This window comes from Gallinula chloropus (assembly GCF_964237585.1).
Source record: "Gallinula chloropus genome assembly, chromosome: 5".
Classification (NCBI taxonomy): Eukaryota; Metazoa; Chordata; class Aves; order Gruiformes; family Rallidae; genus Gallinula; species Gallinula chloropus.
Genome location: NC_140090.1, coordinates 25,741,157 through 25,885,335, shown reverse-complemented (window position 1 = coordinate 25,885,335; position 144,179 = coordinate 25,741,157). Strand labels below are relative to the sequence as shown.

The following is a 144,179-nucleotide window of genomic DNA, read 5'->3' as shown; positions in this document are numbered from 1 at the left end:
ATTTCTGTCCACTATAGCGAAAAGCTTTGTATGCCCTTCCAGTAAAGGAGGCAAGGCTGGCTAGTAGTCAGTGTGACAGAAGGAAAGCAGTGCAGCAGAAAATTGGATAACAGGATAAAAAACACAAGGCCCACAGGAAGCCCATCAAAACTGCCTCCTCTTGTCAAAAACCAGACAAGTGACAAGTACAAATAGAAAGTATTATCCACAATTCAGTATTTCTAATGATATCACAATTACAGTCCTGCTTCCTATAGGCAACCACTTAACTTTTTAGGCTTGACCTTACAATAGCAAACCAAATGTGGTGTGACAAAACAAATCTGTAGAATTGTTTGCAGTTGGAGATCTGACTATACAGTCCCAAACTTTTTTTCTTTCTTTTCCCAGGGGGTGTGTGTGTTGAGGGGGGGGGGAAGGGGGGGGGTAAGGGGGGGGGAGGAGGGGGGAAGTGTTTAAAGAGTATTCCTCAGTCACTGGTCTGAAAAACATGTTGACTTCAGACTGTGTACATATTTAGTGATTCCAGATCGTGCATCAGAAAGAGGCAGGCAATTTAAATTGTCTGCCAACAGTTCAAGACTGTGGCTAATTCATTACTCACACATCTCTAGTTGGAGTACTAATTTAAACTCATGTGTGTCATATTAATTGTAATCTTGTTTCAAAGTGACAAGATAAATATCTCAAGGTACATAATATATTATGGACATAGGTCAAAACAAATGAGTGTCTAAAACAGATTAACACTAAATACATGCAATATGTCATGTTTGTAAATTAAGAAAGGATAAATTACATTAACATTTAACAGATTGTTCATTATACTTCATCTATGCTTAGGCTTAAATAATTTAACAGATACTTTTCCTATATATAAGGTCTCCTTAAACACTCACACAGCATATTTAGAATTGCATACAGAAGCAACGATTCCTGGGTGCTATAAAGAACAGTGCACCGTGGTACAGGATAAACAAACCTGGCACCCTGTTGTAGTTTGCTTGATTTATTCTTAGTAGAAGTGTAAAAGAACAAGTCAGGCATGTTCCTTGCATTTCTCCTTCCTTCTTGTTGCAAGATTAGTGAAACATGTTGGAGACCAGCAGCTTAATTTAAAAGCAGTCTTGGAGCTTTACCTAACAAGGAAAGCTTTGAAACACTTCATCAGTTCAATTACCTGAGTGATAGATATACTGTCCTTCCTGCACTGAGAGAGCTCTATGTCCTGCTTCAGCAGCAGCCCATGTTGTGCAGGGGCAACCAGAGCCCAGGACGTGCACTGCTACAAGCTCCCTCTAAATGCAAACACTTTGCTGGGTTCAACATCTCACAGGAATGGCTTAGAGATCTCCTAAATAAAAACTAATCACAGTGTATGGGAAACAAGGCTACCTGCTCCTGTGACTGTAGAATTTGACCAGTTGAAGAGTGTTTATTCATATTTCTACTGTCATGAGTCTGTGTCAAAAAGAAAGGAAGTATCTCTCTAGTCAATAACATTCAGAAATGAGACCTTTTCTAAAAATCTCTACGTACGATACATGTGTATCTGACACATGGCTTCATCCTTTTTGTCACCTGCATAAGAAACATATTTTACAATCACAACTTCAGGTACTCTCTAGTTTTGTGATTTGATACCTTAATCACTTAAGTACTCTTTAAAATACATTTCCTTTGTCTAGGGACTATTGTCCCAAATGAGTTATTCAGTTACAAAGTTAATTCCAAGCATCCTGGATTAGAAACCCAGCTTCCACAGAACCCACCAAACAAAAGGAGAAAGAACACTTTATTATATCACACTAAACAAGTATTTTACAACATTGTAACTAAATCTGCACTAAAATTTCTAGCTGTCTTCATTGTATTTTTCACCAAAATCTATGTTGATAGGCCAGCTCTCATACTCTTTCACGAGCAAGTATAATCCATTAATTCAATGAACCTGTTCATACAGCTAAAAATATCTAAGAAGGAAGCCTTAACACAACTCATGTTTTAACCAATTTACTGAAAACAATAATCATTTCAGGTTGAAATCACTGATTACACTGAGTTTATCAGAAAAACTGTTTTTTTTCCCCTTGTCATGTAAGGATTCCATTGATAGAATAAATAGTAATAAAAGGATTGACTTAATTCCAGATGACATTTTGATTCACTCAATTTTAGTCACTGTGATGATAAAGCCGTAACATTTCTTTCAGATAACAAAAATCTGATGAGAATTATGTACTGAATGGAGACTTAGCCATCACTAATTCATGCTATCATATATCCATCTCTTTGTACAGAAGACTAACGTAGCCTCATACTCTTTAATTGCTGCCATTTAAAGATAATAATTTAATCTCCATTGCTTTTGCCATATAAATGTCATTCCTTATATATTATATATATAAGGTCAACCATTTAGATGCATTTGTTTTGATCTGTACATCATTTATATTTCATTTCACTGTATTTCATCTCTCAAGGCATAGTGTTGTGTCTCACCCTGCTCTACTATCCACCATGACATTTGTCAGTAGGATAACAGCATTGTTACCATAATTCATCTATCAGTCACCAGTTGTTGTCATCTCTTGCTATTTCCAAACCCCCTTTAAAAAGAAATCTACTGATTTTCATGGAAATGTACAGATGCTAGTCAGAACCAGCAGCAACTCTAACTGTGGGATAAATCAGACTTCATTGCTTACAAACACAGATGTCAGTACGTGTGCATGAACTTACTTAGGTGTGCATTTCCTTACTTGCAGACCTCACAGTCTGTTCAGTGGCAAAACCAGAAGCAAAATAGAAGCCTTTGCTGCTGCTAAATGCTAAACTTTGGCCACTGATGTTCAATAAAATGGGAAGGTACCTCAGTGTTAACAAGGCAAATGGAATAGTGTCTCATTCCTTAGTCTGAAACTGGAGATTATTCTGATTAGAAATATTTACACTCAGAACACATAGCAAAGGTGGTCTTTTGCAGACATACTATTGTCCAGTTTGTGTGGAATCTCATCTGGCTCCCACAGGGAAAAGATCCTCCAGTTCTTTTGAGACTTTATGGTTAGATTGCCTCATGCCAGTGATACCTGTCTGACACTGGCTGATGTTTTTGGGAAAGCTGTGCCTAGACCACTCTTCCTCATTCAAGCACATAATAGAAGACTGACAGCACAGAACACAGAAATACAAGCTAGAAGATCACATTTGGAATCAGTAATGTGCAAGGCAGGGGCAGGCTCAGCACATATAGGAAGGCAATTATGGAATATAAGATGCAATGATTTTAAAGCTTTCTAAAACACAGCACAGAGCTATGCAATCAGGAAAACTGAAAGAAGACATCTCAAACTAGAATAATTTTGTTTCTCAGTGCATTCCTTTCCACTTCCTTTGACTAAACTGAAATATTGTGGAATTTGTTTTGTCATATCAAGAAAGAATATTTATTCAATGAACAAAAACTAACAAAAAAATTCAATCTGATAAAATAGGGTGAAACAAAAAAGAAGTGAATTTATAAATGTAGCACTCAGCTGAAGAGTTCACGTGTATCTCTCATATGCCATCAGGTTGTGATCACGGGGATAAAATTATTTTATGAACATAGTATGCAAGTTGATTAACGAGGCGGAGCTGTTGAATGACCTCCAAAGGTCCCTTCCAACAGGAAATATTTTATGAATATTGATATCAAATTACTTTTATGAAAAGTCCTAGATCATTTGAACTACAGAAGGAGCAGACCTGAGGGCAAAAATGTGATCCAAAGAGTACGCTCCAGGGAGACAGTTGAATCGACAGCAAAATATAATGTTTTCAGGTTTTTAGGCAGGGACAAAAGCATCTACTTAGCAGGTCTGGGGAAGATAGAACACAATAGAATGGGGAATTGCCAAGGAGCACTCAGAGAAATGGAAAGATGTCCTGCAGAAATCTTTCACAAACAACTCCTTCCCATGTTCCCCTGTTGGCTATTGAGATATGTGGAGTCAAGACTTGTGCAGGTTAATTACTTAAAAAAAACCCCAAAAAACCATTTCCATCAAATATTTCATATAGTAAGTGGTACTTCATTTTGAGGCCATGGTCTGTTCCCTCATTATTGCTGTAAGGGCTCCAAAGAAAGGGCAACAAAAAGTCAGTGCCTTCAGTCTAGAGTAGAGCAAATTTTTGCACTTTAAAAAAATAATTTATGTTTGGAAACATAAAAGTTTTTAGTCAGGTACCTTTCTGAAAGCTGCTGGAATAAATGGGGTTTGAAAATTGTATTTAAACAGACAGAGATCGCGGTCAGAGACACTTTTCTGCAGCAATCATGACAAAACATGCAACTTTTTTTTACCCAGAAAATTGTTAGATCCTGACATTTTGAAGGCAGTGAAGCCATTTTGCTTATTTGTTGTTTTTAGGAGGATTTTGAACTACACTGAGCAGATGCTAAAACAGATGGACACTGTCTTTTGAAAAAGTGGGAAAAATATCTGATTAGAAAATGTCATGCTATTGTTTCTTCTTTTTTCCAGCTAAACAATCTGTGGAAAGACTTTTCCTTACGTCATAATTTAAGTAAAATATAAATGCTGACAGTACCTTAGTCAACACTATATAAGCAGTAAGTTTCTGGCCCTGCTATACCCCTCATTTCCTAGAGGGTGATCTCATATTGGGTAGCCTCAGTCTCTCTTTTCCCCTGGGGAAGAGCATTTCAGGGAAGCAAGAACCACAGCAGACTGTAGCTGTGTCAGAGCGATCACAAATGGGCAAAAATATTCACACGTCTCTTGGTTGTAATAAGTTTTTTTGAGGTGATACATTAAAGTAAGTGTGAAAAATTTGGTTTTGGTCCTAATTGGTCCTTTGGCAACATGGAATCATGCTGTGAGTGGATTCTTCTGATGATCTTTTTTGAGGCAAACCTGAAACACTTCAGGAGTGTGCTGTCTGCAGCCTTTTAACTTGCATGAAGTCAAGCGCGTGAACTTGCATACATGTGTCATTTTAGTCTGACTGAAATTGCAGCAATTGCAATATAGGCTGGAATTTAAATTGCTCATAAAGTTGCTGCATGAATTGTTTAGCAACTTAATCAAAAAAAGGAGCACGTTTTTTGCTACAAAATCAGTTTGCTAAATTCTTTTAAAACAATGGTGAGCTGACAATAAACAGACCACACACAAGAATACTGATGCAATGAAGCTCTGTTCTTTCAATAATATGGTTACATTATGTCATAACAGTGTCAGCTGAAGACTGAGTAGTTCTGACCTCTTTAGAGCAATGACTTTTTATGCCAGTTTAGAAACAGAGCAAAGAAATTGTAATGTGAAACATACAACGCTTGGCAATGGGGTAGGGGTCTGTCTTAGAATTCATGCCTTTTTCTTCTGCACCTTTAATTCTGTATAGAAATATGAAATACCCTCTTTATCTTTTTCAGTGGGATGCATATCCACAAGTGTTTAATGTTTTCCTCTACAATGTCATATTCTCCATGGTCTTATTCTCACATAAAAGTTATGTGGAAAAAAATACTTTGTACCTCCTAACATTTTTATAATGCAATAACCAAGACCAGCTCTTTAAAAACTCTATTAAGCTGAAAATATTCCTAATGCCTTTAACCTCGGTGTTCTCACCTTTGCCTCAGTATGCTCTGACTCTGACTTTTTTTCTTTTCTTTGACAACATGCTCCAGCTAAATCCTTAACTTAATTTAAGGATCCTACTAGTGGCCCTCATTCCACTCTTTTCATACACTATATAAGTTAAGAAGTGTAATAGTCCATCAGTTGTTCTATATCAGAAATGACCCAACTTGGAAAACCAATAACTAACAAAGCTTCTCATTTTTACAGTATGTTTATACAATTATGAAAGAATACACCTACCTCCCTCCTTTCTTTCCACATGAAGAGTTTCTTTCATGTTAGAAGCAGAAAAAAGTACAGTTATGAACTGAGAAGAAACCAGGAACAAATTACTGTGACTGAAATAATCAAACTAGTTGCCGCCCAAAAACCAAAGGATGCTATTAAAAAGGCATTTAAGCTCCTTCAACACAACTGTCAGCAACCCCCACTCCTCTTCACACAGCTGTGGGCTGTTAGAAAAGATTTTGAACTGATCCAAAGAACCCTTCTTAGGGTTCTTATCACAGAAATGTTAACAAAGAGCTGACGTTGCTGGAGAAATACTTATTACAGAGGAATGGTATTTCACTGCTGCTTGGTGGGTGACATAAGCTTCCAGGAGTTCTGTCTTTTATCTGGCTCTTCTTTTATATCTCCACCTTTTTGTGATCCCTTGAGACAAAAAAAACCCAGGAATCTTTGCATGTAATTATTTGGTTTATGGAGTCTTTTAAAATACAATTAGAGTAAAGCAGGTAAACCAAAATTTATTCACCTTAAAAATTTTAAGACTTGCATGAATAATTAAAAATACAAATATTCATTATCTTAGAAAAAAAAACAGTAGCTTGAACAATTCTGTTAAATCACCAAATGCTGATAAATGAAATTAGTGAGTGCTAAATGTTTCAATTAATTCTAAGCATCCTTGAAAATATCCTTTCAACACAGGGCTAAAATTCTGGGTTCAGTAGGCACAAGGTCAGATTTTAAATTTTCACACAAGATCAGTGTGAGCCCTGTGAGCCTGAAGAAGTGAAAGTACATGACTTTAATTCTGTGTTCTTGTGAATGTTTAGTAGCAAAGCAGTTTCTCTTTGGTCAGTGCCTTAAGATGCATTAAGAAAGCCGTCTGGAATTGGACATTGGTAGTGAAATCTGTTCCAAGACAGCAACAAAGGAAATAAAAGTGGAGTGAAAAGAGAACTGCTTGCCACAGAAAATGTGCAGTGCCAATCATTTATAAAACCAGAAAACTTCCCAAGCCGATACCAAATATCATTGTTCTATTCTAGCATTAAAAAGCTATATGGAAAAAAAGCACATCCTTCTTTCCAGTTTACAAAGAGTTTCCAGTTTACAGTGCAGAGCAAAGAGATGTGTCACATTATGCTAGCTTGTGGTACTGAGTCATGAGAAAGTATATAAATATTTATGCATGTAAGTCATTACTAAACAATAGATACTTTCAGTGAGATATATGCCAGCTGGGACACTAACAGCGTCAGGTATTAATGTTCAAAATCTTGTGCTTTGCATTAAAACTCAGTGAAAGAGTAAAAATATATCAGGTCTTTACTAGAATATAATACACATTTGTTTTTTTCAAGTCCCAGCATCAACTTAGTCAACGGAGAGCCTATCTGGAGTCATACTTGCACAAGTACTAACATGGTACATAACGGGGTCACATTTTTTGTGGTTTTAATGAAGAGATTCAACTAGAAAAGAAAAAGCTGTTGGGAGATGGGGGGGAGAAAGAGGCAGCAAATATACATCCTCATTAGGAAAAAAAGAGTCTTAAGCCCTCATTTATTGTAGAACCTAATCAAAACAGCTGCTATTACTGGATCTTTATTTTAAAAAATAAACCAAAAGTCTCCGAGTGTTCTAAAAGCTGGGATTCTCCCCCTGAGGGATATCAGAGCATGGCAAGCATGGTCCAGACAGATTTCAGGGCTACATTATGTGGTGCAGAAATTAACACACAGTAGAGCTCTGCTCCTTCAGAAAGCCAGCACACTGTTTTATATGGCAGGCTCTGCTCTGTCAGAGGAGGCGTAAGAAGCTATTAAGCAACCTGACCCAAAAGTTCATGAACCGATGATTACTTATGTAAACTGGTATTTAAAGGAGAAAGAGATGAACTAGAGTGTATATAGAAGTGTCTTAGCACCATTTGCATTCTGCAAAGCCTGCATTTAAAATCAGTGGGATACTGTAAATACTGGACTGCCACAACTGAGTCTCAGAGGCTGAAATATGGTGGGAGAGTATAAAATTTCTTAAAGGCTAAAATGCATCTTTTGCAATCCTTTAAATACTCCCTTGTTACTATCATTGCAAATTATATCCTATCATCTTTTTTTGTAATATTATAATACTATATTATATTTAGACACTATCATTAGTATATATATTCAGTTGTCTCACGGTGTTCGCAATGTCACAATTTTCTTAGCTTCAAGAAATCAGAGAGCTGTGGGTTTTCAATGGTAGAAAAATAGCTTTTAAAAATCCTCTATTTCATTACACTGGACCTATTTTGCTAGAACAAACAGAGCATGTCAAATGTTGTAAGTGGAGGAAGGTTTTAAGCTTTGTCTGGGACAAATTTTGCCAAGCAGGAATTGCTGGCTTTAGTGTTTCATTTGTGCCAGTGTAGTTACTATCTGATCCAATTTGGATGGAAAGTGTCTGTTCCAAATGTTCAGCAGATGGAAGGGTGGTGAGTAGTCACAAGAAACAGGTTATTTCTATTACAATAAATTACTTGGAAAACCAGGTATTTCTCCACTGTCACTGACAGATATCATTATAGCACAGAGCGTCTGTAAATCAGGCAGATTACTGTCAACCTAAATGTAAGGTCTTTCACAGAGTAGTGCTTCTTTGTAAAATAAGAGCTGCTTTCACAATTCTCTGCTCATCCCTTGTGCTCTGGGTTACGGTTACCCTGTAAGGAGTTTGCCTGGCTCATTCTGCCATCCCTTCGGAGCAGGGTAAACCTCATGGATTTCAACTGGAGATTTTGCCACTCTAAGGACTATATGTTCAGTCTCTTTCTGTTTCACTGCTACCTTGGAAATCTGTATGAAGGAAGTATTTCATAGTGCTGTTGCTGCTGCTTTTACTATTAAAAAGGTATCAACAAGAAGGGAACAGAATCAGTACCTCTTTCTCTTTCACACAGACACTTGTAATTCTCTTGGCAAGCGAGCTGCCAGACACTTTGACTCATGCAGTCAGAGCTAATATACCAGTGGAAAAATAAGAGATACTGAGACAGCAGGAAGTGTTCCAGAAAAGCAGTCTGATCTTCACACAGCTTCTTTTCTCCTTTCTTCTACTTGGCATGCTGTATTTTGCAGCTCATTAGTTATCATATGTTCACTTTGCTCTCTGATTCTCATGATAAATACCTCTGGTAAAGAGCATAGCTTGGAGAATCTGCCTCCCCATTTTGGAAACACTGAAGAAACTACTTTTAACCCCATCACCCCCAGTCCCAGATAGCAGTTATGTCTTCAAAGTCCTCATCTCATATTCCATTTGTTGTCACTTACTTAAAAAAAGATAAATCATATAGAAATAGCAATAACATAATCAAGCTGGTAAGCACAACATTGTTTCCTGGGTCTAGGCTTTATCCCCATACGTTCTATACATGCAGTAACCAATGTAGCAAAGGCTATAAAGGTGGAATATTGACTTAATCCTGAACTTCTTTAATATTTGTAGAGTGCTCATTTTCATGGCTCTTCTGTTGGCCAATTGTATATAGAGGAAATTCTCAAAGTTCATTCAGAAAAATCAGATCCAGGTTTCTGTTATCTTCTGAACTGAACAGGAAAGGTCTTATATTTTTTGCATTTTCATTTTTATAATAATTCAATCCTTTCTTATATGGTATATGAATGGAGCTCTGTATTACCTTTGTATAATTCTAGCATGGTGCTGTCTGTGACAGTAGGAAGATTTGTGGCCTAGAATGTACCAGAAATTTAAAGCTTTCTGATACTGAAACTAGTTGTCACTCTGATTCTATCCAAGTAAAGCCAGAGAACATGTCAGCATAGCTCAGAGAGCAGCATCAAAGGTGCAGCACGGTCACTGCAAAGCTTTCTTCCTGCTTTAGTCTCCAGAAATGATCACTGAAATATGCTACAGGCATAGACTGTAACAAGAACATATTTTGAAGAGTGAGAAGTGCACAGTGGCCAGTTCTCTGTCCTCTGGCAGTCTTACAGACAGCTCCTGATCTCATTCGGTTTGCTTATTCTACAGCTCTAAGTAGAGAGTTTCTCAGTGTTTATATAAAGCTATGGTAGTGCCCATCATCACACTTCCATGGATTCAGTATGTGGGGAGCAGCTGCAGAAGAACAAATTTGAACCCTCCAAGTTTTATATGCTGATTTCAACAAGGCACTGAAGATTGGGTTTTCATCTCCTGTGGGGCACCTTCTTTTTCTATGAATGTGTGTTCATCTTAATATGTAGTCACAAACATATCTGTATTTAAGCCAGTTCTTTAAATACCATGGGAATTGGATTGAGACCAGTTCCCACAGACTCACTAGAAAATGGAAAATTAGGAACTGGGAAGAAATCCAATGTATATGAATTATGCTGCTTCACTTCTGCTGGTTCCTGTTTACAAAGAGCTGATGATGCCACTCTGAAGACTGAGGAGTCTAGCACCCCGGTGAAACTATTGCTTTTTCTGTCTGTATAATTATTATCTTTAGTTCTTGCCAAATTTTACAATAGCAATGCAATATTAATAATTAAATAAAATATTAATTTCAATATTAATAACACTTGCTTTAGGACTCTGTACAGGAAAACTTGTAGTCCTCATTTTCCCCACTGCCGTTGTTCAGCTGGCCTTTTGTACCCCGAAGTGCAAGCATGAGGATTTGTATTCCCCAAAATTCTTGAATATTTTGGTTCTTTACATTGCAATTTTAGGTATCCGTAGAAAGAGCTCATCCCAAACCTTGTCCATCTTGTAACTTTCATGCTATCAAATGTAAACAAGATCCCTATAATACAGTTTTAATCTGAACTGAGAATGAAAATAATCTTTCATGTATTTTCTTAGGGTCAGACTTGGTTCCTGTATAAATGCCAAATGTTTTAATGAATTTCCTTATTTTTGTGAGCCTTTTGACTTCTTATCGTGAAACTTTGTTGAGACAAACCTCAAGACAATGAATAAATCCCAGCTCAGATATCTTCACGTAAACCTAATGACTAGTGACGTAAACATGACTAATGTTAATGGTTTTGTAACTACGGATCCTGACAAGAATAATTTTTCCAGGATCTGATGTTGAAATAGATTCTGTACTCATCTGAAACATGCCCAATGTCAGATTTCCAAAGTGCTTTCCTATTTTTAGTTTGTCTATTTACATAAACTAAATTAGAAGATCTCATTAAAACCTCCAGGCATTTTATGTTTAAAAACAGATAACTATTACAAGGGATTTGCCATTGTAGTATGAAAATCTTCCTAGACTTTCTTCTAGAATTTCTCTAGAATCGCTCTTATATTCAGAAAAAAAATCCTAGGTAGAATATACAGAAGAATTAAAAACTGTCTTCAAGATTTTAGCCAAAATTTAGCTTTGTTAAAGCCACTGTGGTGCCAGCATCTTAGAAGATGGCAATTCCTACCATAAGTAGGATCATTAGAACTTATTTGTTGAATTTTAAACTTACCTAGAAACACTGTGAAATACTTTACAAATAAGGGAACATAGTCTTAATGTATTTCCTACCTATGTTGTTAGCAAGCAAACACAGCCGTTTATATGACTCAGTCTTTACAGGATAAGCAGAGTCCAGCAATTCACACTTGTCTTTAAAGAAGCCCTGTATAAGATCTTTAGCTGAGAAAATGATAGGTTGCTTCCAGCACAGATCAAAATAATTACCATGTAATGGGTTTGGGACAGCAGACAAAGGTTCAGCAAGACCCTGTGTAACACTGTAGAAGCATTGTCCTGCTCTCCCCTGTTGACTTGTGTGTTTGTGACCGGACTGAGTCATTAGCTAGTTCATAAGAGCTACCCAGCAAACCAAGGAAGCTCTGGAACAAAGATGGCATCAGAAAAGAGGGAGAGAAGTCCATATCTTCTTCAATCGCTGAAATCACTGGAGCTGGCTGGAAAACTAATTGTATTTCTAACAATTTGTCACAATCATGTGACAAAAAGGCCTTTTTCCCTGGAGCTCCTGTTTCTATGAATATCCTGTGGGAAGAAAATGAAGAGCCTATCTGGGGATCCTGGAAGTAGGATAAAATGCAATTAGAATAAAAGAATAATCCATTTCATTTGAGAAGACAAAACTACATGCAAGCAACAGCAACACAAAATGACTGCTGTAGAAAGTCTATCATAGCTTTTATGGTAACCTTTGGAAAGTGTCCATAACAACAGGCTCCAAGGTGGGCTTTTAAACTTTTCAATGGTTTTTTTTTTGGGTTTTTTTTTTTTTAAATCACTAGTTATAACAGTTTCCCAGTATTTAATTTGTGAAATTCTTCCTTATAGTTGTAGGAGAGGATTGGTCAGGATATGTTAAACCAAGATGTGCAAATGCACCATGCCAGCAGCAGATGCTTTAGCTCTCATACTGTGAAAGCAAACCTTTCTGCTCAGGCAAAAAGAGATGGTATTTCAAGCTCCAAAGAGTGGTCAAATAAGGAGTATAAACATGTTTTAGGCAAGTGTCTTTGTAGAACCTGAAACTTCTGCTCATGTCTCCGCCAATGCATCCTTTTCCAGGAATATGAAATTGAGATCTTCCAAATTTGGCTTTGCATGTTTTTAGCAGCTTTTTACAACTGGATCTGACATCCAAACTGATACCATAGCTCTGTTTTTCTTCACTGGGTTGCTGCAGATTGCTGACAGATTGAAAAACAGCTTTATATGGAAAGAGTTTCAAGAAGTCTCCCAAACTGTTAGCAATTTATTTATTTTTCTCCTTACTGTGGGCATGTTTTGGCTCTGTATTGCAAGGTAGCATCTTTAACTGGCATCACTCAGCCAGTTTCAAGCCATTTGGTTCTACAGGGAAGCTCCAGCAGCCCTTCCGGCATGCTCTAGAAAGGGGCTCCTTGAACACACAAATAGATCTTCCCAGAGGCCTCTTTATATTCTGAGCAGAATCAAGGTTTAGACAATTCAAATCACCTGACAGGAGTATTATTTTATTAAGCTCTTCACTTTATTTCAACGCTCTCATTTCGCATTTGCATGAAAATAGACAGTTTTAATACCAGATAGAATCAAGCAGGAGTCTCTTCCCGAAGTGGCAACTCCAGTGCAGCAGCCCTATTTCACGGCACCAGGGAGCAGCTCGCAATCCCCTGAGAATTAGCAGGACTCATCATACAATCATAGAATCATTTATGTTGGAAAAGACCTTTAAGATCAGCCTGTCCAACCATGACCACTGGCTACTTGGCATGACAGTGGCAGTAACAAGGATACTGCAGCTGAGCTTAACTTCTTTGGGATGAAAGTTGCTTCTGCCGCTGTCTGTCAAAGGAAACTAGCTTTGCCTGGTGTCAGGAAAAGCAACAGCAATTTAAAAGGTTAATAAAAACAAAGTACATAACTGGGTAAACCTCTTTAAAAGGTCAAAAGTCAGAGCTGTGCAGACAGAAGATGCACAAAAACTTCCTGAAGCCCTTTCAAACTGGAAATAACCTTAACTTTCCAGTAAGCCAGAGTCACTCCTTGCTATGCAGCAGACAGCAAAGCCACTGAATAAATGCCTTGCCAGATCTTCTCGGTTTGTCTGATGTGTCTCACTTCCCCTGCAAACTCACCCTTGCTGGTGGGTGGCCCATGGCATCTTCAGATCTGGGATGCATCACCACATACTGGATTTCCTGGATTTAACAACATAATTTATCCACCAACGTTCACAAAAGGGTCTGTGACCCATGAGCAGAACCTTAGAGAAATAAAAGTTTCTGAAGACAAGGAAATAACTGGTAGAGAAGTTTGATCCCACAGGGCATGTATGAGGATTAGTGTGTACTTTTTGACAAGGCAAATGTAATGAACAAAACAAGAAGGCACAGACTGATTTATTCTTGCACGGTTGCCCTTTCATAGCTCTGTAATGATGCATGACCATAATTATCAGAGGCAAATGGAAGAATGTAAAGCTAAGCATTCATCTGCACAAAGAGAATCATGGTTCAACTCATGGTTCCCTAAATGTGCTCATTCACTGCCACGCCTTGAACTTTTTTTAACCTGCACACTACCAAATAGGCGGGTAGAGCTGACATTAACTTCTGCTTCGGGCACAGGGTTTTGCTTCATCCACATGTGACCCGAAGTGCGCATCATGATGTCCCCTGGGACATATGAGGCAAGGAGCTGCTGGCTCAGAGAAGACAGGGTGTGGCATGGGCTACTTTCCAGCCTCAAAAACACTGATTACACATCAGATTTTCAAGTAAATGAGACCAGTGTATCTCTCATTCTTCAGATGAACTGCACTTACGTGCATGCACATACTGAAGCACCCGGCTGAATGAGAGAGACTCCAGCATGGCCTCTTCATAAGAGATATTTTCAGTTATTTCAAGTACAGAACCATTCCAGATAAATTTAATTTTTAAATCTTTTACCATCCAACATACAATTTTGGCTGTTTTTTTAATACATAATTCCTACTAAAATCCTGCATGCTTTTGAAGGTTTGTTTCCATGCAGTTTTTCACATAAAAGGGCTTAGAAGGTTTTGGACAAAACTGCCTCTTTTCAGCAAGTTCTCAGCTCCCTCTGTTTGCTCAGTAGTACTGAACACTTGACTTGGAAGATAGATGTGAGAAAGGGAAAAATACTTCCATGATGAAATACAGCTTTGATTGATGTAAAAACTTGGAAATTAAGCAGGGTGCCAGAAGGTAGGGATAGATTCTAAAGCTAAATGCTTTCCAGTACTTTCAAACATAAATATCTGTTAGATGAAAGCAGAAGACAAGAAAAAGTAAAGACCATATGGTTTCAATGCTGTCCATGTGAAAACAATGCCACTCTTAAAAATAGCTAGCTGATGCTCTCTCCGAATTAGATCAGACATCTTCCTGCCACTGAGGGGAAGAAGCCACGATAGTGCATGCTGCACAGTACATGTTACAGACAAACCAAAATTGGGTGAAGCTTGTATAAGTAAATAAGTTATTTTACTGGTTCTAACAGTTATTTTTATAAGCATTTCTATGTTTTATTGGTTGCTTGGGAGGAGGGAGAAATGAGATAAAAGAACTATAGAAATAGACATTCAATGTCTCAAAAAAAAGATTTCCCACAAGCTGTTTAAACTTCTTATACTTAAACCAAATGGATTTTAAAAGTTTCAAGGATTAGTTTTTCAACAGAACATTTACAAGAAGCTTTTTTCTGCTCTTGGCTCTCTTGGTATCTAACAAAGAGTTCACAAATCTCTGTTGCCTTCCTCTGAGTCTGACATGTTAAAAAAACATTGATTGATCTCAGATTCCTTGCCTATTGCAAACATTCCCAAATGGAAACGTCAACTTCATTACAAATAGAAAAGCACTGGACGAGGTTTGTGGGGCAGCCAGACGAGGTTGTCCTAGATCAGGTTTTTTCAAATTTTGGATTGTGATGGTGACCCACTTTTGGGTCACCATCGCAACCCAAACATGATGTCTCTGGATCAGCTGAACTCCTGTGGAAGGAGGGAAGAAAACCTGTGCCTGTTTTTTGGGTGTTTTCTCTCTGTCCCTTTCAACTTTCTGTAGGAACTGCTCAGCCTTCAAGCACTTTTGGCATTGGCTTGTCTGGGGGTACAGGAGACACCTGCAACCACTAGTTAGGGTCTGCTTTCACTCTTCTACCTTGGAAAAACTGGTCTGCTGCTAAACCACTCTGGTATAAAATACCACATGACCCTCCCCAAAGCCTTTTCTGATCATGTTGGGAATCAATCCATAATGCGAGAATCTCTGACCATGACAAGACTATTGATATGAGTGTTTTTGCACTATTTAATGGATTGTCAGAAGTTTGTAACATGACTCCCAAACCACAACCAACATACAGGTGGACCAGGTGAAGTATCTTGTAGATCTTTGATTCATAGCTGGGAGCAGTGCCAGGGCTCAGGCATATACTGCTTGCATGCCTATGCAGTTTGGTGGAGACCCTGCTGCTGCTGCCAGCCTTCTCAGCCCAGGATTCTCCAGTGTCATTCACATCATTTTTCCTGTAATGCTGAAGGGCAAATAAAGCTGCATCCACCAAACGTAAACACTGAGGTTTTGCTTTGCATAGTTCTCCACCAACTCTCTGGCAGCTTTCAGTCATTGTAAGAAAAAATACGGAATTCCCAGCATCTGGTGTTCAAAAAGATTCCACAGCACTTTTTGGTAGGGAGAGGGGGAAAGAAAAAAAGCCCCAAACAACCAAAGAAAAGCCCAGAGGCTTCACCATAGTGTCTGGGACAGATTTCTGGATCTACTTTTTCCTCAAGAAACTAGGTTTACATGTTATCTGTATTCACACTATTTATAGTATCGACTGGTAACACACATGCATTATTAGAGCCATGTGTGCAGCTATGTGCACTGTTGAGAGAAGTAAAGGGATTGCAAATGCAACATAATTCCTGGTTATTTCTTGTGTTGGGATTACATTGTAAGGCTGGAAAGTGGGCAGCAATGTAAAAATTGTTATCTTTATTTCCATATGCAACTCACTGTTTATTTTAGGCAGATATGGCTATTGTTATTTTACATTTCTTATGGATTAGTCAAAAATCTCCCAAAGGATGGTAAACCACAGCAAAATCAATTTGGTACTGCAAACTGCCCTCCTCATGAGGTGAACATTTACTTTGGTGTTTCCTTATAGAAGGCTTTGTTTGCTAACAGGAAGCTCTGTGTTAAAAAAGGAAAATGTAAACGGGAAAAATACAAGCTATTCTCTGTTTTGAGAAAGACCTTGGAGTCCTTGTAGAGTAGTGAAAGGATGTAGCTTCGTTTTCTTCCCAAATCTGAATGTGGGAATTATAAATAGTGAGTAAACTGTAGCAATTGAAAAAAAAAGATGTGAGAATAGCACATGAACAGGAAAATTAAAAGGATTTTATATCTTGACAGACTCAGCCCTATCTAGGCAAGCTACCTTGATCCTTGAGCAAAGATCAGACCCAAGACATAGAAATGAAAAAATTACATTGCTCTCATGATTACCATAACACATATTTCTTTTTCTCTGGGTTATTTTTATTTATTCCCTGAACATAAACTCAACGCTTTAAAATTTCTTTATGGATTACTAATAGAAGTTTTACATCAAGAGTCTGAGGTTTTCAACTCACAGAGTCTCTGTGGGTCTTTTATGCTGGAATTAACGGAAATATGTGCCCTGATCAAAACATAGCTACAGCAATAATGTCACAAGCCCAAACAATTAATGGGAGGTGAAAACCTAATCCATATTTGCAGCCTCTAATGTTTTCTTAATCATAGCAGCTAGGTGAGTTTGCTATGTTCTCAGCCTGAGTGAAGCTGTGATGTGAAAACTGAAATGTTGGGTACTTTCAGGAAGTGACCACTAACTTGTGCTCTGAAGTTTTTTTTTTCCCATGTCTTCTGTGTATGCAATATGAAAGTAATGCCCTTTGCCTCTCTGTGGCTTGCCTGTATTTTGCTCTGAAATTAGCTCCTTCTTTTACCCATATTTTGAAATGCTGTCCATTTCTTAATGTTGGATTCTTACAGTTCTGCTATTTTTGTTCCTCTTCTACCTATTTAGATTTAAAACCAAAACATTGTACTTCAGGAATCTAAACCCAAAGCCTTTACTGAAGTTCACGAAGATGTAAGTAATGCTAAGAACTTGCTTCTTTTTAACTTTCTCGTGTTGTCTGAAGTGCAAGCCTTTTCCACCATGTTGCTTACCTTTGAATTTCTGAAGGGGCCATCACAAAGGGAGCTCTAAGACAAAGGCGAGCAACCATCTCCTTTATACAGAACGCTAACTGAATGAAGAAGAAACTTTGAAAGATGATCATTGTAGAAGATTGACCTAACAGCTCTTCAGGATAGGGATTGATAACCATGGCCTAGTATAGAAAAGATGGTGCAAATGCTGCCATTAAAAATGTTAATCCTTCCCAGCAGCTGATTTTATATAGGGAAACAGCCCATGTGGTAGCAGGATCTCTTACAGAGCTTACTCTTAGATGAGGAATGCTGACAGGGAATTTCATTCTGCAGTGCAGTGACTCTGCAGTGGAAGAGCATGGTGTATTTTCTTGGTAACTTAAGGAGAAGCAAGACAAATTCCAGAGTGTGAAAAACCTCACTCATACAGAATCATAGTATTGTTTAGTCTGGAAAGACCTTTAAGGTCATCAAGTCCAACTGTTAACCTAACACAGCCAGTCCATCACTAAACCGTGTTCCTAAGTGTCACATTTACACCTAATGTCTTTTAAATACCTCCAGGGATGGTGATTTAGCCTGTTCCAACTCTTGACAACCTTTTTTATTGAAGAAATTGTTCCTCATATCCCATCTGAACCTCCCCTGGTGCAACATGAAATCATTTCCTCCTGTCCTATCACTTGTTACTTGGGAAAAGAGAGGGACCCACCTTCTGACCGACACTACAACCTCCTTTCAGAAAGTTGTAGAAAAATAAAGTATAGTGCAAAATCAGTTGTATTTGGGTACATGCATTTATCTGACTCCTTTGAAAACCCTGTCTTAAACTCATGGAGTGGTCAGCAATGTAAGACTATATTAAACTAATAGAGATGAATTGAACAAATTGAGAGTAAGAACCAGACTGTCCTTTGCAGGACAGTTCTGTGGTGACTAAAGTCACAGCCCATGTGGTTCATTCCTGTTTAACCAGAACTTCTTACTGTTAAGGACTTTATTACTTTTTAGGTATTTAAGGGCAACAAAGAGAACACCTGAATAGGGATTGCAATACATTAAGACACTGGATAAATGCTATAAGATATCAGTCAATTACCAACTTTATTTTCACTCTAATGGAGCAGAGGAAAATCTACACTATTCTAATAACAGCTATTTGCTCAGCGGGTTTACTTAATGGAATAAGAATTAAGAGAGAAAGTCCTGCTGCCTTAGCACAGCAAGAAATAATTCCCATGAGTTGAAAAAGGATCTGAAAGGATAAGACTGCTAAATACAGCAATTTACTCAAGTAAAAGTTCCTAGAAAATCCATATATTATCAGCTGAAAGCACTGAAGGCACAATTGCCAATTAAGAATACATATAGTCAGACAGTTATAAACTAACTTCAAGGAGAGCACTTGTAGCATGACACAGAAATAAAAACTAGGATGTCCTCTTTCTCCTGCTCATAATGGCTACTTATCAGTACATACAGCTCTTTTTTTCATGAAGCCAACAGCTAAAAATAGTTGTATATATAATTAGTAGTCAGTAGTTGTGAATATAATTACACAAGTATAAACTTATAAATATTGTAGTGCTTATATTTAAACTCATAAGGAATCCAGTGCTGTCTCTATTTCTGGTGCCTTCTTGTTGAAACAGATTAGATTTGGTATCATCCTTTAATTTTGCATCGACTCCGTACGGAAAACAACAGGAGTAACTCAATGAGATTGTTTGCTCATGTCCCCTGTTCCCTCAGTAACCCATATCCTCAATGAACAGTGTGATACCTTGTCCACACATTTTAAGTAAAATTTATGGTTCTGTACATACCTGTCAGTCCACAGGATAATTTTAGAGTGCATTGTTCACAGCCTTCTTTAACTCCCTGCTGAAATGAAACTTGTTTTCAGCAAATGACATTGTGCCTGTGATTTCTGTGCACTTTCACTGAAAACTCATCACACTAGATATAAGGCTGCATTCTGGTTTGTCACAGGAAGGACTATGGCCCAGAAAAAAAAAAATTGCAAAATATTCAACATTTTCCCCCTGTTGATGCAAATCACACAGACACCCTATAGTCTGTACGGCAAACAGTGTTAACTGTTGCAGCCACGTTCACTTGAACGAGGGAGACCTGAGAGCCAAGGAAAATGCCAGTGATGGAGGACCACAGTTCAAGCATACACCCACAAGCACAACTTATCTAAATCACAAACCAAATCCATGTGGGAGCTTAGCTGTTGACTCCCTTCCTGGCATTATAGGGATTATTTGGCCAGAAAGCCGTGTCAGCTCCTGTACAGACTGGCGCAAGGACCAGAACTGTCATCACTCAGTCAAAAGAACACTCCTCAGGAACTGCAGAAAAGGTGAATTTTTACATTAAAAAATGGATGTCAGTGTTCCACTATGTATATGAATCCCAGAATTTAATTTCACTGTTTGCCTGCAAAACCCAAGACTTCCTAATCCTTTCCTTGTAATCACTACAGTGAATGCAGATGTAACTAATATGTTAGTATAGGCAGAAAGCACTTTGCAGGGTACCAGGGAAGAATCCCATAAAAAACAGATTAGCAGCTGTTCTAGAAAACCAAACAAGCCTCTAAATTAAATGCAGCTTCACTTTGATGCTGGCGAATAAAGTGCTTTTGGTGCCCTTGAGATGCCTTTCACTAAACAGACGTTCCCATTGTGGCATTCCTGTGTAGAGCAGTAACAACATGGTTTTATTTTCTGTTTGATAAAGTGACATGCTTTAAGTCTGGCAACATTTGTGATACCTTGCTGCCTATCAGCACTTTGAAAAAGGTCTTTTTTCACCAGAAAACAGTGCTGATACATCATTCATTTAGGAATAAAATTGCAGGTTATCAAGTGGCATTTTAGAAAATGCTCTCAAACACTGAGTTCGATGATGCAAAACTGATATTTCATAACAGTTAATAATCTAGGTAAACATTAAACACCGTTTGCACAGTGCTACTATTGTGCAGTTGGTCACGACACAGTCTAAATAATATTCTATTATTTTTGCTAGGTGTATCTCATTATTAATCTTACTACTCCCCTCTAATTTGTGGACCAAGAACCCAGTAATTTTATATAATAAGCATTAGCTAACAACATAAGGTTTTATATGCAGAAGAGTGGAAGAATGACTGACAGGGACTGTAATAATGGAATAATCATCTGTTGAATAGTCCATTCAAAATACTTCTCAAATTATTAATAGACCTTAACTGAGCCTTCTTATGGCAAATGTTCAGGGGTGTCAAAGCCATTATCCTTAGCCAATAAAAGACATCGCATATAAAACACTGACTTCAGTAAGACTGTAAAAACAACAGGAAAGAAACTTGGTAAGATATTTAGGAATCTGGTTTTACATATCTGTTTTTTAAATCCTGGCTTTTTCATGACCTACATGAATGCAACTTTGCTGAACATAAGGATTTCTTAGATTTGGATTAACTAATTTGATGGATTAGCTAAATCACACTCTGGAAATGCCTCTCTCATCTGTTAACTCTAGAGACAACCTAGGGCAACTCAAACTGTAATTTAAGCACTTGCTATAAGAAACAGATCATAGCACCATGGAATCATGGAATCACAGAATGGTTTGGGTGGGAAGGCACTAGTCATAATCCCCCTGCCATGCGCAGGGACACCCTCCACTAGCCCAGGTTGCCCAAAGCCCTATCCAACCTGGCCTTGAACACTGCCAGAGAGCGGGCAGCCACAGCTTGTCTGGGCAATCTGTACCGGAGCCTCACCACCCTCACAGGGAAAAATTTCTTCTTAATATCTAATTTATATCCACCCTCTTTCAGTTTAAACCCATTACCCTGCATCCTGTCACTATCTGTCCTTGTAAACAGCCCTTCCCCAGCTTTTCTGTAGACCCCTTCAGATACTTGGAAGGCTGCTAGAAGAGCTCCCCAGAGCCTTCTCTTCTCCAGCCTGAACAACCACAACCCTCAGCCTGTTTTCACAGGAGAGGTGCTCACCCTCCAGTCATCATTGTGGCCCTCCTCTGGACTCACTCCAACAGGTCTATGTATTTCTTGTGCTGGGGACCCCAGAGCTGGATGGAATACTCCATGTAAGGTCTCATGAGAGTGGAGTGGATGGACAGAATCACCTCCTTTGACCCGCTGGACACACTTCTCAGATGCTGAGTAGGACTGATCCAGGCCTCCGTTCATGCTGAGATGGGCTTTCCAGGTGAAGCACAGCCAGAGGAAAGACTATTTTGATGTAGCTGTGCTGCTGCTTCTTGACAAAAGGCAGCCTTTGCCTCCTCTCTCAACTTCACAGCATTAATCCCGGCAACAAAGAAAGAGTGAGCTTGGCAAGATGCCCACTGATCCTAGTGGGACACGCAGGCAGGTTAGTGGCAGCACCCAACAAGACCCACTTTTCCTTTCAGTAGCAAACACAATTTTTGTAATACCTCAAAGCCCACAGCATCAGAAAGGAAATGCAGCCCCATGGAATTTACTGACAGTACTGACTGTTGGCTTTGCCAAGTCACCATTTCATCCATCTCTACAACCCAGTTTTCCTTCTCGTTGAGGAATCTCTGTACCACAGTGAATTGCTCAGTGTAGATATAACATCTTGCTTCGGACCTTCACCTTGAACCAATCCCAGCAATCATCCAGCTGCTGCCACAGTGCTGGGAAACAGCTGGGAGCCAAGGCTTTGATCCACACCAGTTGTGCCAAAGAAATGTTTCTGTTCCTTTGTTTGAATTTTTAATGTCCCATTGGAACATGTTTCCAGGTTCACACATTTCAGTACACCCACACCCCTGAACAGAAGCTATGGTGGTTAGTCAGCTTTGAGGGAAGTCCGCGTTGTCCTCTGATGTGTCAGCCAGTGGACTGAGTGGTAGCCGCTCAGTTCTCTACAATGTAGGTGTTACAGACTAGCAGATATTGGAGGTTTTGTTATGCACTTTTTTATAGAAAGTGCTGAAAACATAGAAATCAGGTCACTTGAAACTACAGCATGTATTGTCTTCTCTGAAAGCACGCACTTAATTAATTGTCTACCGGTGGTGGTTAAATGAAGCCTTCATTATGTTATCTATTTCCTCTACAGGCTGCTTCAAATAAACAACACCACATCCTTCTCCTGAAATTTGCTGTCTATATTCTTGTTCTTGGCAAAATTGGACGCTTCTTCTATTATCTATTAAGCAAAGTTCCAGATGTGTTTGCTGACACTTAAAAACTCATAAGTAGCAAATGTTTTGCTCAGAATAATGTTTACATGATTAGATACATTTTTAATTAAAAGTAGCAGAAGACATTAGATCATAGAAATGAAATAACCGCCTCATTGACTGATTTATTGGAAAGATTTAAGAAGAACATTTCACTCCAATAATGGTGATAGCACCAGTTTCCTGTTTAATATATGTTTTCAGAGATATTTAGCCTGCAAATATTTCAGGGCTATCTCAAGCATAATATCAAGTTGTTACGGAGGAGCTATATAGAAATAATCAGAAATCCCAGATTTGAATTACAAATACACCTTTGAATCTAGGTTGGGCAAGTTAAAAGGAGGGTTCACTTTATTACATGTTAAACAGAAACTGGCAAATGCCAAATCATTTTTAAGCAATGGTTTTATAAATAAACAGAATAAACAGAATAACAGCCTTAAGAGTATACATATGATTTAAAGTTATCTGCAGCTCCTGTGCCATCATATTTTTTAAGACAAACACATATTTGAAGTGATAAGTTGCCAAATTCCAGGAAGAAAGCTCTTTAGTAAGCATCAAAAATCCTCTACTACATTGTGACTGATTTTCATATCAGTTTTCTGCACATATTTTATTCAGGCAAATCATTTCAGTAGCAAAACAGATTACACAGAATCAAGTTTCTGTCATGATCAAAAAACTCATTAATCTATAAACAAATGTGTTACTTGAGTCAATGTATTCTATTTGTAAAAGCTTTGGCTTTGTGAAATAGTTCTTGCCAAATGAAGTAATAGCCATTTTAACCTCATGAACAGTGAATCCTTCAGCAACTACAAGCCACCAGTCCCCAGGTGCCATGCAACTTTGTTAGGTTTGTCTTGGTGTGCCTGGTTTAGCCTGCCCCACACAGCATCATCTGATTCTGACCATGGAAAAAGTGAAAACCAGTGAAATACTTCTTGCTGGTTTTGAATCACAAGCATCTCAAACTAGCACAAATTTCAAGGTGTTTTATCACCTTTCTCAACAGACCTTATACAGTACTGATGACCTTAATGCTAAGTTGTTCTGTAGCTGGCAGGAATCTTGTAAAGTCAGTGAATGAAATCACTGGGCACTATTCATGCCTGCATTGTCAGGGCTGTTATTTCTTTGCAAGCATTCATTACTGCAGTGATTCAAAAATAAAACCAAGTTCGCAGATTTCTTTTAATTTAAAAGAGATTAAATAACTATCCATATGAGGAACATATCCTAGCTCCATAGCTATTTGTGCATACAAAGCCAATTTAAAAGCAATAGAGCAAACTGGCAGTGGTACAATGTAATAGCTCCTCATTTTATAATACTACCCAGGAGTCTCACTCGAGCAGAATAAACATTCTTCAGTGATTGTCAAGTATTTGAGTTTACCTGGACTATGAGTAATTTTGATTCAATATCTGCAGTAGAGACTGCAGAGAAGATGGAATAGTTTGCTGTGCATGACAGCTCTATCCTGAGCCAATTCTTTTGACATTTCTACAGTTCCAGTGTGGACCTGACAAATTGACACCCGAGGCAGGTTGTAACTTTGAAGTTAAATGCACAATTATTCCAGTTGAATGTAAAATGTTTTCATAACATGAAGTGCCTGTGAGGCAGCAATTCATTTACAAGACTACAAGATAGAAGGTTTTACATCAGTAATGCAAATGGCATTTTAATTTTTTCCCATCCCGAAGAAAAATTCTTGCAGGTCCTCCTGGAAATCAGTAATATGACCATCCTCAAACGCTTTCCTTTTTTATAATTAGAAAATCTCATTCTCCTAAGTGATTAGGAATCCCCCAGTGATAATATCCCCAGTGCTCATGAAGAGAATATCTCTTTTAGAGGGCGTGTAGGATAAATAAAATGAATGTAATTGGTAGGAAGAGGACTACATGTGAGTGATGTGTGAAACCAATAGTGCTGGACTCTGGTGTCTAGAACCCTGACTATTCTACTCTGCGTCTAATGATAAATGCACAGTTACAGATGATGACAAGAGAGCCAGACAGACATCTCTCAACAAATATAGCAGGTCTCAAGAGAAAGCTTATGACTGAGGTTGGGATTTTGTAGCAGGAAATTTTGGTGTGAATATGATGCTGATCAACTGTTATTTTTGTAACTCAGTGTCTGTATGTTTGTATATACACTGCATATAATTGTATATCATTATATGAAACCACGAGCAGAGATAACCCATCCATCCATCCATCCATCCATCCATCCATCCATCCATCCATCCATCCATCCGAGTCACACATGCAGTAAGCAAACCTAACCCAAGAACTCTGTTATTCTTTTCAGGATTTTGTTTTTAAAGAACAGTTTGAAATCTTTTCCTCAAAGGAAAGAGGTGGAGAAAGATTCTGCTAGGAGAGGTCTTCTGCTTCATTGAGAACCAGGGCTACCTTATTTTCTACTACTGTTTTCATGACAGCTTATCTAAATGAATATTTCTGATAGGTTTGGATTTGCTGAATTTAGACATTCAGTAAAAATGGATTTGTTGAGCCATTTTGTATATACTGAGACTCTCTTGTGAAATAATCCTTTACATTTATGTTTCTTTGCACAGTAGGAAATAGAGTTCTGATCCAGTGCAAATGAGACGGAAATTCCCAAGACACACAGAATTAGTTACTAATAGTGCTTAAACCAGTGTGAAAGATATCTCAGGGAAGAACAGTACTCAGATGTAAGGAATAAATAAAACCAAAGTAACAGCTTCTCCATTTCCTACTGTCAACATCAGCGTAGCTTTGCAAGTAAATTTTGGGGTCATAGATTTGAACTCAAGTTCCCTGAGACCCTTGCTGATAAATCCTTACATGCATGTGCATGTGGCTTATGGATGACACCAGCACCTATTTTATTTATTAACTAGTTGTTGTATTTATTACCTCGCTGTTCTAATTTTGAAGTGACAAGGAACAGCAACCCATGAAATACAATTCTCAGTGCGCAAACTGCGTATGTATCACAACTTGGTGGCCACTGATTTGTTCTTCAGTTGAGCAATATTTAGTACTACCTGTAAACTCCCCACGAGACTCCTGGCTGCTGGCACCAGACCCCTTCCCCAGGCTGCCTGGCAAGAAACAAGGGGACAGAGAAGCCTCCACATCAGCAACCATGTTCAACAGCAATGCCATATGTGAAGCTCTCATTAACACTGGGTGAGATTCTGGCCCTGAGGAACTCAATGACCCCAAACAGATACATCCCCCTGAGATGTGTTTATAATGCAAGTATGCTGCTCACCACGTTAGCGTTAATGTGCATCTAGGGAACAGAAAGCCTATACTTATGAAGACAGTATAGACAAAGTAGAAACAGTACAGTATAGCAATGCAGTAAGCTGCATTTTAAAATATGTTTGAATCAATTAATAGCATGAATTAATAGAAGTCAGTTCATATTCTATCTCCAGTTATGTCAAGGCACTGTCCTGAAAATGGTTGGTTGGATATAGTAAATCAGAATGGCCCTTAAATTTCTACTTCAAATAAATATGTTGTGAATAATCCCATAGAATAATCTTAGGGCAATCTCTCCTTTCATATTAGGGGTTATTTTTGGAGGATTTTTTCTTTCTCTTTCATATTTATGAAGCAGAAGAAAGTAACATTGAAGCAGATGGCTGTGGCAGAACACTGATTTCAAATAGGAGAGTGGGAGTCAGCCTGTATCAAAATGCAGACAAGATAGATTAGGAAAAAACAGTGACCCTCTGATCAGGAATTCAAAACTCATGTGCAAGGGAAGCCTGTGAATGCTTGTGGACATTTTGGACAAAGTGGGAACAGGTAAGATTGCCATTGGGAGCCTGAGTGGGCAGAACTACCTGGAGGGGAGGAAACAGCCCATTTTTCTGGTGCTGGAGAGAGGCTGTAGCATTGCCCCTGTCCCACTTGTGCTATTCCTCACAAGGAAGTGTACACATAAATCATGCCATTTTGTAAGAACAAGTATTACAGTGTTTGAAACATTGAATGCAATAAATATCTTATTGAAATTCACATATCCATATTTTTCCCTTTTAAAGGTAATGTATACATGCAGATAAGGGCTGCAACTTGAGCAAGAGTCTAAAATGAATCAGCAAGAGTTCCTCGCACTGCTGAGGTGTTTTTGTATGTGTGGCAAGCCAGAAAAAAAGCAGAATGACTGCAAAGTCATATTTCCTGTATCATTTCATCTATAAAGATCTTGTAATGAAGTCTGGATCTTGAGACATGCAAGATTCTTTTTCTGTGCTTGCACAGTTGTTAAATTTTCAGGTTTCTGCATACTCCTGTATCACTTTCAAAGATACTTGGCCAGGTCAGTTCAGACACTCTAGGGAAAATAAAATGAAGCAGTAAAAAATTATTAGAAAAAAACCCCAGCAAAACACAAGCCTCTGTGATTAACTTTGTGCATGTATTCATGGAGCTTAAAGCAGAAAGGACCATCAGATACTGCTGTCTTATGACCTGCTAAGCACCTGTTCCCCTAAGCCTTGGAAATTACTGGTATGTCACTTGCATTTAAATAGACCCTCTCCTACTGAAGATCATCATTTCTTTATTTGAAGGCAAAGTATGACTATAAGCACATGCCCTCCAAAAGCTAGTTATTCTAGCCGTTCATCTAATAACATCTAATGTTCATCTAAAGTTCATCTAGCATGCCTCATTTAAATTTGTCTGACTTCAGCTTCCAGGCACTGGTTCTGTTACGGCTTTTTCCACTAGGTTGAAGAATCTGCATTACGTATTTCTTCTTTTTATGTGGTGGCTCTGTGTGCATGTTTGTCAAATCAACTCTTTCCAGGAACAGACTCAATTCTTTGCCTCCCTCATTCCAAAAGGTTTGTTGGTTTGTTTTTTTTTTTTTTTTTTAAATGAACTTGTGTGTCTATTTTGCACTTTCAATCCCCCTTTAAAATGTGGATACAGGAATGGAATTGATTGTTTCTGTATCACCCTTGTCAATGAGAGATTTGGAGTTAAAATGTTTTCTCTCTCATTTTCACACTACACATACATATTTAGTGACAGCATAAGGGTTTGTTCAGTCAGAGCATAAGGGTTTGTTTAGTTGTCCACTTTGACCCTAATTATTCTTGAAAGCCACTGTTTTCCAAGATATAGTCCCTTTAGCTGAGCGTGTGGCTTGCATTCACTGCCCTTAGACATATTTTGTATTTATCTGTATCTGAATGTTCTTTGTGTCAACTAGCCTAAGCTGTCCTTGCTGAGATTCACCCCTCTGCCCATCTTTGGGTCATCTGTAAACTTTATTCACCGTAGTTTTATGTATACTTTCCAGTTTGTGAAAATTCAGTACTAGCAGAAATGGTTGAAAAACCTTGTAAATCCTGTCTAAAACTTTCTGCTTAAGTGCCAGCTGAAAAATTAATGCTCCACTGTACCAATAAAACACATATTAGATGGTTTTATTAGACAAATCTAAACCAACAGCTGTCAGTAGGAACAGTGTACAAAATGCCTGCCTGAAACATATTATTACATTTATGTAGTTACTTTTACCAACCACATTTTAAAGGTTTTCAGGGACTGAAATCCAGGTTTTGAAGAAATGGGACAATACAGAAAGTTTCCAGAAGGTTGGAGAGGGCTTATTTTTGCCTTGAGCCTCTGCCTATGAGTATTCAATTTCTACTTTCTGCTCCTGACAATATGATTCCAACATTTCCCTCCTAAAACTGCTGTGTAATTAGCAGGTCACTGTAACTGAAAAGGTTCCCTGTGTAAATTATGAGTAAAAGCCATCTGCAAAGGTTAGATATCAGATCAGAGAAGGCAGGAGAGAGAAGGACTGAGCATCCTTTAGTAGGAGACAGCATGACTGACTCGTATGTTTGCTAACACTTACTGAGTTTAATCAGCATCCGTAAATGTCTGTTAGAGTGGATTTAAAGAATAAGCTTTGGTTAAATATAATGAGCAAAAGGAAAAAGAATGGGAAGCCAAATAAGGATCTGCAAACTGTTTCAGTCACTCAAATCCCCTGTCCCTAGCTATGGTGTCCGACACCTTCTCAGTGTTATCAAGGCTTGAAGGGCACAGGCTCTGACCAAGCGCAGACCTATAAGAACTGAGTCTTGGGAACCCATTATGTAGAGCTTTGTCTTGATTAGTTGCTCAGTTTATTCCTCTAGTGATGCTGGCTGAGCAGCTTTTGGAACTGTAAGCCATTTGAGACACATACAACCCAAATCTGTATTCTGTTCCTTCCAACAGTGTCTCTTGGGTAGCCCAGCTTGAGGTGCTTGTAAACAAGGATGAAGCTGTATGAGAAGGACACAAGGAGGGGGGGGTCACTGAATTCCCACTGGCCACTGCTGCTGAAAGACTGTAGGCTGTTTCCCCCTCCAAATCCTTTTCATGCACAATTCCATCTATTTACATGCATTGTATGGTTCCAGCTATGATACTCTTCTGAACAGCTCTGAGATGCAGCAGCTCACTAATTCATCACAAAACTGAACTTGCAAAAGGACAAAGCAGACAGTTTTCTGATGTATTGTTGGAAGTGGCCTGTAGAAGAATGCCAGGAGTGTCAAGGGCTGTGCAGAGTTGAGAGGCAGGAGCAGAGGTGGAGGAGGAGAGCAACAGGGTAGGAAGAGCAGGAATGGGACCTCCCTCAATGGCCACCAGGTATCAGAGGTCCCCTGTGCTCTCAGCATGCACTCAGGTCCTCCAGAGCCAGAATAAGCAATACAGCTCCTGCCCACCAGCTACTTCAGAGATGTGGACAGCTAAACACCTGCCTGGAAAAAAGTCTTTCCCAAAGGTTATTTAGATTACCTGGTTTCAAAATGTCCATGTCTAAGGCTTCCCTTATCCATAGAAGGGCTGTATCTATCTACCTGTGTCCTAATACAGGGCAGAACTATTTCCCAAGCTCTGTCTTTCCTGAATCATTGTTATTAGATTTTCCTGCCTGCTTTAAGTAATGCTGTGTGAGAGCTCCTAAGGTTATACTTGTTTCTCCTGCTTTTAACATTTCCAGCTTGATGGTTTTCCTTCTTACATCATTTTCACAATTTATTTTTTTTAATTCCCTCTTTTAAAAAATACGTTTAATTCTTTCAATAAAATAAATGTTTTCTTTTTCTTGGAATAAATATTTATCCTTTTCCTGCTTTTCCTCAGACATAAAACAATTAATACAGTTGTGCCTAAATCTCAATGTACCTTGGTTCAGGATGTGCAGGAAACACATGATCATTTGTCCACACATTCTTCTGAAAATTTCAGTTCTAGCCATTAAACATTAATGGCTAGACATTAAAATATCTTTTAAAATACATAGATAAACCTCATAAACATTCACATTTGAACCAAGATATAACAGCTTCCTAAGCTGTAAAATAATAGAACCTTTTAAAGACAGAATTTATTGAATAGAAAATTAGTAGTACTGCTTATCAAGTAATAGCTAAATCAGTCAGTGTAGGGTTTTCAGTCTGTACTTGAAACCATGTTTGCAGTGTACAAATAAGGTAAATCCAAATAGCAGTACTCCAAGTCAATCAGTATTTACTGTCTTTAATTAGGAATTTCCCAAGATTATCCTCCTCTATATTAAAGTTCCAACCTTTGGATTTTAAATTTAAGAAGGAAATGAAGGGGCATTCGTTATGAGATTAGACAGGGAATGATTTTGTAAGTGGACATAAAATCCGTGCCTCAAAATTTGAAAGGTTAAACTGTACAACGTACTCAGGTTTTCCTGTAGCTTTGTTTTGGTTTAGGCTTTTGTTGCTTTCATTTGCAGAATTACTTACTCTTACAGTTACTAGCATCATGTGGGTGGAAAGCAAGGCCCTGTTTCTCCAATTCCCATAGAAAAACAACAGGGATTAAAAGACATCCATGCAAGAAAACCAATGCCCTTTCTCCTGGGGTTCTTTTAAACTGACACCCACTTAAATTTTCTTTAGGCTGCCCAAGAGCAAATAAGCATGAAAACTTCTGGGTTTTTTTCCTTTTACTCTCTGCAAATAAAAGAGTGTCCATAGATACTTGGGTTGAAACACTGACTATTCATTCCATAATAGCTCTTTTACAGCCCACTGTGGATGATAATTATGTAATTACAGTACTTTTAAGGCTATATTGTCTACATGATAAACCAGCAATTACCTGATTAGAAAAATTTTGGAGACCAATATTAAGTACATAATAGACCACAAGTCTGGTCAGCCATGCAATTATGAACCAGAACTCATGCTGTTCCTAATCCAAAATTATCTAAAAGCAATGCTGTGTGCATGTGCAAAACATAAGTTTAAAACCTGGTTGTCTCAGTTTCCTTTAATAATATTAAACAGTAACAGATGTTAGTTTGGGTTGAAAATTGTTTTCTTATTTTGTCCATTTATTTTTAAGTTCATTCTACTTTTATACCAACATAAATCTGTCTTACTAGTTGATGCCATTGTGACATTCCACTTTTAACCCAACTCATTTTGAGCGATAGAAATGTATCCGGAGTTTATAGATGACTTAATGCCCAGTGAGGTCAGAGTAATCTTTCCAGAAGGTAGATTTTTTAATAGAGTATGCAAGAATCGTATTAACATGTGTATCTTTTTTCCATGTTATACTTGTTTCCATGTTATACAATCTAAAGCTATAAAAATATCTGTTTCACTGTACTAAGAAAATCCCCTGTTAGAGAGAGATTATTTGAATATTGATAACACTGAAACTGGTGAGGATGGCAAATGTGCTGAGGCACAAGTGAGCAGGAAGTTCATATGCTTGATGCCCTGCCTTTCCCATGAGAAGGAGTGATAGACAGGTGAAGGGAGACTCCATGATGATGGGGCTGGGGATACCTAATGCTGATGATGCTGGAAGTGATAGGGAAAGGTGGCTGGGCCTGGGCAGCTGGGGCAGGAGCACCACAGCTCCTGCCTCAGCAAGTCTCCGATACAGTTGCGGCGCAATCACACAAACTTTATTTCTGAAAAATTTCTGTGCAAACACACTTCTTAGAACAGAGATAATATCTTGGGGTTTTTGTTTGTTTGTTTGATTGGTGTTTATTTGAGTGGGAGGGTTGGTTACTTGGTTTGGTTTTTTACTTTCAAATTAGAAGATTAAGCAACATCTGTAGGAAGAGTAACCGTCCAATCCTTATGAATCATATATCATACAATGGTATCATATAACCTGATCTCAGGCTCTGTGCCACTATTAACACCTCATTTTCGTAAACTCTCAGGTTGCTGAGTATTAAACACAAGTGACCACAGTATCCAAAAAGCACTGTATGTTAAGATTTGGGAGGGAAATCACTTTAATTCCAACTTCCTTTCCTGCACCTGAACCATAATAATACTAACAACCATAATAACTGTACAATCCAACTGATTCTTTAAAAAAAATCTGTCACAGGCATTTTACTGATGGATGTATGGGAAACTGACATTTATGCATATATTTTGTAAACCAAAATCATATGAGTTTCAATATCAATGAAAAGATAGGATCCTGTATCTTGGGATTTGTCTGTGTCCTGGGAAGTGTCCCTACAAATGTTCTGCAGTAAACCAGTTTCTGACCTGGATCTCAAGCTGTATTTGATGGTTGTATTTCCCATTTGTGATAGAAAAAGTCCACTCTCATTCCATACACACTGGTGAGTTCATGAACTATCAGAGGAAGTTTTCATATTGTGAACATCTGTTTTTTCCCCATTCAGCTGCACAACCACAGCTGGGAAAGGCATGAACTGAGCTGTTACTCATTTCTGGAATAAAAATAGATATAGTCAATGACTTTAGGCTTTGGCTATGAGCCTGAGACCATCATTTAAGGCTTTGTAATACACTACATTGCATTAAATTAATTTACTTAATTACAGGATTCTTAGTCAAGAAAGCATTTGAAAAGAATGTAGGAAAAAGCAGAGTCTTTTCTGAAAAATTAAACCAATGGTCTATCTTCTGAAGGCATATAGCACTACTTCTCAATCATTGACTAGCCAACACATCACAGACATCATGCATGGATCCAAACAGCTGAAAAACTGGCACAGTAGTTAATATTTTTCCTGGAAGCACTGATTTCTGGAATTCATTTCATGAAATGATGTAGCAGTTCAGGTGTGGCCTATGGTCTCTCCTGTAGATTTAGCACTGTGCAGTACAATCATAGATAAGGAAAATTATCTAGGGATTACTTCTTATGAGTAATTCTGTTTGAGAGCTAATTTCAACATGGTGAATAGAAGAGGTTCTTGTATTCCTGGGAGGAAATAATGGTATGGGACAGGTTTATTCAGCAAAGATACACAAGGAAAGAGTGCTTTCTAACATATCCACCTCTGCTGCATTACTGTTTCCTTGTCTGGGAGATCTGGGCATCTCCCAATTGAAAAGGGTTTGAACAAGGGTTGGGATCAAGGAGAATGAAATTGTTTTCCCCATGAAACCAGAAGAAAATTCTGAGCAAGGTGAAATCAACCTATCATTTGTTACCTTTCCTGTAAAAACTTTCTAATAGCAGTGATTGCTGGAGTCTTGCTCTGGGCTGATCTGACTGTGGGAGCCTGACTCAGAATGACTGGAAGGGTCTTCTGCACAGCACGTCATAGAATGCTAGAAGAGGGTGCTGGCTAAATCTTTGCTGAGAATCCTGTGGTGTTTTTAAATTAAGCAAAGTGGAAACAAGAACTTATCCAGAACACTACAGCAAATTTTTTTGCAAACTAACCAAGGGAGACTAATGCCCCTCTTGCTTGAAAGACAGCAACTGTCAACTCTATGGATTACCTCAGTAGCATCTTGGAGTCAACCCACAACGGTGTTAAAACCTGAATTAATGAAAAATTGCTTTTCATTAATTCAATTTTCAAAGCCATTGACATAGATGATCCAAATACAGCTGAAGCAAAATAACATTTTCAGAAATGTAACTGCCTTTGCCTTAGTAGTATTCAAATTTCTAAAACACTTCACAGTTAATTAGAGAAGACACGGTGCAGTCCTCTTCTTCTTCTTTTAATGGTACACATGTATGAGTAAGTGGTAAAATCTATCATTGCAGAAGTCATTCATGTAAAATGTTCTGCTGTCTCTGGCTTGTAAGGGAATGTGTCCCACCCTGACACATCTGAGTTACATGTTTTCTCTGGCTGCATGGAAAATAGCAACACATCTGGCAATTCCTAAACCGGGACTTTAGGAATCATTGATAACGAGCAGAGGAGTGTGGACCTCTAACCACTCATCTCCCAGTGAGCCTGTCCCTCTCTCTCCACCTTCCCTTCCTCTCCATAAAACTCAGGAAGAGGTTTGAGGTTGACAGCAGAAAGCCCTGCCATAGGACAAAAGTTCACATATGCAGAAGAGAGTTCCTCTGGAGTAGTCCCAGATTAGAGGACAAATCCATGTCAAACACAACAGCCACTGAAGACATCCCCCTGTGCAGTTTTGTAGCCTGCCTCCTCTCATACAGATGCAGTAGGGCAGACCTGTTTTATTTAAGAAGAAAAAAGAAAACAAAGCCTCCCAAATACTCATTTTTTCCATTAGGGAGAGAATGAAAAAAATTGAACAGCATGTGGTAGATATTAGTCATGTTCCTTAGTACACTATTTAGTCTGAATTTTCTGTGTAGTGTGGTGGCAGGCATTGGTGGTAAAACTTGTATAATCTGTTTTGAAAATTCACCTTCAAAAAATGGGTATCAGGGACTTTTTCTTTAACGTTTTCCCATAAGTGAGTAAGTACTGTTTCTATTTTACAAAATGTGCAAATAAAACAGAGTGTATGAGAAGTCATCACAGGAGCGTGATGGGAACTTGGATCAAGATGAGAGTGTATCAATCGTTTCTACCCACTGGCAAGGATCAGCTGTCCTTTCTCCTCCTAATCTGCCTCCTGCTCTTCCCACCCCACTTCCTACTCTCCTACTGTTCTCTTGTTGTGAATTCTTCCATATGCTTCTTGTTTTTACAGTTCTTCCCTCTCCTGGAGATGGAAGTGAACTTATATCATCATCTTCAAATATCTTCTCTTAAAATACATTTTTTTGAGATCCTATCAAATGGGAACTCATGAGAACCTGTGTTGGCATGAAAGAGCAGAATATGTCTGATGACATATTTTAATGAGTTACCAGTTACTGTAGATAAGCAAAGAAGAATGAATTGAGTCTTACTCTAACAGGGAATTATATTTTCTTGATTGTTTAATTGTCCCTTGTCTCCTTACAGGCATATAATAATACATCTATTAACTTCCTATGTTAAAGAAATTGATAGTCCTACATTTCCAGACCAACACAAGCCACCAGTTGGAGGGTTTTGATATTGATACCTCTGTCCAGACCTGTGAAACAAATATGATTTATGTAATTCAGAGGAGATTTTCTAGTTCAACAAGAGCAAGTTACTTCTGTCCTGCTTGCTCTGGTGAATCACAGCAAGCACACCCAAGCTATTTCTTTAGCTGAGATACAAACCCAGTACAGAAGATAGTGGAACTGCTGGTGTCCTCTTCATGGGAAAGAAGATTCATTATCAAAATTCACTTTTGGGAAAGATGTGGATGTATGTCAGCACTGCTATTTTACTGGACAGTGTTGCCAGCTATTAGAAGGGAGAAGCTGGATGGTGTTGTCATACTACAGGAAACAGTGGTGAAAGAAAAGGATGGTGGACAGAAAATTAGGTGCTCCTGCAGCTGTGATTACTGAGAAGAAAATATGCAAAAAGATATATTGGTGTTTCCTCTGATATATCTGCCTCTGTGGCTCCCAAAATTGGAGCATCTGCACAAAGCTCTTCTGCTCTTACTACCAAGATTACAACAGCTGCTGAGAGAATTGCTTTCTTTTCCTGCAGTACAATTAATTAATCTTTATTCAGCCCCGTTATTTCTATCAAGTATTACACATAGCATTTCTCTGCATATTTATCAGGAGAGTGCACAACGGTATAATGAATGTGTTGAGCTTTTTGAACAGCCACACTAGTGTTGCAACTTGAAAGATGACAAAAACCTCAAACATTTCCCGAGGTTTTGAAAAAGTCCAGCTGTCTTTTATCAAATAGAACTGCTCCTTCCCTGCAGCCTTTACTACAGTCTTCTTGAAGCCTAGGACCATGGAATTGCAGAGGTACCACTGTCTACTATGCATAAGACACAAGTCTCCTAACTCTTCAGCACAGCACAGTTTGGACAGGGCATAAAAAACATCTAACCCAAAGGGAAACACATAGAACCTGAACATGAACATGGCTTAAATTTTCCTATTGACACCATCTCTTCCATGTGCTATATGTGACTTTACCTTCTTTGACCTCTGTGGGTCAGCTCCTAAAATCACAGTAAGAATACAATTGCAGCCTTTAGTTAATATGTTTTCATAAAATATATGTCTTGAAAGCAAATTGAACCATATCTCCTTTTCCAAGGTATTTCAGTTCCTCAGAGTCTGGGGTGCACTAACAGAAATTGTAACTGGGAGGCTAAAGGAGCAACCATCTGCAGCTAAATCACTCAACAAGCCAAAGGGCAGCTCCAGGGCCACCAACATAACAGCCTTGAGAACCTGTGGAGAAGACAGGTGCTTCTATATGCAGGAGAAGTCCATTTATGCCCCTAGGTCTTCTTTGTGCTTGGAGATGACTCTGCGCTGAGACCAATGCACACACACAGCATCCTTCCTTTGATAAACACATATTTTGAAAAGACATCTCAAGTTCAAGAGCTGAAAATAAATGAATGGATGAATGAATTAATGAAAAAATAAATTGCTGGTTTTGGAGTTACTGTTCTCATTTCCTCAATGACTAGATAAACAAAAAAGCAATGGAGATGAGACACTCCTCTCAAACTACAAAGAAGCATATGAAGCACGCAAAGATTTCAGGAAACATTTGGACATGCCCTGATTCCTTCTAAAAGAGCACAGATTGAAGAGAAGGTCGCTCCTTGGTTAGTGGAGAATTTTATCCTTCTGGTTTCAATCTATGAATTATATCCATTTAATTCTTAGGTTTTGTGCTGGTTCCTTTATGGCTGTTGTATGTCCTGTTGAATGAGGATGATTCTTACATTCTTGAAAAGAGCTCTGGTGAAAGTAAGAACTTGCTCTAGATTTCAGTGTTGAAAAACACCTGTGATGTATTGCTGTCTAATGTTAATTCTTATCTTTGAGTTTGCTTTAATTTTTGGTGTTCAAAATCAAAATTCATCTTTTTACACCATGTGCCAACTACTAGACTTCTACAGCTGCCTAATGGGAAACTATCATCCCAGTGATCGTTCATCTCTCTTTGTTTAAATGTCACCTTTTCCTCAGTATAATCTGCTAACTCATCCTCTCATACGACTACCAACAGGTCTCATGATGGCACATAGCCTAGGATTGTTTGACCTCAATCCCATCTTTCTGATTGCCATTGAACAAACTGTCAAACCTGGGTCTAGAAGTTTTTTATTTATTTTAATCTCAACAGCTGTGATGCTGTTCAACAAAATAGAAAGTAGTTTTCCTAAAATAGTCCCAGGAATAGCTGGCTTCTGTTACCAGATTAGCAAATCTGATCACATCCCAGAACCTTTTCTTTTTGAAAGAAATTTCTTTTTCATTTTATAAACTGCAACTGCACATCTTTTCATGTTTACATTTTTTCATGAGCATTTTTTTCAGGTTTGTTGAAAATAATTTACCAATTCGTCTTAGATCTATAGATCAAGCACAGTGAACTAGTTGTTTTGCTTAAAATCTGACAGGCATTGATTTGTTTTTAGATGTTGTGAAGACCATCTTCCTAATGACTGAAGACTGTAGCATTGCTGTTCATGTATCATCAATCAGACATATTTTTCTTCCAAAATGTTCTAAGATTATTTACGCCAATCAATTTCTTGCCAAAACCCCAGAGGTTGATATACTTCTGAAAGCACAAATTTCATAAATTTTCATTTACTATTTTTGAAATGTTTCCTTAAGTAATGTAGAAAATACTTTAATCCAGAAGGAAGTTGGTACACTAAATTAAATGGAAATGCATTGAAGCAAAGGAATATATTCAAATTGTTAGATAGAAGTTCTCTTGAAGCATTTCACAGGACAGAAATGTATAAACATCCCATCTAACATTTGGCTGTGTTGTATCTGATATCCTGGATTACTGCAGGATCAGAGGCTGAGGAAATATCTCAGGACATATGGAAATTAGACTGTCTTTGGATCCATATGGGAAATGACTCTGAGAGCAGAGCAGAAATTTACAGGCCAATGCTACTTCCTGTGTGAAAAAGAAAATCCTCCACAGGAATTGTTGTTATCCTTGGTGTTTCCATTTATTCCCAAAGTTGTATATTTAATTTGGCACGTTTTCCTGTACCCACTGGTTGTTCACCAGGCTTTTGGGCTGCTATAGCATTTCTACTGTCTAGTTTTCTTTCTTCAGTGGAATTAGTTGGGCTGGTTTGAATTTATTATGAAAATTATCTTCAAAGCATGCAATTTTCCCTTCCCTTCCCTGCAGTATCTTTGAAATGTTTAGTCATGTAGAATAAAAGTGCTTACCTCAAATCAACAGCAGACTAGAGGCAGGAGAATACAGAAACAGATGAAGATTCCCTGTGCCTCTCCTTAAAGGTTATCCTAACCACATTAGGGCTTACTTCGTGACCATATACATATGTGCATATGCAAACCTGCCAACACTGAGAAATTCACAACTGTCTCTCATAGCTTCACTCTGCCCATACAGATGAGTTTACGTGTACAGATAAGTTTGGTGGCACAAACCAGCAGGAGTGGCAGACTGCTATCCGAGCCCTCAAGAGAAGAGCATCTCATCTCTTCCCCACAACTCAAACACCCACAGCAGAGCTGATAAGATCCGAGGGAAGGCCTCTGAGTCCATTAACCTCAGGACAATGCCCTTTGTCCAGGAACAAGCAAACACACAGAGCACAGTGTTTTCTTACTCCAAGACATGTATGTATGCATGTGAACTCTTCTTTGCCCCTAAATGTGCAAAGGCCAACCAGATCAAGTGATTTGTGTTTCCAAGAAAAACATCAAAACCTGTCTGAGGGAAGTGGTCAGGGTAGCTAGTTATCTTCTGTTCTGATTCACTGTCTTTTAACATCTCCACAGTAGTTGATTAAAAATCCAAGTTAAAAGCAAGATTACCTGAAAATCAGCCACCCAAGCAGTTGCCAGGAAAATAGAGCCTTAAAAAAACCCATTGTAACAAATAATGAGGTTCACTATTTGGAAAAAAAACGGGACAAGGAAAGACTTCAAAAAAGTCTTTAGAAATCCTTACACTATTTGACATGAATTAATTTACAACCCTCAGTTCTCAACCTGGAATCACAACAGCTCAAAATCTCAATCCCAGGGAAAATCTTACCCTTCCTCTCCAGATAAAATGACTGATTTATTGCTGAAGGATAAACTGTAAAATGTGATGGGACATGGATCAGGGCTACAATGCTGAAGTATCACTCATCCTAATAAACACTCTCCCTCGCCCCTTACACTTGCACAGTTGAGCAAATGTCATTGTATAGCAATTAATATGGTTGCCTTTTTCTACCTTTAAAACAAAGCAAACAACAAAACCAAAACCTAAAAAACATGATTTCCATTTGACTGAGGTGTGGTATCAATCTCATGAATGGAACTGCCTTGGTGTCCACGCAGCAGTGCCTGCTTGTGCCATCATCAGGAAGCTGTAGGATGGCACTGCTCTTGCAGTATTGACAGGCAAATCTTCACTCTGAAAAAAGCAACAGGCTTTATTATTGCACCTCCACATATTCAAGTTGAAAGCGTGATGAAAGCGTGACAATGTCCGTTTGCATGGAAAGGGACTACTGAGATTACTGGAGAGGACTGGAGGAGGCACAGAGCTGTGGCAGGGACTGCTTTCCCACTGTGTTCTGCCACAGCTGTCTGACTAAGAACAAAACTTGTCATCTTCACTTGCTGATAAATTGAACTTTGTATCTTAGTACCCAGCTGGCGAAAGGAAAGTGGAGTAAGTCATTTGAGTGCCAGTCATGCTGTTAGCTGTGCTATCTGCCTCCAAAGTGAAAAAAAAGTTCCTCCCTTCCCCAAAGCGTTGGTTTGTCCAGTCAGAAACAAGTACAGCAAATTCACCCTTTAGAGTATGATTTCTTTTGTACTGCCAGCACTTGTAAAGTCAGTAACCAGTTTCAAATGCTGGCCAAATGTATTTTGCTTCAGCTTTGGCTCTCAACCTTACACAACTCCTGGTACCTGAAGGAAAAACACTTAGAGGTTTTTCAATCTTAACACACTCCTGTTACACACTTCTGTCAGGAAACAATGCATGCTGCTGAGCCTGCATCTTTGGTGCTTGGGGCAGCATAGACCCAAGAGCAATTAAATTGTGGCTGCTCCATGCCCTCACCCCAGCAAGCCTCAGGACACCTCCAACAAAGGCGCAGCCATGCCCAAAGGGATTGCTGCATCCAGCCAAGGCAGCGGCAGCTTCTCTGCCGGGTGTGGCTGTGGCTGTGCCTGCCTGGCCTTACTGCACTCACGGCTGTCTGCAGCTTCAAGTCACTGTGGAGGTGACATGTGTGACTTCTGTGTCAGGAACACAATGGAGGAACACGCAGCCGCAGTCTGGAGCAATGCACATAGCTGTGTGGTGCCCAGTCCAATATGAGTGGCAGCGCTTGCTGGGCTCTACAAATGTCATCACTGTAAAAACACAGCAGGCACACATAGGATGTCCTTCAGCCTGCTGTTGCTCATGGCTACCCTTTACAGGAACAGGGGCATATATGAGGAAAGCTTCAACCACCTGTAGATATTTACAAGTCCATCGAGAAGAAAAACTAAATGCCTCTGCTTTATTTCTTGTGATGTGTGCATTGTGTTACATCTGGATGTGTCAGGATGTATTATGTCACGTGATGCTCTGTAACCTGGTGGCACTGAAAGTGAGTGTCAGGCTGCAGAAGTACCTTACTCAAGACAGATTTAAAATGAACAAAAGAGAAAAATTAAATAGCTGCTTCCAAGCCAGGGGACCCAGCAGAATTTTTCTCTCTTGTCTATGAAAACGTGTCAGCTGGGACATCTCTGCCTACAGAAACATGTCCAGATGCCAGCTCTTTTGCCCCACTTGTATCCAATCTCTACAGAGTGATGAGGTGAAGTTTATTAAGCAAGGGAGGGAAAAGAAAAATGATCCAACAGAAATAATCTTTTATTAATTCAAAAGATTTGGGATATTTGAGGCTTTCTACTGCAAACTGTTCATTTGGCTGCATCTCACATACATGTATGAATGCCTGTTTCAGCAGAGCCAGTCACTCTTTTGTACTTCACTTCTGAGAGAGTAATGTTAAATCAATACAATCAAATATAGTGTTAAAATGATAATTTTTAGTTTACTTTACACTATTTGGATCTTAAAACTTGATTTTTAAACAGGGCTTGGTGCTTGTTTTTCCATTCAACATTTTGAAGAGAAAAAGGAACCCCACTGAAACTTGTATCTCACTGAAATAACCGGATATAGGAGTGCCCAGAATTAAAGGCTGAATTAAATAATGGAAGTAAATAGTAATATTCGTTACTGTAAATGGTAAAACGACGCCTTTCTTTTAAAAGAAAGCCTAATAAATCTTGTACATAATGTATATGCTAGAAATGGGAAGGAACTCTTAAAATAAATGGTGTGAGGTTTTTTTCTCCACTCAGCTTTATTTTCCTAAGCTTCAAGTGGCAGCTTTTGCTTGTGGAGGCTCTCCTGTGAGGTTACACTGGAAATTTAACAGGCTGCTGCATACAATTAGCTCAGCTTCAGCCCCGTGGGCTTCCCATTCTGCACAGGGAAAAAGGACACCCCGATGCCACAGAAAGCAATTAATAGCCCTGTAATAAAACTCCTGTAGTAGTAATGGTAATCAGCCATGATAGTCTGCTAATTCAGGAGGACCGAGGTTTCTTTGCAGGCAGAGACAGGATATTTTGTTGGACCAAACAAAAATAGCAAGTGAAAACACACATGTGCTCAAGCTCACAAGCATGAGGCTGAACCAAAAGAAGGATTCACATGCTTGAAATTTTATTGATTCAGTTTTTGCAAGTCTTTCATGTGTTCTAATAAGATATTAAACTTTCCAATTAAAATCAAACTAAAGTGCATACTCAAGTAATTTGAAGAAGATTAAAAAATGGTTTGTTAACTTCCCTTTTCAGCCAGGGCCCCTCCAGTTCTGCCGGCAGGCGCATTACAGAAAGGGTCTACTTTTTCAATGTGCAAGTGAAACAGCCTTTTCTCACTCTATAACAAAAGAAACTCCTGCTGTTCTTGCTACAGAAATGGAAGAGGTGTTCCTTTTAGTCAAAAACAAATGTACCCTTTTACTTGCAGCTGAACATCAAGAGCTTTCATAGAATCCTAGAATCGTGGAAAGGGTTGGGTTGGAAGGGACCTTAGAGACCGTCTAGTTCCAACCCCCCAAATTTCCATGTCTTTCTTGTGCTGGGGGTCCCACAGCTGGACACAGTACTCTAGGTGGGTTCTCATGAGAACGGAGTTGAGGGGGACAATCACCTCCCTTGACCTGCTGATCCCACTTCTTTGGATGCAGCCCAGAATATGGTTAGCTTTCTGGGCTGTGAGTGTGCATTGCTGGGTCATCTTGAACTTCTTGTCGCCGAACACCCCCAAATCCTTCTCCTCAGGGCTTCTCTCATTTCATTCCCAGCCTGTAGTGGTGTTGGGATTGCCCTGACCCATGCACAGGACCTTGTGCTTGGTCATGCTGAACTTCTTTAAGGTTCATAGGGGCCCACCTCTTAAGCCTGTCAAGGTGCATCTGGATGGCATCTTTTCCCTACAGCGTGTCGACTACACCACACAGCTTGGTGTTGTCTGCAGACTTGCTGAGCGTGCACTCAAGCCCACTGTCCGTGTCACCAACAAAGGTGTTAAACAATGCCAATCCCAATACAGACCCCTGAGGAACACCACTCATCACCGGTCCCCACTTGCACATTGAACACAACAGTTTTGAGTGTGACCACCCAACTTTATTCCTTATCCACTGAGTGTAGATACCCATCTGTGAAATCCATGGCTCTCCAGTTTAGAGACAAAGATATCACACAGGACAGTGTCAAAAGCTTTGCACAAGGCCCTGAAAGGTTGGGTTTTTTTTTTTCCTGTCTCCATGCAAGTGAAACTAGTGTGTATAGCATACAGCTGAAGGTGTTGTATTGGACTGTGTGCCTCTCAATTAGTGCAGATCAGAATATATGGGTTCTTACTGAATTCTAACCAACAATGAATTAGTTTTGCTAATGTAAAAAATATGGAAGTGAAGCCACACAAACTCATAAATCTCTTCTAGCAATTTTCATGAGTCTTTAAAAAGAAAATACAGAATAAAAAGTGGCTCTGCTTCTCTTTTTCTGCCTTTAGCACTGAGAAGTTGCAATACGGTAATGATAGTTTTATGTGTGCTTGTGACAAACAGCGAGTGATACATTGTGGTCAAGGAAGTGGTTTTTCTGTTCCATATAACAGCAGGTACCACTGCTGCTTGAATCAGGAACAGAATTACTATAAACTAAGAATGAGAAGTCAAAGTAAGTTCAGAGGCAAGGAAGGGGAGAGACCTTTTACACTGCGAGGCACTCCTACATGAGGGAGGCAAGAACACCAGCATTTTTTGCTTGCAGCAGTTGCCACCGAGAGCTGTTTAGCTCCCAGAACTGAACCATCCTGAGGTTGTTTGTGCCTTCCCTGTCCTCGGCATTACCAAGTTCCCAGCCTGTGCAAACACAGAACTTCACACTATCTGAAAAAAAATCACACACACATTTGCCACCAGTTGGCCCTAGCTCATCAATATATACATATTAGCTTTCAACAGGATTCAGCCTTGATATTTTCCTACTTCCAGCCTGTCCCACTTTGGCTATGTTGTGCTTATTTGCACCTCTAACAGGCCGCAGTAAAACCGTAATTTGCACCTTTCGAAGGAGGAAATTCAGAGGCAAAACTAGAAAGGTGTTACTGTTCAAAAGCTGTCAAAACAGAAATTTAATCAGGGAAATCCATACAAAAGGGAATGTGGGACAATATGTGATGACAGCCTCTTGTTACAGTGCCTGTGCTCAGCATGGGGCTTCTGGATCACACTTCTTCTGGTGCAGCTGAGACATACACTCTGCTTTCCAGGTGGCTGAGCTAGGTAAAGCAATCTCTCCTTCATCCCGCTTCCTCTCTAATGTGATCAAATCCATCATTCCTTTTGTTATCTCCTTTTGTGTTTGCTTTGCCCCACAGTAATTTGCTAACTGCATATCAGGCAAGTGCTTTAAAAACATACAAGCCTGCTGCAAGTTAAGTCATAGTTATCAGATGTAGTGGTAGTGAATCATGCTGACAGATTGGCTCTGTTTATCTCAAACAAACTGTCAGCAATGTTCAGTTCCCAAACCTAAAGCACGGAAAAGGCTTTCAAATACACACACAGATCAGATCAATGCATCATATTTTGCATATTTCATAAAGGTATCACATGTATGTCTGCATGTAACAATCTGAACGTGCTGTTTACAAAGATACTTGGTATCTCTACAAGAGAAAGCAATTAAGGCTCACGCAGCTAGTGGGGTGGGAGTGGATTTTCTCTTGCTTGTTCTGCCCAGCGAGTCTGGCTGGGGTCTGCAGAAGCTGCCGAGCTGCAAACGCTGATGTACTTCCTTTGGTGCTCTGACTCTGCTTCATGCAAGGCTCCCAGTGGTTTCATGCCGCTCTGTGCTGCACTGGTACTCCAGATGAACTGAGGGACCACGTGGCAGCTCCGTACAGGAGTACGGACAGCACAGAGTGCCTGAGTGGCCAGAGGACTCATTTGCCACAAACAATAGGCAGCATTAAAATGGGTTTGCTTTACACCACCTGGGAATTTCCTCCCTCACAAGGGGCTGTATATAACTTACTTCTCTTTCTCTGCTTCAGCCTTGAAATTTTGCTTACAAGATTAGTTTTCTTTAATGTCTTAGAAATTTTAAAAACATTTTAAACTGACTTTCTTGAAAAGATGCACCCTCTCAACATGATCATGTTTCCAAAGTTGTAAACACATAGGCATACATCTATGATTTTTGCAGCAACCTTTGCTTACCTGGCACAGAGACCCTTCTGTGCTTGGATGAAGATTGGGAACCTAAGGTGACATTCTTAAAAAACCCCTTAGTTCGGTGTGACTCTATTTCCTGTGTTTGTAAAAGAAACCTCTTCTATTTTTTAAAGAACTTTCAAAATAATTTACTTCCCTGCACAAGATTCAGAATTAAGAATAATATGATACCAGATCTGTTTGAAATTTATAACTGCAAAGTTCAAAGCTGTAAATCTCGGGAACTGAATAGTTCATATTAAACAACCTACCCACAGCCTTGCTCAATATTTAAATGGAAACCAAGTCAGACCATTTGAGGCTAGAGCAGAGGAAGCATAGGATCATAGAATGCATTAGGTTAGAAGGGACCTTTAAAGGTCGTTTAGTCCAACCTCCTGCAGCAAGCAGGGACATCTTTAGATCAAGTTGCTCAGAGCTTCAAGCCTGTCCTTGAATGCCTCCAAGGATGAGGCCTCTACCACCTCTCTGAGCAACCTGTTCCAGTGCCTCATCACCCTTATAGTGAAGAACTTCTTCCTAACATCCTACCCTGCCTAGTTTAAAACCATTACTCCTCATCCTATCACTACATGCCCTCTACAAACAGCCCTTCAGGTACTGGAAGGCCACTATAAGGTCTCCCCTGAGCCTTCTCTTCTCCAGGCAAAAAACCCAGCAGCAGTGGGTTGTTTTGTTTTTCACTTCTCCTTGTTTTGGGGGTTTTTCTGTTGGTTTTTTTTTTTCTACTTGTCAGAAATCCTTCCCCATATCTGTGAGGCATCATTTCTAATTTTCCTGAGCAGGGAACCTAAGATGTTCCAGATCTGCCCTCACCTGAAGAGGCTGGCAAGCATTTAAAATGTGAGCAAGGTTTCTCATTAGGAAGAACTAAAAATAGGAGTTCAGAACCAGGAATGTCCTGTTGAGAGAGAGAGAGTGCTGTTCACAGTTTATTCATGTGTACAGGAATTCAATTAGGATCAACCTGGACAGCCACCAACATTGTTGTGATAGGGTCATGTAGGAAAGGAAGGCTTTGCAGGGCTGTATGTTGCTATATAAACTGTCTCAGAGCTGCAGCGCCCGTCCCATCACTAGGTCTGTGTGCTCCCCAGGAAACAACAGCTTGTTTGCATCCATTACCACTGAACGTGGCAAATAAGGCGCTCCGAAGGGCGCTGTGGCTAGAGGCACAGCGGTTGGGTGTGATACTAACACCTATGTTGTGTTTATGATCCAGGACAGGATTACAAATTGGCATCTAGCCACACTAGACAATAATTAAGTCAAATTTAATTCCCTTGATCTATTTTACAGCTAGTGAAAAATGGATTTGTTTATGTAGGAAGACAAGGGGGAGACAGTAAATTCTTTACTTTGTAGGAAACCCGGTGATGTTTCTTTCCTGCTAGGTGAACAGGGCTCCTGCCTTCGGCTCCTGCCTTCTCACACGATGTGTCAGTCTACAGCCCTCATCACGTTTCTGAGAAGGACTGAAAAGACTGCTGTGCTATCACTCTTTGTGCTTGACATTTCACTGTGCCAGTTCTGCTTCGGTATGACTTTTTTCATCTCCAGCCATCATCACCTTTAGCCAGTGCCTGCAAACAGTGAGAGAGGAAATGGCAAGTTGCTCTCGCCCCAACGCTGCTGGTACCCTCCCAGCTGGCAACTTTGTTTCCCTACTTTTATGATTATCTGTTAATTAGGAGAGGGTAGACTTTGTAGGGGACAAGAAGAGGAGGGTCTAGAGAGATTTTTGTGGGTCTTTCAGATCCTTTTACAGCTGTTGTAAAAGAATCTAGGACTTGCAGAAATTCATCAGAAAGGCGGAAATTCTGCAGATAGGTAGTCAGAAATACTGGGAGACACAAAAGCTGCCTGAAAGATATCTTTACTTTTTCTCCTTGTTTTCAGGGCATTTAGCAACAGGTTTTTGTGCTTGGAAATGTGGCAGATAGAAAATTTTATACAACTTTCCACCTTCATAGATCTGGAAATGGTGTGCAGCTTGCCAAGACCGAATGAAAATGTAACCTTCTGTTTCCTCTTCTATAGCATTATCTGTACCTGTAGTACAGGCTACAGGAAGGGGGGGAAGCAAGCTAAATAAGACATTTTTCTCACTCTATGATGTTAAAGCAAATTTCAGATACATTAAAAATATTCCCTTCACAGTACTTTGCATGTTATATAAAGCCCTGGGAATGAATCACTTACAAATTGCTGATATTTTTTAAATGACAAACTAAAACGGAAAAAGTTTCCAATGGCATTCACATAGTTCTGTGAAGCCAAACCTGCTCGGGCTTCAGCTATGAGCTCAGCATTGAAGTGACTGAATCTGTCAGTCACCAAAGGGCCACCGGCTCTTTCTTGTCTCCTTGGGTTTGTGGAAAGCAGCTTTCTCAAGTCTGCAGCGCCCTGATGCACCACCTACACAGATAGATGTACACAAGGGATTTAAAGAATTAAGATAATTTGAACTTTGCTTTGGAAACAAACACAGCTTTTTCTTATTGGATGAGAACAAAACTGTCAAGGAATATTTTTAATGTCATTACAAATGTATTTAATTGTTCCTTCCTGGTTTTCCTTCTTCTAACTGAAACAATTTTTGTTCAGTTCCCTGGTGAAACTACTGAAAACCAAGACTTTGGGACACCAGAATATGTATTTTACATCATCACAGAAGACACAAGAAAAAGCTTCATAACTGAAGAGTCTAGTGTGAGATAGATATGATAAAATCTGCCCTCTTAGCTCTCCCTTTTTATAATATCGAATATCTAACGGTTTCAGTGGAATCTTTCAATTCTTGGCTGTGCTGAGGGATATCACGAGCCTTTTATAAAAATGAAAGATACTGTGAGTCATCAGTCTCTTTTTCCAATAATAGACCTGGGTAAGCTCAGGGTCTGTCTGGCCCTGCTTTATCAGGTTTTATGTCACATAAGACACAGGAGATGAATTTAATCTTATTTCTTTAGACACACTACCTAGTCCGAGCAGCCTGTGTTTCAGACACAGACTTCCTTGCACGTAGCTGAGGATGTCACATGACAAATTTCTGTTATTTTACTCATCCTAGAACTGTAATTTTTTGCATGTTCTGTAAACTCCTAATTCTCCCTCTCTCATTTCACCACCATCACCTTTATAAAGTAGCATTCTGCTTTCCTGTGTTGCTATGACAACATTTACACTTGCCTTTTGAAGGCATAATACGTGGCTTCTCTCCATATTTTCATCAGTGTGCTCTTGTGCTAGAGGGACACACAGGGGAATGAAGGCAATCGCAGATAAAGCTTTAAGCAGCAGGCTGCAACTTTACTTCTCAACATTAAGGGCATGTTAGTGAGTCTAGTATAGATTTACCTATGATACAATTCCTCAGTGTACCCCTAAGACAGATTAATTCAGTTTAGGCTTCTGAATCTTCTTCCTCAGTGCAAGAGAGGGAGAGCTTCAGACCTGCCTCACTCCTGCCTCCTCTCATGCATGCAGAAAGACCCCCAGCAAAACTCACAGTGACCTTTACTTCTAGGACTTGTCCACTAATCCCAGAGAGGGAGAGCAGCTAAAAGGAACTGAAGGTTCAAAAAGGATGCAGGTTATTTCTTAAACTAATCAGGAGGCAGAAACAAAGAGCAAAAGCCCTTTCCTTCACCATCCAGCTGCTCCTCGGAAGGTCTGTGTGAATGTAGCGTATGGCAAATATAGGAACTAATGCTTGCACCTGATAAGAGTGACGGTTGGTTGTATGGGCAGCGAGGAGTGCTGTGCTCCAGCTCCCAACAGAATCCTCCGTGCCACTACCTTGCCAATGACTTTCTGTATTACGAACTGACCAACTGAACTCTGCCTTTTCACAGGTCTAGAAGCTGGCTGGCAACTAAGCTACAGTAGTGGTAAGGAACAATTGGGTCTTAATTAGAAATTCCAGTAGCTAAAAACTGCCTCCCTTCACCAAGTGCCTGGTTCTCCTATTTAAACCGCAAGACCTGAGTCAGATATGTCTTACAGACTGTGGCACTCTCTGTTTGGAACACAAAAACAGATGGAGACATCACATTCCCTCAAAGCACCAGAGATAGGCTGGCTTAGCTCATGCTTGTTTAAGTTGTCTTTACAATCCTAGGGAAGTTATACAGCAGGTATATCTCTATTCCTGGCACTGTCAGCAAGCTGAGCTGCCTCTCCTCAGGCTGTGGGAGCATTGTCCTTTTTTTAACAGAGCGTACCTCTGCAACACACTAGCTAAAGGAAAAGTGTGTACTCTCTGAGCATGGGAAAATATTGAACTCTGAACACTGCTGACAAGATGCTAAACCATGTCAGCAGCCTACAGAACAAATACATTTCCAAACAAAATGTGTTGCATTTAAATAGATTGTTAGTATGTCCTTCAGTGTGTAATGGTGTCAGCTGAGTGGGCTTAGAAAACTCACTGCAGTCAGAACTAAGTCCCACAAGAAGCATGAAACTCCAACACTAATGTAGCTTGTATGAGCATGCCATGAACTCAGGGAAACCACGAGGGCCTCTCTTGCTCCAGCTCTGAACCCTGTCTTGCCCAGTAATCCTCTGCCACTCCCACTTTCAGAGATATCCCTCAACAAAATGCAATCCACACAGTCTTTGGAAGGCAGATAAACACACGGAAAATTATCAACATAGAACAAACATGATTTAGCATGCACAGAGGCCAAATCAAGTTTGCACAACACTAGCAACCGTTCCACTTTTGACAGAGAGGCTGGGTACTGGTGACATCTCTTCAGCACCCGTCTCCAACTGTGGACAAGCCACTTAAGCAAAACAAGAAACAGAAGGTGGCTACAGCTGTCTCAGAGGGAACCTGATGATCTCCATCCCCAAACCCTGCAGTATAAATCACAGCTTCACTTCTCAGCTCCATTTTGATCTCCCTGCACTATTCTATCAATAACAGCTACTACTTTCTGGATCTGATTTGTGATAATATCCACATTGTAACCACTGTCAGCTTCTTAATGTTTGTGTTGTTTTTTTAATCCAAAGATGCATGTTAGAACTCAGAATCAATAACTACCCCTCCACCATGAAGGACAACAAGCTGAAGAACTAAGCTTCAGTACAGATTTGCAGGGCTTAAACCAATTTTCCTGTTCATGCTGTTGAAACCTGGGAATTACAAAGACACTGCTAAAAGAGGCAAATTTGGGCATAAATCATTGGCATATTCTGCATAGATGCTGGGAAGAGTTGCTCCTGTGTAACAGGAGAACTGAAGGGAAAAGGCAAGGGGGAGTTAGGAGCCTCTCAGCTTCCAGACCTTCAGTCTTTCAGAAGGCCATTCCCTCACGCAGTCATTTTTGTCCTCACTGGAGGAGAGGGCAGCTCTGGGTGGGATGTGTTCAGGCCATTCCCACGTGTGCCAGTGGCAGGAGCACCCTGGTACCCACACAGCCGCAGAGACAACGTGCGATGCAATCCCACTGAGCCTCAGTCCTGCTCCCTCGTTTCCAACACGCTTTCATGTCTCCACACAGATTGACTGTGACACGTTTACATCCAGCAGCGTTCCTCTACAGCAGGGGATTTCTGTTGCAAATTTATGGCTGGATTACGTCCCTTCTTAAGCTACCTCATGGGACAAAGCAGCTGTAACACATGGGCCTCACAACACTCCCACCACACTGGAAGCGAGCAGGAGCAATGGGCAGTAGTCTTACCCAGCATCTGTTATGTTTTGCCACAACCTCTCTCTAATGTGGTCAGATAATTTTAGGCAACACCCTTCTCACTGAGGTAAACAGTTTCAAAGCTTGTATTTCAGGTGTAAGTAAAGTAGGAGACGAAATACGCGTGTCCTCGGAAGGCATATTTTCCTAATTTCAGCAGTGTGGCTTTGTGTTGCATCATTCCTGTTTAACACTCTGTTTAAAAAAAATCTACAAAATAAGTATAAAACAGTCAAAGTTTGTGGTTATGAGTTGGTTGTGGGATTTTTTTTTTCTGATTGCTCAGTGATATTACTACATGTATGCAAATAAGGGTATAGTTATTTGTCCATGGTACTCTCTCAGCTCATTTTTTTGTCCCAAGAGAGCAGTCTCAGAATTTTAAGTTTCCTAAGTCAAATAACAGTAAAAAAAATATTACAGCTGGGGACAGTGAGGACTACTAGCTCATGCTGATTTCCTGAATCAGAAGTGCTGTACTGCCCTGTAGTCACACAACACTATTTGCATATTCCTAAAATTATTGTACCTGTAGCTTCCATTAAGCACATGTAATAAGACACTGCTTTTCTTCTGATGGGTGAAAAACATCAGTCTGGAGACCCACACGTAGATGCTGAGGTTACGGTCAGGAATGCCTCACCCATTAGGGTGTGTTGGGTGCTGTTCTTTTTTTATTAACAATGTGGTTGCTTTGGGTTTGGTTCCAAGACCCAAACAATGAAACTTCACTCATCAGCCATGGAAGGTGGTTCATAGCCTGACATCTTCTGTGACAAGGGCTCTCTTAATTCTTCAGTCTTAATTTTATTTCCTTTAATTTCTAGATCATAACTGGAGTGGTATTTGGAATGTTAGCTAACTTCTCTCCATCATTAGGTTGTAGTCCTGCACATACTTATGCACATGATTAACTTTGTTATCACAAGGAATTAAAAATGAAGGTGGCAAAGCCAGAAGTGTATATACATGCATAGTGTGTTGGAGAGCTGAACCTCCTCAAATATCTGTTGACTCAGACAGCTATAATCTCTTAAATGCTGCATTGTCAAGCTACATATTCTGCCTAGGTTAGTCTCCTTTCCAAAAGCCATCCATCCAGATCATTAATCATGTAGGGAAAAGTTACTACAGTCTGTTCAGTTAATTAAATGTCCCAATATGAACATGATATTCCAGGTCTGGTTTCTTCACATCTGTCCATTATCATATACGACTCATTCACACGGTTTGTCACAACCATTGATGTACATCCATGCTCAGAATGATACAGTTCCCAACTGGAAATGCTCCTGGGGGTGAACAGCATATGTTCTGTTTTATGACACTGGAATGGATGCGCATTGCTCAAAGATTTTTCCGTACTTTTTTTTTTTATAATACAAAAAATCCATTCAATAAGACAGAACAAGTAATAAGATTTGGTACAGCAGAGTATTATCTACCATGAGGAATCAGACAAGTCTAAAGGAGGAGTGTTATTTTCAATGCTTTAAACTGGAATTCATAATTGAATATAATATTTATCTTGAATAATTGAATAGAATATTTATCTCAAATAAGAGCACTAGAAGTTCCAGAATTTTGTGGTGCTTTCCTTATGCATTAAAGCACAAGGAATAAATTGATTGATAAATAATTACAAAGTACAAGAATATTAAATAGCAAGGTAATCACTCTGAGCATAAGAAGAAAAAATTAAATAAGTACTTATGTAACCCCCATTCTCACAGAGTCCTAATGTCTTTCTCACACACAGATGATCTGACATTTATGTCCAACAACATCCAGGCTCTCTACCAAGTGCAGTGCCAAACTAACAGCCATCCTGAGGATTCAGCTAATATTTTCATCGGTCAAGAGCAAAACAGTAAGTTGCATGGGTTCTCATCACTATCATAGTCCCTGCAAGCAGTAGCAGGTGGAAAGTCTTAGCGCAAAAACACAGTACTGTCTGTATTAATCATGATTCTTCCACCCATTATAATACATTTAAGTGCTGTGCTTGCTCTTTAAGACAGCCTTATCTTGATAATCAATGTAGCCAGTCTAGTGAAGTGCCACTTTCCCGCTGAGAGAAAGCACAATTCTTCATACTGCCACAGCCCCCTGCTGACATGTTTTACAACATTTAAGCAGGAAACTGTTAAACCTTACTTCTCTTTTTCCCCCTCTGTGCAGACAGAAATCTTCTTTCCTGCTGGTTTCTCACTTGAAGTAAGAGCCGTTAAGATGTGCCCTGGCTTTTACCCTGAACATTGCCCTAATTTTAACCTTGTGCAACGGTTATCTCAATTTTACTCAGATTTTGAAAACTGACTCGTTAAGTAAGAAAAACTGAGAAAGTGTCTGGTAAAAGATTTCCAATAAGCACGGTAAAAAGGTCACCTACACTAACTTTTCTTCAGAGGTAGGCGGGAGGCAGCTTCAGTGTGTTCACCTACACACCACACAACACAGAGTCAGTTCAGGGCTCATTCTCGCTGTGTAAAGAATGCGTAAAGCAGAGAGGCTGGACTTAGACATCTGCTTCTGCAACGTCAGGCAGGCATTTTCATGCCATGAGCTCCGCTTCTCACCAGCAGCAGTTCTAAAGAAGGAAAGGAAAAAATAAGTTAAGGGACTGATAGCTCTCACAAGCTGAATAAGCACCATTAGTAGATGTTCAAGTTTATGACTGGGGACCTGATACAGGTGCAAGTTTTATGAGTTTTAAACTTTACTTTGACATAATGAGTAAAGGTAAAGCCGGAGGCTTTTATGCCATTATGAGAGACTCTGGCAGCGAGCACTGTAACCTAATTAGTTTTGATGCAGCAAATCAGCAGAGCCACTACTGGTTGTGACCTCTGCCAAGAGCACGAGAGCGCCAGACAAATGAAGCTTAAGATGTTATTAGTTGTTCTGTCACAAAGTTCCAGATAAAATATGACAGGATGTTGTTGCCTGACTTCAGCATCGGTTCTCCAGATGGCACTCAGCACTGGCTTGTAGCAAGGCTCGCAGGGAGGCTGCCACATTGTCTCTGTCAAAGCAAAAGTTTTCCAATTACAAAGAGATAATGCGAAGAGATGCAAACTTAATCTCCTGAATGAAAGGTTGCAAGCTGTGTAATAGCAGTTGAGGGGAGAGATTTCACATAGTTCACTTGCTTTAAATACTGCTGTTCAGGAAAGCTTTATTATCCTGCCCAGTAAAACAATGAAATCAAATGTTCTTGACTGTGTGTTAGGGCAGCTGTGGCTGGACACAACCTTCTGCAGCCACTCCTGGGGAATTAGTGGGTCTGATCCTCCTGTTCGGCTATTGGTGTAAATAAGGAACAGACACCCCTGAGATAAAACGGTGTAAGATGGATCAAAAAGGAAAGCTAAGGGCCTTTGAACTGATAACTTATTTAGTGGTGGACAAGGTAACTCCTGCCAGTCTGGTTGAGGGATAGAATGTATTTTCTTTCACAATTTTTACCAAGTCTTCAGTGGAAAAACAATCCCCAGAATGTCATGCAAGTCGCGAGTTTACAGGATTTGACACTGATGCTATGAAATATTACCTTCATATTTACAGAACTGTACCAGGCATGTTGAAGTTATTCAGTAGCAATGGTGACAGAATGACAGGGTAATGGGCTGATAACTTAGAGATCATTTTTGGAACGAGCTGTTGGGAAGCACTGGGAATGGTATAAAAGCTAGCAAATAGAGTAACTACTCTCCACTTGACCCGTGCACATAAAGAGCAGTTGAATGAATGTACCACATCCAATTTTAAAAGCTATCAGTACTACAGTTTTTATATATCACTCAGTACCACAACTGTGCTTTTGAGGGTGTGAGCATCCCCTTCCATCTGATATTCTTCTGACATTCGAAAGTAACACAGTTCAGAAACATTATTTGAAATACATCAACACGAGAAATTCCCTTCAAAGCATAACAGTAAGACCTTCATCCCATGAGGGTGGTCACACACTGGCACAGGTTGCCCAGAGAGGCTGTGGAGTTGCCATCCCTGGAGACACTGAAAGCCCAACCACCCCGGCAGTGAGCAGCTCGCCCTGGCTGACTCAGCTCTGGCCAGGAGTGGGACTGGGGAGCTCTGGAGGCCCCTTCAGCCCCAACTGTGCTGGGTTGCTGTGAGACCATTCAAATTATCATCTAATAAAAGCCATCATCTAATAAAAACCATCATCTGTTGCCGAAGCAGTTGAAGGAGAAAGCCGAAACGATGTAAAAACAAAGGCACGTCCTGTGACTGATGCACTCCTGCCAGAGAGGAAAATACATAAATACCGGCAGCGGCGGGATTATTTAGACATTTTCAATTCTCTGATTTCAAACTAACCCAAAACTCCACGGCCAGCCCCCCCCAGCGCGGGGTGGGGGATTTCGGCCGGCGCAGAGGCAAGCCCCGCAGCACCCACGCAGGACTTGGGCGGCGCGCCATCTCCCCGTGGGGACGCCGAGCGCTTCGCCTGTGCCCACAGAGGGGGCTCGGCCCCGCCGCCGCCGGCCCGGCCCAGGCTCGGGCCGCGGGCGCCCCGAGCCATCCCCCGGCGCCCCCGCCTCGGCCGAGCAGCCGCCGCCCGGCAGCGCCGCCTAGCGCGCAGCGCCCCGCCCGCCGCGCATCCGCCGCCGCCGCAGGGAACGACGCGGCCCAGAGCCTGCCCCGGGCGGAGGCGTCCCGCTCGGCCCGCGTGTGCTCGGCTTCGTTGCAGGCCCGCAGCCTTTATCTGGCGATGCCGTACTGTCTTGTCGCCCTGTCTGGTTGCTCCCTCGCAGCGGGACGTGGGGGCAGCTCTTCTCCCGGGAGCGGCCGCGGGCGAGAGGGGGCAGCGTGGCCGCTCTCCTGCCGGGCTCTCGCCGGGATGCTGCCGGGAGAGGGCATCAGGAGACGGGCCTTTTCCCTCTTTCTTTGCTTAAAAAGGCCGCGTGATGCTGAAGATGCGTGTGAGGTGAGGGTAGGAAGGAGAAAAAAATGCCATTGAAATAGCAGGATGTGAAAATCTCCGGTGCAGTTGAAGCAGGAGTGAAAAGAGGGCTCTACACATGGGATTAAAGAAGTGGCTAAATGTGAAATGTGAAGAGAGCAAGCACAGAAAAATGAAAATGCCTAAAGCAGAACAGCTTGGGGGAAGTGACTCTAGTTTCACATAGGTGTGGATGAGAACAAAACAGACGTGAAGGGAAACTCCCTACAAGGTGACATACACATTTACTGAGAAACAAGTAGTAGGGCTGTGGGGTTTATGAGTATTATTTTATATCGTTTGCAAGATCTGCAAAAACTCCTGCCTCTAACCATTCCTGAACAATCAAACAATCCCTGTCTCAACTTTCTTCAGAAAACTTAGTTCTTGTTACCTTATCAAGGAATTACAGGTTTGATATAAACAATTTGTAATGTATTTTTGATCAGGTGAAGCCGCTTTGTTCTAGTCGCTCTTGTGGATGCTGATAGGGGTTCCTGATAGAAGGCACATGTGCAAATGGTAACATCAAAATGAAGTGCTCTGACCTTATCTCTGCATCATGTCTGAATAAATTCCCTTTGGTATTCCCAAATGGTTTTGTTCCATTCCATGACTTTAAAAATTTCAACTCCTTAATCTGTCTTAGGATAAAAGGAAATTCTGAAATGTTAAGCCTGTTTGTTCACATCGCTGTGGCAGAGGGCAATCAAGGCTTAAAATTCTCTTCTGGTGGACTGTATGTCGGGACAGTTTTTTAATAATAATAAGATTCTGTGGCGTGGCTGAAAACATTCTTTCACAGCTGTTGATGTGCTAATCTGGCCTGGGGAAGAGAAACCTGAAAAGGCATTTCAGCCATAGGGTTTTATAAAATATATAAAATTAGTATATGGTTAAAGCCAATGGCATGTTTACATCTGGATCCTGTATGATAGCAGTTGATACATTTAATATGGCATGTGGTATAAAATAGGATTAGATAAGGTTTTCTGCTTAGCCATGCTTCTCTTGTGCAAAAGAATATTTATAACAATGTTCTCTGCATATCACGCCACAATGCTGAGTACTGTTTTGAAATGCTCTGTGCATCAGCAGTATTTTCCAAAGGTTATTGTTCCTGTGATCTGTGCTAATTAGCAATGAGCTGGCTCTGGGGTAGAAGACATACTCAGGAGGATTTTCAGGAGGTTGGTTTCAAGAACCCAAACCAAGCCAACCATTCCCCAAATTAACTGGTGTGAGTGGATCTGAAAAAATAGGCTGGAACAGGACTTCACATACGATGGATTGTTTGGAGCTAGATTATGCAGAACTGAGAAAAAATAGATGTTCATGTGAACTTTGGGAAAGCTTGTACTCAAAACCATAGGCAAAGGCCCAGATGGTACTTTATTATTGGACATAGGCAAAGGCCCAGATGGTACTTTATTATTGGACATTTCTTATCTGTGTGACTTAGTCTTCAAGTCCTCCCAGAATCTGAAACCGCACAGACGTTCATTCATGCAGTCCTTAACGGCTTCTGATTTCTGTATGCTCCCAGCTCCTCAGCTCCTACAGCTCCCTCCTTCCCAAATTGAACACACAGGACCCGAGTGTGATTTTTTTGTGAAAAGCCTAACTTAAATCATAATAATGTGTTTAGAGGAAACCTTCACCTTTGTCTCCAAGTTCTGAGCACCTCCATACGTCACTACCATGCCTGGCAGTGTGCGCTTGAGGCTGGAGTGCCTGGCACTGTGGTCCTCAGACAAATAGGAAAAAAAAGTAGTGTGTGAACCAGAGGTAGCTGTAGTGTGTACTACTCACCTCTGTCTGCTGGAAACGGCTCCTTATTACTTAGAAGGGATGAGGGGAGTGGGCACTGAAAATACTGTCCACACGCAAGTCAACAGGAGGGAGAAATCATGCCTGTACATGCACTGCAGGTACACAGCCAAATCTGCTTTTAAGTAATAGAGATGGAAATGAAGTTAAAATACATGAGTGACAGTGCTCCTAGTCATTGTCTAGGCTATAGGTATAAAACAGGGTGATGTTTGATGCTGTAAAAGAACATACAGTCCACAGCTTGAAGAAAAAATGTAGCTAAAGGAACCAGAGAAACTGAAAACCAGAATGAGAATTGCATGTGACCTCTGCAGTCAGCAGTAAGCGCTGCTGGCGTCACTCTGTGTCCGAACGAGAAGAAACACTGAACATTATGAATATGGAACTAATGAAATATAACAAGATTTGTATTTGGAGAGAAATTTCAGTATGAATCATGAGGGCATTTATGAGACATGTAGTCCAAATGATGAGAGCGTTCAAGCACCACAGACAGGTAATAAAGACTAGAAATGCCTGGTCTGGAGTGTGTTGCTCTATCATGAAACGGAAGCATTCAATAGAGAGGAAAATTGACCAGCCACTGACAGGAGATAATACTTATCTGGTAAGGGAGTGGAGATAATGTGATATTTCGTATGACATTTCTGATAACTAGTGTGGAAGATCTACCTGTGCCAGGTTTCCAAGGTTATTTGTAATTGAGTGCAACTGAATGTCACTAGAAAGCAACATAAAAGGGAAAGAAGTCTCCTGCAATTTATTGAGTGCAGAGCACCTTCAAGTCTGAATATTGAGTCTCCAGCCCAGAGAGCTGGCCCCGGTTTAGGACCAGTTTGGATTTAGGCAAGTAGCTGAGCACTTTGCAGCAAGAGGGCCTCCCATTTTGCTGCCACTGAGGAGGGCAGATGGCTTCCTGTCCTCCCTGTCACTGCATCTCTGCCTCTGCTCATGGCTATGCGGTCTCACCCACGCCTGGCACCTGTTTGACCTCAAACTGAGCTGATGAAGCGTAATGCAGCTGAACAAAACTAGACCTTTCCCCCCCTATATTCGATGTCTACTGGCTTAATGATCTGGGTTGGCCTGCAGCTCATTTCTCAGCTGTTACAGCTCCTGGTAGGTACAGTCTTTAAACCTTGGTGTGTAGTAGTGGCTGTCCAGAGTGGGTCTGGCAGGGCTTTTTATCAAAATTTGAAAAAGTTTTGAGGGATTCTTTTTTTCTTTAGTGTAGTGTCTGATTGCTCACATCTGCACCAGTGCAGTATCTGGGTTTCAGTGCAGCTGGTGTAGGGCCAACAGAAAAATTAGGCTGGCGACATTTGAATCATTTGTGAAACATGTCTTTTACATATATGTAAAATCAGACCCCTCTCTTTTTCTGTTATTGCCACTTTATTTTTTTTCTCTTCATAATTCCAGCAAAGATGGAGTTCCTCCAAAAAAAAAGAGCATTCATTTCTTAATGCTGAAGGCATTTACAAAAGATATATAGAGCAAGCAAATTGCCAACATTTAGGGATGCAGATTAAACAGTGGTTTAGTCACCATAAAAAAGAGCCTTATTTGGGCAGTGTGACTTGAGCAGAGCTCCTCCTGATGTTGACAGAAATTTTGCCCACACAAAGGATTTCAAATTTGGTTAAAATTCTTTCAAGAAGCAAAGTGCAAAATTAGTTCCTGACACATTTCCCGCCCATCACGCACCGTAATAGCTATATCTGTCATACAAACACTTGATACTGGCAGGGCAAAGTACTCCTGCCTGGAAGGATAAAGTGTAACTGCTGCCTATGAGTCTCTCTTTGCATCAGCTTCCCCCACTGAAAGATCTTTTTTACTTTTTCTTTTTTTTTTTTTTATTTCCATTTTCAGAGGCAAACAGCCCTGCCTGGGGCTGGGCTTCAGGAATCACAGTGTCACAGCTATCATGCTGGCTTGGTGTTCAGGAAGATGCTCTGTATTGAGGCCATTGTATTTATGTTTCTTGCCCATTCCACACACAGCTTCAGGAATGTGTATCTCTTCAGTTCCAAATGATATCACCATATTCATCAGGTTTTAGATTCACTATGAAACATTGTGTGTTCATTAAATGAAAGGATTCTTTCCTGGTTTGAAACCCCCCAGATTTGGTTACTTGTCTTCTTGTTTGTTCATTTGCAGTTGCTATTGCAACCCTATGATTTGAGCTACTACAAAGAGACCTGAGGCATGTTCCAGAACACAATAGGTTTCAAGAGACTTTTTTCTGTGCTGGCAGCTCTTTGCCCAGGAAACACTCTTCTCTCTGCTTTTTGTGCCGGTCATTGTCAGCTGTTGCACTCTGAATGGCAGCACAGGGAAGGATAGGTACTACTGGACATAAGTAATTCCTGGAAGCACCAGCAGCTCGAATTAAGACAAAGACTTACCTGGCAGCTTATGAGGGATGGGACACCTTGGTTTTGTTTGGTTTTGACATATGTGTAGCTTGAGTTACAGCACAGGATGGTCTCCAGCAAGGAAAGAAGGGGCAGAAAGAGTGTGTAGCTGAATTCAGGCAAAAAACAAGGGCTGGTTTTCACCGTGAGGCAGACAAGTATCCCACTGCTGTCCTTAATTTTGTAGGGAGCCAAGTGCTCTCTCTGTGGACAGTGAGAGTGTGGTGTTGAGGAACATGAAATTTTCACTTGATTTCTTTCCTAGTGTCTTTCCCACCTATGCAGCAGCATTCTCCGTGTCTGTTTTGTGACACTGATGAGAAATACTGAAGTGCGCAGGTCAGAACCTTGGAGCACTGGTTTCAGTACAGACTGAGGTATCCCAGGCCCTTGGAACAGGTTTGTAAGTGGCTTGAATGACTTTGTAGAAGATGAAGATAAGGGACTGATTGAAGTACACATTGAGGTTAGCATAACATAGCAATACTGATCCATCTACAGAATTCTTGGAAGAATCTGAAAGAGAATATTTAGGCCAAAATTTCCAAATTTATATTCCAAAAGTTTATGATGCCAACTTATTATCAGATTATTACTTGGTATTTTGTTCTTGTTGTTCTTCTACCTTTTGTAACCCAGTGCAGACTTCCAGCATTCCCAACAAGATCTTTGAGGAAAGGGGTTTCCTCAGCATTTTGAGGAATATTTGTTGTCTTTACTTTGTTTTGAAACTGGGTTGTCCTTTCTTCATCCTGGCATTGGAAGAGACAGTGAGCAACCAGTTCCAGGCACCACTCTTGGATGGCAAGCAGCAGCTCAGATCCCATCGTATACATAAAGTCAGACTCTTCCTCCTGCTTATCACCTTACATTTGACTATATTGAATTTTATTTGCTGTAGTAAATACCGGTCATTGTAAGATATTTTGATAGCTCTTCACAGATTACCTTCCTCTTACCCACTTTAAATAACTATAAATTAGCAGCAAACTTTCTCCCCTTAATATTCAGCCCTCTATTTGTTGATTGCCTTTCATAGCTTCCCTTACCCTGTAGGCAGCTTCTTTGTATTTTTAAAAAGCTTTCTTGCTAAAAGCTTTACTCTCAGACCCTGTATGCTTTCTCAACAGAAAGAGGTTTCTTTAGATAGTTTCTGGTCTGCTTACCATGATTTTACTCCGTTGAATGTGCTCCTAGTATGCTGTTAACAGGCTTCTACATTTTCATGTAGCCCTTTTTAAATTTTATTTTACCAAATATGTCTTTGTTTCTGGACCACTACTACGGATTCAGAGCAGAAATACATTTTGGGCTCTATTACAGGGTAGCTCTCCAAAAGCAGCATTTTGTCTGCAACAACTAGGGCATCTCTTTTCCTGTATGGGTACTTTCCACAGCTGCTGAATCTTGGGCCTCCTGTCTTCATATCACTTACTGTTTTATTTTTAAAGAGTACGTAGCCCTGCAGTTCCAGAACTAGTCTCATCCATAACTCTAGTCCTTGTCTGGGTTTGAGGCTGAGCCTGGGTCCCTCAGCCACAGCTCAGAGAATAAATTCATCTAGGGACCAGTGTTTGGGCAGTGTGGCCTCTCCCTTGGTGGCCTCCATCCAGCAGCACTCCAACCCCATTCCTAACCCCAACGGGATAAGAGCAGTGAAGGTCCAGTGGGATACAGCCGTCTCAGAAGGCAGCAAGCACAGCAGCCGGGATGGAGAAATAGGCACCTTCCTGTCCATATCTTTTGTCTCACAGTCAAATTATCATCCCTCTCCCTAGGAGAAGGATGAGTAGAGCTGTCCATCTGTTCATTTGCCACCAGTCAGGCCTAGCTCCAGCGTGTCAGTTTTATTTTCTTCACTCCCACTGTCTAGCTCCTCTTGTTTACCAGAGAAGTCCTTTAGACCGGTCCAAGCTTTTGGGTTTTATTCAGTCAGGCTTTATTTCTGCCCTTTGCATTGTGTTGGATTTTGCAGCCACAGTGGCAGGCTGAGCTGGCCCTCGGTTACTGGCTCTCCGAGGAGAAGAGACCCCACGCTGAGTATAGCTGGCTCCTTGCCACCAGCTCCTGTGATAGAGGATGGGTGTCAGAACAAAGCTGGCGGCATGAATTGGCATGATGAGGTGAGAAAGTAGGGTGCACAGTGCTCCAGCTGATGCTTGCCAATGTAATTGCCCTTCAGGCAATAATTCTTGCCAGTGTGATGGCCTCCAGGGACCTTCTGCAAGCCAGCGTAAGCCAGAGCCACTTCTGCTTCCCCATCACTCAGCTGCCATGAGTGTTAACCTTGTATTAATTCAAGACTGAACCCCTAGATTCACATTAGTCAGTTTTTCATAATAACAAATTGAAGGAAATTACCTCTTCTTTCAAAACCCTTAAAGTGGAAGAAGAAGAAAGAAGTGGCAGGATTTGGAAGGATGGTCTTGGGAGGAAAATCTTTCGTACTGGTGCACAGTACAAAGACTACAAGGAAGCTGTACTGGTCTGGTGCTTGCAGCTTGCTTGGCACTTGCTACAGTAACTTGCTTGTTCTTAAACCAGGAGAAGCAGCTCCCAGAGCCGCTTTCCCAGTGTGTCTCGAACAATGGCCAGGAACAGCAGAGTCAGTTGTATGGCAACTAAAGCAGGAAAGCAAGAATTACTGTAATTTTAAGGCAGAAAACCAAAATGTTCAGGACAAGACCTGAAACGAACAATTTCATCTCCCTCAGCTATCTGCAATGGAAACAAAAAAGTCTGAAATCTTAGATTCCAGAGACAGCCAGATCCTCACAGCAAAAGCCAGCTCTAGCAGGTCAGAGTGGGTAGTGTCTGTGGGGACTTCTAAACCTTCCCTTCTCTAGAGCTTTGTTTCCCCAAAGCCTGAGTCTCAGGCACTGCAAAGACCTCATTCACTCCCTTCTTCTGAAGAGCTGGGGTTTGATCACCGAGGGTACTAGCCTGTTGCTATACTTCCACATATCTCTCAAATAAGCTTCTCAGTTGATTATTGTTTTGTGAGCATTTGTATTTTACTGTGTGGCAAATGTTCCTCAGCTCTGGATGACAGCTGTTATACAAATAAATTGGGTTAGGTCACAAAGTGTACCATCTCTTTTTGTAGCTCCCCCTCTAAATGGGAATTTGGAGCTTCACAAAGGCCAACCAAAATGAGGAGCAGCTAGAAAGTCCCTCATGAAGTAGCACCTGCCTATTGGGAGCATCACTGTGATGCACAGGGGTCATGATGTTCCTGGGGTGGAGACTTAGTGCCACAGGGGCTCAGCATGATGCTGCTCTGTGCCAAACACTCAACCTGAATCCTGGCCTGATTGGAAAAAGCCTCCTCATTTTTAACCAGGTTTCCAAGCACCACTGCTGACTGTTGAAATTGTTAAATGTTTGAAACATTCACAGCCAGGAAGTATTGGTTCCTCCCAACGCAGCCTGTGGGACTTGGCAGTAGTTTTGTAGGGTTTCCAGAACATTTGCAGACCTACAACATGTTCAAAGCATAAATCTTAGCCATTTGCATGAGCCACCCCCGTTTGCAGTTTATGGCTCTCTAAATGTCTTTAATAAAAACTCTACCTCAGGAAGCATCTTAAGAGGACTACTATTTCACAGCTTCACTATGGCTTCCTAATGTAAGTTAATAAGGCAAACAGAATACGTGGCATTCGTGATGATAATTGCACAGGCTTCACTTTGAATGATGGCAAAATCCGATTGTGCGTGACTTCCTCTGAGGAATGTCTGAATTACAGTGTAGATTAAGGCCTGAAAAATCAATGGCTGCTTTAATCATTCAATTAAAACCTTTGAAAATTATTAGCAATTTGATAAAATTAAAATATTTGTCTGCACATCATTTTTAGGCAGACGCTGCCAGACCAGCACAACTCAGTTTGTTACACAGGGGAGCTGCTGCTGCAGGAGTAAAAGGAGCAGCATTAGTGTGCTCTGGCTGAGTAGGCAAGTGTATCACCGAGGCTGAAAGGCTGAGAAAGTCACAAGTCACCTCTGTCAGCTTTACCTGATTTGCAATGTTTAGCCGAGGTCACCCTGCGAGCGGCAAGGCACAAGGCAAGGGCCAGGAAAAGTCTTGGTGGCTTACAGTCCCCCAGAACTGCCACGGGTTTGGATAAACCCCTCGGAGAGCTGAGCAGCAGAACAGCCCGCTCGGAGGAGAGAGGAGAGCAGCACCCTCAGAATCCTTTGTCACTGAAAGAAAAGCAGCTGTCTGCGAGACCAGGGTTCAGACTGGGGCTTATGAATGACTATGGCTTATAAGAAGAGGACAAAGAACTTTCTGATGCCAGGGACCTAATATTTAATCTAATAAAGAAAACAGAAACTGAATGTGATCGTTCAGTCCGTCCGGACTAAATCTACCCATCTGTAAAGATTTAACTTTGAACTCTCTTCTTAACTTGCTTTTGTATTGTCTTTAACTGCCTGTCCTTTGGAAGCAGGGGCATCCAGGTGCCCCAGCACTGGCCTAAACACACCGTCTGTCTTTCCGAGAAAAAAAGGGATGCTCTGAGGGGGCGAACAGGTAGGCTGGGGGGCTCTAACCAGCACACCGACACTTCACATCCCTCTTAGGCTTGGGGCTTATGTAAGTGATATTTAATGTTGTGGAGCTTGAAGTAGATTAATGAACTCGGGAGCGATCGAGCACGGGGCCAGCAGCAGCGATTTCAGGCAATCTGTTGCAGTTTCTTATTTTTAACAATTTGGGGGTAAAAAATACACTTCGCAGTGAATTGTCTGTCCTTAGAGTGCGGCGTAGCGGCTGCGAGTAGAACACGGCGGTGAGTCAGTCACCCTGCCGGCACCCCCGCGGGCAGGGGGAGCCCGGGCCGGAGGACGGCCGCTCCTGTCCGTGCGGGTGGCGGGGCCCGCTCGCTGCAGCCCCCGTGGCGCTGGCGGGTGAGGGGGCGGTGCGGGGCTCGCACACCCGCACCCGGCGCCCCCACACGCGACGCTGCCGAACCCGCAGCTCCGTGATTTTTCCAGCCCCCCTCCCCACCAGGGAGGAGGAGCCCGGGCTGCACGGTTTGCTGGCCGGAGGCTCGCCGGCTGTGGCCGCGGGCCCCGGAGCGCCCGGTGTCCTGCCCCCCCCGGCCCGCCCGGGCGCGCCCCTCGCCGCGGCCGGCGTGCGGCGGTACCCGGTGCGGCGGCGACACCTAGCGGCGCCCGGCCCGCCCCGCAGCTGAGGCGCCGCCCGGCGCTCCGGGCACCGTCGCCGCGCCGCCGAAACTCCGTGGCTCGTCTCGTTTGGGCCAGTACCGTCCTCCATCGGCGGCTTGCCGGGCAAGTCGGCACCCACCGAGCGGAGGAGGAAAACGCCGAGAAACATTCGTGACCTGACGGTGGGGAAAGCGGGAGGCCCGCCCGCGGGAGAGCTGCGGGCACCGGGCCTCCAGCTCCTCCGCCGGGCTGGGGAGCACATCCACCCCCCCTGCTCGGCTCGGGAGGCTTTAGAGAAGCGGCTAAGCCCGAGATGCTGCGCTCTGCCCAACCGCAGGCACCTGCGGACAGGTTAGGCACGGCTCAGTAGGATCCTACAGCTGGGCCTGAAGAGCCCGCTCAAATGAAACTTCTCAAGTGCTTTACTGCTGCTTCCTTGGCTACTTATTTCCTGTATTTCCTCGTGGAAACACCAGCATTCAGTTTGATTGGTCCTAACTTTAGTTTTTCTCTAATGCAAAGTTCAGGGATTTCATGGTTTTTGTACATGTGGCAGTTTGTATTTTCCTTCTCCCTCACTACAACAAACCTCCACAGTGCTACTTCGTCCTTTTAATTTATTCTGTCTGCCAGTTTCTAAATGCTCAGATCAAGTATTATGCAGTATGCAAAAGAAAATGGGAGTGTAGTCTGTGATTTACCTACAAGACATACTGATCTGTGTATAAACAGCATCATCTCCCAGAAGAACCAATATGTAATTTAATTCTTACTCTTTCAGTTTAAGAAAGGTAATTCAAGTCATTGTACAGTAAAATATCAACTAAATCAATGAATTAAGCTTACATGATAACTTAATGGTTTTAGTTCTTCATTAAATCCATACTTGTGAAAAAAAAAAAAGAAGCTGGAAACAGCAACATTCAGAAGTGAAGAGAATAAAAAATGTTGCTTGTACATAATAACTTATCATTCCAGCAGTCAAAAGACACCATATTAGCTTCCCAGCTCCCAGGGAAACCCAGGCAATGGCAGAAAAGCACAGAGCATATTAATATTTCCTTTCAGAAACTGCCAAGAAGTTTAAAGTAATTTGTCACTTTAATTCTGCTGTCTATAAAGGAGGAACCGTAAGTCCTGGTGACCTCTTTATCTAGCACGCAGTCAAAAGAGACCCAGTTTCACTCAAATTTCCACAAATGTACAGAGATTTAAAATGCTGGAATGCATAAACACGACCGTAGGTTTCTGCGCTTGCAAGAAGCCGCCCTCCTCGGTACAAGAGCTGCCACCACGCACCACTGTACCTCAACAGCTTCATTCCGCTTCCATTCATCACCCCTGCATTCCCAGCCCCACTGTTGCTGCCCGGCTCTGTGAACAAGCGCTAGACTGCAGAGATACATCCAATTGCTGCATTCAGAGGAATGGTCTCCCACAGGATTTGCAATTCAACCCTGTCTACCTATACGATATCCCAGAAAACTAATCTCCAGGATGACAGCTCATTCAGCACTCTGGAAAATTTACCCACGCGGAGCTCCCCTTTAAATAATGACCTGACATTTGTTCTGTAGAGGGAGACAAAGCCCAGACTGATGAAAACAGTTGGCAGCTGCTTTCATTTGTGCCATTCAGAAGCCAACTGATAATTTGTCCTCGGGGACCCATCACTTCTTGGCAGACAGACCTGTCCAGTGCACTTTGCTATTACTTTTGCTGTTACCTCCCGCCCCTCGCGTATGCGCCACGCAGAGTCAATATTCGAGGCAGACAAAACGCAAACTGACTGCCAAGAGTCATAAAGGATATTGTGATGCAGAGAGCGGTGAGATAAGATCATAAGATCACAGATGAATTTGGTGGTGATAAACACAAAGCGGTGGATATTGGGGAAGACAAATCTGTTAGACCTACACAAAAGGTCACATTAGCTCTCGCTCGGAGATTCCAGCATCTCTGAACACAGCTTAATGAAGACATTAGCTAAGCAACAAGCACTGGTCAGAACGGCAGAGTGGTACGTAGACAAACAGATCAAACCAGAAAACAATTCCGAGTTCACCTTCTGCACAGCACGCAGCCCTCATTCCTTTAGATGAACTGGAGCAGAATGACAAAATGTACGGACGAGGGGGATCAGGAAAACTGGAGTATCTTCCAGTAGGGAAGAGATTAAATAAATAAGGACTTTCTGATGTGGAAAAAGACATTATTAGGGACTGATAAGAATGATGGTACATAAAATTGTAAATGGCATCAAGGAAGAGACCATATACAACTATTTATTATTTCTCACAAGATAAAACAAACATAAATGAAGTGTTGGGGTAGCAGGTTACATGAAACAATCACATAACAAAGTATTTTTTCGCACAGCCTGTAATTAAACTGTAGCATTCACTGAAAGGATGTTGTGTATGGTAACAGGGATGTTTATCTTGGACAACAAAGTTACAGAATGCTTCCCAACACTTGGAAACACTACATAAACATACAGGGCTGGCCACACATGGCCTGCAGAAGAGCAGTAGCAATGACAGACAACTATATACATTTGTTACACATGCACGCGGTCCAACCACATCTTACATCCCCATAGATGCAAAGCCTGTGCTCAGATGTAGTCACTATGAGGAGATATGTCCCCTTATTCTTACATCTATTCCTGGGCAGGTGTCCCCCAAATTGTTGCCAGTATGGTGGATGCTTTCTATTCTACCCAGCAGCAGAGGTAGTCATAACTGCACTCCAGAGATATGCAGGTGGGGAGGGAGGAGGACAGGCTGAAGCAAGTTTCCCTCTTTAAGGATAAAAAAGCAAAAGCCCCTGTGTGCTGCAAATGTTCCAGCAATTACCTTCCAAGTGCGTTATCTGCTCTTCCACCTAAGCTACAGTTGAACGTGCCTAATCATCGGCGACATCAGCAAGGTCAGGCAGCAGTGCAGGCAGCTGCACTGTTGTCTCAGTTCTCTCTTTAAAACACGTGCTCCATTACACGGCATCTCCTGTGGGCTTGGGATCCTCTCCAGCCACTTTCCGCTGGGGTGGTTAGCAGGGGAAAGGGAGTGGTGGTTCAGCCTCAGAAGCTACTGTGCCGTGGAAAGGCAAGTGGTGCCGCTGTGCAGAGGGGGAGATCCTGTACACAGAGCAGCACCCAGGTCTCAAACATATCTGTTTCCTTGGCTAAAGCAGGGGCTGCAGAAATACAACTGGTTTCTAGCTGAATCAAAGCTCATTTTAGTCACACTACTCTTACTGTCCTTCAAAGCTGTTTTAGTACAAGATGCCTGCTTAGACCTTTCTTCTTTCACATAAATATCCAGTGCTGAGTTTTGCTGAAGAAAATGTAGGAAAGAAAAAATTCACTTGTCTAGCCTGGAGTCAGGAGTTTTTTCTTTGCCACCTGCACCCCTGCAGAGAAAAACCCAGGCAATGAGATCAGTGTGGAAGCTGCTGTGGTCTCCACCTTCCTCCCCAGCAACATCGTGGTGACCTGGGCAGGGCCACGGGGAAGCTGTGGCAGAGGGGCAGCTGGGGCTCTCCCGTGGCTCAGAGCTGCATCCAGCTGGGGGGAAGTCCCTCAGCCCAAGCCCTAAATCGTGGGGCAAGTCCAGATGGATGCTGCTGCAAGGCCACAAATCTGTTTCCCACACACGAAGGTGAAGAAAGGCAGAAGTTCAGTCTCACGTTCTGCAACACTTACAGCCACAAATCAGCTGGTAAAGAGCCGGAACCAGACAGCAAAGCGTGGCAGTTTCCCTTTTCCCCCCAAGGGGCAGGGAGGGACCAAAGTGCAAACCAGACCTCATTCAGTTCCTGCTTTCCTTATGAGGCTGTGCAAGCTGGTGACTCAGGCTACCTTGCAGTCTTGCTTTCTAGCCCATGTCTCTCTTCCCAGCTATAGGTTAGCCAGTGCTGAGCAGTGACTGTCTCCACGTCAGGCACCCCACGCATCATGAAGGCATCACAGAACATGAAGCAGCTCACCATAAACATGTTAGCACAGAAACAGTGAGGCTGATATATATTTGCCTTACTATTATATTTAATATTATCTTACAGGTTTATATTCACCCACACCTTCTCAATTGATATGACAGCATATTTGCTCTCAATGTTCCTACCACCTCAGCTGAAAAGGTGATGTGACTGTGTTTGCCTGTTTGGTTCAGCCCTCTCTGTTCCTCAGCAGTGTCACAGCTCAAAGGATGAAGAGACAGTTCCTGTGCAAGTGCTCCTTGTGCTGAGAGGCCACGGAGCCCAGTCTGGGCACCTTCCCAGCCAGCTACATATTCCCCACTCGGATCCTAAAGACAACTGAACAAGAAAAGCCCAAGAAGAAAAGGGGATGTCTGGTGTCTTTAGCTGGTCTTTGCACAGAACTGTCATTTCAGTTCACTTTTTCCCAAATACAGAGACGAGCAATTGGTCATAAGAAGATGGAACTGAAAATTAAAAGTAAAATGGGATCAGTGCTCTACTTCAGTTGTGTCTGGTATTCACCCCAGCACAGGCAGGAAGGAAATAGTTTGAAAACACCAGATGCTCTTTGCAACTGGTAGTTTAGATATATTTCTAGCAGGGATTTCTCCCCTCCCCAAGAAAACAGACACACATTCTCATTTAACAACTAATTGATTTATTTAACAATACAAATTTTTTTTTTTCTACTGCATGGTTTAGCAGAGAGAACTTGAGAAACAAAATTAGCTTCTTTTCTTTTTTTAAAGTTTAAATGTTTACACAAAAACAACCTTTACTTCAGTAAATATAAAATTTACACACAAAAAAACCTACATTAAAAAAGAACAGAATCATGACAAACCAACAAAAGAAAAAAAAAAAAGGATGGGAATTCAGTGTAAAGGATCCAATTGCAAGGAAGGCAAGATGGGGGCAACACTAACAAGGCATCCCACTTGTACACCTAGATATCGGAAGTTGCAGGTACAATATAAACCCAAAATACATTAAAATTAGGATTAAAACCTGTATTTTTATACCACAATATTTTATGATATAAATATCTGCGAATTCTGTAGGCAACACAGTTACCATGTGAAATACATAGTTTGCTCTTCACTGGGAAGTCACTGGAGTGGTGTACGAGCACCGTGTCACCCATGAGTGCGCTAATGGTCAGCAGTGTCCAGCCTGGATGTGATAGCCCCTTGTTTCTTTGCCAATCTGTGCTATTTCTCACACGTCCAATGACATAATGAGAAACTCTGGTCACCTTCAGCAGTGATTTCCAGCACTTCATCTCCTGGCATTAGTCTGTTACCTGACTTAGGCATATTCACCTGCCAGATCCCCTGTTTCTCATTCCCTTTTGCACTTTATAACCTGAACTCTAAAGCTATCTTGTAGCTACCAAGAGAGAATGGCTTCTAGGTTGAGATATTTGGGATACACAGTTCTTCAAGCCACCTTCAGGAATCTGTAGAAATATTTAAAGTAGGGTGGACGATTCATGGTCAGAGGTCATGTGATACAAAAAACAGTGACCTATATAGTGATGGCTAACTTTAGATCTAAATCTTTAACATTTTTTTTTCTATTGCTTTAATATTTAAACTTAACATTCAGTTTTCATATATTAAATGAGCAGGGCATCTTATTGATGGAAGTGCTACATTATCTCCAAAAACACCAGGTAGTAAGGGAGACTGTAAAGTTTAAAATTAAGTGTAATTTTAAAAAATCATTTAAAGGGATCAAGTCTCTTTCTTATAATCAATATTGTGACTGACAACCTAGAAAAGCTTAAATTATAAAACTATTAGTGACTCTACTTTTTAAACTGTATGTACTATAAAGCTGTATACCTTCCTTACTTACAGATGTTACAAAATTTCCAAGCCAGAAAGTGAAGGGGTGGGGGGAACATAATTGAAAATCTTTACAGATTTCATTTTCACTACACAAAGGCTCCTTTCCCCCCCAAGACTGTTTTCATGTCCTAAAAGTTTGATTAAATTTATTCTACTACTTTCTTTTCTGGGCAGATGATACAGTGTTCAATCATGCTTTGGAAGACCATTTTCAATGGGTAACTGTAGTTCTCTTGATCAGCAAGCCCAACTTACTTGGTGGAAACAAGAGCACCAGCCTATCTCTAACCTGGCCCTGGTCCTGCAAAACAATACGGTCGCACGACTCAGGCAGCCTGTTAGGAGAGCAGGACTGGCCCTGAAGCAACCAGCTACATGAACTTCTGGAGTAAGCATATGCAATGCTCTCATTCCAACTTGAGAAAGAGCCAACCAGTATTAAATTTAAGGAATTTGTAGAAATTACGTTTGTTCTGTAAAAAACAAAACAGGGAGAACTTAAAAAATCCACAGGTGTGCATTAAACATTTAATAGCAAGCCTTTGCTTATGTATATTAATTTAAGATTATCCACAGGGATCTGTGATACATTGGCCCTGCCTTGTTACTATAATTAAATTTATTCAAATATTAATTTAAAATAGGAAAACAAAAGAAACTACTCCTTGGGGAACATGTTTATTGTGTTTGAGATGATACACTGGGTGCTCTCTGAGCTACAAAGGGAAAAAGGAAATCCTTTCATTACAAACTGACAAAGGTAAAAGTTAAAACAGTTTTCACAACAGCATGTACCACATATTGGAAATAGATCTGGGTTTAATACAAATGACATAATTCCTAGTAATCTACAGCTACCTTTAATAACTTCATACAGATAATGAATTAGGCTAAAATGCACTATAATATTTGGTTGACTTCAGGAACAGTATCCTTAGTACATCACAAAATACATTTTGATATCCCAAAGAAGCAAGACTTGCAAGTAGGCATTTTAAACATAACTAATCTACAGCTACAAATTTCTACTCTTGATAGCATTTACCTTTTTTGGGGGCAGTATCCCAGTCTTCAAAAGGATAAAAGCAGAGTAGAATCAGTATAACATATACACAGAAGTCCGTATTGTAAAGGCTATAAAGATTTGTTGCACACTGCAAAGTTGCCTTCTGCACCTTCACACTGCACAAGTAGTTTGTCATTTATGTTGCATATCTCTTGGTCCACTGTCTGGCTATCCTGTCATGTTCTGCTCTGTTGGTCAGGTACTGAGTGGCTATGCTTCCAACCAGAGGGTCAGCTGCAAAAGGCAGGAGAAGATGCATTAGAAACCGTTCCATGACCCAAATCCACCACATTATTTAAAATACAGAATCCATCCCAAAATATAGTCTTTGTTAGGCCAGAAAATGCTGTGAGATATAGCGGGGTTCTTATTGTACAAGGCATTTCCACAAAGAAGCACAGAATCAATCACAGCATGGTAAGGGTAGGGGTTGGAAGGGACCTCTGGAGATCATCTAGTCACAGTGCTGGGACAACCTAGTGCCTGTTAGTGTCTGCACTGTAAGACACACACCACGGGGATGCACAGTTCGCTTCAGGAGTCACCAAGCCTTCCTGTCGAAGAGGCGAATCCACCTCTCCCTGACAGTTACCAGGGCTTCTGTATCCTCATCTCAGCACTGCTGCTCAGTTCCTGCCCAGGCTGCAGGCAGCTGCCATCTGCCTACTGACACCCGTCACAGGGCTGCTGCCCAGAAACTGCACTGCTTCCAGGGCAGTTCCCCCTGTCCAACAGCAACAAGGAGCTCTCTTTGCAAATCACAGTTCCTTGAAAAATAATCCTGGGAAATATATCTGAACATCGTCCCCCTCACATTTGCAAGATTAAATGCTTCAAATACCATCTTAAGAGAAGGGACTTCCAACCTGTAGGATTTGTGCGTTTTTAGCTCTAAAGAACTTTGTTGCTTCCCCAGACGGGCCACTCACTCGCTGCAGCTCCTGCAACAGACCTCCAATGACAGCAGCTGCCTTTCTCCACCAGACCTCGTGGAAAGAAGAGCTGAATGCTATTTGCTTTCTGGTGTGCCACGGGAGTGAAAAGAGCCATCAAAGATGGGACTGCACCCATGCAGGAGTGTTTCATTTCCAATTTGAAAAATCCTATTTTTTATTTAATCTGCATGCAGTCAAATATGCAAATTACATACCATGGCAAGTAAGTCAAACAACTAAGAGTGAGTGCTCAGTAAACTGCCAGCTCCTTACCTGGGTTGCAGTCTGTCAGAAGAGAACAAATAGACAGCAGAACCTTTGAAATAGTCAAAGCAGGGCTCCAGTTGTCTTTCAGGATATCCAGACAGATGACTCCCTGACTGTTGATGTTGCAGTGATAAATTCTGGTGCGGAAAGTAACCTAGAATCACAGCATAAGAAAAAGTCATCTGATGTTGCTCAGGGATGCTGCCCCTTGTCTCTAAGCAGTAGCAGCACTGGGGGTGCTCCCAGGTCTGCGAAGCTTCTGTGGAGGCAGCTCCTCACTGCTCGTTTCTTAAAACACAATTGTTTAACAGAAGAATGCAGACCTACTGTAGTCATGGCTACCTTTAAGATACCCACCATCAGGTCTATGGTGTGCAAACTGCTCTCACACAGTCCCTCTGCCTGGTAGCCAAAAAAATTAGGACCCACTTTGTAGCACTGTACGCTCTTTACTTGAGCATATTACGTAACACGAATGAGCTAATCACAAATGTAACTTTACTGTGGTTTCCGAAGGTGGAAAAGTAGACAGGATTTGGCTGCATGTGCAGTATTAGTTGATCTTTTCCTTTATTTCAAAAGCCTAAATATAGACCATGAAAATTAATATTTAACACTGGAGCATTATATTGTTCGTGTTCAAATTAGCAATGAAGTCTCTGCCTCACCCTTCATTAGGCAGGATATAAGATACATCCAAACCAATGCTGTCACACTGGCTAACAACATCCTTGTTTTTAAATTACTTCAAACTAATAATGGTAAAGCATGTAAGCATCATTCTGCACAAATAGGAAGTTAGATATGTTTAAGTGCTTTAACCACACAAAGATGAGATGATGAGGAATTTATTTCTTTTTCCCATACTAATAATGGGGGCGGGGGGAAACTCAGGATGTTTTCTCTACTGCAAATTGAAAAATTATCATGTTCTTAAAAAAACCCACAATATTTTCATGAGGCATTTGTGTACAACTCTGCATATCACTTCATTTACTTGGAGAATATTACATTTTGTGCGTTCCAAAAAAACTGTGAAATAGATTGAGGGCGCATTATTCTTTATGCCACAAACCTTCTGGGAATGAAAAAAAAAAGATATTTTATTTATAATGGCAACATTGTAGCCACAAGAGCCACAAGCTGTAGAAACTTGGGTGATATTTAGTGTTGGGAATGTCATCAGCATCCTTACTGGTGACTTGGGCAAGAGCTGCAATTTAGTATTAAGAGAGGGGACAAGGCAACAACCTTTAACTTCTTGGGTATCTGTTAGTAAATTGTGATTTCTTAAGTGTTCCTACTATTTCTGAGCAAGGAAATGAGATTTTAGTTTAAGTTAAGGTTAGTTTCATTTAATAAAAAGAGCTTTTGCTTAACAATATTTTCAAACAAGGCTGCTGATCTTGATAGTATTAAATGATTGGTATTTTACAATAATATCACAATAATTTACCCAATTTCAAGCCACAATATAATACTCTAGCTGTCCATCTAAACTTATTTTAGTTTTCTGTTATTTTACTAAAAAGTACGTCAAAATCTGTAATACAGAATCCAGTTCCTAACAGAAAAAAAGTTTATTACACATATATTTTAGTAGCTGGAATGAGAGGAGGGAAGCATAAGAAAGTCTTTCACTGTCTTCTATTAAAATTAGTATTTCTTGAATCTTAACTCTTGATCAGAAAAATCATCTCATTTATCGCTTGGTAAAGCTTGGACATCAGCATTGACTGCAGCAATCAGGAAACAAACACAGGATTTTCTGAAACCACAAGCCAAGATTTGGGACCTTGTAGTTTTCAAAGGACCATAAGCAAATTCCATAATCAGGAAGTGATGAGCAGTGGCTGCAAGTGACATTCTTCTCACATGTGAAAAAACCACAAACACAATAAAAACCTTACCCTTACCTTTGGTGGCTTGAATGGATAGTCAGATGAAAATGTGATATCCAGGAAAAAAACACCTCCTTCATATACAGAACCTGGAGGTCCAAGTATAGTAGATCTCCACTCATAAATGTTATCCCCTTTAGGACCGGCACTGTGTAAAGTAAGAGGAGAGAGAAAGTGTCAGGTGTACCATTGAGAGAGGTATTTTATGGATTCCCTTCTACATCTGTTTTGTTTGATACAAACCACTTGCCTACCTGAAACATCTGCCTAGCTTCCAGCTGATTTCAGTGGGCTCAGTGTTAAAACAGGCAGGAAAGCTGGACACTCGGCTGTCCCTTTGGAGATACCACAATGAACCAACTGACCATCAACTACTCGACTGTCACTGTCTGAAACTTACCCCAGATCTGCTTTCTTGAGTATGTGGTTGCTCTGAGCCTCTCCATCATGCCCTTCCAATGATATCATATCCATACACTAAAACAGTTGTGTATCTCAACCACATTCATCTTCTTCAGGCATTAAATGGATCATACCTTCATAAACAATGTGACTGTTTACACATATATTGATACAAATTTATTGCCACTTATTTCATAAGGTAGAGTGAAATGTTACACCCTTGGGCAAGAAAACAGGATGGGACAGGCAGAACCAAGTAACCTAGAGCTGAGCTTCTCCAGGACTGCTAATCCAAAAAAGATTACCACTGTTTTCTTCAGGATATACTTGTGTTTTGCCTCCAGGCAGCCAGCACTGAGACTACCAGCCCCAAATAGTTTCTTTTAAGAAGTACAATACTGAACACACTTCTCACTAGGGGAAGGGTTATTGCATAATTAATCACTAGAGCAAAGCTTGGAAAGAAGGGATAACGAACAAGCCTTTTCTTGACTTTTGAGACATTACACTTAAAGCTGTTCTCACACAGTAACCATCTAACCTCCTCTCAAAAAAAAAAAAAATCAAAGCACAATCTTACTTCTGTGTGCAAGGCTCAGGGTAAAAATTAGCATAACCTCCTGCAAAAGGTCCTGAATCTGCACTACAGAGATCCAAACTGACTGCTACAGGGAACACAGTGCTGACCTCACACAGGCATGGTGGACTCTTCACATCTATGCAGACAAGTCAATAATGCGGCACTGTAAGAGATCCTTTCAATCCTCCCCACCTCAGCAGCCTGCCAGGCACCACTTGCATCTTGCAGACACATGGTGAAGCGTCCCTCATCTTTCTCCCACTGTGGTCCCAGGGAACAGGCACTGAGGCCTGTCATATGCAACTGCACATGAAGCAAGCGACAGGGCAGAGCACCAAGCTGTAGCCTGGGAGTTTGTGGTTTCTGGCATTGCTCAACACTCAGAGAAGCTTCTCTGCAACCCTCCAAGTGTTAATACAGAACAAGGCATTTCCCACGTCATGTCACCCCATGTATTTGTCATACATATGTCCACAGTCTGTAACACTGGACATTCTCCTTACTGTGCAGCCAAATGTGTGGAGACACTCATCAGAGACAAGGAGTATGAGCTGCCTGCTCTACACATCTGCAGTTCCTGCACCAAAACGTTAGCTGGTTTTACATGTAGATTGTATTTGAGAAACAACCAAAAGCTGATTTTGATTATGAATTCCCTTTCAATTCATAATTTCCCAACATGCTTTTTATCTTGTGGATGTTTCATGTACCAAATGTTTAAACTGTTGCAGGCCTTTCATTAACAGGACAAAATAATCACAAATTTTGGCTGACATCCTATTTAATTAAAACAAAGAATATTTGATGGAGCCGTAGCTATTTTCCAGTTGCCAAAATGAAAGTAGGTAACAACAGTGAGCTGGCCTCTACAGCACAGCTACAAAAGAAAAACTGCAAGTGCTGTCAAAATAAAGTTGGGTCTAAAATCACTGATCTTACCTTTCTATTTGCAATCTATGCACAAAAGTGGAAGAGAAACAGCAGATACTTTTTTTTTTTGGGGGGGGGGGGGCAGGAAGGGGAAGAAATCCAGAGGCAAGGAGGTCTGTTTTTGATGATGTGATGGACTGTTCATACCCTCAGTGACTCCAGAAGATAATTCCATTCATGCTCTCTAAAAAGCAATTAGTGTAAGAACCGAAAATATTGGGGCAATAATGACAATATTTAAAACCCACACAGGCCACTGAAATGTTTTAATTAATTCTTGACATTCATCAAGCTTACAGCTAATTAGTATTGTGCTTGGAAACCAAATTTCTATGGAGCAATTCAATTTCAGCATTAGATGTCCTAATGACTGTTTTATAGTTTAATGCAGAGGTTAGTGCTCTTGCCTCATGTGTCAGGTACCTTTCTTTCATACATCTCAAACAGCTGGATGCAATTCAATCAGATTAATGAAATAGCTGAATTAAATTAGCGACATATTTCAGCCCAGTGAATCAGTCACAATTAAGTGCGGCACCAGTCTGGTGCCAAACTATCTGGTAATCACTCACCAAGTCAGAGCAAGGGCACCTACCAGCCAGTAGCCAGAAGCTAAACGCAGCAACTCTCTGCCTCTCACTACCCCTGGCCATAGAGAAAAGGGCCAGGCTGTAATGTGAGGAGGGGGATCGTTAACCTTGCCGGAGGAAGAAAACGCTGTGTCCAAAACCCTTCCTACCGCAGAGAACATCCTGCTGCAATGTCAGAAGTAACACAAAGCTGCAGCAATAACCACCCCCAGATAAAGGAGAAAATTGTTAAACAATTTCATTACACCTGACTGAGGCTGGTGAAATGTCTGTGTAACAGCTGAAGTGGTGTCTCACTTCCAGTGGTGTAAAAGAGACCCCTGCTTCACTGGCCACCTGAAAATGCCCACCGTTACTGCACTGCTGGTGCAAGGAGACACAAGCTTCATGAGCAGAGACAAGATACCACACTTGGCTTCTACCACTGGTCTGTTTCCACCAGGGATCATCCTTAGCCAGCCATACCCTACTTTGTCTTTTGTACACACACCAAGGTAATCTTTTTTGGAAGTAAACAAACTCACACTCTCTGAGGCTCGGCAGAACATACCAGCTGCATTCACAGCAGTCTTGGCCTCTGCAGTGATCTCCACAAGGACAGGACAGTGGGGCTACACTCAGGTGGATGACGACAGAGAAGAGCAGAAAACACAGTCCTGCCTCAGGCAGCACCCTGGCTGTGTACCGAGCTGCAAGGGAGCGCTGGAGCCCCGCTGGACTCTCCATCACTGCACAGCATCATCCTGGTGCTGCAGAAAGTCACAAGCAGGGAACTGCCTCTCCCTGGTGCCAAACTAACTTCTCTGTTCCCACAGAGAACAGCAGAAACCCCAGGCTGAAAGCTGGGAATAAGGAAGCTTTACTCTGTCTGCAATTTTCTGTTTCATTGATACGCACAGAAGAAATACTGTCCTTCAGTTCGGCATTAAAGAGGCTGGCACAGGAGGGGCTTCTAGAGGCTGTGCTTGAGCTCTTTACCCCCACAAGTTCTCCTGCTCTTTAAGACACTCTTATTGCAAGCACAGGCTGCAAGCATCTTGCCTTAAACCTCGAGAGCCTTGGTGAGTGACAGCCTAGGAACTCTCTTGCTCTCTACCACACTGGAGGCACAGGGCCACAATTGGGAATTTCCAATATTTTCTTCTCTTTTTTCATTGCCTAAAGACCCATTTCCTTCTGACTTCCCCCACGGAATCCATATGAACAAAAATGTCCCACTCTATTGTGTCCTTTAAAATACAAAATCCTGATGAAGCAACGATCTGATGACAACTTCAGTGTTTTGGCTACACAGCATACATGTGCAGTTCATTGCTGCAGCCTGCCACCCTCCTAAATTAGCTTACAGAACATCAAAAATTCAGTGAAGACAACACCAGTACATTGTCCATAAAGGAGCCACTTGACTGTTTTGGGTTTTTTTTTAAATATGGGCTACAAAAATCTCAGAGAAATAATGAAGCAAATCAATTGAAATGGCTTTGCAAAGTTAAGGGGTTTTTACTTCATCATAAGAGCTGGATTAATTTTCTTTAAATAAATTAGATAAATTGACAGAATACAGTTAACGGGCTACATCTGCTTCCTAAGTAAATATCCATTATGGCACTTCACTGAGGGATATATACCTGATCCAGATAAGACAAAGGATTTATAACCACACTCTATCCAAGCTAGTCTGCTGAAGAGATTTAATTTACAAGTGTGACTTCAGATGAATTTGAGAAGACGTGAGGTCAAACTCTAGGGAACCAGGGGGTCACACCAGGTCCTTTAAACCTAACTCTGCTGAACCCTGGCTCTCAGGTTTCAGGAAGATGAAGAACAGCTTTGCCAGCACAGTGTTATGAGCATTCACACAGATGCAGCGGCATTCGCACCAGCAAGAAGTCTCTTAACGTTCTGATGCAGTGGCTACAGAAATCAGAATTCAGCATTTGTTACAATCCACTAAATCAAAATGCACTAGAGCTCTCCATATGGAAGAAGCTGCAGGATGAGAAATTTCCAATCTACATGATGCTAGTAGCCTGCTGCTTTCTGCACTTGCTAAATGTGCTTCTCCTGTCAACAGTGCTCTTCTGAAACGTGAGGCTCTAAACTTGGTGACAGAATGCAACTTTACCGTACTGAGACTGAGACAAGGTGAAGGGTGAAGGAAAATGTCATCTAGCTAGACCTGATGTTAATTCTGTGTTACACTTCATGATGAGAAACAATTTGAATCTATAAGAGGATAGAACTGAGGGGAAAAGCCAAGTGATCTATTGTTTAGGAAGCTTCCCGACAGTGAAGTCTGACAGACTCTAAAACGTTAATGAGCAGTGTCACTGGGACCATAAAACTAAAGGTACTGGTCTGTACGCCCAGATGGCCATTGTGGGTGCCTACATAGCACAGGCTTAAGTGGTGGAATATTTTCCTATATTCTCCTTATGAAGGCCCCACACTTAGTTCTGACACTCAGGCAGGTATCACAAAGGCAACAGCTAACAAACCAAGTGGGGTACCTGCAGTGAGGGTTATGTAAGGCAAGAGCCCACTCTATCCTCCTTAAACTCTAATCTCAAGATGAGATTCAGCAAAAGTTAAACTCCTGGAGCTCTTCGCAGACTGCTCCACCATAGCGACTGTGTCACAACGGTGTCACTGCGATTTTTACAGCAATGTAAGTGAAGACAGTTTTTTAAGAAAGGAGTAAGATATCCTTTTTGGTTTTTCTTAATTCAGCTGAAGATACTAAGGAAAGGAAGAATGAATGCCCTTAAATATGTTCCACAACCCCATACTTGAAAAATCCCCTTCGCAAAGCTACATAGTGAGTTTTGCAAAATCCCCAACACAGCTTCAGAAACTGAGTTTTACCAGCCCTGCTGTAAGAAAGACACTCAGCTCGTTACCAGCATGAAAGGCTATGCTCTAATTCAGTACCATGCCACTAGAGGCTAATGGGGCTTTAACAGATCCTAACAATTCAGGCAAATACACAGATCCCATCTACAGTGAGTCTGCCTGCCTCGCCATCAAAGCTTCCAAGCTTGATGAACTCATCCCAGTGGAAGGAGAAAGCATCAGGCTCAGGTGACTTCAAGTTATCACAGAGCTGGGGCCTCATATGTACCACATAGGATATGGATACCTCAGACTTCCCAGACAATCAGAGTAGAGAGATCAGTGACTCTCTGCAGCACAAGAAGCATCTAAAAACTCCCTAAAGCCAATCTCACAAGGAACCAAGGGATATCTGCCTGGCACAAGCTCTTAGAGAGTCAGTTTGGCATTATTTTGTGAAGCCTAAAGAGAGCATAAATCACCTACCAGTAGCTGTATTTTAATGTTAAACATGGGAATGGAAGGATGCTCAGATTATTTTCCTGCTTTGATATTTTCAAATGTATCCATTACCTCCCCTCACCCTCTTTTCCCACTTGTGGAGTCGTTGTATTTGCGGTTACAAAGCGCAAGAAAGGAAATGCACATTAACAGACACGCTTGTGGCTTTCAGTCCTGTGACCTTTATAAACTAACGAGCATGGACAGCAATTCCTTTTTTTTTTTTTTTTTTAGTTTTTCAATGCTTCATTTACAGGGCTTTTTGGAGTGCTTCTTCTCAATCCATATGATCAGCCCCAGTGCCTAAGCACCTCCACTTATAGCATCGGGGTTGTACATCATCCATACACAGAAAGCATACTGGTTTCACTTGCAAGAGCCTAGAGTCTAGCCCCAATTTTTGGATTACAGCATTTTTCTAGGGTTGGACACATGTGGGTTGTCTACAGCAATATATCAAATCCGTGTTGGAACAGTTTTGATAAGGTACTCACTGCTATTAAGGTTTCTAGGTGATGTGCAATTTCTCACAAAGAAGAAGTTCAGCCTATTGTGTTCTTTATATAGCTACAACTGTTCGTATTTTACCTGCCACTGAACTACCCGCTACATCTGTTTGCTGAAAAAGGTTATTTACTGCTTTTAGCAGATCCACAGAGGCTCCGTGTAACTGAGGACACACAGTCTAGTTCACTGTACAAGCCCCTTTGCTTCTGTCGCTTTCTCAAAGTCTGTCATGCCCTTAAGACTGAAATCTAGAAATTACTGATGGAAAAAAAGTGCCTATTTTTAACTCATGGATCCCCTGCTAATTCAGCTGCTTGTAAAGCAGCCCAGGACTTGTGCCTGAGGCCGTGGTTGGATGAGGCAGTAAATCCAACTTGAGAGCTCCTCTTACCCGATCAAAAGCAGCGCGCCTGCCCACAGCAAAGTGCTGATCCAACGTAAACTAACTTGGCCAAACTGCATCACTTCCAAACGCCAGTGGATTAGCTTTGTAACACCAGCTTCATGCTTAACCAGGTACCGACTGTCCTCCTGCAGCCAGCAGAAAGAGGGCACAAAGGACAGACTGCGCAGTCCCGCTTGGACGCGTAATCATGTGGGTGTGCTTGGTTCACCTCAAATTGTACCATTAGGGGAGTCTAACCGAGTGCAGGTCTATTAATCACCCTGAAGAGAGAGATGCTAGGCTGTAGTGTTTCAGACCATTAAAACCTCCAGCGCTAAACTTGCCATTAGTAGAAGAATATACACTGTTGTTACTAAAGGAAGCTGAGTAACAAATCATTTGATAATTCCATCAAAGCTGTAGTAAGTAGGTAACCCAAGTAATGTATTTTGGAAAGCTGATAGCTTTTCCACTGCCAAAAGCCCCATTAAATTAGTTCATTGCGACAATAGCTCAACTTTACTTTCCTCTTTGTATTCCTGCTAGTTACTAGGACCTTTCCTGTTGCTGTTAGAAGTCTGCTCAGGTTCTCTCCATCTTCCAGAACAACCAAAGCCAATTATGGAGACACAATTCCTGTAATTTTTCTTTTGAAAAATAACTAACCCCAGAACGCTAAATTACAACAGAAATACTGAATTTAAACCAGGTAACAAAACATATCAGATTGTTTCTGTCTATGCTTTTGACAGGGGAGTTGTAAATATATACTACACAGGCAATACATAAGATGTTTACCAAACCTGAGTTGGTTTTGAAAACAGAGAAATTACAGGACTCAAAGGCATAAAGAAAGTTTGTGTTGAACATTTGGTTTATTTTAAATATCTTTAAATCTGCACAGAAGTCTCTCTCACATGCCTACACTAGAGAAATTATCCATACTCCCTACTAAAATACAGAGCAGGACAGTCAGTAAAGAGAAATGTTTCCTGCTACTTCACCACGTGTTCATAATAACAAAGCCATAAAGTAAAAGATTTAGCATAAAATAAAAGATGAGCTCCCTGTCATCAGTGTTGAAACACTGGTAGTACTGATAGCATAACATGGGCTATTTTCTTGCTGTTGGTATAAAGCACAATTCGTATTAAGGCCGAATCTCTTTCTCCAAGAAATCTGGCTACTAGGTATGCAGTTGCCATTTTCCTTCTGCTCAGAACTACTGTCCTACCTGTACCTAGCAAACATGGCAACTTCTGCTCTTCTTCCATGAGAGGATCTCATTTCCTAACGCAAACAAAACTCGTTTGGGATACACTTATATTCTTCAGTATGCTACAGCCTCTATACTGATACTAGAAATCCATACTGAAAGAATCACATGGTACCTGAGAAATTGTGCAGCCTTGGTTTAAGGTGTCTGCCCACAAATACACAAAAGGGAGACACTCAGGTGCAGGATCATTTGCCTAATGTCACGCAGAAAACGTGAGCTGTGGAGTAGGACTGCAATGTAAATCTCCCAAATCCCAGGCCATCACCTTACCCGCTGAACTAAGATTCCACAGTAGCTCTTCAATAGTTCTGTGGCATCCACATGGTTTAGGTATCAGTCACCTCTATCATTCACTGCAAAATCTTCATGCCCAAAAACTAAGTGGCACAGAGAAATCCAGCTTAGGATTCCCCACCAGTATTTTCAATGACACTCTTCATGTAACAAAGAAGAATTATTATTCCCAGCATCCCTTCCATGCACACTTTGGACGGAGGAAGAAAGAACAGTTAAAACAAGTATTTTCAGTAAAGGATCCAATTCATCTAAAAATACAACTAGCTTTAAAACTGTATTCAACTTACAAAGATTCATGCCTAGGAACAATAACTGGGCAACTTTCAACAGACAGCCTGCAAGTTAACTAGAGCTGTTCAAATGAAGTCCTCAGCTATAAATTTACCCCAAATACCTATATATTAGGAAACTTTGCATACTGACAGATGTATTAAAAATATTCCACTGCTCTGTTGATTATGTTTTGATTTTTAAGGAATGTATCTTCAGCCAAAACTTGAAAGGAACTCCACCTATGATGAGTGCTTTTTGAGACAGAAAGCACGTCAATTAGGGAATCCTCACAGTCTGACAATTCAAGCCTAAAGGCAGACCCCATGATTACATTTCTGAAGGGTGTTAATGTTGTGGAAAAACTTTCTTCTAATATTGTTAAACGAGAAAATGCAAATCAGTGAACACGATTTATTTGGGGACTTTATCAAGGACCACAAAGGAGACACTTGCTGGGAAGTGGAGAGCCCATCCCTGGAGATATTCAAGGTCAGGCTTGATGGGGCTCTGATCAACCTGATCTAGTGAAGTTGCCCCTGCTCACTGCAGGGGGATTGGACTAGATGGCCTTTAAAGGTCCCTCTGAAACTAACACATTCTGTGACTCTATTCTGTGATTCTAAGTCATCTTCACTGAAATGCGGGTATATCCACCTGTAAGGAAGATGAACACCCAACAGGCTTGGTGCTACCACAGAGACCATCCTCCTCCAGGAGGTCAAGGATTGTGCTTCTCCACCATTTCACTTATCACCCCCTCCAGCCCCCAAAAAATCAACTTTCCACTTCAGCAGCAAAGTTACAGCTTGCCCACACAGAGATGGAGAAAAGACAAAACCAGTCAAGTCCTGGTTCCATTAAAACACATTAACACTCTGAATAAGCAGCACCTACTTAGGGATTCAATGATCTTTAATAGATGCTTATTAGTTTCACACTTTTAGTTGCCTCATACTAACTTCCTGAACACTGCCCTGAAGCAAGCACTGAATATTCTCCCTCAAAAGCAGTCTGTATTATCATCATCTAAGTCAGTTCTTGGTTCCCAAACCTTTTAGCATAGGTTTTCTTCCGAATGTAATTCTATTATTACTTTTAAATGCTTCCTCCCTCTTGCCTCCATCCATTTCCACATGACAGTGTACAGCCTAACAGAACAGAAAATGCCATGCCACAGCTCCCCATGTCAGATGCCTAACTTGAAGATGTAGAAGTCTGATGGAAGTCTCTGTAACTAGTAAATGGCTCTACTTCTCAAAAAATCAAGTTGACCTTCCCTGCCTCCAGCACAATAAGGATAACTTCTCAAGTCTGGCTCCTTTCTGAACATGACTGGGATCACTGCAGGGGTTTGTCACTGAATTGAAAGAACTAAGCAAAGAAGTTAGCTGTTTTGAAGGGATATGAATCTAGTTAGCCAAAACCCAAAAACCCTGTTCAATGCAACCATCTGATGTTCAGATGGCCTGTCTCTGGTCCTGTTCCCACACAGATTAATGAAATCTCTTACACTGAGGACAGATCAAATGAGATTTTTCACTTTTTCACAAGATTCATGGTCCAAAGTCATCATCAGAGCTCAGGCTTTAAATTTTGCTTAAAGCAAAATGATGATGAGCTTCCCATTCAGCGCAGGGCACGAGTTTATCATCATTGACAATATATATTTCTTCTATTGGTACTAGATTTCTTTTTTCCTTTACTTGTCACAAGACAATTCTGCAAACAAACTTCTGCCAATCTGAGCACATAAATCAAACCTCTGGGGTATAACACATTCCAGCAGACCTGAGCACAAGGTGACCAGTGCTGTCCCACAACCAACAACCCACCCCAGCAAAACCAGCACCATGCCTCCTCTTACTCTTTCCTCTCCCCTCGACACCTGCAGAGGTGCTTGTGAAACCACGTGTGGGATTGCTCTGCGGTGCTGAGTGGGTTGAGACGGAACCAGGGATTGCTGTCGGGCTGCTGGGGCTCCTGGCAGCAGCAGCTGGCTGCAGGTGGGCTCGGATGCCACCCCCCTCCACACAAGAATGGGAGCGAGAAGCTGCAGTGGGGAGCAGAAGTGGGGGGCTGCAACATCTCAACCTCAGATGGCTTAAAACATGATGGAATGATACTCTGAGAGTGCAATTCTGGATCCGCAGTGTCCTACTTATCACAGTAGAAGCTCAGGATCCTCTGTCTCTTCACCGCTCCACCCTGTCCATTTGGCACATAAGCCATGACCTGACTTTATGAGCAGTAACTGTCCTGTGCAGACTCAGTTCAGGTGCAGGAACATTCACCCAACAACGTGCATTTCCCCAGCTGCATATGTTTGTGTAGGGAATGTACATTTGGAGAGTTCTGAAGCTGAAGCCCTGAGGATCAGAATCTGTTTTGTATAATGCAGAATCGGGGACAGCTGAAGCAACACTCCGTACAGAGTAGATAGAAACGTAGCTTGTGTATTAAGCACATTAAAAAGCCCTGTGAATACCAGCTTTAGTTCCAAAAGCACAGCAATTCAAAGGAAAGGAGAAAGTATTGTGCATACAAATGCACAGAGATCAATGTCTGATATGAGTTCATTTCACTCCACAAAAGCACACTACACTAAAGAAAAATGTGAAAATAATAATCATTCCAGGGAAACAAAAGTCAATAAACATCAAAGTGAAACAAGTCTCACTCAGTAAAATCTGTTTATTGAAAAGCCAGCTCCAGCCCAACTGTTGCTCTCTCTAACATTGTTAATTTAATGAGCAACTCTTCTAAACATTCTCCGTGGAGACAGCTGCAGCCTATGGAGCAGAAGTTGAGCTAGCCTTGGGAGCAGCGCTTCATACCCCTCCTGTAAGTGCCACCACTAGAGGATGAGCTAAGGAATTTGTGACCTGCACAGAGCTTTGCTGTAGAGCACTGGTACCAGCTGACTAAAATACACCACAACTTAATTTCACCTTTGTACACACCTGTCTGTTCAGCGTGATGACTGAAAAGAAATGTAACGTTCCCCCGCAGCCCAGACTCAAGGCAGCCTGTAGCAATGTGGCAGTTTGTGAGTGCAGTGGGATACAGCAACTCAGACCTCGGGCAAAGCAAAAGCCTGTGGACAGCACCAACCTCCTGCTGGGCACTGACTTTCCAAGAGGTCAGGGTGCAGCACCAGTTGCACCGCACTCAGGAGGTACCACTACAACACGGACACAGAGTGGCTGAAATCTCAAGAAGAGAAGACTCAGGCTGTGTAGAGTCTTTATTTGAAACTATAAGCCTGATTTATCACAGGAAAGAATACACTTCATGGCTACTGTTGCAAAATTCACTGGGTTATATACAAACAAGTATAATCTCTTCCAACATGTTCTAATACTACATATTGATACATAACTTCCTTCATAGTCTTTGTCAGTTATAATTTAGTGAAAACCATTAACCACACATTTGCTTACATTTGCTATCTAGGCAAAATAACATTTAACATTCTTTCTGATAACTTAATCTCAATAAAGCTCTTTCTTTGCTGCAAGTTCTAAAGTACAGTGCTGCTAGAAAACTTAAGGCAGGCTGCCTGCTCAATGCACTTAACAGAGTCAGAGCTGAAAGGATAAACATTTTTACTAGTAATTACTGATGTTTAGTTGATTAAATATTTGTAACCAAAAAAAAGGTAATTATAACATTTCAATCCTAACCATTTTTACTGCAGGTGTCTAAGATCAATATTCTGGTTTACATACAGAATAATAGACATGACAGGGCAATGACTTGCTAAAAGTGACTGTAAGGGACAGAACAGGGTACGGAAGCAAAGTTTCCCAAGTCTCTGACAACTGACCAGTGCCAGGTCTCAGCCATTCCCCTTTGGTGCTTCAAAGTTCACAGGCCTGGACTTCAGAGACCCCACAAACACACCTTATCCTATAACCAGGACATGGATAGGTTCTCCCAAAAGACAACTTACAAGATGAATCCAAATAGAAAGGTTTTTTGTTTAAATCTTTCTGAATGAATTTTTTTAAATAGGGCTGGAAAATAACAGTAGTAGTTGTACTAGTAGTGGCAGTAGTAGTTACAACAACAGCAATAATAATAATGATACAAACAAAGGGATTGAACTCCGTGGCCCAACTCTGGGTCCTACACCCAAGCATGCTGCCTTACCTCCCTGGAGAAGGTCACTCATCAGGTGCCCAGCTCTAACAGCTGTCCCAAGCATCACCGGCATTTTGGGCCGGGCAGAGGGAGGTAACTTCAGCCAGTTGCACTCCAACAGTTCCCAGCTGCTGCGCAGTCCTTGGGGAGCACACACAGCAAGCTGCTGCAGGGTAGACTGGCGGATTGGCTCAGGTGGGGAAAGTCATAAACAGGTCTTTGATAGCTTGTTCCCCTTCCCACTGCACCCAGCAAATGCCAGCAGAGAGGACAATCCTGCAAAGGGAGAGACGCTTGGCATTTTGTTTTGTAGGATGTGGTTTTCCAAAGAGGTACCTGGAGACTCTTCAATATCCCACTGATAATTTGTGAACACAAAGACGTAGCATTTCAGGGTTACGCTTCATCTCCCTCCTGCTCCCCCTCCAGCACAAGCAGCAGCAGCTTTCACAGGGCAGGACTCCATAGGAGCTGGAAGCCAATTACCAGATGTCTTGTAAATCTTTCCAATCTGCACAACTTCATTCAGTTTGCAATGCTTAACATCAGCTCTTTTGGAATCTTTTCATCCTTATTTCTGTGTAACAAATTTTCAACAAGCCAGGAGTTCTTTGTTCTCTCCTAATAAAACAACCTAAAACGTTAACAGTTCAGCATGAAGCTAATGAACTAAACGCACTTTCTGGAGCTCTGGACAGGAGCACGGGCATTTCCAGATTTATGTGAAAAGTTATTAATTCTGCAAAAAGTGCTTTGAGCTGTTTCTTTAAGGTAATTCAGAACTACAGAAATTAATCCAAACAATGGCAGTACATTACTCACGTGCTTTGCCAAACACACAGGCACTCAAACGGCTGCGCTTACGGAGGACAGCTTAAGTGACAATCTCTAAGGGGGCTGAAACGAGAAGTGGACCAAGGCAGACATTTCCTCAGATGCAAATGTTCTGTCCACAAAATGTTATGCTGAACTGCTAGTGGCAAGGCAGAGATATTCTGCAGAGAACTGAACATTCAAGTTTACAATTTACATGAATGGAAACGATTATTATTTGCCTCCTCTTGGGGGATACAGTGAAAAAGATGAAGACTGAAGAGTTAGTTACTTGTCTGCTTCTGCAGTACTGCTGACACAGGGGACTGTCAGTTCTTCTTAACCTATTTCAGTGGGATCCATACCAAGTAACTGTATGGATTTAGCATGAAGGAGAAATATAGACCCTCACTCACATGAATCCTCCAGCTAGCAGAGTTGGGAGAGGTCTGGTGATATCTTCAGAAGTGCACCTGGTTGCAAAGCCAATGCCTGACCATGCTTAGACTGTGCTGTGGAAGGAAAGAGGACTCTGAACTACCTAGGAGACGTGCCCTATGCCCAGGGTCAAGAAGATGGGGTGACATAGAGCTTTTTGCTAGCTGTATAGAGAGAATGTCCTGTTTAATATCAAAATTGCTTTATTTAAACCTCTTTGGCCAAAAGAAACAAAGCAAGAACTTTTACCTCAGGCAAAACACCCAGGCTGCTGGATACCACCTGCTCTGGAAAGGCTCTGTCATGACTAAAACTGGAAGCAGAACCTATGCTTTTATTTTGTACAGTGTCTACCCTGTGGATGCTGCAGATTATGTGGTGTAAAAATAAATCACCTTTTTCAGCACTCAGAATATTGTTCTCAGCAGATTATTTTCACAAAGCATTCGGGAAACATCAAGTTTACAGGAACTGCCACTATAAGAAGGAGCAGCTATGCCCCAAACCAAGTGACCTTTAAATCACAATCTTCATTTGAGATGCCATTGCAAACACACACCAGTATTAACTATAAAACCTCTGGTGCTGAAGAGAAGAGGCAAACATAGAGTTAGTGGTGTGTTCATGTGTGGACAGCTACCCAGGAGGATTGCAGTCACACGAAGCTCCCATTGTGGCAAGCACAGAATGACATGATTCCTCCATCACCAGTACAGCCACAGCTCCCAAGGAACAAAATGCAGTGAGAGGGGACCGGACCCTTCTAGCACATGTTAAATCCCTCACGCTTTTGGAAGAAAGGAAGCAAGAGGCCTCGTGCATTCAAAAGAATTCCAGGCAACAGGGTAGAAGAGTTGCCTCCACTTACAGAAGTGCAGTTGCAGTGCCTGAAAGACAGTGTCGCTCCTGAACTACTTGACCATGATGGACTTGAGGCCCCGTGGGTATGCCATATGGGAGCCAAACACATAACATTAAGGCAGCAGCAGTGTTTTATTCCAATCAGACTAAAAGCAATAAACTGTTTAAAATATATTCCAGGAAGGGAAGTACTGCAAAATCTGTTGCTATTCTCCTGCTGAGAGTCGATGGTGAAGTGATGACACCAGTAATTTCTATCTGACTTTTTCCATATGCTTTTCTTGCATTCAATGGGAACAGTCACTCTTGTCAGCTCCAAGGAGCCCATTCTAAGTTTTGTATATTAAAGATAAAAAAAAAAGATTTACACTGTTTTCCTCCAGGGCACTTGGCTTCCCATGCTATCCTGAATGCCTTAAACACTTGTGAACACTTCTTTTCTTTGAATGTTAACAAATTTCAGTCATTACACAGCAAATTTATGAGCATGGATTTGTGAAAAGACAAATCTCCTAACACACTTGAAACAGTCAATCTACAACACTTCCATGCACCTCTCAACCACTTCAGAGCAGGCACCTCCCTCTAAAGATCTGCCCTGGAGAGACCTCCAGCACCTGGCATGACCTTAGTAACCACTGACTCATCTGAGCCATGGAAGCAGAAGCAGACCACCTTTAACAGAAGGCACTAAACCACTGAAGGCACAAAGACAGCGATTAGCAATACAAAGTGGAGCATATCATGATGTGATATTCTTGATGCTTCTTAGATTTCTTCTTTCCATTTTTAGACCTTTATATATACTCTGCAGACTGGTATTTCTGTGCTTCTCAGATCAACTAAGTGGCTATGCCAAGCATTCTTACAAACAAGAATTACACGAGTCACTTAAACATCAACTGCCTACACAGACATAAACTAACCCTCTTAGCCCAATTATGCTGCAATTACAAATCCTGGCCAGACCTGCAGTCAGACAGGGGGAGAACTCTGTGAAGCACTTCAAAGGGTGAACCTGGGGAGCGGGTGGCACTGGGATGCACCTTGGGAACCAGAGTATCCTTCCCAGACAGCAGGTACAGAGCAGAGAGGAGCCATATCTCAAATACCTGGGGCCTTGAACATCTCTAATGCTCTTATGGTCAATCCACCTAAAAGCCAGGAGGCAATTCTGTTGGCACTCCCAACAAGTGCTGCCTAACAAACAGGCACAGGCTGGATTTTAGCTGCTGAATGGTCTCTAAGCACAGCTCCAAGCAATGCAGCATGGAATCAAGGCACAAGGTGAAGCAGTTACAGTTAAAGGCTACACTCAAAACACAGTACATTCAATATGCCAAGCACAAATAAACTATAACTAGCTGTCTATCTGGCATCAGAAAACACCCAACAGAAAAGTAAATCCCAACTGTCAAACAGTGACTTCCCCCCACCCCCTTATGTACTTGCTGTTTGATTAATTTTGACAAGTTAGGTGCACAACACAAATGTATTACTTCTGCAGACTGAAGGTTTCCAGCCTCTTTTGCAAACTCTTCTACACCTCCCCACTCCATTCACATCCTTCCCAACCTCCATTCAGAAATGGAAGGAAAGTATACGTCTCTTGCTAAAATCTCAGAGACTGACTGTGGTTCTCCCTGAACATACCTACATTTGCTCTACCTCTCTCCCGTCTGGCTCAGCCGAATGCCTCCCATCTACTCTCAGAGAGAGGATCTTCCTCTACCCTTGAGCATGCCCCAGCACTCCTTCAAACTGTTACTCATCTTACAATGAAGGCAATCTTCATCTCATGAGGACAAAAGTCCTTTTCCTTGACAATCTAACAGACTCATGGAAGACATATTAATTATGAATGGTATAGTTATCTCCTCCATATCTATTGAAAATATTCATCAGATAGACAGGCAGCAATACCTAAGCATCTTTCGCCATTGCTGATTCCAACACAGACTGAATTATTCACGTCAGACTCCTATTTGAATCAGAGGAGTTTTGTTCATAAAACTTTTCTTCTGAGCGTGCCTGAGATAACCTGATAACAAGAGTACGTTTTCTTCCTGGATTTCTAGTGAAATGAATGCAATGATCCTCTTTGTGCACGGTAAAATACTTCTTCATTGGTTTATGCCTGTTGCGTACGAATACAGAAACAACCTATCCTGCCTTTACTATAAACGAAGGCTAAAGAGGATGATATGTGCCTGTAGCTCTTTGCATGTTCATCTCTAACAATTATATCAGTGCAAATTTGCTGTAGTTACCTGAAGTACTTTCATCCATTAACAGTGCATCTATTTCTATTGTCAACATTTACTTCTCCTTAAAAACCTTTCTTTTTAATCTAGAAATATTCCAATAGTGAGGAATATTAATAGAAAAGGAAAATTAAAAGGAAGTATTAGAGGAGATTGAATAAATATTCATTAGTAGGAAGTACTAAATTTGAAGTTACATGTGGCGACCTTAAATCTAAACAGGTTCCAGAAGTTCCCTTTAAACTGCCTGGTTATTCCCCCTATCTTAAAGAATTTGTCACAATTTTAGAGACAGCACTTTTAGTAAGACAAGTGTTTTGTATCTACACCCTGTAGAGCAAATTGCCTGTAGCCAGCTTCACAGAATCACAGAATCGTAAGGGTTGGAAGGGACCTCAAGAGATCATTGAGTCCAACCCCCCCTGCCAAAGCAGGTTCCTAGGAACCCTTTTTTCCCTTCCTGCCAGTCAAAACCACCACCAGAGCAGAGAACATATGCTGAGCCAAGTTCACCACTCACATACCTCATGAAACAGCTAGGGCAGGGAGGAAGGCAACTCTGCTGCTAGAGTGAATTCCACATTATATGGTTATTAACCTTGAAAGGAAAGATAAAGTCTTGGAGGATACTGGTTTTTACCTAGAAAAGGCATCAAACTAATGCCAGTGTTACATAAGAATGATGAAAATATACAAGACTGAAAATATTACAGGATGTATTAAGAGTGTATGAAAACAATAGCAAAAGAAGCACCATCAGTTTGAAAAAGCAGCAGTAATTTAAAGGGCGTATAGTGTAGGGCAGCTGTATGTACAGTTTTAGAGATACTGCAAGAATCCTGCTTAACATGAAAAATGCATATGTATAAACATTCAGACTTGCAACTCTTTTATACTTGGGCATTTGTAAAGTTATCCAAGCAGCAGCATCGTTCCTCCTGAGCTTAGCCTCCGAATCCTCATTTTTTGTAAGGATGCCAAAAAATGGTGAGGCATAAGAAAGTCTCTGACTGCTTCACAGTAAATTCCCAGCCACACACTCGGATTTGCTGCTTTCAGTCCCCCAGCTATTACATTTTTCACACTTGCCAAGCACAAGACTGTTCCCCTGCCTCCTCCTTTCTTCCAGCTACATAACATTGCCCATACTTTTATGCAACTTGTAGCTAAGTCAGAGCTAGAGACAATACATGTCAATATTCAAATACCCACCAAAAAAGACACAGAATTGAATAACTTATTCTGCAGATACCCAAGAGTGAGAATGACTTTCATCTGTAAAGAAATCATCTCATCTTCCCTCTATCTCAATAAATAAAACTGTCATTTGTTTGTTGTGGTAGTGTTTTTTTTTTTTAATTTGGAACATATAAATAACAGAAACATTTGTTTTCTTTGGATTTAGTTTTCTCAGACACTTTATTTTTACTTTAGCTGAGGACTCTGATTCAAAAATATATGTATACTACTGAAGAAGGCAAAAACAAATGATCCCAGCAGCAGCACATCTCCCTGCTGCATAAAGTTAGTTCATCAGCCTAAGGTGGGTACCCCTGTCTGAAACCCTGTCAGAAACTCCCACAGAAGACACACTGGCAAAAGCACCCAAAACCCAATTAAAACCTACAAAAACATTCTCAGGGATTTCTGCACAGCTACCGAATCGTGACCGAATCCTTCACGAATGATCAGGCTCCAGCAGTAGAAACAACAAACTAGGAAGCAAGAGCAGCAGCAGAACTCCACCAGCATGTGGTGCACGTAAATAATGCACATGAATATTCCAGTTGCTTTTCCCAAAACTCACCTCAGTGCCACCACGCTGCTCTGCTCTATTTGCCATGCCAGGGGCTGAGGCAGGCACGAGCTGGCCTTGTCAGTGGTGACTCCATGAATGAAGTTTGGAAACCAGCCAGCTCACCCCGGAGCACAGCATCAATCCATTTCCCTGCCTAGCTCAAGACAGGGAGTGCAGAGGAGGAGAGGCTACAGCATTTACTGATTCAGCCCTCTACAGCTGGACAGCACCTGGGCTGTGCCCCACGCCATGACTTTTGAAGTCAAGCGCCACCTCCGCCTTCCATGGATCCCGTGGTTGTGGTAACAACAAAAACCCAACAGCAACAAACCACAAAGAAAGAAACTAGACCCCCAAACTCTATGCAGATTGGGTTTCTTCAATCACACTTTCCTCAGAAACGCCACAAGTAAACACTCCTGAGGCAGGGGGTAATTTGCTTATTTGACAAAGTAAACAAGTTGATGTGACCAGACTTGCTGCATCCCAAGGAACTGCAACCAAATGAAAGTCCTTGCACAGGATTTTAAAGAAAGACAAATCTGGCTGGAAAAGGGTTGGTACCAATCCTTCAGCCCTGGGGGCCTGTCCCCCCAGTACGTTCTGCACCAAAAGGACAGACAAGGTGCCCTATACTAGAACCATCACTGGTCTTAGATGGAATTACCTATTGAAGAAGTAGTTACAGATGTCTGTGCTGGAAGAAGTACCACACACACAGCAACAGGCAATACCAAGCCTGAAATTTGACTCCAAGACAATGTTCAACAACTTCTCTGCATGCCAATGCAACGTTAACTTCTGAAGCCTAATTATGATCATTGAAGTTTCAATAAACTCACTCCACTGCTGAACAACAAACCGAAACATGTTATCAGGCAGGGATTTGTTCAGAGCCGCCAAGGATACACTTGGCGCACCCCACTCCTCTGTTCAGTGGGGCTGTTCCAGAACAAACACACATTGGGAAAAATTCAAATAGTCTGGAGCAGCTGGATGCGATCTTGATTCTTACTTGGGAGAGCAGTGTTCAAAAGCTTGTGCAAAAATGAACCCAAAGCCACACGCTCAGGTCCAAACTGGAGGGGGAGTTCACATGACTGTGGAGGAACTGTCAGCAGTGGGGTTGTGGGAACTGGTAGAGAGGAGCAGAGGAGAGGACCACTTTCCTGGTGGTTATGGAATGTCAGACAGCGGCCCAGTTTCATTATCTGGGAAATGTTACAAATGTCAGCAGCAAGGGATGAACTAAAAGGAGCCTTAAAATGATAAATGAGATCAGCATAATGCACAGTATTACCTTCTGTTCCTAAAGAGACAGAGTTATTGTTGGCTGGAATAATTTTAGAAACATCCCATGCAGAACAAGTTACAGGAGGATTTTCTATTCTTCCCTTTCCTGAAGATTTACCAGAGACCTCGACTTGCTCTCAGGAAACCAGGGAGGATCTAGTGGGAAGAGTTGGTTTCTCATATCTCACCACTGCCTTTGTCAGCCTGATGAGCAGGTTTAGCTCCTGAGCTGTTAAAAAGGCTTTTACTTGCAAATCCAAGAGAAGCACCACGGGGCAGGAGAGAGGAAGACAATGAAGATGAATGAAGACCCAAAACTCAGGACATCTTTCTATATAAATGCTTTCTGGATAGATGTTCCCCCCAAATTTAATGGAGGAGGTAGAAAAGATTTCAGCAAAGCTATTTTAATCTGTAGCTTTTCACAAGGCATATGCAGGATACATACTGGTCAGTGTATTTAGTTGGTACAGGAAGTATTTTGCTGGCATTAGGTATGCAGAGCATTATTAAAATGAACAAGTGTATCCAGTCCCTTTGGCCAAACTCTGTTCTCAGTCTTACTTGAGGTTTGACTGATGCCACTCCAGTTACTGGAGTTGCTTAATACCACCACAATATTCTATTCTAGACACCAAGAAATGCTAGTAAGAATTTATTTACTTAATTCCAAAAAATAACAGCAACTTGGGCTTTTATCTATAAATGTACAGTAAAAGTATAAAGAATACTTTAATGTATAGCTAATGAATTAGCATTAATAATTAACACTTAACAATTAACAATAATTAACGTTAATAATGTATAGCTAATGAATTAGTATAGCTAATGAATTAATAAACAGCATAAAAAGAGGCAATGAAACTGAAAATGAAACAGACCTGCAGTGATTTAGATAAAAATCAATTTACGATTTCTTCAGATTTAATATTTGTTTTAGAGGAAAATATCTCTCTCAGAACCTCTACAGTCTCCCCAAATAAGATACAAAATCTCTTAGAATAAGATACAATCTCTTAACATAAGATACAAAATCTTTTCAGGTTAATTCACTGTTCTTTTCAGCAAAGGCAAAACTCACAATCTTATTATTTGGGTTTCCTGGCAAACAGATTAGATCCACAGATGCAGCTCCTGTGCTGCATGCACATGCAACGAGCGCTGGCATACTGCTCCAGCAGTGCTCCAGCACATATTTCTCTACCAGTTAAACAATTTTTTCACAAATAAACACATCTTTTCCGTTATCACAAGCTATAAAGCAGTTCAAGAGTCCTGAAATGATCTTTTCATTAGTTTGAGATGCTTAAGCATCCCAGTACTGAAACATCCCATATAAGCCTTATGAGACGGGAAGAGTAATCCTGCTCTCCCATTCCCTTAATGAGAATGCCTAATAAAAATGTAAACTAATTCTCTTGGCTGCCACTATTCTGTCTACTGAATGAAGTCTTCCCTTTTCACCCTCATGCCTTTATATAACTGTAAAGCTACAAGATCAGTATGCCTGTTTGACATTACTCATCCCATACCACAAACTGCACTCGTTTAACTTCCCCTTTTATTGTTTTTGCTTTGCCTGACACCAGACAGGATCACCCGCCCTGTTAGCCAATCCATCCTCCTCAAGTTCATATGGTAACAGCCGCACTGAACTCCATCCTCCATCAACAAAGCAATCACAAACCCTCAGCTTGCAACATCTCCTTGTTGAAATGATGGTTTAGTAAATGTGAATTATCTATTTGCTTATAAACATGTATGTGCTTTTAAAATCAAATACATATTAAGTCTGTTTAAACTGTGCTTTCCTTTCTTGCTCTGTAAATGCCGCCTCATCCTCCTAAATCAAACACATAGAGTATTTGTCAGTGTTGTTAACTGGGCGGACGTTTCTGTCTCCTCTTCTACTTACACAGCAGTCCTTGTGCAAGCCCTTGCCCTGCATCCCTGAGGTCTCTCCAAAGAAGCAAGAGTTTCAGGCAGGCAACAATCTGACTGCCCAGCAGCAAAAGGAAGACAGCAGCTGGTTTAGCTCATTTTCATGCCTGAACTAGGAGCCAGCCAGGAATGGGAGCAGTACCTCTGCACAATTTGAAAAGCTATAGAAGAAAAAAATCATCGTAAGACACATTTCATGGCAAAGAGATACCATGGTGGAATCTACCAGAAAGAACATGTATAAGATGAGACCGCTGGAGAGCTGGGCTGCCTTTCACCACGCCAAGCTGGAAGTGCAAGCATACTCGTTTGGTCCTGATCTATGGCTGAAATAGTTGTCCAGCCTACTGCTAAGGAAATGTTTCTCCAAGCTCACTCCTGAGAGCTCACATCTTGCCAGGGACCAACGAGGGAGAAGGCTTCAAATCTGCTCTTTCTTTCTGCAGTTAGACTGCTGCTCTCACAGCATGGCTAGCAGGTAGAAAGAAGTGCCTGGGCCCAAGCTAGCCCACGGTAGTCCCAGGGGGGTCAGCTGGACAAAATGGTCTCTTATGTGTGCTTCTCCACACTCTTGCTGGGTGCCCTCCCTCCTACTGCCCCACGTTTGCCAAATCACAGCTTTGCAATGGGCTGGCAGGCATCCAGGCTCTGTTCCTAGCTCTCCCAGGTAAACACTCACTGCCAAGGAGATATGCTTTCCCGGGAAACAGCAATCCTCTCGCTCCTTGCCTCCGATCCAACAGGGTGAGAGTGTGTCCCCCTAGCCAAAGAGCGTTCTTCAGGCAGAGAAGGTGCTGAGGAGCAGAAAGCCCATGAACATCAAGAGGAAGCAGGAACTGAACACCACTACACATTTGTGGGCTTGTACAACAAGAATTAGACCACTCAGGAGACAGACTCCAGCTCATTTGTTATTATAAGGTGTTTAATACATAATTAGGCAGGGGGCCCTGCCCCCAAGCCCCTCTTCATTCAGCCTCTGCTCTAACCTTTTGATGGAAAACAGACAGAAGAAAGGTACTGAGTGTTTAGAACGTGTAATATAAGCAGGTCTGGTGGCATGCTGACACTTCCCAGTCTCCAAGGAGAGGATAACAGCTGTCTTGCTGCTTCAACCTCCTGCTCCTGAGTTTATTCACGCTGTGTCTGAAAAAAATAAAGCTATGCCATGGTGCCTTCGAGTTGGGGACAGGCAGAGGACAGCCCCTCGCACAAGCCTCATTACACAGCTCTACACACAAACGTCCCACGCCAACCACTCTGTCCCCACATGAATCACAGTGTTTCCTCCCAGAAATCCCCAGTTGTACCAGTTGTTTTTTTCTAATGTTTTGCTTTTATGCAAAGAAAAGCATTTTTCTATTTCCTTCAAGCATTGCCATCTTCCTGCAGCACTAGAAAATACAAGGCAAGGGAAGAACTTCTCCTGAGAAACATCCCTTCCTGCCCCTGCCCGCTCCCATTGTCTTCCCCACACACACACGTGCAGTATGTGGAGGTGGCCTCTCTCCCGGGCACTGGGCAGCACTGTCCTCTGCTGTGTGAGCACAGCCCCTCCCAGGACTCAGTGAGGCTCCTGCACTGAGCAGGCAGCCTTGAGATGAGTAAGCCCAGCTGGTTTTCCCTTTCAGTATTCAACCCTCCAGGGAGCGCTGCCTTTTGGGCAGTGAGGGCAGTGTGTGCCTTCCGGGCCTGGCATCTCACCTGCACTTCACGCTCCTCACCACCTTCCCAGCAGCATGGGAAGGGTAGGTCACCACTGTCTCAGCCCCGTTCTGTCTCCTACTGCTGGCAGCCACTCACCCCAGTTCACTCAGAGAGCAGCTCCCAGAGGAGACAACAAATTGAGACAGACCCCCTGGCAGCTGCCTGCCAGCCTGGCGTATGCTTTTTAAATAGGCACACGCCTCCACATAAGAGCTTGCTGAAGCCACAGTGCCCCTCACCACTGCTCTGCCTGTACAAGAGCCTGAGCTCCCAGCTTCCAGCACCTAACAGGACCTTCTTCCATGTTCACAGATGTCACCCAAGCTTTTTTTGCTCTGAAACAACAGATGTGGGATGAAATCACCTGCAGTCTCATAAAGGTGTGTTTCAGGTACCCCACCCCAAAGGTGGGGTTTTTTTATTGCAACTGATTCAAAACAAACAGAAATTCACATGCTTGGCTCTAAGGTAAGACATCCAATCCCCTTTAGATGATCTGCAATGCTGACTTTACACTGGGCTGCTCAGCTCTGCACAGAGGAAGACAACTTCTGCAGTGATGGCAGCCACACATAACATAGATCCCCAAACCTGCTTCTCACAACCACTGGAAAACTACAGCTCCTTCCATTTGGCGTCCTTCCCATCCTCCTGGTAATGCCATGATGAAACAGTTTGGGGTTTGTTTTTTGGGTTGGTTTTTTTTTTTTAAAGTTGTGACTTAAACATAAAAAGTTTCCTTTGAAAACGAGAATCCCAACGTCAGCAATCACACAACTGCAGGAGGAACAGCACTGCCCAGCACCAGGTCAGGCTCCTCAGCCACGGCCAGGCAGACAGACACACAGCACCAGCAGCTGAGCAGCCACCTTCAGACACTGCCCATTCCTGCCTGATGCCTGAAAGGGACCAATCTCCTGGGGTGAAGCACCCTAAGGCTCATCTCCTCCTGTCACCATGGATATGCAGACATCGCCTATTCAAACAGGAGCTGCCAAGGAAGGCAGTGAATAAGGAGGATCTGCTGCAGCAGTTGCTAGGGGTTATAAGCTGCTCTTGCAACACAGAGGATAGCTCAGAAAGACACTCTGACTCCAGATCTGACTTTGTATTCCACCACTCACCTACAATACAGGTCAAAGCCTTTGCAGGGTACAGTGCCCCCCATTTGGGTTCATGGCCCATTTATGTGCACTGCTAACCAGTGTAACAGCTGCAAACCAGGCGGGAGGAAAGGGGGTGAGATCTGTGACTGCTTCATCTGGCACACACACAAAGCACATCTTTCAGACATCCTTCACTGTAGAGAGGGACCACAGGACCTGCCTGCGTGGTGTGGAAAATGCACTCAGTTGACTTCTACCAAGGACCAAGATCCTCTGTAAGACACTCTGAAAGGGGTAAGGGCTACCTCCCTGTGCAGGGTAGCAGCCTGGGCTCTACTTCCTAATTAAGTCTGACCCAGAAGTCATCAAGGCAAGCCATCCAGTCCCTTTTTTCAACCAAGCAGGAGAACCATTAGCTAGGGTTGGGTAAACTCCGAGCAAAAACTGTCTTCCAAATGTGTTTGTCTTGGGATTAGCACGACAGGGTCCTGTCACAAGCATCCCAAGAGAAAAAAAGCAAAAAACCCCAAAAAACCCAGAGGCATTTGGAGTGTTGAGGAGGCCTGTACAAATACAGGGTGCAAATGAACAAGAGCCTACGTTACCTTTCAACCCTCTTACTTACTGGGTAGTGCTGGGGGTTGCCCACCCTTCTCCCACATGTGAGCCCAAAGACACTCCTGTCCTGAGCATTAAGCTCTTCAGCACTTACTGATGACAAAAGAAGGTGCAGTTTACACTTACTTTTACAGCTCCATTAAAAGGTGACCTGCAAATAAAAAAAAAAATCAAGCACATTTAGTATTATGTGCTGAATGCCCCCAAATAAACAGGATTAGACGAGCATTCAGTCCTCATGTAAAAATTAGGTGAAAAAAATGGCACTGAGTGTATACTTCAATTTTAAGCTTATGAAACAGAGTCCTTCCAAACAGCAATGTAGCAAGCAGCTTCTTAACAACTACTGGCCTGACATTTCTGCCTCTCACTGCTTGCAGGCAGTGTACTGGGATAGAGGTGTAACACAAAGATTGTTCCTTTGAATGGCATATTCCTGACACTACAAGGAAGTGGACAAAGGTGAGGGGGCAGCAGGCTGGCCCCACTGCCCCCCTTCCCATCTCCTCTCCTCACCCTGCTCAGAACCACAGGCTAAGCTTTCCAAATGCACTGACCTGAGACTGGGCCGAACCCCACGCAGAGCCCCTGGTGCATCATGCATCTCTGAAGATGAGGCTTTGAGATCTGTTAAAAATATTAGCAGTGCACTGCACAGCTACAGTGGAGCTGTCTCCTGTAAAATGTCGAACGTGATAGCTATTTCTGACTCACAACCACCCCACTGCTTTCCCCTTGTCCTTCTGCATTTGGCCCTGTCTAACTGACTCCCCTCCCTGGGACCCAGCCAGGAAAGCATTTCTGCACGTGCCTAAAGCCCCTGATGTCAGTGGGAGACAAGCACATGCTGCAGTACTTTACTGAACAGGGTGTTTCAATGAATGTTGACCTCTCCCAACAGTGCTCTTTCGTACCGAATTTTGTACCTTTATTATCAATTACCCAGTATAAAGTGATGAAAAATTAGCCCATAAGTGATCTTATCACTTCATAGCTGCTCCCATTCATTCTGACTTATAAACACACGGACACGTAAAAGGAGATTAAGTGTTCTTCTGTCATGGTATTCTTACACCACTCCCTGGGCACACAAGAGGCGGCTGTTAAGCACCGTGCTAGAATCCTCAAACGCCCTTGGTCTCTCCCCAATTCTTATTTGACATTTCTCTGAAGTGAGGCTTCAAAAAAACTACCTTAACTTACAGAAATACACCGCGTGGTGTTCAGAAAATTGTTCAAATAAGGTCTAGCACCTAGTTTCAAATCTCTTCAGTGAACAGTAACTTTGGTGACCTACTGTTATCAAAATGCATTCAGGTGCATGATTACTGTTTGTTGGTTTCTTTATTTTGGCTTTTTTAGTTCTCATTCTTTTGCAAAATTGGAAACTGCTTTATAGGGGCCCAAGTTATTAATGTACATCAGCAACATTATCCTACAACTGAAACTCTACTACAAAAATTGTAAAACTACTATTTTGAAAACACAAGTGTTTGAGCAACCAGAAGCGTGCACTCTTCACATCTAAACATAGAATTTCAGGTAAACTGACTGACATGAAAAAAGAAACATTATTTAAACTAAGAAACCAAATGAGTTATGCCAATTCCTGCCAACAGTAATTCTTCAGTTTTCAGTAGACCGACAGAGACATCTGCAAGGGGTTAAGAAAGAATTTAAAAATAACTATAATTTTAAGGAGGAGATCTTTTAAATTAGAAGCACTGGTGAACCAAGGAAAGGCAGTAGGTTGTGCCAAATTTGCACTTACGGTTCAGAAGAGGCAGATGATGGAGCTGAACAGAAAGCACTGGACAAAAGCTGCTTGGGCTCATCTTTTCTCCTTCCCATCCTCCCTGAATAAACCCACCCATCCGATGTCTTTCTGCTTTCAGCTAAATAGCCTGAGGACACGAAATGCAGGCTTCCTCTTGCCTTGCCTGGGAAAAAGCCCTCCAGAGAACAGTGTGCAGGCACGGCCATGCCCCACGCACAGGCACGGCCGTGTGGTGCCAGCGCTGCAGCCAGGAGCCTGGCTGACCACTAACAAAACAGAGGAAACCAGCCAGCGAAAAAAAAAAAAGCATGGTGTCTAAACCAAAATAAACAAACAGAATAAACCTCCAACCCACAGGTTCACTGATTTCACATCGCCTGTAGTAACTGCAGACACCATCCCCCATCCCAGGAGCTTTCCGTGAAGGAATCCTGGCATGGCTTTTTGTTGGTGTGTGTCTGATCTAGAATCCTCCAAGCAGCCCTTCTGCTAATATTTCAGCATACAATTAAAAGAGGCTAATTGTGTATAGACAGAACCACGCATGAGACAGCAGCATGGGGTCTGGCTCAGCCTCAGTCCCTCAGCAAGTGACTTCAAGAAGTTCCCAAGCAAGCCAAGGAAGGGAGCAGAACCACAGTAGAAGCTACACCAGACTGCTTGCCCAAGAGCTATACACGCAGAAGTACTTAAATGAGACGCCCTCTCCTGCTTCAATTTGAAGCATGATTCAAAAGGAGAAAAAAACACAAGACATACACACTGAAAGATTTAAATCATTTTAATGACTTTATTGATTTACATCAATTTCAGCTATTTCCAAACTAACACTCAACTGTTAAGACTACTAGGCAACGCCATCTAGTGATGCTAGTTGAAAAAAATCACGCTCCATCCTTGATTAAGATGCCACACTCTTGCAGAATTCTTCTAAGTGGAACTACAGTTTCAAGAGGAGCAAAATTTTCCGTACCTATGAGCACTTTCAAACCTACAGCATTAACAAAAAGGTCGGGACCTTTTTATTTACCTTGAGGTGATTTACAGAACTGACAAGACAGAAAGCGAGCTGGGTTAATCAAGTCAGCAATTCAACATGCACACCACATGGTCTTGACATGATACAAGGATACAGTGCAAAGCCTGATCAATTACCTTCCAGTTTGGGAATAGCTACAGATAATATTTGGGTGATAAAACCATTTACCTAATTTTTGAAGATTTCTCTTGGCACGTGTAAAATACTTGCTTGAAAAATTTTACCTCAGCCTTACAGTCCCAAGGGAAAAGAAACCATGCAGGTTTAAAGTCTCTTCTTTAAGAGGTGGAACCACTCACTTAGTCATCTGCTGGCGATAGCTGCTAGCTGTAATTAGCTTCTGGTGGAAATTGCCAGCAGACACAACTAGAAGTTTAAATCAATTGGCTCTGCTTCCTCCTTACAAGAAAATTGGCATTTCAGGGCTGCATTCCAGCATGATGGATCTAAGAAACCAAAGCCAATTTGACAAGAAAGGGAAGTGTCCCTTTTCATGGCTGGCTTTAACCCTGAACACGCTGCATCTTACTGGAGAGGATGTCTCATTTTTTCTTTTTTTTTTGAATCCTCAAAGAACGTAACTACACGTATACAACAAATAGCCCTCAAAAAAGCCCAGTTCAGCCCCAATTATTTTCACTTCACAGCTGTACAGACGGGAGAGGGAGGGACAAGATGGAAAAAGCCAGAAACCAAGAATAAAGGAAGCATGTGAAACAGGACTTACAAGAAGAAGCAGAGCCCGGTGTGTGGGAAGCCAAGCAAAACCCTTGAGCACCAGTACTGCAGCTGGCTCATGTTCACCCCAAGTGCCATGAGCTCACCGCGGTTCCCCATTTTGGCTGCACCATATCACACCTTGTAGTATTACCACAGCAACTGCTACACAGGTCCTGCCCTCACCCTGTTCTGCTCCACACCCTGCTCTCCCTCACACCCTGCTCTCCCCCAGTTTTCCATGTTTGATCACTATTTCAACATTCAGGGCCTCATCACCTGCAGCAGCGTATGGACTGAGCATTCCTGTGACCTGTCCTGGTCCTGTCCTCCTTCACATAAACTTTGTCAAGCAGGTAATGCATGTTCAGCCGTGAAGAGTAAGTGGCATCCTTGCTTTGCCAGCGCTGGGCTTTGTGTAAGTCTTGCTGGGATTTAACCATCCTCATCTCTAGCTGCCTGGGCTACCCGAAGACCTCAAATGGCAAACAAACACTTCACTTCCCCAAGGTTCATTAATTTGCAATGAACAGGTCTAACGTGTAAGCAGTTGTTTTCAGCGAGATGGTATCTACAACTGGGTGTTGTTAACTACTCTGCAGAAATAACTATTTCTTAACGAATCATGTAATCATCAACATCAGGGGGCTGCCTAAAGTCTCTGCCTCAACGGCACACACACACACACCTGCCTCATTGAACCCGGTGGCAGGTACACAGCAGGGATTTCTCTCAGGCTACCTTTCAGCACCCTCTTGATCTGCATACTAAAAACCTCCTCGATGAGGTCTTCAGCCTCACCAGGAAGTAAAGCGAGGTGAGATGTATAAGGAACTTGCATGCGAAATATACTAAATACAGCACTTAGACAGTGCTAATAGTTAGCACTTAATGGAACAGGGAAGAGTTCAGTCAAGCAGAAACTCCAGCATGGCAAAGTGGCCTTTTTTTGACACTAGATAGACAGGTCACTTTGTAAACTACTGAAATTATGTAGATCCTGCTACAACAAAGTGATGCTGGCAACTGTTTTGATGCATTTCCTGAAAAGACAGGCGCTGACAGCACAGCAGAACTGCCACAACCACTCACACTCCAGCTGCCCCATATACACAACTCTCTCCTCAATATCTTTTAATATTCCCTTAGTAACCCTACTTACACGGGTCAGCTGCTGAAAAAGGGATGTGGGGGGTTATTTACCAGAACTTTTCTAGCAGATTAACCAGAAAATACATGCATGCACATGCTTGACGGTTACTCACAGACACACAATCCTACACCATACAGAAAGCACGTGTAAGAGCACTCTAGCAATTTTACTTCCTTTAAAAAAGCCCATTTTAATATCAAACCTCTTCCAGCATGCTAGATGGCTTTAGCTAGATGGAATCTTTCCCCCCTCCAATTAAGAAGAAAAAATTCTGTATATCTAATCCTGCCTACAGGCTATCTTTTTCTTTCTTTTTAAAAAAGCCAACATTTAATACTTAATTATAAATCTGGTGTTCAGCACAAAAATGAGATCTTTCTTAAGCTCTCTTCTGCTCTGTGTTCCTCCAGCTGAAAATTGCAAAGCTGTTTCCCAAGACTTTTATCATGTCTGTCTTGTTAAACAGTTATTCTTCTTATTAAACAAGCAATAGAACAAATCCTCATTTCTCCTTTAAGCACCAGAAAAGCAAAGTTTCTGCCACAAAGTCTACCTACCCAAGGATGTTAGCTAAGGTATGTACATCGCTTTCAAGACTAAAGCAGTTTGCCCCAACTAGGAACCTCACCTAGGAGCTGAAACTCTCCAAGATGTGCTCCTCAGAGAAAGAGAGCAAGGATGAGGTTAACAGCTGTACAACGAGGAGCAGGGAAAACTGAGCTCCTACTTAGGCCAAGGATTCCCCGCACCCCTCAGCGCTGCAGAGTGCTTAGCTCTCTGACATCCTGGCTTCACAGGGCCTGGCTCTACCACCCCAGCGATGTGGGGCTGCAGGACACGAACCAGTAGTCCAGCTCTGCCACGAGTAACATGAGCTTTAAGTCTTTCCTGATGGAAAGCAGGTGGCTGCCAAAACAAACGTGCTTGTACAGCGTCTGCATCATTCCCTTCCTGAGACACCATTCACTCAAAACCCAACACTGCCTTCACCTGCAGCATCCTTTTGAGCAGAAATACGGCCCACAGGCTTTGCTACACCCAGAGATCTCAGCTTGGCTTCCGTACGTTCTTTTCTAAGGGGCAGAACAAAGATGGTATTTGGCTTTAAAAATGTCTCAGAAACTACAAATAAGGAATTAAACTCAAAGTGCATGGCTTTAATTACATCTCTCAAGAGGACAACATAGTGTTTTTGCATCCCCATCTTGTCTTCTCTCTGCTCCGGAAATTCACGAAATGATGGGAGGTACAAATGCTGGTATTTGTAGGGGGAAAAATGACCTACGTTACATCCTCAGCAGATCATGTAAATAACAGGACGCAAAGTCTCACAGAATTAGTTTACATTTGAAACATTTTCAAAATATTGTTTTAGCTGGGTATAATAGACCACCATAAGATGTGACACACAGCAAACACAGGGCTGCAATTAAACAGCTGGCAAACAGCCAGGACGAGATAAAGGCCCAGCCTGTCACTCGCTAGACAATATATATGGCTATTTTGGCAGCCAAAACCAAATGTGATAATTGAGCCATGACACATTAAAAAGGCACGCAATTTTCAAGGAAGGAGTTCCTGAGCATTGAACAGGGAGCATCTATAGTGTGCTTACAGCAAACCAAGAGTTAGGAGTAATAATGAGATCAGGCTGATTACAATTCAGTGGTGCAACTCCAACCTTGTTTAATGCACTGCACCACTGGAAGCGGTTATATACGTCCAGACACAAAAACCTGTGTCGTAAGCCTGCAAAGGCTGTCAGCATTAGAAACAACAGGGATCTGAGAAGTGTGTGGCACTGTCTTGAATTGTTTCTCTGCATATTTTTTATATTAATAAGGGGTTTATAGAGTACCATTCTTATCTCCAGAAATTACTCTGCACTTAAACTGAATTCCAACACCAGGAAAAGCTCCAATCTATATAATTCAATTTCAAAATAAAAGTATATACTAATACACAAAGAGCAAGCAACTCTTCAGAATCATACTTCTGCTGGAAAGAAAAATTACTGTTTTGTTTAAGACATGAAGAACCTTAAATGGCAGCAATCGCTGTTTAGAAGACCAAGCCCAGGAGCTTTTCTAGTGTTTCACTGCATCTTTTATTAAATAACCTAAGGACATGACAAATGAACCAATGTACCAAATGAAGACACAGTTTTAAGTGAACACCCAACAGTTCTATAAAGCCTCCTGTAAATGCACTCCATCAAGAGAGCGTGCTGACACCAACTGCATTTCCTTCTCCAGCAAGGGACTGGAAAGCCTATACACTGGCAGCCCCCAGTCCATTCACTCACAACCTCCCACAAAGTGCAGGTACTTCATGATCTAAAATTACACTTACATAAAAGAGAAGCTAAATTTAGGCTCTATAATAAGAAAATCCCTATGAAGGGTTCACTTCCTAATCTTATTCTAAACTTAACCACATTAAAGATACGTTCAAATTAGGAAATTGTGTGTGCACCTTCCCCAACCAAAAGGTGCAGTGTATCAAGAGAGCTTCAAAAAATTTCTAAGATTCCATGGTTAGGCCCAGTAGCACCAGTGACACCGAGATGACAGTTACACAGTTCTTCATACCATCAATATCAATCAGCCAGAACCGAGTCCAGTGATATCGGCAAAGCACTTGGAAAGCATCCCCCGCACTGAGTATCAAAGAAAAAGGGGAAAATATTCTTATCTCAAATAAAAATATCAAGGTGCTCTAAACCATGCAGATTTCCCCCAAACAAACACCTCATCCACCTCAAACTCAAGATGCCCAACACACCCTTAATGTCTTAACGACCAGAGCAAAGAGACATTGCCATACTGGGCCAAAATGGAGCATCAGCATCATTACTTGACTTTCTACTAAAAACAGTACAACAAGAAACTGTAATCATTACATAATCCACTTTTACAAAATTATCTTTAATGGCTGTGATAGTAACTTCATTAAGTGTCAGTAAAGGAAATGAAAAAGCTTAAAGATGAGGTCAGAACATGCACTTTTGGCTGCTTCCTCAGGAGATGCTTCAAATACGTTATTTCTGTCAGGGTAACGGAGGATTTCTGAGGGTAGCTGTTATGCAGCCCCAATAAGAGAAAGGAAATCATGACATGAAAATTTCTGACCCCCAAAAGGAGCAGAAGGGGAAAACTGCAAGAATGAATTAGCTGATCTTCATCTGAAAATTTCGTACTACTGCATGAATAAATGGCATATTATTATAGTGGAATTTATTAAATAATAGTCTTTAATTATTTTGTCCCCAGTACTGCAGCAGACATGCAGGCATGTTATTCCATAGACTCTGCCAAGTGATGTTTAGTGGCAGCTGAAACAGGGCCAATTCACACTCCCTCCAGAAAAGCATTTACACACACACACACACACACGTACATTTTCCTGGAAAAAGTGAGAAAGGTAGGGTGTGTGTTTCTGACTCAGGGCCACAAAGCAGAAAGGTAATAATTAAAAAGGTAGAAACAAAATAGGAATGATGAGAAGTCCTGGTTAATTAACATAGCTCATACACTTGCCCCTTGCCCAAATAACCTATAAAATCTCAATTAAAAAAAAAAAACCCAGGGATTTTAATTCTGGCCTGACTCTGAACAGCCAGTTATGAAGCAAGCTCTCATGGAAATATATGTTATGAAAAAAGTAAATTTCCATATAAATAAGGGGAAAAGTATGATGGAAAACTGTTTTAGAACAATAACCAAACATAAATAGGGAGTCTGCAGTATGAGAACATTTGAGGAGTGTGAATAAAACTCCCAGACAGAAAAGGAAAGACTGAGTAACACAGATGAAGAGGAATACTATGGGTAGTAGCTAGTTCATCGACATCTACCAGGGAATCAGGGAGTGTTTCTTGTTATGACTATGTTAACTCCATTCAACCTTTGGCCACTAGTAATCAGCTGTGACTGCAAAAGAAACTTTGTCTGAAAACACATAGAGTTATAGGTAAAAGTTTTTTATCTTCTGCTGCAGTGTCTGTAAAATGGTACGTCCCAGTATGATACACAGCACTAATCCTCCCCACAAAGTAGAATACCCTGGAGTAGATAATAACATTCTCAGTAAAGTAAATCCTCTCTTTATTTATACTCTGGCACGTTCGCCAATGTTTACATTTATTCAACAAGCCAAAAAATTACTCAGACTTATTTTTGCTTTATATTTCATGTTTAGAAGAACAGCAAAGCTCTGAGCACCTGGACCATAATTAAATCTATAATTCATCCAGCAGCAGAAGACTAACACACAAATAACTTAACTCCACCTGCCAGAAGAATTAATAATGTTGGGAACAACTTATTGCAGACACCAGAAATGAGAACAGAAAGGTTTTATAAGTAAAGCTGCTGTCTTTCAAACTTCACTTAGGAAGATCTTTTTCCCCAAATTTCTATTCCAGTGGTGATCCAGTCTCTGACGCTTCAGAGGCTAGAAAAACATCAGAGCAACTACTGAACCGACAGCTTGAGAGGTGCAGTACTGATTAGCACAGTCACATTGAGTCACGCTACGAGCACAGCATAGCTATGCCATCAGCACGCTGGGCCAACACTGCTCCTCCCCAGGAGAAAGGGGTGCCCTTGGCTGGCAGCACGCTCCTGGCTCTGGAGCAGGGCTGGGGCACCCCAGAAACAGGTTTGCCCCTAACAGAGGTTTCCGTCTCTTAGGACCACGTGCAGCTGGTGCAACTTCAAACAGCACCCAAAATACTGCAGTCTATACACCCACCCTAGGACAGCAGAGCGCAAAGGTGTGTTTCTCTGTCCTGTTCCGCGTACAGACCAGACAAAGCCCAGGGTCTGGCTTGCACCTCGCGTAGAGGCTGCAGTTCCACACTCCAGCAGTGCCAGGATGACTCATGGTGCTTTGCGCTCTGCCAGCTGACTTTGTAGGGAACAGAGATGTTGCATATGGAAAGCACAAGCAGTTGCAGCACAGCATCTCCCGGGCGCTGCTCGTCAGGCGTTCGTTCCTAATGACATCTACTGCAAAACTAACCAGAACTGACCCCTCCGTTCTGCGATCAGCAACCAACTTCAGAAAAAGGTCAACAGAATTACCTTCTGAAGTAACTCTCAGTGCACTGCATGGACAATTCTGTGTAGCTATTTTTTTTTTTCCTTCAGGCTTCAAAAGTCAAAGGCTCTTTCACAGATAACAAACCTGGAATGTTTCTGGGCATAAGTGGATTTGCACTAAGACTTGGGGCAACACTGTCTCTCCTAACTATGAGGTTTGCTCGTTGTCTCTCTCCTTACCCCTGTGTTTAAAAACAAAGAGAGTGCAAGCGCAGCTGAGTCCCACAATCATAAGAGATTTTATTTGCATTTACTCTTCAAAGATCACAATCTGAAAACAGGACTAATGAAAAATAAAGCACCCCAAAATCACCTTTGTCAGAAAACAAAGCAGAGTTACCAAAACCCCACTTACACCCCCGCCTGAGTGAAAATTGGGCAGTAGCCATTTACAGCTCCATTATCAAGCAGAGCCTGCTTCTCAGCTACCACCACAGAGCAGCACACAGAGGCGATGCAACGGCCGAAACAGCATCCCACAGGATGAGGAGTCACATTCACTCATGGAGCAGCTCACTCCTGTACTCGGGCAGCCTGCAGAAGGTGCAGTTACCAGTTAGAGGGGAATGACCTGCCACCACACGGCCCTGCCAACTGTTGGGACTCGGGCTGCTCTGGTCAGCAGTGCCGGACCAGGGTGCTCAATGAAGGGATGTGCCTGCAGCCATACAAACTGGGCAGCCAACAAATCCAGAAAGCTGGGTCCTAAGTTCAAGGATTTATGTGGCTAATGTTGCATACAGCCTAGGTATTTGCAAGAAATGATTATTTTAGGTTTCTGATTTCTAGGCTAGAAAAGCTTCCTCTGCCTCAGACTACAGAACTTCCCCCCATACTTAAATGGGATAAGGACCCAGGGAATGAGGAGTTTTCTATAAAAATCTCAGTGTGAGAATTAAAATGTCAGCATGTAACTGTTTTGCTAGTGATCACCTAACAGAAACAACCAGCAAACACATTTGACCTATTCCACAGAATTTGTTGCAACCACCTATTCCCCTTAGGACAGTGACAGAAAGAAACTTTAAGGAGAGTCTGAGAACACCTGGTAACTGTAGTAACAAGCCAAGAGTAATGGGATTTCTCACTGTTTGTGTCTGAGGGCATAGAAGGCTAAAGGTGAAGAAGGTGAGTTTAAGCGGAAGAAATGTTTTACATCTCTACAGCAAACAATGCCTAATGGAAAGTGCCTAAAGTAGAAACCCTTTTAACTGTTAAAAAGGAACAAACCCCAAACTTCAGGGATTTTTCCCCTCAATAGTTTTTAAAGAATCTACGACTGAAAACAGCTTTACACACTTGGTAACTACAGCCTCAGTGCTGTAACTCATGGTTCCAGAGAAAAAGCTCAAAACATCTCACAGGTGCTTCTATACCTTGGCACCAACTTGTAGAACCCAGAGAGAACTGTAAGTCACCCTCACACAATGCCAGGCCAAACTAAGTTTATTCAGACACTGTATGTAAAACATAGCGAAATCAAACAAAACACAAACAAGAGCCATTCATGGGAAGTAACAGCTCCCAGTTCCTCCTGCCCAGATCAGAATTATCCTAGTCTAACTGAAGGCATATTCTTACAGAGCTCGCTTTCTGTACAGAAAGAAAATAAGGTGATGACAACACATTTATCTGATTAGTACAGCTCATGTCTCTATTTCCTCCACCCCTGACCCCACCTTCACTAGTTTCCAGTAAGGCATGCTTGGCACTGCCTGGGAACCGTACCCAGAACGCCCTTTGTATCCAGGATAATCACACAGTGCTCAGCCTACAAGAGCTGGTTGAGTATTGACAACTGCTACTGTGAGCTTGCATTCAGACTGAGAAGAAATTATTTTGTTTCTTCCATTCCTAACAGAGAAAACCCAAGCAGGCTTAACAAAACCCAAAGACGTAACAGAATGCTAGTCTGTGGTATGACCAGAAAAACAAATAGCCAACCAAGACACTTGCATGAAACACGCTTTCACCATATTTGTTCTCAGAGATTCCAGAAAGTAATTGATTTCACCACTTATTGATCTATTTAAGGTTTAGTACTGCATATTACCAAACAAATCACTGCTCTCTTACTGCTCTTTTTTGGTGATGTCCCTTTTGCTTTAGTACTTGTATCTTTTTTAAAAAAACTAAGCTACTGTGTGTTTTCTCTAGTATAAATAAGTACACCAGCTGTAATTCTGCTTTCTGTTACTTTAAAGAAAACCTAAACAAAACCAAACCAAAACACAGGCAAACCAAACTCAAAACTCGAGGTAGCCAGGTTGCTATCACAACTCCTCACACTATCCCAGAAATCCCCACACTCTGTGGAGGAAGAGGAACGTGCAGCCAGGCACTACCTGCGTGTATAAAATGTGTACGGGGATCATACAAACTTATCTACTCCAGACAGCCAGACACTTCTGCAGCCATAGATTGTGCTTCAAATAGTTTATAATGTGAAGATTACCCTCTCAGATTTGATTACTGTTTAATCAGGCCTGCAGAATTTTAGTTTCTGTAGTATTTCTAGCTTTCACTTAAACCGCCAGTTTCATCACTCAGACTATGCTTAACACACAGCAGGTTGTGCTGTGCAACTTATATCACTTAAATTTAATTCCATGGGAATACAGTGTTTGTTACAGCACTCATTACAAGTTGATTTTCGTCTAAGAACTCTCTTTCCTTTTGCTTTATAGGCTAGAAATTAAACCAAATCTCTCTTTTTTTTTTTTCCCCGGAGATACTGAAGTCCAAAACTGAACACAAAACCAGGCTTTGGTGTATCTGCACCTTTCAGGGTCCATAGAGGGAGGTGTCACTAAATCTGTAATGTCATAATGCAGCTTCTGCCATGGATATTAATGAAGCAGACACAGATATGCCCTGGATATCTATGAACAAGTTAGGACGAGCACAGATGTACAGTAACAGAGCTCAATGTCAACTAACCACCCCTGTATCACTTCACCTGTCCTGTGGATCCTTCAGCCTGGATGAGATCTCTGATGTTGGGATACCAGGGAAGGACAAAAGCAAGTTAAAGTATGAGAACACCCCAGGCAGTGACTGCACAGCAGACAAGTCTTTTGTTAGAAAAGGTGCCTGTGTTTGGGGAGGTATCTGGCTGTCCATTGTCTGCTACAATAGCTGCAGCTTCACTGCAAGTATCACCATGGCTGAACAGATCTCCTATTGCATAGCTACTCATCTATTTTAACACTGTTTTTTCCCCTTAGTCTCACTCTACTCAAACATTTACGATCTAAAAGCTTTATTTAAATTGGTAACAAAAATAGCTTTCTGCTGCTAACCTTCCCTTACAGAAAGGAAAACACCAGTGTTTCTCTTTGCTGCTTGTTTTTTCCATTTGTCCCATGGAATCTGACCTGATGATGCCCTACTGATTTACTGTCTTCGATGTTTTGGCAACTTCCATCCATGTCTAAGGTTCAGAGTGAAGTGATGGCCTGAGTTCAAACCTAAAGTGCAGCTTCAAGCCCAATGAACTGACCTGGCATGACTGAGAAGCCCTGGCTTTCAGCGCACCCTGGACTGCTAATCCAGGCACGGGGTGGCTGGAGTGCTGGGCACAGCCACCCCTGCTCACGCTATGCTAACCAAGCCTCCAGCCGTCAGGCTGCTTCGCGCTGAACGCGCACCTCTCTCTGCTTCCTGATTTCCAGCCCTGCCACTGAAGCTGCATGAAGGGTTTCTGGCAAAGCAGGAACCCACCTCAAAGACAATATCATTGCAAATCCTTGAGGCTGGCCTTTCGCTTTGCCGTCTGCTCTTTGCCTTCGTTGGCTACCTTCCCAGCGCCTGCACCCTTCTGCATGCCTCTGAGAGGAACTACTGAAGTTTATAGCAGCATTAACTCATCAGCTGGAAACCTGCCAGGCTGCTTACATTTTCACTACAATCTTCTGAGCCCTGACTCCAGAGGGTGCTTAGAGATAGGATCCATGGTCAGAGGCAGTCTGATATAAAACTGTTTTCTGATGTGCTTGGATCCATTTGGGGTGTTGCACACAGATGCATTAGGGCTTGTATATCTACTGCAAACTGCCTCCACGAACCAGGGAAAAATGTGCTTTGCTTTTGTTTATCTCAGTGTTAGAGGTGCTTACATGCCCATGGAACACAAGCAGAGTATCCAAGCACAGAGCACATGAAATACAAAAAATCAAGATCTCCTGCAAAACCAGTGCCATGAGTTTCTCACAAAGGTGATACACCACTAGAGAATTGATGGCAAGTGCCTACCTTATTTCTAGTTACCAGAATGGGACAACTTTATGCAAGGACAGTAGGATTGGACCCAAATTAACAAAGCCCGCGGTGGGAGTGGGGGGAAAGAGAGTATAATAAATCAGCAGTAAAATCACTAGACATTCGGGTTTTTTAATTAAGAACAGGAAAAAAACTGTGCATTTCCAGTGACTTTCTTAATAATTGCTGTTACTGTTGTCGCTTGAAATCACAGTACCTGTATATTTTCCAAGGTGGTTATACTACAAAACCCTGATTAAAATACAGTTTTTATATGAGGGGAAAATCACTTCCTGATGAGCCTTCCTTTAACATTGTCATTTAAATCAGTATCATAGATAGCTTGAGTCAAACTGGTCCTGAAGAAGTCACTTAGTCCATTTCCTGCTTAAAGATAGAATCAACTGTATGAAAAACTGCTCCTGCCAGTCATCTGTCTGAACATTGTTCTTAAAAACCTCTGGTGATGCAGATCCCCCACCTCCTTACACCGACTGTCATTACAGCTAAGGTACTACTGATGTCTTAATTAGGTGCTTGCAATGGCAATTTCAGATGCCGTTCACAACTACCAGACAGGACCAGCAGCAACTTTCTTCTGCATTCAAAGAGCACCTTTCTTTCCTTCAGGCTGCATTCTTTCCAGCTAGCCCACATCCCTCTGCAGTGCTGTGCTTCAAACTGGATAAGGTACTCCAGCTGGTCTTTACTAGTGCTGAAATGAACAAAATGACTTTATATACCATGTCTCCAACACTTCCCTTTTTTTTTAATACATCACCCAATTATGACTGCTCTATTTATTTCTCTTGCTGTGGCCTCGTATTGTTGATTCCTGGAAAGCACACCATCCTCAGAGTGGCTACACCTTTTCTGAAGGACTGCTCCTCATCCAGTATTTTTTTCCCCATGGATTTGTGCAGCTGATGATTCCTACTAAAGTGCTGTGCCTTGCAGTTCTTATTATTCAATTACGTGCTATTTTTAAGGACACTTCCTGTATTTGTCCACGTCACCTTACATTCTAGTCCTGCCCCCCTCCACTGTACCCACAACCCCTTCCTCCTCACTGTTACCTGCAAATGCAATATTTACATGCTCTAGTCCAAGATCCATGTCAATAATGAAAACATCAATTACTAATGACTGCAGGATGGGCCTCTGCAGACCCTCTCTACAAGTTCTTCCAACCTGAAAGTGACTACAGGTCATCCTGGTGTTTCAGCAAGGCAATCTCTACCCTCCTTTGCTTCTGAAAGTGATGCTTACAACAGTAGTTTCAACACTGTGAACTAAATCTGTATGTGAGTTCCTAAAAGATCTGGCCAGTCTGTTTTACAGTAAGTGCTATAGAATTAACAACTCCTTCAGCCACAGTTCTGAACTAGATAACAGTATAGTGCACTCTCTGTACAGAGAAAATGAATCCAAATTAATGCAAGCAGGCTAGGACTCGTTTATCACTAGCAGTTACTGCCTCAAAATAAGGCATCAATTTAGAGTTACAGCATAGTTCCTGGCTGGCTTAATGGTATGCACGCTCCTGTCCTAGACAGCAGCTGGATATCCTTGCTCCTGCCTAGATAGCCCTGAACTCAGAAAACATGCTCAAGGTATTCTGCATGATGCCTGTATTACCTGTTTCACAATGTTCCACGACTATGCAAGTCTTTGTCACACCAGCTCCAGGAAATCTCCCCACATCAGTGTCACATGAAGTAGCCAACTCATTTAAAATAAGGGGTTTAATGTAGTTTAGCTGATTCCCTTATATTTACACTTGGTTAATTTGAAGTAAAAATTACATGTCCTGAGCCCGTAAAGATGGAATCAAAGAAGAGTAACTGACAGACACAGCCAAATCGGCCTGATGGGGAAGCACTCAGTCTGCTAGGCCCTTGCCTGACATACTGTTTATCACAGGCAAAGTATGACAGGCTGGCAGTGGTGACCAATGCAGAGCTTGAGTGTAAAAATAAATATATATACATTGTGTATTTTCATCAGCTTTATCACAGGGCCTGAAGGGCCTTTTGCAGTTATACAAACAGATATTTGAAAAGTAGATTTTTCCTGAAGTCTGAGGACACATTACTTTGTGGTTTACAAATTTTTGCACACCAATACTTAAAAAACCTGTTCTGGCTCAAACTCTTCTACTGTTTCCAGATAAAACATAGAAATAATGAGAGGGTCAGTTCTCCAACACCAGTAGCTGAGTGAAGAGTGTCTGAACTATTTCTACATCTCTAGAGTAGATAGACAGCCATCATTTCTTTTTGTTTTATTTTGACAGTAATGCTAATGAAGACTGGAGAAGATTTATATGACCTTTTGACTAACACACAGGCATTTAAGAGCACACACGACAGCACTGTGGACACCGCTTACACAAACGCCTCGCCTGCAAATCTGTAGGCACGAAAACACACCCCTGTGAGTAGGTATGTTGATTTGTGTTGCATAACCCTGTCTTAATTATGCCACTGAGATTACTTGCATGAGAAATTCGGGGGGAGGGGGCTGGTAAAACACCTTGGTTTATAGCTTGCAAGTGGTCGATAGGAGAACAGGGGAAAAACCCCACAAACTAGAGACGTTTTGAGTTAGTGAATCCATCACCTCCTCTCAATTTAAAAGAGGGTAATTTAAATATTCTCACAATTCAAAACATTCACGAGTTACACAATCTTCCACTGTTGCATTTTGTTAATAAAAGCATGTTAAATAGCAGTGCTCTCTAGCTCTACTTTACACTTAAATGTTTTACGGAAATGCCTTTCTAAATTTGTTTCATCCCTACTCCTTAAACAGTTTCACTAACTACTGGTAAATAAGGTAAAAGCCACTCTGCACCCCTAGAGATGGCAGAACCAGGCTGTTACTACAAATGCACAGAAATACAAAAATACCAGACTTCTGACTGCTGTGCTAAATTACACCGCTCCTTCCTGCTCCAACCTAGACTATACTCTTCTGGTAAGAAAGGAGGTAGGAAGATAAAGAATGGAAGAAAATGCTTAGTGGGAATAATTCTAGATAAATCAAGGCTATCGCTCGATAAACATATCGCTAAATCACTGCGAGCCACTGATGTATGTTCAGGAACGAACAAGGAAGGAATTGCTTTAGAAGGAACTGCAGGACTGTGTTTGGAGCTGGGCAACGCTAAAGAGCAGCATTTTGATATTCACTTGAAAGCCACTTCAAACATGTTCTTACAGGAGTTGTGAACCCTCTTCATTGTCTTTTTGTAACTGCAACTGCAAACTCCTGTATAGGGAAGGAAGTGTTAGAAATAATCGTGTGGGTTTCTGTTCTCACCACCATTCTGCAAACTTCAGCTTTCTTTTCTTGCAGCGTGTATTTATTGCACTCAGCAGTGATAAAGTACCAGGCAGGGAGAGACAATAAAAAGTATAACGTAACTATCAGAAGGTATGTTATCAAGTAGGGTTTGTGGGTGATGTTTCTTAAATTTTGCTCATCCAGCTTCAGCACAGGCATTTGTGCACAAACTCCTAACATGCAGTCTCTAACATACCTTAATCAACTTCTCTTTCTATAGGGAACTATTTAGTGATCACAGTTGGGGATTTCACACAGAGGTGAAAACAAGCAAACCTGACATCTTTCTTCTTGTTCGCAATGAGACTCAGTGTTTAGCCATATGAAGAAATTTGCCCAACAAGAAATTAACAGAATAAACATGAAACTGGGGGACTGCCACTGATCTGAGAAGTCAACAGGTTGCCTGGAGAAAAAACGGTACACATGAAGACTTGGGCACACATTTGTGTTACTGTGTAGGGCCTGCTATCTGACTGCATTCAGAATACTCCTCCTCCTACTGATTTCGAAAAAATCAACAGAACTAACGCCTGGCTTTGACAAAGGAGAGATGGAAACTTATTGCATTTGAGAGACAAAGGAATGGATTGACTTATTCATATCCTGGTGTGCCTGACAAAATGCTTCATGTGAACAATTCCTACTCTGAAGGGAGGAAGGAAAAATCCAGCAGAGTTAGTTTGAATCACCTATTTAAACTGTTCAAGCAAACTTGGATGATTTTTTTTTTCCCTCCCCCCTCCCTGGGGAGCATTATGGAGTAATCACATGAATCCGCTTCACTTACTGACTGGCGTAGTCACCTCCATGGCAGAACTGGAGCAAACCACAGCTGTGCAGTAACATCTTCAACAGGCACAACTGTTTGCAGAGTAAACATTTGCCTATAACCTTACTGTAGATAGAGTATGTTAACAAAAGGAAGGCTTCTACCAGCTTAGCTGTGGCACCTTCCTTGTGAACTGCGTTAGCTCAAATCCAGTGCTACCTCTGCACGTGGAAGAGCTTGCATCACCAGCACAATTGTTCATTGCTCCTCATTGTTTCAGACAGCTCAATTGAAAGAGCTTAAATTGCTGGTCTGAAGAATACCTTCACAATATTGCTTTAAATACATACTGCAATGCTTCCCTGCTGATGGGGTAATAACCACAGTGAGACAGTTACAAACATCTGGATTCATGGGTCCATAACTAAATCAGTAATAGCATTCGTCTGCCAGGGTTTTGCAGGCATTTTTCTTTGTGTCAGACTCCAGACCATGGGGTTGGGTTGGCAACACTCTGCAGCATAGAATTAGCCCAAGATGTGGCAGTAATGAAAGGGACAAATGCAGTCCTTAAGAAGCAGAAGAATCCCGTATTAAAACAAAACCCAGCCCCTATGTGTCTTGCTTCCTTTGTGCCCAGTACACATACTTTGGAGTTTTATTTTAAAATATGTAATTTCAACATGACTTACTCATAAATTACCAACCTGCTTGCAAGCCTAGGAGAGGCTGCAAACAGTAAAATCATCAACTGCTACCTTTTGTAGTATTGCTCAAGAAGTCACGTTAGTATATGCTAGCATACAAGGCCTGAAAAGAAATAGCAATCCCTATTAAGGAAAATCTTTTCAACAGACCTACCAGGCCAGGCACTCACTAGCTAGAGGATGAGACAGAGCAGGGAGCCTTTGGGATGATGCAAACAGCTCTCCCTCGGTAAGAATTCCCATTTCCCAGCCGCTACAAAGGAGGAAAGTTGTCTCTCTGACCAGTGCTCTAAGGCACGTGTTTAGTCTGGCCTTTCTTCTTTTCTTTTTTTTTAACCACTTGCTCTCAGATGTCTGATCTTTAACAAAGAGAAGAGATTAAAGCCAACTGACAGAACAGACTATAAAACGCTTAAATTCTCCCACTTGCATGGGAAAGATGCACTATATTAACTCACCTCTCTTTAAACCACATGAATTAAGCTCTGAGGGGATACACAGATTTTGGTGTTTGCTTTCATTTCCTACAAAGTTTATAGCAAACTGGATTTATTGTAAAATGGGTTGTAAACTATAAACTAAGCAGGCATGGGTGTTACTAAATCTACTTAATACTGGGTTGGACTTCAAAAGCTTTCCCATGGAGATGAACAATGATTAATTTTGGAATGGAAATGAGGAGGAGTGAGGAAAGAAGACCAGGAGTACATATTTTTGCTATTGTGGATCAGCAGGGCAGCCAGCAACAGCTAAAGGAAGCTGCTATAAATCATGGTACCCTTGGGAACAGCCTCACTTCTGTCAGCCCTAAAATCGCAGGGTAAGCGTCAGAGCTGGCTGTGCCCTGCTCCACCTGAGCTGCAGCCTCCTACTTGGGCAGGTCAGAACAGACAGCAGCCTTTGGTACAACCCAAACCACAGAGCAGTGACCTCCCATCTGAACAGGTCTGTGACATGAACTGAAAATAGTTATTTCAGATATGTCAAACCTATTTAAGAGCATCTGCACAGCCCAGATCTACCACGCCTGCGCGCAAGATCTTTGCAGCATTTCCCTGAGAATGTGTAACGTGGGGTTTGGCACACTTCCCTGCCTTGAAGTACTTGTAAGTGCTTGGCCATGGTTGGAAATTGAGCTGCCTAGGAGCAATGGGGCCAAGACCTTTTTAGCTTTGCTTTATGCTATTAAAAGCACAAAAGAAATTAAATACAGCACACTGCACCAAGTAGCACAGCTTTGAGTTAAGCCAGCAAAAGCAAGAAAAAAACAGGATCAGATACCTGTGTCCTCAGTTTACCTATCTGTCCTAGTGCTGCAGTGCATGTTGGACAGTAACTGACTCGTTTCAGCCTCTTCTGTTGGACAGGTAAGAACAGGAGGGGAAGCAGTACTTAATTTCCCCTCCAACATCTTTAGTTGTATTGGTTTCAATGCTCTATCTTGGAAATCACACCAAAGCCGCAGGAATTCCGGGTATTACTGCACAGTAAAGAGCAAAGCTATCAGCATAAAGATATTAAGCTTTACACTCGGCACCCCCAAGATGCAGTTCGTATTCACTGCTCACAGACATGACGACGTGATGCATGACAACACCATTTATCTAACAGTTCATTGTCCAATTAACAGAATCAGAAATCAATCTCTACTGTTGAGACAAGCGAGCAAAAAACTGCTATTTAGACATTTTTACTGTGCCTGTCATTCTGCTACCCTGCTGCCTAAGCCAGAAGTTAGCATGCAGCCCAGGCCTGCTCAGCACACCCAGGAACGGGGTGCTCTCGGGGCTCTGGCATCTTATAAAACAGATGTTAGAGCAGTAGATGGGACTGTGGGAAATTTAACTGCTGAGGAAACCTACACCTCCTTCGGCTGAGAGTCACAGTGAAACCACACAGTGTCCTTTTAAAGTAACTAAATCAGCCTCAGATCACACGGATGGAACAACACCATGCACAGCTACACCGGCAGGTGAGAAGTGGCAGCAGCCATCAGTGTTTAACACAATATGAGAGAGTTCAACCTACTCTTCAATATTTGTGCTGTATCCCGTTAAAGTAGCATTAAATGTTTTGTATGTGCCGTTATCATATTTTTAAAATTGCTAATTTTTTTATCACTTACGTAGCCAAGTAACGAGGACTATCACAAGAGCATCAGTTGGCAGTTTTACTCTTGTGAAGCCTGCAAAATGTGGACTGCAAATGATAAGGGTGTGCTCTAGAACTGGAGGAGAAACTACACTGCACAAAGAAATCTTTTGTGGAGAACTTATGGCACAAGGGTTTTTTATTTCTAAAGCACGTGTGAATATGCCCAATTTATACAGGATTTTAAAAGGGGTTTGTTTGGGGTTTTTTAACACAAATTCTTGTTCTTTTACAAAAAATGTAAAAATAGCATTCTGCTGCTTGTTGCATGGCGAGCAATGAAGAGGTGTCCTATGCCTGCTGTTTCAGTCTGTTGCCTAATCTGTGCTACTACACCCTGTAAGGAAGCATGTTACAAGCTTCAACTGCTCTGCACAGAACACACTGCTGCATTTACCTCCTGATAACAGAAAGGCTCCTTCTAACAAGTCAATTCCAATGTAACGGTAATCCTTGGGGCACTGAAACTCTGTTCAAACTGTTCATCCTGAAAACCCAGAACTTCTGTCACAAGAGACCAATATCTCTTGTAAATATCTTTTCATTTTGGAAAAGGTAAAAATGCACTCATCAAACAGCTGCTATTGAGTAAAAGGGTTAAATTCCTCTTAAAAATACTTATGGGAACAGAAGCACTGGCTTCCTCCCTGCCAAAAAAATAATCTTTTCCCCTGCGCTCTGTAGGAGAGAAACTTGAATAATTTTAGACACGTTGGGGGTTTTTCATCATTCTCAACAGCATCCCTGGGCATCTGGTACTACCAGCTCACAAGCAAAGCTCTCCACAATACTCTTGTGCTAACACGAGAGGAACATGCTTTCCCAAGGAGCTAAATATCAGCTGCTATTGAGAGAGTGGGAGGTGGGGATAGCTACTCTTTCTAAAAGCCAAGCTGCAACCTGCTATACCTGAAGCTGCTACAATTACCTTTTAAGCAACTGTACCCCAAAGCCTTGGTGTTCTATTTCCTTTAAACACTTTCCCTCCTACCAAGCCCCAGTATGAAGTGCATGACCAACATGGGGCTAGATCCCAGTAATTGACTAAAAGTTATTTACAATGGCTATTTAAACACCGCCCCCACCCCAAACCCAACAGAACCCCAACCCAAACCTGACAGACATGTGCTGCCTCAATAGACCTCACCTCCACTGAAGAGAGAGAGCCACGGACCCAGCACGCTAATACATCAGACTGCTGCTATAGGCAACCTGCTGCAGAGCACTCAGGGTAAGACCCCTCTACCAGGCATTCAGTAAAACACAGCTCTGGTCAGTCCCTCGCTCTCACAGACTAGTCAGACAGGAGAACAAGTCACATTTTACTGAACTCACAAGACCTGCACCAAACCTTTCCAACTGTTCAAAAAGCCAAGCAATTCCAACATAAAATCGGAGCGCACTTCCAGGGTTGTCTTTAAGTGTGTACAAGGCTTGCTGCTACACAGGAACATGAAAGTAACGTAATTTAAATGTAGCTTTACTGCAAATCTGAACACTGGGTGCTCACAGCTAATGAGATTTTTTATGCATTCTTTAAACAAATGTGAAACGTGCAAAAGATTCAAAGAAATTAGCTAGCTATGTCACTATTTAACTAGCACATGGATCATCACTTTAACAAAGACTAAATCTCACAATTGCCCAAGCTTATAATTTCATTTTCTAAAACCCAGCAGAAGTGTCTCCCAAGGAGGGAAGTGCCTTAAAAACATTCTCTAACAAGAGACTACAACTTTGACCCACAGACACATACATTTAAAGTTAAGATTTCAGCTTATCTAACCATTACTACGAGAAAGCATATAAAACCCACATATGGCTCTTTACCTTTACTTCAGAATGAAGTGATAACTCTATAAACCCGGCACTCAAAAAACCAGTTCAAACTACACACAGACGCCAAGTTGAAAGCTTCAGCCTGTTTTGAAGTTCATATAATTAATGTTTCACCGAGGCAGCGACCAGCTATGAAAAAACCAAACCAAATACACTTTACTATGTACATCAATCACTAATGACTACGCCTCCAACACGCAGGCAAAACAGCAAACTTCAGTATCAAACGTTCCCTATGCTTGCACTATGCTGCACGCAGTTTCTGTCTAGCAGCCACCGGTCGTAAACACTAAGTTTCCCCTTCTTGTTAGCCCGAGCACATTAATCTCCTACCACCGTCCACAAGTGAAGAAGCCGTTACATACCTGCAGTTAGGAGGAGGATCAAGGGTTATTTCAGCTAGCTCCTTCTGGATTCTGTTGGTGAAATGAGAACAGACACAAAGCATTTGAGATAGTCTATAGAATAAATCAGGGAATTACACTGCCCTCTACCACCATGCAGTTAAATGCAAGATTGGCTTTGCCTTCAGTAATGCTAACATGGCTGCTTCCTCTTTGTTCTCAGAGGCATAACCCAAATCCCACAGCTGAGAAACTTTGCAGCTTTTTTCCTGCTCCACGCTGTATGCAAACAGCACACTTACAACCGAGCCGGGTAGCAATCTCCCACAAGTATTCAGAGCAGTCACTCTTTTTCACATCCGAGCACTTTTTACCAGAGAGATTTTCTGTTCAAGCTAATATGCAAATGAGGCAAGGGGGGGCTGCACAGGAGATTTGACAGTGACTTTAAACCGGCGCTACGGACCCGGGGCTGAGGCTGGAGAAATGAACTGCACTGGCAGCAGGCACGCTCTTTTCACAGTATTTCACCTACTACTTTGCCGTGTGTTTAAAAAGTAGATTTGCAGATCTGCCAGGCTGCCTCTGTTACAGGAATAACCTCTCTGGATCAACTCTGCTTCTCTGCACACCTTCTGCTGCCTTTGCTCCCCCAACCTTATACAGCAGCTGTATTTACACGACAAAAAGCGATTCCGTAACTTGAAATACTCAGTGGTTAGCTTTACTCCATTACAACCATTCCCAAGGTGTTAAGATCCAGAACAGCAACACCAAGAACTTCTTGTCAATTTCACAGTTTGGTCAATTGTGATTTCCAAAGACACAGGGCAAATTCCTCTTAAAAACCTCAAACAAGACTTCTCCTTGGGAGAGAACCCGTACGAGCAGGACTGTGAATTTCATGTGAGTAGCAAAATGTTAAAAAATGAGCTAACAGAAACTGCTGTGCACACCCTTGCACTAGTACCAAGAAGTTCGGTCAGATGACTGAGCTGTGTGAGATGTACAGAGTTAGACTTGCAACAAGTAAGTGAAATAAAGGCAAGAGGGGAAAACTCAGCCTGGAAAGCCTCCATCTCAGGCTTTTCTAAAAAGACAACTAATAGCAAATTACAAAGCCTACACAGTAGTTCCAGAACTTCTCTTTCTTTAGCCAGTCCTACTTCAAAGGGTTTCTTTAACGAGCTCAGAAGTCATCAAAGCCACCCTGACATACTCTGCAGCAATTTTAACACATTTCAGAAAGTATTTACTGCATCCAATGCCGAATTACCAGTGTTTCTAAAAGTTAGAACGACGGTATTCACACTGAATAAGCAAAACTTGAAGCTACTCCGGCTACTCTACGCCTTTGCTTGCTACAAGTGTTTGTAAATGTTTGTAAAGAACAGCAACTCCCAGGAAAGTTACGTTTCATCCCTGAAGATCACCGGAATCAAGGGATTTAAAGTTTGCTTATTTCACACAGCTGAACCCACACGAAATTACCAGAGTGCCTGTCTTGAGAGCTGGACTGCCAGCAACCTTACATGCAGGTAAAAATGCAAGGGCTGTAACTAAACAACGTTTCTGAAGATTTCGATAGGTAAAGGTAGAAGCGACCTGTAGAACCTCATGGTTGGAATCCGCAGATCATAAGGAAGAAAACTCGCCTACGTTTCTCCTGAAGGAACTGCAGAATGAAGCCTTTACTTCAAGGTGATCAAGGCTCTCCGGTGCACTGACATGAAAAGCCAGTCTTAAGGCCCCACCGAAGCCACTGGGGTTTTACGACTTCTTTAATTAAAGAGCACTGCTTGTCATCAGTCTACAGCCCATAATAAAATCCACACTGGGAGGACTCCACCCTGTACCAGTCAGGCACGGACACCTAACTCTGAAAAACTTAGCCAAAGCTCACGCTCTTGTGCATTTCTTCAAATACAAAACGCACTTAGGTGCCCTCCCCCCATCCACCAGCCTGTAAGCTACCAACTTCTCCAACAACAATTCAAAAGACATATGACAAGTCTGTGTAATCACTACCCCAATGAGACCTGGATTAATGAAGATACTGCCTGGCAGGCTCCTGCACTACAAAAGTTGGTACTTCCCTCTTTTCCACAGCACCTTACGCGAAAGGTGCCTTGAAAAGTGCAGTGCAAATACTGTGACTCAAATACTGCTCTAAGCCACTACAGAATGTGTTACTGTCACCTTTACCTTTTAGCACTAGTGGATAGCTTAGCAGTAGTTTTGCTGGACAGTTTGGTGTTCTTCTTCTGCTGGGTGGCAGAGGGTTTTCGTTCTTCCTGCTCTTCGGGTTCAGGTGCAGGTGGGTCCCTCTGATCAGCATCTGAACTACCGCTGCTGGTACTCGGACTTTCATCATCTGACCTCTGCCTATCACTGGACATGGTGGGGAACTTTTTTGGGGAAGGAGAAGAAAAGAGGCAGTTAATACAACAGGCGGGACCTCTCTCTTGCCATTCCCCAAGTTCCAGAGAGCATGTGAATCGGTGACAACTCTGTTTCACTGAGAAATTAACCAAAATACCCTTTTTAGCCTCGTCCTCAAGGGCTGCAGTTTGACAGCTACATAGCAATACTTACACTTCTGAAAATAGAGATATTTCCAATTTTTAAACCCACTTGCATTTTTTTCATACTTTAAACAATATGCCAATTGTCGACTTTGTTCTAAGGCATGAGACAGATTTAGCAGGGTACTTAGGCAATGAACATTAATAACTTATGACACATTGTAAATAACAGACCTCACTGAAAATGTTTTTTAAAAAGTCACTAATACCCTGTAAATATTTACACTGGAGCAGAGCATTTTATTGGGTCCAAACGCCAGATTCCCCCCTCTCCCCCTCTCCTCGAGAAAATATATTGCCAATAACACTTGGGTTGATTTCAGATGGAAATGTACACTTGCTCTGTGCATTTAAAGGGCTGGGCTGGGGGGGGGGGGGTTGTGGGGGTGGTGGGGGAGGCAGGGGGGAGCCACACGGAGACGAGAGGGGTTTTGGTGGTGCTGGTGTTGTTGGGGTGGGGTTTTATTTTTAAAAGGGAAAAACCCCAAGATGCATCTAACCCAACTCGGGCAGCAGCAGCAGCAGCCCCGGTTATTTACATGGCCAGCAGCGAGAACTGCATTTGGCCACCACAGAGCTGCCGGAGGGGGAAGAAGCATAATTCAAACTGCACCTTCTGCACAGCTCTCCCCGCGCCGCTCCCCGCGCAGCTCCACCAGGCAGACCGACATTTTTCCGCCGACCGGTGGGGGGGGGTGAGGGGGGGGGGAAGGAGGGGGCTGCCCCGGCGGCCGCGGGGGGGGCGAGGAGGAGCGCGGCGGGGAGCTGCGGCAGGGCTGGAGGCGGCCGCCCGCCCGCCCGGCCGTGCTTTGTGGGGAGAGCCCGGCGCGGCGCGGCTCGGCGCGGCTGGGCTCGGCGCGGCGGGCGGCGGCGGCGGCTCGCCCGGCCCCGCACCGCACCGTGCGTGTGCACCAAGTGAGGCGTGAACTCGGGCCGGCTCCGCGCCCCCGGCCGCCGCCAGGCAGCGAGCGCCGAAAACAAGAACAAAGCTCCTCTACCAGCCCCCCCGCCTCCTCCCCGCCTCCCCCCACCGCGCTCGCCCAGCCGCCGCGGCAGCCGCCTCGCCCGCCTCTCCCTTACCTTCGCCGGCGTCCTGTCCCGCTGCTGGGTCGGAGGGGCGGGATGGCGGGGGGCCGGGCCGGGCCCGCGGCGCCCGAGGAGGGGACGGAGGCGGCCGGGGGGCTATACGGCGGCGGCGGCGGCTCTGTGGCCGGGCAGTGTGGAACATTGAGAGCCGGAGCAGGGGGGGACGGGGGGAGGCGCGGTGCGGCCCCGCGGCCGGCGGGTGGCGCTGGCGGGCCCCGCTCTGCGGCGCGGGTTCCCGCGGCGGGCCGGGGGGCCGGGGCGGGGGGCGGCGGGCGCGCGCCGGCGGGGGCGGAGGAGGGGGCGCCGCGGCCGCCTCCGGCCCGCCCGCCCCCGCCCGCCGCTGCCGCCGCCGCCGCCGGCGGAGCTCCCGGCGAGCGGGGGGGTGGGGGGGGGAGGGGAGAGGGGGCGCTCGTTCCCGCCCGGCGGCCGACGGAGCGCGCCCCCCTCCGGGCCGGGGTGCGCGCAGGCGCTCTCCCGGCGCGGCCGAGGGCGCTCGTGCTCCGGGCCGGGCAAGGACAAAGCGGCGGCGCGGGGCGGGGGGGTGGCCCTCGACGGTCGCTCGGCCCGGACCGGCTCACGGCCTCCTCACTCCCTCCCATCCGCCGCGGCCTCCGGCTGAGCCCGAGTCCTGACGGGCTCCTGCTTCCAGCGGCCCGGCGCCTGCGGGGCACTATGGTGGGCTTTGCCAGGCCAGTGCCCACCGACGTCTGCGCCACGGTGGGGCCATGGGGCCATTGCAACCCCCGGCCGCCTCGGCTGCCTTGCTCCTGGTTCCTGACTTCGCACGGTGTGCCTCCCGTCAGGGGTTAGGGCGGACACTCGCCCAGCACTGGAATGGGACCACTGGTAGCTTCTGACCCTGCCATTGCCTACCTCACGTATTCCCTTCCGAAAAACTCCCTTCTTGGCAGTTCTTCACACATGGGAACTGGAGAAGGTGGTGTCTCTCGTAGTGTCTCTGTGGGAGCGCAAGTAGCAGAGCCACGGCCCCGGCTGTCCCACCAGCCATCGCTGTGCAGGGCCGAGGACCCCCAGGGTGCCAGGACAGCCCATGTTATAAGCACAGCGCTGCACCCTGCTGCAGCAGGACTGCTGCCCTGCAGCCTCGCTGCTCCTCGTAGGCGCATTCAGGGTCAAAAACCCAATTAGGAGTTGTTCTGTGAGCAGCCAGCGTGCCAAATAGTGAATGTTTTAAAGAGGAAGGAGGATACTCAATAGCAGTTGTGGTAGGTGTCACAGGAAGATGTTACAGGATGGGGATTCATGTAATTTTCTGGTCCTGTTGTCAGTGTGCAGTTCTGGTGTGTACCTGAACAGCTTCTCACATCACGCACCTGGAGTATGTGGTGTGGTTAAAGCAGTCCACCAATTGAAATTGTGTAAATATTCCAAACTTACTGGCAATAAAATCCACTTGTGAAAGATTTATTCTTTCTGTGGAAAATACACGAGGTCGTGGGTAACTGACTTCAGCAGAGAAGGAATTAATTACTCTAAATGTTTGTGCAATTTACATGAAATCTCATGCAAATGTTGCTGTCCAGCACAAGGGCTTTCGCCTTGATGGCTTTTACCTCAAGGGCTTTCATTATCAACAGCCTAATGACTTGAAACTACTGTGCTTCCTTAGGTTGTGCAGGATCAAGGGGTCAGAGAGTGTACTGCGCTCTAGAGGCAGCAATAAAGGATCGGTGTGCCAGGGAATACCCTGCTCTGAGTAGCTGAAGGGAGCTCACTTGAAAAGTATGCTGAAGATTCAGCGAGAGAGTTGAATGATGTGACGTGGAGGAATACTGGAGGTTTGTTTGTTAAAGTGGGCTATAGAGAATTCCCAGATCACCACTACAGGCAATTTGCCCCTGAGGTATGCTGTAGAAAATTCCTAGCATAAACAGTATCTGGCGTGATGAGCAATCTGGGCATAATTAGTAAAAGGGAAGCATGGCAATATCAAAAATCTTATCAGTCAGCACTGGGAGCCTTCCCTGCCCCCACCCCCCCATTCTGATGATATACTCAAGATGTGGGTTGCTGGAGCTTTGAAAGCCAGGGTTAAGTGTTTAAATATTTATTTATTTCAGGTGGAAATTAGCACAGATGTCCAAAAAAAAAAAAGGGGTTCTAGAAGCACATGCATTTACAGAATAAAGTAAGTCAAGGTTGCACACCACATCAGCTACTACATGTTGTGTGGCTTCTGTGGCTTTCAGGATACAAAGTGAAAATAAAGGAAACCCATTTAACAGAGACTAATTGAAAAGCCAGCCTAGATTTTATTTTTTCACAGCCTTTTGTTCTTTATTAAAACAGATTTACTACAGCAACGTGTAGATATAACAGATGGTTGTTTGAATGAATGTTCATTCACTTGACATCAGGTCTCAAAGGATGGCACTTTCTTCGTACAAGGTTGTGTTTCCTTGGGTATGTTTGTTATGTTGTCAACCACAGAAAAAGTGCTACACTGAGAGCTACGGTGCAGTTGTGAGGAGAGGGAGAAATGCCGACTTTATTGGCCATCGTTACGATCTCTTGGGCTTTTCATATCCCTTGTGATTTTACATCAGTGTAACTTTAACTGGTGTAGCCATCATGAATGCTTTTTTCTTCTACAGTTTATTGGGTACCTGAACTGTAAAAGTGCAGCTGGTATCATGAGGTGCAGGGCCTGCAGGATGGTTCAGACTCGAGTCCTGGGCATTCAGAAGTGGGTGAGGCCTGCTTTTTTTTTTTTTCAGCAATCACTTGCCTTTGTTATTTGTGGGGTTTTCTGTTTGGTTTTGTGGGGTATTTTTATGGGTTTTTTTGTTTGGTTTGGGTTTTTTTTTCCAAGCCCTGCTCCCAAAGGCAGTTGATGCCTTCTCAGAAACCTGTGTCTTTTTGGGTATGTCTCCATCCCTGCTCTGTCAAAGCACAGGTGTGAAGTTATTGTCAGCGTGCAGAGGTTTAACAGCTGCTTTGGGCTGCACAGACATTGAAAATATTTTTCTAGATTTAGAAATTCACAGTTCAGTGTCCTCCATCTGACATGAAATCCTGTGATAGCAAACAACTCGATGCCTGGCACCAGAACTAGGGTGAAAGGTGTTTTTCACTTCTCAAAAGAAAACCGAGGGATGGAAACGTCGTTGCTTGATCTCTTACCCCCTACTATTTTAAGGGTGTACAGATAGTAAAATAAGGCCAGAATACGTTTCTCATGATTAAGAGCAGCTCAGTTGAAAATACTACTTAATGTTTACAGTCATGTAGTCCATCTTCTTTATCACAAAATCATTGTTTCCTGACGTTAAATATATCTCCACCTCGCAGTGCATCTCTCTGGTGGGTGTGTGTGTGCGCTCCCGTAGCGGGCTGTGCTGCTCAAGCACCTGTTGCAGCTCTGCCACAGCGCCACAGTTAGATGGGCACAAACTGTAGAGCCAGGAAATGGGCAAAATGGGGAGTGCTAAAAGTAGACAGGGTAAAATCTAGCCTGGTTTTTTTATTAGTAATTAGTGTCATATTAACAAATAGTGTTCCTTGTAAGGTAGATCCTGGGCAAATATCCAGGCTGTCTTTTTTTCCCAAGATAATTTATCAGTTTTAACAGAGAGGGCTAGAAGAGTAGATTAGGCAAAATTTTGGGCTAGGAAGAAATGTAGTGACTTACAGAAGCAAGTGCAGGAAGCCTGCTACAGACTCAGTAATTGCAGCTCATCATGTTGTGCCTTAAAATTATTATCAAAAATAGGAATATTTTTACATTGTGATGCTATAGGTTTGCTTGGGTTTATGAATGAAAAATAAGCCCCTAAAAACAATATTCCTACTAATATCAATTAATTTGTATCCTCTAAAATTTACAAGAAGAGGTAATTTTTTTTGTCCTCAAACTGAGAAGTGAGGTAAGCGTGGCAGCGGGCAGGAACCAACCGTAAGGAAACCACCTCCCCGTGCCTTTGTCAGCTGGGCTTTAGCCCATCTGTTTGTTTTCTGTTGCCACCATACAAATCCTGGCACTGGAGGAAGGATGGGGGCTGGGGGGGTAATGAAATGAAGGCAAGAGCCAGAACACTGCTGTGCTTCAGTTGTTCTTATTTGAAGGATGACTTTTTGGAGGCTATTGTTGCTCAGCAATAGCCCTGAGGCTGCTCTAATGCCCACGGTGAGGAGGCCTGGAACTTGGAATGCTTAGAGGAGTTTCCAGGATAGCTTTACTTTCTCTGAATCATGGGCCTGAATAAAGCCAAGAAGAAAGTCTTACCAACTGTATTTTGTGTTAGCAAGTTAGCCAGGGTTCTTTATAGTGTCGAACACTGCTAGATCTAAATTCATAGAAAAATACTTAACATATGTTCAAGCACTACAGATATCAATGAATCTTCATCCTATGAAATAGTAAGTTCTCCTGTATGGGATACAGTTGTATTTCATGGTTGTTTTTTATACAATAAAAGACTAAACGGTTAGTTGGGTACTAGTTTTTTAATGGGCAGATTAGCATTAAGCACTTAAAAACATAACAGGTAAATCCATGGTTTTGAAGCACAGAGTCATGTGGAAATGTTTTCCTTTCAGTGTTCCCATAGAGTCCTTGTACTGTATTGTGTAAAGTCTCTCCTTGTGTGTAGATTATTGATGCAACAAAAAAAAAAGATAATGGCCCCTTTGGAGTTCTGTAGTAATTCATATGAATCCAGTAGCTGTAGATGTCAAATGAGTATCAGAGCTTTTAAAAAAAAAAAAAGCATACTTTTTTATTGTTGAAAGCAGTGTGTATTAGCCAGGTTTTAACCTTTATAATTTTCATTTTACTCAGAAAGCTTTAAGAAAAGAGAAAAATCATGTAGAGAAAATTCAGGTGAGATTATCAGTCTACTGGATGTACTTGATAAGGGTATTTCCCTCTGTAAATGAGCATTATTTAAGTGAGTGTTCATCTGCAAGCAGTGTCGTTAAGAGAATTTGTTTTTTCCCTTGAAATGTTAATTGAAAAAATGTCCTTGATGTATCTATGTGAGTGGTTTCAGCTTGCTTTAACACAAACTTAATTTTTACTGCAGTTATTGCGAATGTTTGACTACAGTGGAGTGAAATGCAAATACTGACAGACTTTTACGTGTAGCAGAGTGTGCAGCCTGTGGGCAACTTCATAAGCTCCACAAACAAGTCTGTGGTGTATATTTGACAGTATCAGTGTGTGGCTCTACAAATACAACCCCTCAGACCAGCGCTTTTGGGAAACTTTCGGTGTGAGAATCTGCCCCTTTTCTGCACACAGGGCAAGTAAAACAGCGGTGTCATGCTCAGTGTGTGATATTCTGCTGTGAAGGTAGTAGCTGTGGTGGTGAGTAATGTTGAAGGCCTAGTAAACTACTTATTTCCCTGTTACAAATAGAGATATTCTGCCACTAAATGATCTCAGATTAATTCTATACACAGCATGTATCTTGGTGCTATCTGCAGGCTGCTTACATGGGAAACCTTTGGCTCCATAAAACCTTTGGCTCCAGAAGACCAAAGTTTGAGTGAAAGCAGAAAGTTAATAGGCTGGTGGTAATAGAGCTAATATCCTCCTTCATGCCAGCCAGAAGGCAGCAAGGTAATTATAAAGTCAAACCCACTTGACAGAGTTGAGGTCAGAAAGAAGCATACACAGGGCAGGCATTATTCATAAGCTGATTGATGTTTTTTTTTCTAAAAAAATGATATTGAAATTTACATGACTAAGTTGGTCCATTCTGAGGGTGTTGTTAGGAAAAAAAAAAAAAAAAGATGATCCTGGACAGCTCCTCACTGCTTCAGTCTGGCTAACCCTTTTCCCTGGAGCTCCATGGGTAAAGGATTTCCTTCATCACCTTCAGGGCTGGTGATAATTGGCACAAACAGCTATATCTGGCTTATCAGCAGTTTGACACATCGGCCCTCAACAGGCTCTTCAAATTCTAGTTTCTGACATCCCACTGAAGAGGAAGGAACAGATCAGCATTTAAAGAAAATCTTACAAATCCCTGAGAGCAATCACACCCTTTAGTGATGAGTCATGGTGCTTTACATTTGCCTGCCTGGAAAGCCTGTGACACTTCTGAATGCACCCTAATTATAGGGTAAGACCCATACATATTTCCCATTATCATGTCTGCACTGGATAAAAGGCCGGCTTGGCTGATCGCCTGTTCTACAATAAAGAAGTAATACCATTTTTTTTAGTGTATAAAGATCAGGATTACCAAAGACTCCTGTGGAGTAGCTTTGTGGCATCTTGCTTTTTGACTAGGAACATTACTGTCTGCATTATCCACTCCCTTCCTGCTGCAGGAGCCCTAACCTCCCACGGAGGGACAGGAAAGACAGGTCAGGACCCGATCATGATAAATCACTGCTGCAAATAACTGGGTCGGGCTGATCTTCCACAGCCTGGACTCCTGAGCTTGCTGGGCAGTCTCTGCAACAGGAGTAGGTGATGCAACTCCCAGCAGTCTCTTGAGTGCCCTGGTCAGTGGGAGTTGTTCCCATAGCAGTCCCAGCAGGAGCAAATGTGTGTCAAGAATGGATCTCTAAGGTGGTGGTAAGGGCTGAAAGGGGAGGACAGCTCTGTCTGAAGAGCTTCCATGTAGTTGCTGTGTTACCTCTCCTGCTGTAGCAGTCACATCCAAGCTGAGGGCCTGGGTGCTGCTGTCTTAAATAATTGTGGCTAAAGCCATCTTCAGGCCCTGGAGATCCACTAGAAAATCTCGAGGGCAAGGATGGATTGAGTCCTGCAGGGTAGGTGGAGGATTTATGTTTGTTATTGAACATGTTGAAAGGTTTCTGTGAAGTATTTGAGTGGTGAAGTGGTGCAGACTTAGAAATGAGCTGCTTTTAGTGTTACAGTCATTTTTATCACCCCCATCTGTGTGATGTCAAGATGTGACTATCTTCAAGTAGCTCTTTTAGTATCACCAGCCAGAAATGTTTACATAGGAAGGAAGTTATGATGAGCAGGTATGAGACCAGTCTGATTTTAATCTTATCCCATGGTTTCAACAATAAACTCTTCTTTCAGCTTTTGATTCTTTTTGTAATGAACACTTCCATTTTATGCTTTTGAGCAACATCCCCTTTCCAAGTGAGAACTGAATCTATCTCTCTCATTACTGCTAGGCTGGCTGGGTAGCAGCTGATGGATGAGTGTCCTTCCTGGCCAGACACGTGTGCTGTCTCTACTGCACTCCCACCAGAGAATGAGATCAAGGATGTTCTCCGTGCCCCTGCAGAGCACAGCTGCAGTGCTGAGTGCATTTATCCCTCAAGTTCCTTTTGTCTTAAATACCTGTTGGGTCATATCTCTACCTTTATCCACATGTATGTCAACAGACTGGCTGGGGTGTGTTTTCCAGTGCGTTAATCCCAGCTGCTACTGGAGCCCTCCTTCACAACGCAGCACAGCACTGCAGTGCATGCTTCTACTTACAGTGTTTAATAAATATGTAAATGCACCTGCTCTATCTCCTCAGGTAGGAGAGTTGTATGACCACACTTGTGTATTGCTGAATGTGCACAGTGTGGAGGGGCAGGAGTTTGGAAGGTGGAAGTTTGAAATATCATCAGAACAATGAAAGTGTCAGCTAAAGCGCAAGTTTACAATGTAGTGTTTCCAACCAGAGTGAAACTGCAGTGATGCTCCTGTGTTCTGCACAGCACTGATGAGAAAGATGAGGAAACACAAGCTTCATTCCTGCCAGCTCTGCTTGGATCGGTCTAACTACAGCATTGCCTATTCACACTTGAATTCCTAACAGTTACCTTTTACTGCCGCTTTACTATGTTCGCACTAATATTTAATGTGAATATTAACATACTATGTTTTTAAGAGTGCTTTTTGGTTAAATAAAAATAGAGGAGACTGTACTCTGCCAGAACAAATAAGAACATGGTGCTAACTTCAAAACAGCAGAAAAAAATATGCCAGTGAAGCTGCTTTCACTCATCTAACATCAAAAGATTACTTCACTTTGTACTGTATCCATGATCTTGAAAGCCATGCGAAAATCTCTCAGGGGCATTCTTATTCCTAAGTTACCTTATGTTGTTTTAATTAATTTGCTAAATGGAGATCATCATTCCCGAGGTCTGCTTATTTTTGTCCCTGTTTCAACTGAGTGTGAGAATGAACTTTTGGCCTTTTCTTGATCATTATTTTAAATAGTAATCTCCTTGCCAGTAGACTGCATTAACCCTGCTAGTGGAAATTTTAAGATAGGAAACATCTTGGTCAATGAAATCAAATTAATCTAATTTAGTGTTCAACTGGGGCACAGGTGTTTAAAGCAAAGTGTTTAAATGCCAGCATGTAAACAGGTGCCTGGATTGTTTAAAAAAATCCTAGTAGCTCCCATTGGTATTTTACACATGCTGTTTTCTGACATCCAGTATAGGTGTCTGATGTATTGGTACATTCCTGTCTCAGCATCAAACCAGGGATAAAGAAGGTGTATAACCGAAATGGTTTCGTTAGTCAGAATTGGTGAAAGCATATCCATTTAATAATGGACATTTTGTGATGTGCATTTTAGGTCTCCAGAGTACATTTTTCCTTTTTAATTCTCTTTCTCAAGTTTTACTTTGAAATAGTATGGTGCTAATTTAAATCTGGCTTAAGTGCTTGTGTGATACCTCTTTCAAAGAAGAAATACAGTGACATTAAGATTCATTTTATCAACTTAATAGCTATTAAACTTTGGTGACACGGGTAACTCAGATTGTGTAAAATTGTGAAGCAAACAAAAACATTTTTAGTGATACATTATTTTTCTTTGGTTTCTTATCCCAAGGAAGCAGTGAAGTCAATCTTTATGTTCACAAATTTATCTTTCACTGAATCCTACTCAACAAGTCGGATTATGGCTGGACTCAATGTTCTTCAAGGTCTTTTCTAACCTAAATGATTTGATGGTTCTAAGTAGATGTGTGCATGAAAAAAGAGCTTTAAAAGGGCAAATCAACTTCTTTGCATTGTTTTTTATCAGCTAATATGCTATTGAGAGGGTCATTCTGAGAGATGAAAAACCACAGTTGATACAAGTAATATCCAGCAGAATAGAAAGATCTGTTCTGTGAGGCTCAGGGCTAGCAGGTGATAAACTGTGGTACTGCTCCCAGGAAAAAAAAAAAGGGAAATTGAGAAATGAATGGGATAAAGCACCTATCTACCACTCTGCAGTATTCAGATATATAGATGCCCATTAGCATTGGCTTTTACTATACATAGATGCAAAAAAACCCCCCACCCCACCCTAGAGAGGTTTATAAATGCACCAGTATCTTGAATAATTATAGGTGAATTGATTATGTCTCTTTCTTTTTGTACTTTATTAACAGAAAGCTTTTGCTGTCGAGGACAAAATCCGGAACTGTTGAATTTTGACCTCAGAGCTGATCTACTGCTCCACCCTGACCTTCATTAACAAAACCAGATCCGATGGTTCCAGCTAGCCAAAGTCAGTCTACTGGGCTGTTCAAAACAGCAAGGAGAGAAGGCATGCTGTCACCATTCAGTCACCAATGCTAAAATGGTAGTAGTATAATTTGAATATATCTGCCTTCAAGTCAGCTCTCAGATCTCCCCACAAGAGAGGGTCTCTGAGATTGGTGCTTGTGTGTTTTACATGCTGGTAGGGCTCATTTCCTAAGGCACTTCATTTGGTATGCACACAGACTGCACTCAGACATTCCCAAATCCTCTCTCCAGTCAGCCGCATGCTTGTCATTCAGGTAGCTGCCTGGGCACATGTTGGTCACATCACAAACTCAATTACAAATATAGGTGTGGCCTGAAAAAGTTGCTCACCTACCTGGGTGTGTCTGCCCTCAAGCTGAGAATCTTCCAGCTCGGGTACTCCAAAGCATCCACTAAAGAAAAAGTTACTCTTTCTTTTTTCATTTTATTTTTTTGAGAAATGGGGCCTCCTGCAAGTGAACACCACTTATAAAATATTTCTCTTCCCACCTCATCCTCCATTTTCTTACTAGTGTTGTCAGATATTACAGGTATAAAGCAAATCCAATTTGTGACATAGTTTGCAGGTCCTCTAATACTTGCAGATAACCTTGCAGATCATCTCTGTCACTGAGTTTTCCACAGTCTGAAATTCAGCACTGTGTAGTATCTTGAGACTGTGGATTAATTTCTCACCCTGGGCTGAAGGCAGTGAAGTGTGCAAGGTCTACTGTAAGGAGACATGAGCATACTTACCAGAACAGGTCAACCTTTGGCAGGCAGTAATCATGCAGCAGGCACAGCACTTAATATCTGTTGAAGATGTTTCCAGGTTTCTGGGAAGAGGCACTCCCTAGAAATGTACAGTGTGCCTCCTTGTGAGTTTGAGTGATGCCTGTCCACCTTTGCTGCAGGACACTTCAGGACCTGGCAAAGGAGCTGTGAGATTGGCATGATCTTATCTCAGGAAGCAAACTTGTATTTTGTTTAGCACTGTGCTCGAGTTAAAACACTTTCTCTGACTTTTCCACATGCAACAGAACTTCCAACGAACAAATAAATAGCCTTTTTCCACCAATCACTTGAAAGGGGAGATTTCTGTTCTGTCTTCAGGTGTACCTGTTCCCTAACAGTTACTCTGCTGCCTGGAATCCGAGAGGTGTGCTTCCCTCTGTAGTCTGTCCCTCCATGGCATTTGGGTCAGTTTCAGAATATCATTATTAAATTTAAAAGCTTTTTTTTTTTTTTTTCTCAAGTCACTACATAAACCAGCTTATTTTCAGACAATCTTCTCTCCTACCATCTGTTTTACTTTAGGAACAGCATTTCTCCTAATCTGTAGAGTAAATCTCAGGACAGTAGAAGACATAGAAGACTTTGAAACCCCTTGCTGAAACAGGTGACAATGGTCATAACTTTTGCAGCCCTCAGGGTAAAGTACAGCATGTTATTTTAGTCCCCCTGTCCCTACCATGTGCACAGCTTAAAGCAGCAGTGAAGAAAAGAGAAAAGCAGGAAAGGTCAGTGTGGAGAGAGAGAAGAGGAAGTAAGTTAGATAAACCCTGTCTGGGAAAAGGAAAGAGCGAATTTAGACTTGTGGCCTGTTGTAATATTAGTTATTAATTCTTGAGAGAAGATCATATACTGTGGGAAAGGGCAGCAGAGATTGACAGATGAGATAGATAGCGTTGCTACACTCTGACCCCAGCAGTCATAGAACCGTTCTGTATCTGAGTTTCCTCATCTGTAAAATGAGACTTACTTACACTTCAGGATCCTTGGAAGTATTAATTGGTGCTTATTGTTAAGGCTTGTTGAGATCACCAGTTTGAAATACAGAATAACCTATGTCTTCTGGGCTGTCTTTTCCATCTCTATATATTCTTGCCAAATTCATTTAAAAAACAGGTACTGTCACTTCAGAGTTCCTTGGAAAATAATCAACTTGAAAAATGAGAAGAAGGAAGTGTTGTTTTGAAACCCATGTCTAATTTGAAAGCAGAGGAGTGCTTCTAATGTGCTCTCCTGTCTGCTGTGGTGTCTGACCTCCTTCTCCCGATTCCCATCAAGTCCAGTCAAGCCTTAGACTGCTCAGGCTCCTTGTGGTACCACTCTCTGAAAACAAAATTGTTTTCTATTAAAGACGAGAGGTAATTTTGAGAACTGAAAATAAGATGCCAAACTTGCCTCTTCTCTCCTTACCATGTACTTTTCTTGCCACCAAAAGAGGACTTTTCAGAAGCTGCTCTCATAGGAAAGGTCAAAGTGTGGCATTTCTTCTTTTGGAGAAGGTGCAATAGAGAAGTGAAGAGGTTTCACCTCATTAGGGGTAGGTGATGCAAACAAAACTGCAGCCCATGTGCTTCTCTCTCTTAGGTTTTAAATCAACATTAATCCCATAAATAAATTACTAAATAAAACCAGACTTTTCCACTCTCAAATCAGGTTAATTTTAATCTTTAAAACTATTCCCATTTTTATAAATTTCCAAACTCATTCTAGTGTCTACTTACAGTTGCTCATTATTAGTTACTCATTAGCTGTCCCAGAGCTCTGTAACTTTTCACACCACGATCTCTTTCCCAAGGCAGTCCTGGAGCATGAGTCTACTTTTACTAAAGTTTATTTTCAAACATCATTCAAATATCTGTGCTGAACAGCTTCTCATTCTGGTAGTTGCAGTAGTCAACATTATTTTTTTGCTCCCTCTGCTCCACCTTGGAGAATACCGGTGACATCCAGAGCCTCTGATCACTGCCATCTCTTGTGTCACCTGAAATACATAGATTTTTTTCTTTTGCAGGTTCCATTGCTATTATCATTCCTCTGTGCTCTCAGAACTGATATTCTCCACAGGAGAGTTCTTCAAACTACTTGTTACAGCCCCCAACAAGCTTCCAGTGGATCACAGGAGCTGTGAATTTTTAGATTCTTGAAGGAGCAATGAATTATTTTGACTTCTTGGCAGTCTATATCTGCAACTGTTATATAAACCTCGTTTTCACTCCCTTGCCTTGGAAGGGCTGAGCAGATGCTGTTTCCTTAGAGAAGTGGAAGGACTGAGTGGATAACATCTCCTCTGAGATGCCCTTCTCTTTTTCCCTGAATAATTTGCATGAAGATGAATGAATTTATGTTTGCAAATAATTTGAGACGATGTTCTCCAGAGGGACTAGATGTTAAGCGGTGTCAATTTTTTCTCCCCAACAAGCCATTTTTTACTCTCCATATTCTTATCCATTCTCCTGTTCTCCTCCATTTATCCCTCCCTCTCTTCTTTGATTTTCTCTCTCACCTTTCACTCTCCTCATGGTTGTCTGCTTTCATCCCCTGAAGTTCTCCTATGGCAGGTTGGCCACCCATCTCATGGCCTCGCTTGACCTTTCGTTCTAGATCAGCTCTTCCCATTTGACTGCCTGCTTGTCCAGCTTGTCACCTCTCACCGTAATAAAACCACTGCTCCTTGCTAGTGCTTCCTTCAACCGTTTTTAGATCTGGTTTCTTGAGGGAACAAAATTTCTGTGACTATACTGTATGGGTACATATATTTACCCTTTACTGTTAATAAATTATTAAGCCTTTGGCAAAACTTGGAAGAGGACTAGACAGACTTCAAGTGTCTTTAAACTTTATCAGAGAAGATGGCTACAGAGAAGAAATCGAGTTTATTTCTTGTTCTTCTGAAAAGAAAGTATGCAGTTTGAGCTCATTCATGCTAGCCAATAGAAAAATCCATGCAGAGGACTGTGGGACTCTTGTTGCATTAGGTATTATTGTAGTGGTAGAGCTTCAGTCTTGGTTTAAGTCTTCTGTAGACTCTTCAGATGCACACTCTGATTTTGGATTTCCTCACAGTTGCAGCCTTCAAATTACTTGTGTATCCTTTTCCTGTGCAATAAAAATTGAACTCATCTAGCATTAATATTATTCATTAACAAATCCAACCAATACCAATGTAAAACTTCAATGGAAAGAAGACTTCATGGATTCTGATATTTACAGAACTACTATTTTCTGACATTTGCTTTTTAATCTATTTTCAGTGTATTATTTAGATCATAAACACTTGGGATAGGGATCACCTCTGTCTTTTTCATCCCTGTGTTGTATTGGAATAGCAAGCAATGGTTATGGTTAGAAAAATGGTTCCCATAGTTTTAAAACATTTCTCTGTGCTAAAAATGTTTTGGGAAGATGAAAGAAAACACATGTTTTCATTTGCACTGCCTTTTGACAGAAGTAAGTTGAAACCTCCTGAACATGTTTGGAATATTTTGGTCTTAACTTGGTACTATGGAATTCTTAATACCAGTGTTTCTCAGAAATGCAGTACTTACAAGCGTGAAATATGTAAGAAATAATGAGCAAAGATAAGTAATAGCATCCCAGTTGAAATCAAAGCAGAAGATAGCTAAATCATTTGAAAAGAGATGAATTGCAGTAAAGTAGCTGTGCAGTGTATAACGAGAAGTGACTGTGGTCTACAGTAGAATGGACTCATCTTACAGTGAGTGACTCCAGATTCTACAAAAAATGGCAGGGAATCACTCCTCGCCAGAAATACGTAGCCAGACAACATTAGAAAACATGTACCAAAAGCACAGTTTTTGTAAAGATAGTTTTATGCAGTTTTTCCTGGAGGAATTGTGGTGCATCTGTGTAACACCCTATTTTATCCTGGATTGCATAAAACTAATGAGTACAGAGCGATATTTTCACACACACCACACAAAGAACAAACCCAATGGTATGAATAAAATTTGAAGTTGTAGTTAGGTGGATTTAGTGACAGTTAAAAATGAATCTGAGGAAAAATGGGAACATTTCTGCATCCTGTGCAGTCTGCTGTACACTACATGTCCTGTGTGTAATTAATCATTTATACCTGTGTGGAATGTCACAATTTTTACTTGGTAGCATTTTACACTGGGATAAATAATACAGTAGCTGCAGGGGTTTGCTAAATAAATGACTTTCCTTATTTACTTATTATCTTTTCCCCCACCTAGTATATGTTCAATGTGTTTCAGACCTGACTTGGTTTCAAGTACGAATAGATTTTCTATAGCAACATCATGTCTCTTTCTTGAAGGTGTGAAGAAAAGGAAGAAACAAAAATGTTTTAACTCTAGCTCACTGTTTTCATGCTTCAGCATACTGATGTCCCCCAGGTGTCATACAAGTGATAAATGAGCGCTTTTGACAGCAAACATATTTCTGTATAACTTTCACAATAAGTGAGGAGTTATCAGATTTAATTGCTGACTGCTCTCTGACTTTGCAAAACTTTGTGGACACCATAGAATTTCACAGATGGGTTTGCAGGGGAAAAAAGTCTGACTAGATCCTCAGCAGGGGAAAACATAATGTGTTCTGATTCGGTGTTAACTAAGTGGTTAATATAGATGTTTACAAATAAACCCAGCTTGTTTATATGCACCCACCACATTGTCAGTCCCCATCTTCAGATTGCATTTCCTTTGAGGATTCCTCTTCTATGGGAAGAGCTGTGTGAAATGTTCCATGTGGAAAATTAAACCACAGCATATTACTGTTTTATGGAGCTCCTGGTAGACAACAGAGCGAGCTGAATCCCTAGCACTTTTCATTTCAGCCAGGAAACAAAAGTAATGGCGATGCTGTCACCAATTCAGCACTTCCATGAGCAGCACAGAAGAATTCTTAAGAATCCCAAAGTGGCTGTTACCCGCTGTCATCTTTCCACGCTGTTGGTACCACTTAGACCAACAGTTGTTACCGTGGGAAAAAAGGAGAAGGCTCATTTGAAACCCAAAAGATTTAATTCAGACACAGTTTACACAGTTTAAATGTTTGATTTCCATGGAGTTGCAATTACACTGCAGCAGGTCTGGATCTGGATGCAAGTTCTCTGCCAGGAGCTGTTGTACTGCTGAGGGTTCTCCATGGCACTGTGTGTCAGCTGTCTCTCCTGCTTTGTCAGGTTTTCGTGTCACCAAATTGCCTCGGTGCAGAAATGTAGCTCTGCTTCTGGGATGTTCCAGCTTCTTTATTTTTCTTCGCTTTACTAACACTGTTGCATGCTGTTTTCATCCCTTTGGACTGCTGAGACAATAAATGAATTTAGACACTCAAGAACAGCAGCTTCAATACCCTGATTAAGAATGGGATTGTGATCACTGTGTCTTACTTTCAACCTACATCGATGTCTTTGATCAGATCCTCTCTATCCCAGCCAAACCTACATTATTTTTTTTCTTTGAGAACTGATGTGCAAATTAAACTCACTCTTTCTGATGTAAACATTTACTTTAGTCTGATTCCTGTTCTGTCCTCTAAGTTTGAAATATTTCCTGGTCCATTACTGAGCATTGCTGGCCTGTATATTCTTTTCTACATTTCTCATCCATTGTTTGTCATGTTTAATCAGTGTGTAAAGGTATAAAATACAGTAAATAAGAAGGGTACAAAAAGCATTTGACCAATTAAATCTGTTTGTCTCTTCCCAAAGATAAAAAAAAAAAGGTCAGATATTTTGATAAACTACTCAGCAGGGAAAAAACATAACCTTTGCATTGGTGTCTTTTCCATATGTATTTCTTCTCTGATTATGCCAGAAACAGCTGTGTTTAGGAACCTTTAACCTTAGGAAATGTAAAATCTCTAACTTAGCTAAAATAGGAAATTGTTGTTTTCTGTCGACAAATGCTATGAAAGCAGAAGCTTTGATAGGTGTGTTCTGCAGGAATCAAGGAACTTGTGCAATGTGAATTTTTCAAGACACATGAAAATATTCAGGTCTTTAACATCTATTAGTCTGTATCTGCTACTTGTAAGGGACTTTTAGGTTGTTCAGCAAGTATGGGAAAAAGCTTTTAAAAGTGAAAATAAAAAACATTGTTATTTTTCCTTCAATATCTATTTTATATGCTACAGAAAACATTTCACTGAAGAATCCCTTAAGAGATTGTATTGTACACAATATTGTTTATTGTATCCTTTGTAAAACTGAAAGAAATATTAGTAATAGCAATTTAGATTTCATGAAAATTTGGACTTCTTTATTCCCCCCCCCCAGTTGAAGATGTCAATTTCAACCAAGTGATCTCTAGTGGAAATTTAAACCACCTGTCTGTA

At 42.0% G+C, this 144,179-nt stretch overlaps 1 protein-coding gene across 1 annotated transcript; it reads right to left on the bottom strand.

The window, feature by feature from the left end:
- Window positions 1-69,787: 69,787 nt before the first annotated feature.
- Window positions 69,788-127,737, bottom strand: UBE2E3 (ubiquitin conjugating enzyme E2 E3). The gene is made up of 6 exons (XM_084265253.1): window positions 127,598-127,737; window positions 126,138-126,340; window positions 123,954-124,004; window positions 75,178-75,310; window positions 73,268-73,415; window positions 69,788-72,293 (listed from the first exon to the last, which is right to left on the bottom strand). The coding sequence occupies exons 2-6, from the start codon at window positions 126,329-126,331 to the stop codon at window positions 72,196-72,198; spliced, it is 624 nt and encodes a 207-aa protein (XP_084121379.1). The 5' UTR covers window positions 126,332-126,340; window positions 127,598-127,737; the 3' UTR covers window positions 69,788-72,195.
- Between the last annotated feature and the right edge of the window lie 16,442 nt (window positions 127,738-144,179).

Excerpts from the sequence above, each read along its gene's own strand:
- UBE2E3 (XM_084265253.1), bottom strand. The coding sequence starts at position 126,331 with ATGTCCAGTGATAGGCAGAGGTCAGATGATGAAAGTCCGAGTACCAGC. Across the intron at positions 124,005-126,137 it reads CTATCCACTAGTGCTAAAAG|AATCCAGAAGGAGCTAGCTG; the intron begins GTAAAGGTGACA and ends TTTCACCAACAG. Across the intron at positions 75,311-123,953 it reads GATCCTCCTCCTAACTGCAG|TGCCGGTCCTAAAGGGGATA; the intron begins GTATGTAACGGC and ends TACTTTACACAG.